This window comes from Bos indicus x Bos taurus, chromosome 11 (genome assembly GCF_003369695.1).
Source record: "Bos indicus x Bos taurus breed Angus x Brahman F1 hybrid chromosome 11, Bos_hybrid_MaternalHap_v2.0, whole genome shotgun sequence".
Taxonomy (NCBI): domain Eukaryota; kingdom Metazoa; phylum Chordata; class Mammalia; order Artiodactyla; family Bovidae; genus Bos; species Bos indicus x Bos taurus.
The window spans coordinates 11,080,279-11,220,442 of record NC_040086.1 but is presented as its reverse complement, the minus strand read 5'-3'; the positions used below and the strand labels follow the sequence as shown (position 1 = coordinate 11,220,442).

Here is a 140,164-nt window from a genome sequence, read left to right as displayed (position 1 = left end):
ACTTTTAAAAAAACCCATGTATTTGGAAATTGAATGTCCACTTTTAAATGATGGGTATATCTAAGAAGCCACAACAAGGAAAATTAGAAAACATTTGTAACAGAATAAGAATGAAAAGAGAATTTATCAGTATTTGTTGCATGCAGCTGAAGCTGCTCAAGGCAACTGAATACAATGTGGACTCTTGAATAAGGTATGAAGACGAATAACAAACACTAGCATTAAATTTTGTGAAATGTGAACACAGTATGTACTTTAGTTAAGAATTCAAAGCAGGTGGATTCTTAATCTCTGGACCACCAGGAAAGTCCACCTATTTATTTTATACATAGTAGTTTGTACATCTTAATCCCATAGCCCTATCTTGCCCCTCCCTTCTCCCCTCTCTCCACTGGTAACAGCTAATTTGTTCTCTTTATCTATGAGTCTGTTTCTATTTTGTTAATATTTACTCATTTGTTATATTCTGTTTCCACACTTTAATTCCACAAATTGTGCTGTAGGCTCCCCACTTCCTTCCAGGAGTGTGGCTTACTATATACTTTGAAAGGCCCTCCTGCTACAAAATTATTAGAGGTAAATAATAGTAATAATAATTACTACATAAAACATAGCATTTTTCTGAGTTCACTAGAAACAAGAAAAATTTCAAAAGAGAAAAGAAAAACAAAACAAAATACAAAGAAGCAAAAACCTTAAGCTAAGGAGAAGGAAACGGCAACCCCCTCCAGTGTTCTTGCCTGGAAAAGTCCATGGACAGAGGAGCTTGGTGGGCTGCAGTCCATAAGGTTACATGACTGAGCATGCATGCATGAGGGTGCAGGGAGATGGGTTGGTAGCAATAAACTGGTAGAAGTGGGAAAAAAAAAAAAAAAAGCCTTAAGCTGAAACCAGAATGGTAAATGATAGGAACTCAAGTCAATTGTCAACAGCGCCCTCCATCAATCTGCAGGACTGAAGCAGGGTGGGGACCCGAGTCTGGGGCTCAGCACCACAGTCAGGACTCTGTGAGGAAACCAAGGTTGTTCTCGCCCCTTGTGCCCAGTTTCTCCTGGAAACAAAACAAGACGCTTTCTGGAGAAAGTATCCCTAATCACCGTAAATAGAGTACCATCCAAACCATGAACAGTGAGAGTCAGCAGATGTAGATTCTCAGTGAGAATGAAATTATCAGCTACATAATGGAAATGCCTATGTATGAAATGTTTAAGGAAATAAGAGATGGAATCACAGATGAGCAGGAGAAAAGAGACTATTTAAAAGGACAAAAGAGAATAGAAAAAATGAGTGCTTCTAGAAAAGAAAAATGGAATTCTTAAAGTGGGAAAACTTAGTGGATATGGAGCAAGGGCAATATCTGCATGTTGATGTGATGCAATGTACAGGACACAACCCTGTGTACAAAGTGGTCTCAACAAAATAAGAACCTAGACCTCAACAAGCCTCCGGAACTGACTGCCAGTTTACATCAACACAAGGCAAAGGAAAACTGGCCACCACACCATTAGGAAGGTCAGAGGTAAGAACAAAAACTGGGACATTCCACAAGACAACTGACCCAGTTTCTTCACCATGTCACTATCGCAAGGAAAGGAAACAAACAACAAGAAAAAAAGATAGCTCTAGACTAAAAGAAATTTAAAATACACAATTACTAAACGCAGTATGTTAATCCTAATGCAAAGAAATGAACTATGAAAAGACATTTCCAAGAAAATTAGGGAAATTTGAATATGACCTGATATTAGAGAAATTATTGTTAATTTTGTTAAGTGTGATAATGGCATTATGTCTGTGTAAGAAAAAGTGTGTATATTTTAGGGGGCTTCCCTGGTGGCTCAGATGGTAAACAGTCCACGTGCAAGGTAGGCACCTGGGTTCTATCCCTGGGTCAAGAAGATCTCCCGTAGAAGGAAACGGCAACACACTCCAGTATTCTTGCCTGGAGAATCCCATAGACAGAGGAGCCTGGTGGGCTACAATCCACGGGGTCACAAAGAGTTGGACACAACTGAGCAAAGTTGCATTAGTCTAGATTTTGTTTCCAAATACTTCATCAACAGCAAACACACACCCTCACAAGGAAAAGATGAAGCAAGTTTGACAAAATCTTGTTAATTGTTGAATCTGGGTAATAGATATATGGGAATTCATTAAAATGTTCTCCCCCAGTTTTCAGGTATGTTTGAAAAGTCAAAGTCGCTCAGTCATGTCCAACTCTTTGCGACGCCATGGACTATACAGTTCGTGGAATTTGGGCCAGAATACTGGAGTGGGTAGGCTTTCCCTTCTCCAGGAGATCTTCCCAACCCAGGGATCGAGCCTAGGTCTCCCACATTGCAGGTGGATTCTTTACCAGCTGAGCCACAAGGGAAGCCCCAGGTGTGTTTGAAATTTTCCATAATAAATGACTTCCAAGTCTCTAGAGAAGGATATTATACTTATCTTGTCAACATTTATAAAATCTCCAAAATCTTACTGTTGAAGAATGCTTTATAAATTCTATCTGAACAGTTTTATGCTTAGTCTTTCTTATTCCTTTCTCACCGTAATTAATACTTATAGAAGGACTTCTCCGGTGGTCCAGGGGCTAAGACTTCATGCTCCCAATGTGGGGGGAGGGTGGCGGGTTCGATCCCTATTTGGGGAACTAGATTCCACAGGCCACAACTAAAAGTTTGCAAGCTGCAGCTAAAGATCCCACAAGTAGCAAATGAGATTGAAGATCCCATGTGCCACAACTAAGACCCACTGCTAAATAAATAATAAATGTTAAAAATAATACTTGTAGAACACTGTGTAACATTCTCAAAGTGTCATCACTTTGAGATCATTGCAGTAACCTTGTGAGGTACATATTATTGTCATCATGCAAAAAAAAAAAAATGCTGTTTTTTTCTTATGCAGAAGGACCAGTAAGATATCTCACCTAAATTTTCTTTTTTTTTTTTTTTTTAACATTCCAATATGAGGTTCATTTCTAAAAACATTCATCTTTTTCCTGCCAACTTTTCATCTTAGCTGGGAGATATTTTTCCGTCTGTAAAAGTAATACATTCTTGCTGTACAAAATCTTAATGACGTACAAATATAGAAGAGGGGGGGGAAATCACACATCATCAAAATGCCCAGATGCAGCAATGACTATCACTGTAATATATTTCCTTTTACTCTTTTAAACATATGGTCTTATTAAATGCTGAATAATTATAAAAGAACATTTATTACATATGTTTAAGACATAAGGAATAGAAACACAATTTAAACATCAGTGGATCCACCACCCAGTTAGTAAGCCAGAACTTCTGAAATCTCTGCTGCCCTTCCCAGATCCCAGCCCTTTCATCCCGAATAGCATCAAGGTGTTTTCAATTTTGTTGTTTTCACTTAACTTTTCTTTATAGTTTTACCACATATGTATTAAGCAATTTCACATAGTCCAAACTGTACCCATTTCTAAGCAATATGTTGCTTCATTTAGTTTTGATTTGCTATAAATCCTATTGCGTGTATTTTTCTGTAGTTTGCTTTTTCATAGTCATGAGATTCGTTCATGTTCATTTGCGTAGCTGAATTGCATTTTTCACTGCTCTATTGTGTTGCAAGTACCACAGTCTTATCTATTTTTCTTATTCTATTTTCAATGGATCACACTTTAGTTATTTCTGTACATAATTTTTATGTAACTGAGATAAATGTGCATATGATTGATTTTTTTGCTTGAAATTGTTTAACATAATTTTGTACACTAATTTTAAAGTTTTATATATATCATGTAAATGATTTAAAAATATTCATTCTATATACATATAATAATTTACAGTGATGGAATTTAATCTTCTTTCAGTTTTACTGTCAACAATACTACTACACAGGGAACTGTATTCACTATCCTGCAATAAGCCATAATGAAAAAGAATATATATGTTTAAAAATACAAATAATACCTCAATAAAAAAGCATTTCACTGGATATGCTGAGCAATAGATTATATACAACTGAAAAGGGATACAGTGAAGAAAGAGCTGAAGAAATTACTTAAAATGCAGCAGAAATAAACAGGAAATGGAAAATGTGAAAGACGGTTTAAGAGTCGTGGAGTATAGAATGAAAAAGCCTGTAATTTGTTTAACTGAAGTCCCAGTAGGGCATTACATAATAGCAAGACTGTAGGAGAAGCAATATATGAAGAGACAGAGGAAGAGTATTCCAGAACTGATGAAGTATATGAATCCACAGAAACAGGATGGATGTACAACATAATATCAAGTGGGATAAGTAAAAAGAAATCCACCCCTAGATGCTTGTAAGGAAACTGGAGAATACTAAAGACAAAGAAGGAATTGTAAAAAGCCACCAGAGATTTAAAATTTTTTGTTCAGTTTAAAAATCTCATAATCTTGAAATTGAATTGGAAGTATCACTATGAACTCATGACTTACTTTAAAAAAAAAAAAAGAAAAACTGGTATTTTCCAGCTCTGTCCTCTGAAGAAATGACAATCCAATAGCAATAAGCACCTTTAGTGACCAAGTTTTGCTCTCTGAATACCATCTCTCATAAAAACGAACCAGAGCTCCCTGGAGAAATGTCTGATTCCAGTTACAGGCCAAGAAATGTACAAGTCAAACCTAGGAGATCAATTGAGCCATAAAGAAGGAAGTTGCAAACAACTACGTGTTGTTGTTCAGTCGTTAAATCATATCTGACTCTTTGCATCCCCATGGACCAGCACACCAGGCTTCCCTGTCCTTCTCCATCTCCCAGAGTTTGCTCAAATTCATGTCCATTGAGTCGGTGATGCCATCTAACCATCTCATCCTCTGTTGCCCCCTTCTCCTCCTCCCCTCAATCTTTCCCAGAATCAAGGTTTTTTCCCAATGAGTCAGCTCTTATCAGACAGCCTAAGTGTTGGAGCTTCTGCATCAGCCTTTCCAATGAATATGCAGTGTTGATTTCCTTTAGGATTGACTCTTTTGATCTCCTTGCTGTCCAAGGGACTCTCAAGAGCCTTTCCCAGCACCACAATTCAAAAGCATCAATTCTTCAGCCCTCAGCCTTCTTTACGATCCAACTCTCATCTCCGTATATAACTGCTGGAAAAACCATAGCTTTGACTGTACAGACCTTTGTTGGAAAAGCAATGTCTCTGCTTTTTAATATGCCATCTAGGTTTGTCATAGCTTTTCTTCCATTAAGCAAGCATCTTTTAATTTCATGGCTGCAGTCACCATCTGCAGTGATTTTGGAGCCCAAGAAAAGAAAATCTGTCACTATTTTCATTTTTTCCCCATCTATTTGCCATGAAGTCATGGGACCAGAGGCCATGATCTTAGTTTTTTGAATGTTGAGTTATAAGCCAGCTTTTTCATGCTCCTCTTTCACCTTCATCCACAGGCTCTTTTGTTCCTCTTTACTCTCTGCCATTAGGGTGGTAGTATATGCATATCTGAGGTCGTTGATATTTCTCCCAGCAATCTTGATTCCACCTTGTGCTTCATCCAGCCCAGCATTTCAAATGATGTACTCTCCACATAAGTTAAATAAGGAGGGAGAAACAACCATCTCAGGAATTTTTAAAAGATCATAGGAGACAACTTGAAGGGACTTTGGCTAAAGATGGGATCACTTCAGCATAAAAAACAGTATGATAATGACTGCATATTAAAGCACATGGAATACAGAAACTTACATAATTTTATAATCTCACACATACACACCCCTCACCTCTGGGCACATCAACTGCATTTTAATCAAGTAGTTAATGAAGAAAAGTTTCTGATGAATAAATTCCAGCTAATAAATGGAGAAGGAATCACAGATTTGAAGGAAATCACCATTTTACACCCCCTAATTCAGTAACAGATGAATTTAAAATCAAAGTGGAACAACCAAACACAGTGTACCTCCTGGCCTGATGCACAGGGAGCTTTTCCCAAAATAATTTAACCTAAATCTAATTAAGACCTAGATATAACTGCCAATTTATGGGAAATACAGGGTCCAGAGGAACAAGTGGGAGAAGGCAATGGCACCCCACTCCAGTACTCTTGCCTGGAAAATCCCATGGACGGAGGAGCCTGGTGGGCTGCGGTCCATGGGGTCGAGAGAAGAGTCAGACAAGACTGAGCGACTTCACTTTCACTTTTCACTTTCATGCATTGGAGAAGGAAATGGCAACCCGCTCCAGTGTTCTTGCCTGGAGAATCCCAGGGACGGGGGAGCCTGGTGGGCTGCCGTCTATGGGGTCACACAGAGTCGGACATGACTGAAGCAACTTAGCAGCAGCAGCAGAGGAACAAGTGAGATGACGCCTGAAGAAGCAATCAGACGAATTCTGTGGGAAAATCTACAGGCAAATGTTCTGTTTTTATCAACAAATAAACGGAGGTGGAGCGGGGCTAAGACCTTTATGGAACAGAGGAATTTGAACATGCCTAGCAATTAGATGACATTAAGAAATTAACATAAAAATAAAGCAAAATGTCTTCGTCTATCAAAGACACAATCTGATCCATATACATAATGTGGAATTTGCTTTAAATGCTTCAGCAAAAGCAAAAAAAATACTTCCAAGGAGGGGAGGCAGAATAGAGCAAACTTTACTGGCAAAATGTTAACTTCTGAACCTGGGTGTGGGGAATGAGGAAGTTCACTAAACTCTTCTCTCTGGGATACATTTGAAATTTTCCATAATAAAAAGTTTTCCTGGACATTCTCTGGTGGTCCAGTGCTGCTGAGTCCTGGGTTCAATCCCTAGTCAGGGAACTAAGATCCCACAAGCCTTGCAGTGCAGCCAGGAAAAAGAATTTTTTTTTTTCTTAAGGCAATCTGAAAGAAAAGTCTTATCACTCACAAAGAAACAACAATTAAGCGACAAAGACTGCTTAACAACAAGAGTGGGAAACAGAAGGTAGCAGAACAATATACTCAAAGGAACAAAAGAAAATAGCTGCCATACTAGGATTACATACTCAGCAAAACTATCTTCGAAGAATGAGGTGGGAACTTCCCTGAAACTCCTGTAGTTAAGATTTCACCTTCCAGTGCAGGGGGTATGGCTTCCATCCCTGGTCAGGGAGCTAAGATTCCACATGCCTGTGACCAAAAAGACGAAACAAAAGTAATATTGTGACAAATTCAATAAAGACTTTAAAAATGATCCACAGCAAAAAAAAAAAAAAAAAACTTAAAAAAAAAGAAGAATGAGATGAATTAGGGACATATATATATAATGATAAGGGCTTCCCTGATGGCTCAGATGGTAAAGAGTATGCCCGCAATGCAGGAGACCCAGGTTCAATCCATGGGTTGGGAAGATCCTCTGGAGAAGGGACTGACAACCCACTCCAGTATTCTTGCTTGGAGAATCCCACGGACAAAGGAGTCTGGTGGGCTACATACCATGGGGTCGCAAAGAGTCAGACACAACTGATGGACTCACACTTGCTTTCATACATGACAAAGACTAAGCTTAGCTTGAATAAACTTATACGAAGAATGTTCTTTCAGAAAGAAGGAAAATGATCCAAGAAGGAAGGTCAGAGATTTAAGAAGGAATGGTGAGCAAAGAAACTGGTAAACATGTAGGTAAACAGATATTGCCTATAAAGTGATTCTAATAGTGTCTAATTTGTGGGGTTCAAAAACATAGCTAAAATACTAGAAAACAATAGTATCTCAGAATGTGGTGTATCTCTTCACTTGTTAGCTTTTCTTCTTTTCTCTTACGTAATGCTTTAGAGTTTTCTTCATATAAAAGTTTCTCATTAATTTAAATCCTCGATATAGTGTTTTTAATTTTTGTATTGTGTAAAGTATAAATAGCATAAAATTTACCATTTTAACTATTTTAAAGTGTATACGTGCAGTGTTTTATAGTTTTTAGTCCCTATTGGAAATGGTATCTTTTGACTTTCATGTTTTTTAATCACTTATCATTGTGTAACTGTTGATTTCTGTATGTTGATCTTGTATTGGCCACTTAATTCTCTTGTTCGTTAAAAGAGTTTTTCAGTTAATTCTCTTTTCTAGGTATATAATAGCAACATTTGTACACAATAATATTTTGATTCTTCCTTTCCAAAAAGTAGACTTTCTTTGCGTCTTCTTGTCAAGGTGGGACCTTTAGTACATGTTGAATAACAGCAATGATAATGGACATTTTTGCCTTAGTCTTAGTATTATGGGAATGCTCTTAACAATTCACCATTAAGTATGGTATTGATTTCTGGTAGTTTCCCTTCAACATGTTAAGAATATTTTTTTCCATTTTTAGCTTGCTAAAGTCTAATGAATCCTAATACAGCTGAGATCCTCAAAGATCTCAAAGATCTTCAAAGATGTGTTCCATTCAAAGATGTGTTATCTGGCCTCCAAATAGAAATCAAGAAGAAATTACTATTTACATCCTACTAAAAGAACATACATTCCAAGAGCCCCCTTTTCTTTCCTTCCTCTAATTTTCTTTTACTCTGGAGCTACTCTGGAGACCTTCACATTTCCAAACCCAAAACTTTTTAAGCCCCAATACAGTAATGCCCCCCCCTCCCGACCTCACATGGATTTTCTTTCTCTAACTTTTAAAATGTACTCTTTTTATCAGGTAGTTAGTCTCTCAAGCTAGGGGCCCCACCTTCCCTCCAGCCTCTTGGTTTTGTCTCTCTCTTTCTGAATATTTATTTATTTGGGTGTCTCGTGTCTTGGTTGCGTCGTGCGGGATCTCTTGGTTGTAGTGCACAGACTCTCTAGTTGTGGCACACAGACTCCAGAGCAGACAACGACGGGCTCTGGTAGTTTTGGCGTGCAGGCTCAGTTGCTTCATGACATGTGGGAACTTAGTTCCCTGACCAGGGATCGAACTCATGCCCCCTGCATTGCAAGGCTTCACCATGCTTTACCACTGACCCACTAGGGGATTCCCTGTTTCTCTCTTCTCACTCTCTGGGCCCTGCATCGTAAAAGGTCCTGGGACCAGGCTGGCAATCGGGAAACTCATCTAAAGCGTCTCATCCCTTGCATCTATTGCATTATCCCTTGGTTATTCTACAACCTCTCTGATGTGTCCACGTCCTCTCTTCCCAGCCCTTAAATACTAAGGCTCCCCAGGCCTCTGCGTTTGGCCTGTCTCTTTCTCATGCTCCCTAGACAGTCTCGGTCACTTCAGGTCTTGCACCATTGCATACAGAACAATGACCTCAGATCTTTATGTTTGAGGTCATCTCTCCCAGCTCCAGAATTGTATATCAATCACCCAATATACATCTCCCGCGGGATGTATCTCAGGACCTCACTCCCCACAGGTTCAAATCTCACTCACTTTCCCTGACTACCACCACACCGCTGTCTCCTGTATTCTTGGCTTTTGAATGTTACACATGCGAGAAATGTGGAAGTCAGCCCACCTGTCTCTCACACTTGCTTCCCACGTTCAACAGCTTATCGGAACCTTCCTATCGCATCTCACCTGGCACACCCCTCCCGGCAAGGAGCAGAGGTGAACTGAGGGCGCCCTCTGCTGATGGTTTGAAGAAACTACAACTCCTTTGAGCACCTGCACTCCTAGAGTCGCTCTCAGGACTTGGACCGGGTCGCTCCACTGAATTTGGTTGCTTTGCCCCAACCAGGAAGGCCACCCCCAGGGAGGTCTGCGAACAGTGGGGAAGTCACTCATCCTCCCCTCTTCCAGCCGCTGACCATCCAACCTGAACCCACTGCTCCACAAGGCACACCGCCCCTCTGCCCCTTCCCCTTCCCTCCTCCCACCTCTCCTGGCTCACAGCCAAGTGGAACCTCCTGGAAGCAGGAGTCCCTCGCTTTCCTTGAGCTTAGTTGGACATGCAGCCTGCTGGACCAGACTCTGGGTGTGGATGGATCTCACCTTTGAGTGTGTAGAAAGGGATTGCAGCCCTGAAGACAGATTTAAAGGCTCCACTTCCCCTTGGATGGAGGGTGGCAGCCAGGGAGGGGTGAGAGGAAGCAGTATGCCAGGTCCCACAGTTTTGTGCCTGTGGGTTGGACTTCATTCTCCTGTAGCATCTGATTAAAGTGTCCTGGGTTCACAGCTCTGCCACCTCTGAGGTGGGTCCCAAAGTCTAAAGAAGGAACAAACAACAGGCAATGGAAGGTGGTGGAGGGAGACCAACAGGCCTAGTGTCATTCAGAAGGTGGGACTGACTGGGCGTGGTGGTTGATTAAAATCATTAAATGAATATTAATTGAATGTTCCTGAGTGCCGGACACTGTGTAGAACCTGAAGAAAGGGGGCAGAGAGCGGGAGGAACTCCCAGGTTCCTAGTGTGAGAATCTGGAACCAGGAAGTGGAAAGGACAGACTTGAAGGCTAAGGGAGGGAGATGATGGGTCCCGCGTGGACAGACTGAGTGGGTGGTGCGGATAAGACCTCCACATGAGAGGCCCAGCGGACGGCTGACGGGCAGGCTGGAGCTCAGGTGTGACAGCAGGGAGCTGATGGGAGCCCTGCAGCCATGGGGAGTGGCTCCTGGAGACGGGGGTGCCGAGTGAGGAGACAGCCTGAGAAAGAGGCCACAGAGGACCAGGCAGACAGGTAGGGAGAAGGTGTGTGGACATGGAAACCCAGAGTGCTTCAGAAAGAGGAAGGGGCAACAGCCAGAAGTCCTAGGGTAATAAAGGTCCTGAGAGGTGGCCATTGGACTCAGCCACAAGGAGACTGAGGGGACAGCTTTGCTAGATGGGTACAGGCAGAAGGTACACTAAAGTGGACAGAGAATCTGGGAGTGACAAAGGGAGAGCTGCGCATATAGGAATTCTTGGCAAAGAAGGGTTTGTCTTAACGAGAGAAACCTGAGTGGGGTCTAGAAAGGAATCAGGGAGAATAAGTTGAAGAAAAAGGACAAGGAGTGGTCGAATGGGTAACATAACACGGGGCCCCAAACAATTTGGCCAAAAGTAATCTGGTTTGAGATGGGATGAGATTACTTAAATATCCAAAAAGAGATTGTTTAGGTTAAATAAATGTCTAACAATATGGAATTTATAGCAAAATATTCATCTAAAAATTGGTAACTCATTGGAACAAACAACATTGAACAATATAATTTTAAATGTCTCTTTTATTATGTTTTCTTATCACAAAGAAATACACACTTATTTCAGGAAAAATCAGAAAATGCCATGAAACAAAGACACTTAAAGCACCCATAATGACACACCCAACGTTACTTATTCTGGAATTTTTTGTTTCAGTCCTTTTCTGTGCATAGATCATTACTCTGCAAAACTGGAATCGTGGTACACATACTTAGGGTATGCATACTATTGATCTGCTGCAGAGTAAGAAACCCCAATTCTTAGTGAACTAAAACAGCAAATATTTACAGTTAATCCTCCTCGTTTGTGTATTCTGTATTTGTGAACTCACCTACTCATGAAAATTAATTTATAATCCCACAATCAATTCTCAAAGTGTTTTCATGACCATTTCTGTATATATATATATGTGTGTGTGTGTGTGTGTGTGCTTAGGCACTCAGTTGTGTCCGGCTTTTTGCTATCTCATGGACTGTAGCCCACCAGACTCCTCTGTTCATTGGATTCTCCAGGCAAAAATACTGGAGTGGGTTGCCATTCCCTTCTCCAAGGGATCTTCCCAACCCAAGGATCGAATCCACGTCTCCTACACTGCAGGCAGATTCTTAACCATTTCAGCCCCCAGGGAAGCCCATGTATACATATACATATACATATACATACATATAAATATATATATATATATATATATATATATATATATATATATATAACAGAGCAGCAAAATTTGAGGTCCCCTGTGGGTGCATTCCCAGCTGAGGTTGAATAAGGTTCCCTGATTCAGTTTACACACTGTAAAGAAGTATCCTTTTCTTATTCTATTTAGTGCCATACTTTTTGTATTTTTGCACTTTTCACTGGTAATTTCACTGTTTAAAATGGCCTCCTTAGCCATAAAAAGGATGTGATGTGCTTTACAGAGAAAGCATGTGTGTTAAAGAAGCTCTGTTCAGATATGAGTTACAGTGCTGTTGGCTAATGAATCAACAATATATATTGTTATCCTTAAATAGAAACACACATAAAACAGGCTTATTGATCTTGATCAGTTGATAAAAATGTGACCAGAAGCTTGCAGAATCTAACTATATTTCCCATAGGAGCAATGGTTTAAATATTTCAGTGTGACTATAATTCCTGGTGACTATATAGAACATGAATAACAAGAATCAACTGAATTATCTCATAATTTCTGTAGGCCAGAAATTTGGGTACTTAGCTGGGTGGCTTTGGCTCAGAGTATCTCATGAGGTTGCAGTCAAGTCGTGGGCCAGGGCTGCAGTCATCTGAAGGCGTGTCTGAGGCTGGAAGTTCTGCTTCCAGCATAGCTCCCTCACGGCTGTTGGCAGGAGGCCTCAGTTCCTCATCGTGCGGGACACTCCGGAGGGCTTGCTTGAGTGTCCTTGTGACACAGAAGCTAGATCCACTAGCGCAAAGCAAGGAGAAGGTCACATGCCCTTACACCCTGGTCTTGGAAGCTTTTCCCACTACCATCAGTTAGTCAATTAGTCCAACCCACATTCAGAGGAAGAATATCAGAGAATTTATAGGCAGCTTTAAACTACCACAGCCAAATACCTCTGGGGGAAAAAAAGAACAAGATACCAATAAAATTTTTTTCCTGTGAGCATAAGAACTGGGTGGCTGGGAGAGGCGAGGAAGAATTTTACTTTGTACCCTTTGCAGATATAAAGGGTACAATGTAAAGCTATTGATCATCCAAAAAAATAAATTCATTTTAAATGTCTCTGGAATATTCTTTTTTTCATCCAACTGATTTCAGTCCACCATAGTTGTTAAAATGAGACCTCTGAGAGGGTCGGGCTGGTTGAACTGGAAGAACAGAGGATGGTAAAGAGAAGTTTGAGTCGAAAGGATTCTCTTTTTATGGCCACTATTTTGTTAAGTGGGAGGCTTTGTGGAGGAGGTAAAATTTAGCTGAGCCATAAAAGATGGGATGGATTTGACCCGGCTGAAATGAGAGGGGATGGCACTCCCAGCAAAGGAATGTGTGAGCGGAGATAGAAATGAGGGACTTAGGAGAACAGCTGGAGGTTTAGGGAGGCAGGATGGGGAGGCTGGGCCCAGCACCTGGAGGACCTTGTATGGCAAGCCTGGCATCAAGGTTCTGTTTGGAGGCAGTGAAGGCTTTTGATCCAAATTATGACCCAGCTAGAGCAAGGCTTTAGGGCTATCAATCTGTGAGCCAAGTGTCAGTTGGATATGGTAAGGTCTGGAGGCCAGACACTCTGGCCCAAAACAATCTCAGTGAGTAAGGCTGTGTCGTGATGCAGTCTCACCACAGACTCGACTATTCAAGACCAGATCCTGGACTCACCATTTCCTAAATGTGCTGATGAATCTGAGCTTCAAAGGCAAATAGAATCTTTCTTGAAGTGTGAGGTTTCACATTCGCTTAGTAATTCTTGCATTGTGCTTGGTACACAGCAAGTACTCAGTAAGAATCAGGCTTTATTGTCAAGGGAAGCTTAGCCCCAGACTGACTGGTCTGGAATTAGAAGGGGAAGAATCACGGGAAGGGCGGCTCTGGGTGACTAATTAGTAGGAGGAGAGAGTGGGGGACACAATGTCCCCAGTTTCCTGGAAGCATGCCAGCTGCATAAATAAAGCCAGGGCTGGTAGGTGAGGACCAGCTTTGGAGGGCAGCGAGATGCTGAGTCGGATTTGGGATGCCCGGCTCACAATGTGGGGCCACACTCCAGTGAAGTTGATTAGAGCTGAGAACAGAGCTCAGAACTGTGGACTTAAAGCAGGAGCTGCCTAATAGCAAGTGTGGCTGAAGATGCAGGTGGGACAAGAGAGAGCCAAGGACATCTTACTGAATGTGTGCAAGGGCCACGGGGAGGAAGCAGAAACGTGGAAGAGATCATCAGACAAGTAAGGGACCCAAGAAAGATCGGAAACCCCGAAAGGAATGTTTCAAACAGAAGGGTGGTGTCAGCAACATCACTGGCCTCTGAGAAATCGAGGAGGGTTAGAGTGAAGGGTCGGTGGTGGCCTTGGAGACCGCCCTTTCACTGGTGTGCTGGGGGCATAGGCCAAACTGCTGCAGGCCAGGCAGGAGCGGAAAAGGGCAGCAGCTGGCAGTGGGCTGTACGCTGCTCTTTTAAGAGGTCCACCTCTCAGTTATCCTGTAGTTCTGCTCAAACCAGGGCCCAGGAAGCACATAGATGTGCTCTACTTTTTGAAAGCACACCCCACGCCAAAAGACTGGCATCAGTAACTGCTTCCACTAACCCAAAGAAATTAGAAGAGGAGTTTCCCTTTGAAGTGAAAGTAGCCTTCAGCATTTGTTTTGCAGTGAGCTGTTACGGAGGCAGCTCGCATCTGCAGCAGCAAGAGGGGCACACCGGGCCGTTCCGTGGATCTACTCTCAGCATCAGCCACCACAGCTCTGAACCGTGTCTGTGAGCATCTGTGTTTTATCTCCACTTAATCTGTGCATCCGGGGAAGGCAATGGCATCCCGCCCCAGTACTCTTGCCTGGAAAATCCCATGGATGGAGGGCCCTGGTGGGCCGAAGTCCATGGGGTCGCTAAGAGTCGGACACGACTGAGCGACTTCACTTTCACTTTTCACTTTTTGCATTGGAGAAGGAAAGGTTGCTCCTGTCTGGCAACCCACTCTAGTGTTCTTGCCTGGAGAGTCCCAGGGACAGGGGAGCCTGGTGGGCTGCCATCTATGGGGTCGCACAGAGTCGGACAGGACTGAAGCGACTTAGCAGCAGCAGCAGCAGCAATCTGTGCATCTGTTAGCAAGATGTATCCTAAGGTATATGCTTCTTTGCTTTACTCCACTTCAGCTTATGAAAGGTTTCACAAGAACATTTTATTTTCAGAAAGCGGGGAAAACCTGTGCAGGATATGTATTACAATATTGTAATTCAAAAAAATCAGAAATCACCAATACAGAGTTGTTAAGGGAAGTATGGTATATCCAATACTCACAGGAAAAAATGAGACAGAGCTATATGAATTAAGAGGGTATAATCTTCAAGATCCACTGGGTAAAAAAGGCAACAAAAGCAAAATATGTGTATTATCAGATCACTATTTTTAAAAATTATGTTTTCTCTTTTATACACACACACATGTGCACGTGCACACACATGTTTTTGGAAAAATACAGAGAAAAAGGTAATGGAGGCTGCCTGGGGTGCTAGAGGCCTGGGAGGAGATTTGCTCCCTTTAATTTTAAATAACTTACTTGTGACCCAGCAACCCCACTCTGAGGTATTTACTCAAGAGAAATGAAAACTTATGTTCTTATAGAAACCAGTCTACCAAAATACATATAGCAGCTTTATTCATTATAGCCCCAAACTAGAAACTACTCACATGTCTCTCACCTGTCATGAGTAAGCAAACTGGCACATCTATACAATGGAATGCTGCTGCTGTTGCTAAGTCACTTCAGTCATGTCCGACTCTGTGAGACTCCATAGATGGCAGCCCACCAGGCTCCCCTGTCCCTGGGATTCTCCAGGCAAGAACACTGGAGTGGGCTGCCATTTCCTTCTCCAATGCATGAAAGTGAAAAGTGAAAGTGAAGTCACTCACTTGTGTCCGACTCTTAGCGACCCCATGGACTGCAGCCTACCAGGCTCCTCCATCCATGGGATTTTCCAGGCAAGAGTACTAGAGTGGGGTGCCATTGCCTTCCCCGACAATGGAATACTGCTCAGCCATAAGAAGGAACAAGCTATAATACACACAGTGACCTGACTGATTCTTAAAAGTGCTGTGCTGAGTGATGAAGTCAGATATAAAAGGCTACACAGTCTAGCGTTCCTTTTATGTGACATTTTTGGAAAAGGCAAGCCACCAGGAAGAACAAATGAGAGGCTGCAGGGCGCTGGGTGGAGGAGAGGCTGAGGAAAGAGGCGGCAGGAGAGAATTGGGGATAGACTGCTGTGTATCCTGATTTTGGTGGCGGTTACAGGATTCTCTATAGCGGTCAAAACCCATAAAACTACACGCCAAAAAAAGAGAAGTTTAAATGTATTCCAATTTAAATGCTGGGGCTAGTTCTCTGGTCCTTCTTTGTTCCACCCTGTGTTGTTTGTCTCAGTTGAGACAGTTAAAACGAACCATCATGGCCCTTTTGAAGGTAACTTCCAATACTTTTGGATGATTTCTCCGGGTTTCTAAAGATGAAGAAGTTGAAGCCGCTGGCCTCCGGGCCAGTGACGGCTGAGACGGGCCTGACTTAACCCAAGTTAAGATGGACCTGGTGTGCTGCAAGTCCACGGGGTCGCAGAGTCTGACGCGACTGAGCGACTGAACTGAACTAACCCAGGTCAGGAAAAGGGCTTTAGGGAGCCCAGGGTATTAAGGATGCTTTTTAGCAGGATCAGAGAATTGAGGAGGGAGGTTGACCTGAGGACCAGAACCCTTGGAGGAGGGGAGCTTGCGCAGGAGTGCTGCACCTGGCGGAGGGGAGGCGCAGAGCGGGGGGCGGGCGGGGGGGAGGAGCAGAGCGTGGGGTGGGGAGCGGGGGGGGGAAGGGTCGGGCGGGGGGGGGGGAGGGTCGGGCGGGGGGGGGGGGAGGGTCGGGCGGGGGGGAGGAGCAGAGCGGGGGGTGGGGCGAGCGGGGGGGCGGGGCGGGGTGAGCGGGGGGGAGGAGCAGAGCGGGGGGCGGGGCGGCGGGGATGGAGGGGGCACCTTTCCAGGCGACCTTAGGTTGGCTTCCAGGTCTGTGGGGCGTGTCTGCCTCCCGCCCCACTGGCTAGGGAAAGGGGGCGGCAGTGATGGCCAAGATAGGCCTGGCTGGGGGAGCGGAGGAGTCAGGGGTCGGCGGCCAGGCCCCCAGGCTGGGTCACGAGGGAGCTGGACTCGTGACTTATCAGCCTCATCGGCGCCTGCCACACTCCACCTCCCCTCACCCCGACCAACCGCTCCGGCCCATTGCCCCGCCCAAGGGAAAGGGTGGAAATGGACTCTGCTGGATTTCATTCATGTCTGCATTTAATTGCCCACGAAAGTACTGCTCGCCCGCGGGCGCATCTCCAGAGCGAGCAATCAGGAGGGAAAGACGGGTGGTAATAACCCACGCTTGCTGACTGCAGGCACTGTTCTTAGGGCTTACGCCGTGTGCCTGCGTGCTCAGTCGCTCAGTGGTCCGACTCTGCGACTCCATGGACTGCAGCCTACCAGGCTTCTCTGTGCATGGAATTTTCCAGGCAAGAATACTGGGGTGCGTTGCCATTTTCTTCTCCAGGGAGCCTTCGGGGACCCAGGGATTGAACCCGCCTCTCCTGCATTGACAGGAGGATTCTTTTATCACTGAGCCACCTGCGAAGCCCTCTTAAAGCTCAGTGTGTATTAACTCATTTGATCTTTAAAACACCTTAACCTAACCTATGCCCACTTTACAGATAAGGAAACTGAGACACAAATCAGTTAAGTAATTTGTCCAAGGCCACTTTGGAACTTGGATGGGATTTGGTTCCATTCTTAAAACACTCCACAGTGTTTTGAGTTTTTTCGTTTGTTTTCTATGTAGAGGCCTGTCTCTAACGTCTTTCAATATAGGGATCTCTTGGAGGTGGGGGTGAGCGTTGGCGATGGCTCAGTTTAAAGACAAACCTCTGGGCTGGCGCTCAGGTTGGTAGTGAATGCAGCCAGCGCTGCCACCTTGTGGTCATGCCAGCAAAGAACATCTTCTCCCTGTTCCCTCCGGGACTTGAAACCAAAGTCTCCTGGCTTCCTCTCCTGACTAGCAGGACCCCTGACCACCAAGGCTTTCTTAGGAGAGCCCAGCACCCCCGACAGTTGAGACAGTGTTTTCCAAAACTGCATTTTGGAACCCATTAATCCTTGAAATCTATTTAGAGGATCACAATCAGTATTTTTAAAGGGAAAAAACATTTTTAATAGAAAAACAGTACATGACATGTACTAAGGGCAAACATCTTTTTGTGGAATTTCTGTTGCAGATATATATACATGTGTGTACTTGGATCTCCTGGGAACCTATTTCTCACTATGACATCAGGCCAAAATGATTGAAAAATACTGATTTGAGAATCTAGATGCCCTGGGGTTAAGTATCTATTTTCTGGTAAGGGGGACCCTCCAGGACTGGAAGATGCTATGCTGGGGATGCTTAGCAACACTCTGAGTTAATTATTTAATTGGGCGAAACATCCATTAAGGAGGATTCTCACTTTCCAGACAGCCTGTGAGTAAACATGTCGAGAAGAGAAGAGTGAGGTGTTGGCGAAAGCTGCCATTCACCCTGGCTCCTCCCCTGGCCCACACTCCCAGCTTGGGGAAGGGACCCTGTAGCGCTCTGCCCAGATGTGTCTGCAGCCTGGACTAGGACAGGCTGATTGGGCAGGTCTCAAAGGCAGACCGTGTCCCTGAGGAGGGAAGATGTGGCTTGGAGCCCTCAGCCCCTCTACCGACATGTATGGGGAATAATGTTAGAGTCAGGAAAAGTCATTCACACCAAGTAGCTCACCACAGAGGAGATTTAATTTGAGAATCCAGTTACAGGAGCACTGGAAGAGATAAAAACGGGGGAAGGTGAGGCAACTCAAAGATTAACTGTTGCAGGAAGCTGCTAGAACCCCAGAGCTGGACTGTCAGGGGAGGAGGTGCTGTTGACTGGAACCTGAGCTGGAGCTGCCAGGGCAGAACTATAACTCCAAGGGGCCAACACGTGGGAGCTGGAGCCATCGGGCAGGGTGCTGGCAGAGGCTGACTGCACAGAATAGAAGCCAGTGGAAGCAGAGAGAGGATAAGAAGTACTCTGAGCTTTTCCCTCCTCCCACCCTCCAGTCACCCACCAGTGCTTCACGTTCGTTTAACCCAGCAGTAAACCAGTGGACAGAGCAGCTTGCTGCTGCTGCTAAGTCGCTTCAGTTGTGTCCGACTCTGTGGGACCCCATAGACAGCAGCCCACCAGGCTCCCCCTGGGAAACACAATTTGCAGGGGTCAACTCCATGCATACAGAGGAGAGCAGAGAAAGGGCAGGAGGTGAATGGAAGTGCAAACAATGACCAACACATGAAGCCCATGTGATGCTGGGTCTGCAGGTGTGAAGGGTGAGGTTTTCTTTAAGAGGCAGAGGCCTGAGTAGTGTGCACTCTGGGTGTGCAGAACAAAGAGAAGGTCTGGTTTGCACCTGTGCCTGTCAAGCTTCTATATAGAAACAGAATCTCAAGGAGAGATTTAGTGCAGAGAATTAGATGTGTTCCAAATTGTTGGAAGAGCCAGAATAGTGAATTCAAGACTGAACACCCAGGAATGATTTCCAGAAGAATTCTAAACTGACCCCAGTAACACTACAGCCTCTGAGACCATCTCTTGGGCTCATCTTTTGAATGCATTCAAAACCACTGTAGCTGCAACACAGAGATCAAGAAACCAGAATGAAGCCACCACTGACATTATCATCGCTGTCTTTGCCTCTTGAAATCCAGAAGCTAGGAAACAGACCATGAGAAGCTGCCGTAGAAAACAAGCAAAAAACCCAGAAACAACCAGAGACGGGAAACAGCCTTCCCCTCACATCCACCTTCCAGACGTCATGGATGTAACTGATTACTGGAATCCTATTCATTTCTAGAGAACTTGAGCTGCAAGGGAGTCTGGGAAATGCAGGTTTTCATTTTCCAGCCTCTTCATCGGAAAGCAAGGTGACATGGGACACTGAGGAAGCCCGTTCTCCTTGTCCACCATCCCACTTGGGGTGGGAAACTCAGATGGAGGAAGCAGTGCAGGACCTCAGGCTGCACGGTATGATGCTATGCTATGCTAAGTCACTTCAGTCGTGTCCGACTCTGTGTGACCCCATAGACGGCAGCCCACCAGGCTCCCCTGTCCCTGGGATTCTCCAGGCAAGAACACTGGAGTGGGTTGCCATTTCCTTCTCCAATGCATGAAAGTGAAAAGTGAAAGTGAAGTCGCTCAGTCGTGTCTGACTCTTAGGGACCCCATGGACTGCAGCCTACCAGGCTCCTCCGTCCACGGGATTTTCCAGGCAAGAGTACTGGAGTGGGGTGCCATTGAAGGGGACTCCAAATAGTACAGACGTTCTGAGAGGGCAGCTCGCCTTACGGCCTCCCAGGGTGGTATATGTATATTCACATATACACGGGGGCCAGCTCCTGCACAGCTCATTCTAGCCTCCCACCTACCTCATAAGACAGAGCTTAATGCATCCCCATTTACTTATGGAAACGGAAGCTCAGAGAGGTTAAACAGCCTGCCCAAGAGCACACACAGGAAAAGGGCAGAACAGGGCATAGAACCAGGGCTGGTTGACACCAAAGCTCTGGTTAGGTGTGAAGAGGGAGACGGAAATAAAGTAGACAGGAGATGGGAGGGGCTGAAGGAAGATCCCCTAGGTGAGGAAGCCACATGAGCAGAGGCACTGCGGGGTCTGAGAGTGCTGGATGTGGGCAGCAGTGAGCAGGAGATCTTGTGGGGAGTGGGCATGCTGAGGGGAAGGGCGGAGGAGGGGTGGGTCCAGGCTCAGGAGGAGACTGCTGCACACACCATGAGGGGGACTGGCTGGACAGAGAGGGAAGGGGAGCTGCAGGCTCAGCACTGCCTGGGAAAGGGGCAGGAACTGGGAGGCAGGCACTGGTGAGGAAAGAGTAGGACCAGGTTCACAGGAGGAAGCTGAGGCTCGGTGATCACCAGAGCATCAAGGCGGCCTTGCCCAGGTGTGAGCTGTTCTGTCCACCACCAAGTAAGCATTATTTCTGGGCTGGAGAACAGGCACTGCCAAGGGGAAACAGAGCCACGCTGACAGCTATTCAGTAGCCGGGGGTTCCTGCCTTGTCCCCTCCGCAGCCCACCCAGGGGTAGCCCTGGCCAATTGGGACCTCCCCAGGGTCTTCGGAGCAGCACTCATCTCTTGATGGCCTCATTCATTCCTCCTCCAGAAAGCCTTCTTGCATTACCTCCACCAGGAGCTCCTGGAGCCAGGGCCAGCTCCATGGGCATATGGCCTATGCAGCTGCCCAAGCCCCATGCTCAGAAGAAGAAGGCTCCATGCTTGGTTTAGTGCTTTACCATCACCATCTTGAAATTCTCACTAATATTTTAACATGGGACTCTGCATTTTTTTTGCTTTATTGACTACCCCAAAGCCTTTGACTATGTGGATCACAACAAACTGTGGAAAATTCTGAAAGAGATGGGAATACCAGACCACCTGACCTGCCTTCTGAGAAATCTGTATGCAGGACAAGAAGCAACAGTTAGAACTGGATGTGGAACAACAGACTAGTTCCAAGTCAGGAACGGAGTACGTCAAGGCTGCATATTGTCACCCTGCTTATTTACCTTATATGCACAGTACATCATGAGACACACTGGGCTGGAGGAAGCACAAGCTGGAATCAAGATTGCCAGGAGAAATATCAATAACCTCAGATATGTAGATGACACCACCCTCATGGCAGAAAGTGAAGAACTAAAGAGCCTCTTGATGAAAGTGAAAGAAGAGAGTGAAAAAAATCGGCTTAAAGCTCAACATTCAGAAAACTAAGATCCTGGCATCCGGTCCCATCACTTCATGGCAAATAGATGGGAAAACAATGGAAACAGTGAGAGACTTAATTTTGGGGGGCTCCAAAATCACTGCAGATGGTGATCGCAGCCATGAAATTAAAAGACACTTGCTCCTTGGAAGAAAAGCTATGATCAACCTAGACAGCATATTAAAAAGCAGAGATGTTACTTTGCCAACAAAGGTTCTCTAGTCAAAGCTATGGTTTTTCCAGTAATCATGTATGGATGTGAGAGTTGGACTATAAAGAAAGCTCAGTGCCAAAGAATTGATGCTTTTGAACTGTGGTGTTGGAGAAGACTCTTGAGAGTCCCTTGGACTGCAAGGAGATCCAACCAGTCCATTCTAAAGGAGATCAGTCCTGAATATTCATTGGAAGGACTGATGCTGAAGCTGAAACTCCAATACTTTGGATCTGATGGGAAGAACTGACTCACTAGAAAAGACCCTGATGCTGGGAAAAATTGAAGGCAAGGGAAGAAGGGGACTACAGAGGATGAGATGGCTGGATGGCATCACTGACTCAATGGACATGAGTTTGAGTAAGCTCCGGGAGTTGGTGATGGACAGGGAAGCATGGCATGCTACAGTCCATGGGGTCGCAAAGAGTTGGACATGACTGAGCAACTGAACTGAACTGCATCTTTCAGTTTGCACTGGGCCCACAAATCATGAAGCTAGTGCTGCCTGGAATGATGAATAATCGAAGAAAGTTTTTCAGTGATTCCTGGGCATTGGGGTGGGGGCTCCCCATGAATCTTTCAGGGAGGGTGACTGAAGGCCTGGGAAGACATTCCTCCTGTTGTTTTGGATTCCTCCCCCTCACATGCACCCAGTATATTCCTTGTAAGTGTGCGTGACTTTCCCATATCCTGTATCCAGCCCAGCTCCAGGCTCTGAGAAGCAGGGCCTGTATCAACTGCTCAGTGCACCTGGGCCCTCCCTCTCAGGAGTCTTCTCCAACACCACAGCTCCACAAAGAGCCATGCACACAGTGGGTGCTCCATGGGGCTTGCTGAGCCAGCGTGAAGGCAGGCCAGGAGACTGGGTGGACAGACTGACCATCTCCAAGGGGCCTCTTCTGCCGCCTGGGCAGCAGTGGAGGCGGGAGAGAAGGGAGGGAGACCAAGGGTGTGTGTGTGTGTGTGTGTGTGTGTGTGTGTGTGTGTGTGAGACAGAGACAGAGGGAGGGAGCGGGCACATAAAGCAGAAACAAATAAAGAGTTCAAATGTGAAACGATTAAAAAAATAAATCGAAGAGAGTGAGATAAGGCAGTGGAGCCTCTGCTCCCTAGTTAACATTCATTGGATTGAATAATCAGGCTTCATTATCTCAAATTGTCTGCATATTTGCCCTCAAAATGCTAATTTACAGTTGGCTGGGAGCAGTCTCGACCTATTTTGACTAAAATATTATTTCACTTTATTGAGCATTGTTCTTAGCTGTCGGGCATCTTGGTTTGCAGGGAAAGGAGGGGAAGAAATAGAAGGAGAGAGGAAAACATTTTCTATCAAAGCTCTGCCCTGCTCAAGTCTGATTATGGGTTCCCTGTTTTGCGTAGAAATGGCATTTCTAAGCCTTCAAGTAAAATTAGAGTCTTTATCATTTTCTTTTAGGGGATAGACAGTTTATCATTAATCTCAGCGAAGGAAATAGGAGAAATAATTTTTTGTTGTTTTATTGAAGGGGTGAAAAGTCTTGCTCACCACTGCCCCCCTCCCTCCTCAGTGCTGAGGCAGCCGGCTCCCGCCTCCTCCGTATTCTCCTGACATCCAAAGGTCTGGAATTCTCTGCCTCTTGCCCTTCTCTGTCCTAAAGGCCCCAGTGACCAAAGCAACGGTCGCAGGTCACTCACAAAAGCTCTGGAGTTTGGCTGGGCTTCCCCAGAATCTCAGCCTTGGAAGTCTTTCTTGAAGACCTGAGCTCCAAATTTGACTCTATGATTAGAATTGGAAAAACAAAGCTCTCCCTGGAGCTAAAGTTTGTACCCATCCTTTCAAGCCTTGGTTCACTTGTGAGGACAGTGTTCCAGACAGCGGGCCGTGGGCCCTGGGCTGGGTTTCCACTCCTCCGAGCCGCACACACACTCTCCCAGCCTCCCTGCGACCGAGGGCAGGAGCTAGTGTGAACTGTCCCTGGGTCAGGCTATGGCCAGGCCAGTTCTGTCTGTGGTCAAAGTTACAGGGAAATGAACCTTAAAGTTGTCTTAGTTCAGTTCCCAGAATCAGATGACAGAACTGAGGACAGAAATCGGTAGATGGAGGTGGTGAATCCAGTCAGTGGGTCATCTTGGTGCTATTATTGTTTGGGACGCTTCTCTCCTCTCCTCCAGCAAGCTCCTTTCTGAATGCCCTTTTTGGTCAGCCCTCTGACCTTTTTGTCATCTCTTTCCTGTCATAGCTCTTCCCTAGGAAATGAGTGGCCATTCTGGCCCTCTGGATTGCTGGTGCCTTCTGCCTTGCCTTCCTGTGAAGGTCAGCCCAGGACCTAGGAGACCATACACCCAGGCAACAGGCCTCCAGCTGTCCTGCCGCAAAGCCATCCTCCACCGGCCAGCCAGGCCTTCCCACTCCTCCAGAGCCTATGGAAGCTGTCTTCTTCTCTACCCCAGAGCAAGCGGAAGCCGCAGGTTCCCAATGTCCAGAGTCATGGCGGCCCTTGGGCAGGTTGCACACTGCACAGAGGCACTGGCCAGGTGGGCAAGGGCTGAAATACAGCCCCTGCTGCCTTCATTGAGTCCTGTGCTGCCCTGGCATGGAGCTGTCTCTGCCCAGAAGGATCCCAAGTGGATGAGGGCTCAGAGCTGACTCACTTCTCTGCCCCACCTGCCCTAACCCTCTGAGCTCAGCCTTCCCCCAGGGCTCCTCTCCTTCTGAATTGTCCTAAGCATGAATGTGTTGGTCTGGATCGAGACCCAGACTTGACGTGTCCACACCTCTCCCCCATCCTGGGTCTGTGTGGAGCTTGGGGCCTTGCCATCTGTACTCATCAGGAGCCAAGGCCCTCAGGCACTGGCCTCTGTCCACTTACTGCAGCCAGCTGCTGTCCCTGCCTGGGTCTCCATGCCTCTGGTCACAGTAGACCAGCTTCCTGTCCCTCAGCTTCCTGACCTCCTGAGACACTGAACTTCCCAGACCCTCCTTGCATGGCTCCCTAGCCAGCCTAGGCCTAGGGACAGCATTCTCTGGCTACGCACAGGGTCACTGATTGGGGACATCGGAAGGCAATATCACCCAACAACCTATAGACACTCCAGCCATGATGCACACAGAGCAGAGATCACACACACACTTCCCAGTCAACACTGCAGACACTCCACCGACACATCCCTCCCCACAGACACCACTTACCCTCACCCTCAGCAAACACTACACACATACAGACACAAGCCAAGAGGTACCAAAAACACACCCACACTCAGCAGACACACACACCCAGCTAACACTGCCCCCCACCAACCTATGCTCATAACCGACAAAAGCCATGTATACCCTCTGCTGACAGAATACACATACACCCTCACACTTTCCCAGGCACCCACACATTCATACACAGCAGACACCACACCCACACACCCCCAACACACACTACATGCACACCCACCTGCTCACACGTGCCCTCACATTCAGTGGAGTTGGTGGCCATACACCTGGTACATGAGAAAGCTGAGGAGCCCCCACCAGGCCGCACCGAAAAGCATGAGGTGGAGACAGCTGCGCCTTCGTAATCTGCCTGATGAGATGCAGGAGGAGGAGATCCCACCGCTTCCGGGGTGCAGGGCTCAGGCTTTAGCTCAGTCCTGTCCCTGCAGACATGTGACCTGAGTCACCCTGTCCACAACCAGAAATAAAGCAATAGGAGGAACTGTCCAAAGTCTTCAGACAGGCATTAGGTCCCTGGGTATATACTGAGGGCCACCCCGGCCTGGGTGCTGCAGGGCAGATAAGGAATTCCAGGCCAGGCTTGGTCCCTGCTCTCAAGGAGTCAGCATCAAGCTGGAGAGAGAAGCAGGGCTTCGTATCAGAGGATGTAAGAACAAACACACACCAATTGTGCAAATTCACTCTCAGGTGGAAACCCTGAGGATCAAATGGGGTTAGAGGTAAATCAAGCAACCCCGGGGTGGCCACAGCAACTGGCCACGTCTACAGCGAAGAATTCATTCTTGGGAGTGAGGAAGGAGGGAGAAACAGTCATTTATTCATTCATCAGCTATTTATTTACTCAGCATCTACAGCCTACCTAGTGCTCTGAGGAAGAAGACCCCTGCCTTCTGCCACTTCTATCCCAGCTGGGAGAAAGTCAGCACCAACCTAGTCCATAGGGAGGGTGATGTCAAGGGGGTGTCAGGCTATGAGGTAATGGGCAGTGCCTGGGGCTACCCTAGGACAGGGGAGGGCTCCTAGGGCGAGAGGGCAGGCCTGGGACTAGGGCAAAGCAAGGAGACCCTCCCTCCCAGGAGCCGCCCCTGCGCCGTGCAACCTCCAGGGGAGTGCCCTTAAATCTGTGCCCTCAGTGGCACCTCCCTTGCCTCACACTCATCCCAGTTGTGTTCAAGAACACTAAAGGGAGGAGCCTAGGCAGGAGGCTCCAGTGTGCTATCAAGTCCTCCTAGTCTGATTTCTCCTCTATGTCTGTCTCCGTTTTTATCCTCCATTTCCGTAGACCCCCAGTTACTCTGGCCCCAGCCTTAGCTTTCCTTCCCTAGGCCTCAGGATGTCAGAGGAGGTACCCCGCTCCCTACCCACCCCCAACCCCCCTCATCCCCCCCACCCCCCCCAACCCCCCACCCCCCGCCACACCATCAAGCCCTGCTCCTGCACAGAGAAGCCAAGCTTTGAACTGTGGACCTAGGCCCAGAGAGGTCTTAGAAGGTCAAGGTTCAATTCCCCCGCTACCCCCCCCCCAACCCCGCCTGCAATGGCTGTTCTGGGAGGGGGAGAGGTGCACTGTGGGGACCTGAATGGGAGACTGGGAAGAAAGAAAGCTCACCCTAGCTAGGAACAGAGTCTGGTCCCGGTGAAGCCATCATTCAGGCCACAGTGGGTTTGTCCCCAAAGGCTCCTGTGTCACCCTCTGTCTCTCTTTTCCTGCTCTGATCTCTCTCATTAAGGACCTGTATAATACAAGTAAAGTGAAGTCGCTCAGTCGTGTCCGACTCTTTGTGACCCCATGGTCGGTAGCCTACCAGGCTCCTCGGTCCATAGGATTTTCCAGGCAAGAGTACTGGAGTGGGTTGCCATTTCCTTCTCCAGGGCATCTTCCCGACCTAGGGATGGAACCTGGGTCTTCCACGTTGCAGGCGGACACTTTACCATCTGAGTTACCAGGGAATCCCGTATAATACAAGAGACCATGTCTGTTTCCCAGCTTGGAGCACTTGGCACTCTGCACTGCATATTCAGTGGAGAAAGACTGAACGCGGATACAGTGACGCCCAGGCCTCTCTGGCAGACTTCAGGAAGTGGGACCCTCAAAAAACTGCAGAAGCTCTGGGGCCTGGGGGGTGGTTTGGGGCACACAGGGGCCTCTCAACGCCCCCCAGCTCCATAGCTGACTCTCACAGTGTCAAGCTCAGCCAGACCCCATCCCTCACCTAACGAAGGCCAGCGCGATCTGGGGTCTCAGCCTGGCGGGCCCTGCCAAGGGTGTAGGTGTTCTCTTCCTCCCCCCACGCTCATTTCCCCCGGCAACCTCGATGCCCTTTCCAAGGACGTTCTCCGCCTTCAAGGCCGGATTGACCTCAGCAAGAGGGGCTCTAAGAACAAGGGGTGGGGGACGGGTAGGTGGGTCCCGACTGCCTCCTAGGCCCCGGGGAGAAGGTGGGGCGCCCCTCCCGGAGCCCTCCACTGCAGCGCTGATCAATGGGCCGCAGCCGGCGGACTGGGCCGGACCGAAGGATTAGGGCGGAGAAGGGCAATTACAGCCGAGCGGCCTGCACCGGCTTTCCTCCACTGCGGGGCTCAAATGCCGCATTTCGGATGCAGCGCCGCGCCGCCCTGTTTGCTCGGGGAGTGGGGGCTCCGGGGCAGGAAGCCAACTCGCAAGAGTATCGGAGATTAGGGCCCGCGGCGGCGGGGGCGGGCGCTGGACAAACACGCGGCGGCCGCCTCAATCCGCCGTCCTCTATTCCGCCCGCGGCAACGCAGGGCCGGGACGCGGGGAGGCGCCCACGCGGGCAGGGGAGGCCGCGGCCCCTACCCTGCCCGGGCCTCCGCGCTCTCCCGGGGACGCTCCGCCTGCAGGCGCGAGCTGCGGGGGCGGGGCGCAGAGCCGAGCTGCGCCTGGCGGGGAAGCGATGGATTTTTTTTTTCTTCCTTCAAATATTTATCAGTTTTGCTCCTTAATAAGCTTACACGTGGAAGACCAACTCCCTTAAAAATTGGGTTGGTACCATGGATCATGGTAGGAGAATAAGAAAAAGAAGGAGGGCATGGATAACAGGGCAGGACCTGGGTGGAATCGGGAGGACAAGGAAGGGGAAGACGGAGGGCGAATGGAGGAAAGCCAGGCGCCGGTCCCTCCGACCCTCCTCTCTCCCCGCAGCCCTGCCTCCCCATCTGCCTGGTGGGGTGAGGGCAAAGAGCTCCGGCTGGGGATGGGAAAGGAAAAAGAGGCAAAGGTGGAGGTGTGAAGACCTGGGAGCGGCGGGGCCCTGGCCGTGCGAGCGCAGGGAGCGAACAGCCCTGCGCAGACGCCCGCAGCCCCGGGCCGTGCGGCGGAGGACGGCGCCTCCTGTGTCCAGGGGCCCGCGCTGCCCGGCGCCGACCGCTGCCCTAGGTCTGAGTTCTCCGCTGCTCTGGGAAGCGAGCCTTTGATAAGCCTCCAGGAGCGCAGGAAGACATGTCCAGACTCTTAACCCAGAGCTTCCGGGACCCAAAGGCCAGAAGGACAGTCTGGGACCCCAGAACAAATTCTGGGAGCTGTAGGATTCACCCCCTGGCTTCTGCCACAGCCCCAGCTACAGTTCCTCCTGCCCTTCCACAGCCCTCAGTCCCTGCTTCTTCCTGTTGCCGGAGCAGACTGGCCATTCCTACAAACATGCCTTTGCTCAGGTTTCTGGGAGGGTCCAAATCCTGACCACCCACCAAGGCACAACAAGCATCCAGTCTCTTCCTCCTGGAAGCCTTTTAGGGCTTCTCCAACTCAGAGCCTCTTCCAATTTAGCATCTGATTCCATCTCAAGACTCCTCTGTGGTAGGCCCTGGCCTTCTCTTTTCTCTTTCAAAGTCGGGCTGTATGTTCTCTTAGAACTGAGCAGTTTGGCCGTGAATAGGATCTGCCCACACCCACCCCCACCTCCAGACAGCGGGAGCTTAAAAAGTTAGTGGGCTGGCCCTGGAGGTACTTGTGCCCATGAGGGCCTTCCTCCCTTAGGAGTGACACAGGTTGTCTCCCAGGGAACCCCACCCAGTTCCTCACTCCTCTAACTGACTCCTCTGCTCCTTCCCCCACCCCACTGATATCCCTTGGGAGGTAAGGCCACTTTGTAATCTCCCCTGTTCTTGGAATGCTTATGAAGTCCCTTATCTGGCTGTTGACACCTCTGAACTAAACAAGCTTCATTTTCACCCTCTTCTGAGGTCCTTAGTGAGCTGCTGGAACCTCTAGAAATGATCAGTTCAGGCAACCACCAGTTCCAAGATTTGGGAGGTTAAGCCCTCACCTCTAGAGAGGTTGTGGCTAAAACCACCAGGAAGCTGCCCTCACCATGGGTGGACATACTGACCCGACCGACTGTGCAGCCTGTGGAGGGCAATGCAGCCACTTCAGCCATTTCAAATGAGCCTCTCTTTCATCCCAGGAGTTACACAAGAATCTCTCCTGAAAAGTGCTTGCAAGGAGCACAGCACCTAGGAGGATGCTTGTCATGAGGGGAAAGAGAAAAACATCTTAAAGCCCATCAGTGGTGGGCTGCCTCAACCGTTTGCATGCTGTGCAACCGTTTGTGAAAAATTTGATGGAGGCATATATACCGACACAGCGACGTGTCCAATATATATTGAACGAAGAACAAAGCAAGTTTAAAATAGTTAAAAATACTTTGATTCAATGATTTTTTTGTAAAAATTGTTATAATAAATGTTAGTATACTTATGGGACAGAAGTAAACCTGAAAAAATGGTGGTTATTTTGTTAGGAGATTATAGAGAAGCTTTCATTTTCTTAATAATTTGGTATTGTTTAATTTTTATGCAAAATGTATATATTAGCTTCGGAATTCAAAAAGAAAAATACGTCTATGGATCATCTTGTCGGGACAGAGGGTCTTGACTGGAAGCACATTTGAGGCTGGCAAGGGTTATGCTCTAGCAGGAAGACGAGTCCCACCAACACACTGACATCTCCTAGGTGTGACTGCGTAGGAGGAGGGGGGCTTTCCTCGAAACCTCCCCGCCTGCTCCGGCTCCTCCCCTTCCCTCCCTTCCGCCCCCAGGTTGGGAAGGTAGCCAGACGAAAATTGTAGTTTTTGTTTTGACATTTGGGAATATGCTGCAATTGGCTGTTTTCTTCCAGCCAATTGTACCAGCGGGTCATGCTTGTCTCTACCCCGCAGTTAGGAAGCGTTGACTTCGCCAGCCGGAAAGCAGTGATCTTAGACGCAGGACACAACGTCCGTCCTTGCCCCTCTAGTGCCCTCGGGCACAGCGCTGCGTACCACCTCCCGACTCGGGCTTCATTTCCCGGAGTTTCTAAGGGGTCTGTAGACCAAGTTGATCCTAACCCCTAACTAAGCTCCCGGGTAAAAGGCCTTTTCTACCTTGTTCAGTCTGCTGGCGCTCTCTCGCCAGAGCCGCCGAGACCCGGCGGATGCGATTGCAGCCTGCAGCCCGAGGAGGCGGTGCCCACATCACACGGTCTGCGCGCGCCCCCTGCTGCCCTCTGTGAGAAATGACACTCTCCATCGGCCGGGCCCTTTGGCCCTTCAGTCGGAGAGCTAAGCACCAGGACCCCTTCTACAGCGCCCAGGCATTTAAAAAGCAAAATGGTGCCTCCGTGAATGGGCACAGCACCCCCGAGTCTATGATCCCACCTCGGAAGAGGCCTAAGTGACTTTTCTGCATCACGTTTCGCAGGTAAGACGTAGGAGCAAACCACAGCCTGTTCCCTGACAGCGAGTCCAGACCTCTACGAAGCACTGAGGGAACAGAGGGCTTAAATTCTCCAAGCACTGTATGAGGAGCTGTGCGGAGACTGAGAAGATAGGGTCCTGCCTCCCGAAAGCCTAGAGCCCCAGAGCAGGAGCAGGCCTGATTCTGTGTCCTGTCAGCTGCCCTCGCGGGCCAGGGGCCAGCCCTGTGAGTGTGGCTGTTCTGTCCTGGGCTGGACCTGCCCAGGTGGTGAGCATTGACAGGGGCCTCCCCAACCAACTCCAGGTGCGCTCCCAGCACACAGAAAAGCCCCTGCTCAGGAAAGCTCCAGAAGCACCCCTCCCCAAGGGGCTGAAGCTGTGAGTTCCCTGGGGAAGAAGAGACAATGCAAGGTCAGGGCCAGAGGATCCTGAAGGGAAGAAACGGTGCCCTTCTGCTATGTACCAGCTGTGCCACCTGGATAAATGGCTTGCCCTGTCTGAGCCTTATGTTCCTTATCTGTAAAACAGCATTCATAATTTATCATAGGTTGAGAAGTGGATTCACTGCTACAACTTTGCCATATCTAGCACACAGCACATGACCTGTAAATGTTCATTAACAGCGTAATGGAAAAATAAATTGTAGTCTATTCATTTTTTGAATACTCTGAAGAAAGTGAAAGTTGCTCAGTCTTGTCCAGGTCTTTGCAACCCCATAGACTGTAGCCTGCCAGGCTCCTTGGAATTCTCCATGCCAGAATACTGGAGTGGGTAGCTGTTTCCTTCTACAAGGGATCTTCCCAACCCAGGGATCGAGCCCAGGTCTCCTGCGTTGCAGGCGGATTCTTTACTGTCTGAGCCTCCAGGGAAGTCCGAATACTCTAAACCCGTGAAAATTAATAAACTATAGCTACATATATGAAACTCACATAGTGCTGAGTGAAAGAGGCAAGCTGAAAGATGGTAAGTACAATGTGATACCACCTATATAAGGTTTAGAAGCATGCAAAACATTTCACGCTGTATGCTGCTTATGGATAAGTAACTGCGGCAGAATTGTAAGAACATGAATGGAAATGATAGCACCAGGCTAGAAGAGTAATTCACTCCAGTGAATGGAACTGGTGAGAAGTATAAGGGGCTATATATGTGTCCATGGTACACTTTTTAAAAAAACATTTATTTGTTTATTTATTTTATTTTTGACCATGGTGGGTCTCTGTTGCTGCATGCGGGCTTGCTCTGGTTGCAGCCAGCAGGGGCTGCTCTCCAAGCTGGTGCTCGGGCTTCTCACGGCAGTGGCTGCTCTTGTCGGAACACAGGCTGTAGGCTTGTGGGCTTCAGAAGCTGCTGCCTCTGGCCTGCAGGCTCTAGGCTGGGGACTCAGTAGTCGGTTGCTCCACGGCATGTGGGATCTTCCCAAACCAGGAGTCAAACTGGTGTCCCTTGCATTACAAGGCGGATTCTTAGCCAGTGGACCACCAGGGAAGTCCCACAATGACTTTTACTTTAAAAAAGAAAACAAACAAACAAAAACTGAAGTAAACATAGCCAAAGTTGACAACGTTGGATGGTGACTTCTTGGGTATTTATCATGTTTTTATCTATAACTTTCTTAGTGTTTGAAATACCTTATTATAATAAAAAAGCAGAAGATAACAGTTGCTCACCTAATAATACACCCTTTGATAACCCCCTGCGTTCAGCAGCCCTGCGCCCCCACTTGACCACTTCTCCTCCATCTTTAATCTTATCCAGCCATGTTTTTCTTGTCAAACTAGAACCTAAATGCAGATGACTCCCAAATCTAGCCCAGACACCTTCTCTTACCCAACTTCTTGTCAGATGTCTCCACAGCGATGTTTCTCAGACCCTAACCCTCAATATGGCCAGAAGTACCCCCAAAAGGACATGCTGAAAGAAGATAGATACTCAGATATCTTGTGGAAACTTTTGAATGCTGATGATAAATAAAAAGGTCTTCCAAGCTTTTTAACAGCAGAAGGGTTTTCTACAAATACAAGTCAGCCTGACAGCAGACTTTTCATCTGCAACGTGAGATGCTAGAAAACAGCTGTCAGAGCAAGGAAACTGCTGTCCACAGGGCACTAAAGAGAGAACTTTAAAATAGTTTTGAGTAAAAAGGAACAAGGGGAAAAAAATTACCATTTATGTAAATTAAGAACACATATACAAAACAGCCCTGCATATTTTACATGGATCCATAAACAGTCGATAACAGATAACAAATATATGAGAGAAAAGTTTATTAGGGGAGCAGGAGAACTGGCAAGAGGACAGGGACAAAGAGCAAAAGACAGGCGAAAAAGAAGAGTAGTCTGGTGTGGACCTCTCACGGCGATGGCCCTGAAGAGGCAGGAAACGGTACTCAATCCTCTGCTCCTGAGGTCCAAAATGCAAAAAAAATCATTAAAAAAGAAAAGTGTTCCCAAATTCAGGCAATGGATTAAACAACGAGGGGTGTATGCGTGTGTGTGTGTGTGTGTTTGCGCGCACACGCTCAGTTGTATATGGCTCTTTGTGACCTCCTGGACTGTATCCCGCCAGGCTCCTCTGTCCATGAGATTTTCCAGGCAAGAGTACTGGAGTGGGGTGCCATGCCTTCCTCCAACTCCCCTACATTCACAATGTGTGTGCGTGAGCCTCTGCTTCACCCCAGGAACTGTATCTGTATTACTTGTTTTAGATTTTACTAAATCCAAACAAACTGGATGGACTGTATTTGGTGAAGCTAAACCATCAGTTACACTCATTCATTCATGGATTTATTCATGTAGCAAATATTTGTGGGCTGACCATTCTGTACCAGGCTCAGTTTTAGGCACCAAGGGAAAAATCAGTAAGCAAAGCAAATTTGAAAAATCTCTGCTCTTTAGGGAGCTTACATTATTGTTGAGAGACATAACAAAAATAAATAAATATATATTTATTGGAGGTATGTATTTATTGGAGAGTAATAAGCACTAATGGTTTCCCAGGTGGGGCAGTGGTAAAGTGGCAGTGCAGGAGATGCAAGAGAAGGTTTGATCTCTGGATCGGGAAGATCCCCTGGAGTAGGAAATGGCAACCCACTCCACTATTCTTGCCTGGAAAATTCCATGAACAGAGGAGTCTGGTGGGCTACAGTCCATGGGGTTGTAAAGAGTCAGACACAATTGAGTGACTGAGCACACACACACACATAAGCACTATGGAGAAAAAGTAAGCAGTACAGGGAAATAAGGACCCCAGGACAAGGCCAAGAAAGTCAGGTCAGGGGAGGCCTCGCTAGGAAGGTAACACTGCAGCAAGGACCAAAAGAAGGTGAGGGACTGAGCCATGCACACAGCTGCAGGACAAACAGGAGGAGGGAATATCGAGGGCAAAGGCCCTGAGATAGGGGTGTATTTGGTCAAGGGAAGGCCAGAAGGCCAGTGCGTCTGGAGCAGAGTGAGATGGGGACAGTAGCGCATGAGGCTAGAGAAATAACAGGAGTGGAGGACCTTGTCAGCCCCCACCTGGGGTGACTCGGGGAGTCCATGGAGTCGATAGATTCTCTACCGCTAAGCTACCTGGGCTCTGCAAATTATGTAGCTTGTCTGGCTTGCGATCAGATAGTGGCTGGGACTGGACCATTCAGATTAGCTTTATTCACACATCTAGCATCTTGACTGGGAGGCTGGGACTCTCGCATTCTGTCTGCATGATTAGCTTGGGCTTCCTCACATAGCAGCTGGATCCCAAGAGCGGGCACCCAAATGGCAAAGGGAAAACTTCAGAGTCCTGCCTCAGAAGTTACACAGTGTCACTTTCTTCATATTCTACTGACGAAAGCAAGTTGTAGGGCTAACCCAGATCCAGGAAGAGGGGATGAAGAAACGGCAAGGCCTCTTTGCAACAGAGCATGTGAGGAAGAAGCCGTGTTTGAACACATACCCTACCATTCATTCCATGTGTGTGGCCTCTGGGCCCGCAGGATCTGCCTGCTGCTTTTGCTGCTGCCCTCCCTACCTCTGCCAAACCCCCCAGCTGAAGCCAGCTGAATTGGTTTGTCTCAAGTAGGGTAGGGGGTCTATTTTGTCCCCTTAAACTTTGAGAATGAATAGAGGACTGGCCTTGACCAGAGAGGCTGTGAAATTGATTGCTTAACCAAGTAAGGTGGTGAGGAAAGGGCAGGCCGAGCAAACAGGTGCAGTAAGCTGGGGACATGGCTCTACCCCCTTCCCCTGACAACTGGAATGAGGAGTTCAAAGCATGTATAGAGCCTTGCCATTCAAGGAATGGTCCCCAGACTAGCCCCACCATGTAGGAGTGCATTAGAAATGCAGAATCTAAGAACCCAGCCCAGACCCACTTTGAGTTGGATCTGCAGTTTAACTAGATTCCTGGGTGATGTGTATGCACACTAAAGTTCGAGAAGCTGGTAGACTCTAGAACAGAGTTTCTCACCTTGGCCCCACAGTGGAATCACTCCAGAAGTGCCCTGGGCACACCCCAGGCCAACCAGATCAGCATGTCAGGGTGGGAGCCTGGCCTTAGAATACTTCGTTCCTCACTACGCCTTCCCCTGCTGAGTGAGGAAGCCAGGCTCCACACCCTTCCTGGCTTAGGACTCCTCACTAGGCAAGCCCCGCATGGCTCCCCTCGGGAAAGCCGGGAGCCAGAGCATAGTTTCCAGGAGGGGTCCAACCCTCCCTCTCCTCATCGGGAGCTTGTAGACACTGGTTTTCCCAGAGCACTCGCTGGACCCTGGGGGAAGTACTCCCACATCCCACGCCTACCCCTATGTTTGAAGTCAGGACCCCAAGGGGCAGCTCTCCATGCAAGTGTGAACAGCAAACAAGTCAGTCTGAACACAAATAAGGTTACTTCCTAACAGGAACCTCAATTCAGTGCTGAACAAACAGGCAGCCAGAGCCCCCCCCACCCCGACCCCTAGACCACCAGCTGGTGGCAAGACCCAGCCTCTGCTCCTGGCCTGGACGTGAGGTTTCCCAGGACTCCAGTGCTCCTTTCCACCCAGTTGTCTCCCCAATCCTGGACTTGGCCTCCCCGGCCTTAGTAGGTGATGGCAAAGGCTTGGTGACAACCCCTGAAGCCCACTTGTGGAAGAGCCTTAAAACGGTTACAAGGGCACAAGGGAAGGTCTGGGCGGGTATGAGGGCCTGAGACAGGTCTGCCCTCTTTTCACTGCCCAACACACCTTCACGTCTGCCCGTGACTCACACGCACACCACCACCACCAAAATGATGACCTCTATTTCCCTTCCTTCTGAACACAGAAACTGCTTTCTAGGTCGGTCTTTCATCTTCTCCCCCTCCAACTCCATCTGCTTACAAGACACTTGGAGAGGTCACACACATGATAACCCAACTCTTCCTGGGTTTTTCCATTTCAACAACACCCCTGAGTTTCTGGACCCTCAGACCAGGTTTGAATATGATGATGCAGAGACGGGCTCAGCCTGACTGGCGGTGACTTTCTTAAAAGAACCAATCCCCTTGTTCGACTTTTCTAGTGGTGTTGGAAGTTCAGTCACTTATGAGCAGTTGAAACAAGCTGTTCTTTTAGAGGCATTACTCTGTCTCACACACACACTCTTCTACTATAACTTCATCCCCCATTCACCCCCAAAGGGAAAAAAAAATAATCCTTCCCCTTTGAAGGACTGTGAAGCAGAGAGGAGAAATTAATTCAATTAAGTTCAATTTCAGGACTTCCCTGGTGGTCCAGACGTTAAGAATCTGCCTGCCAGTGCAGGGGACACAGGTTAGACCCCTGGTCTGGGAAGATTCCACGTACTGTGGAGCATCTAAGCCCATGTGCCACAATGACTGAGCCCGCGCTCTGCAGCTACTGAAGCTCACAAGCCTAGAGCCTGCGCTCCGCGACAGGAGAAACCACCGCAATGAAGACTGGCCCCTGCTCATCGCAACTAGAGAGTCTGCACACAGCAACAAAGATCTAGCACAGCCATAAATAAAGTTTAACAAAATTAATTTCAGCCACTTAAGTTGACACTTCATTGCGGAATTTAGAGTCAGATGGACCTGGGTTTGAGTTCTTATAGTTCACTAACTGAAACAAATCTTAGCTCTTCAAGACCCAGTTTCCCCATCAGTAAAATGGAAATGACAGAAACCATGGAGATGAATAAGATACACGCCTTACACAGGGCCTGTGGTATACATAGGGGGTTGGGTAGAGACCATGCCTCTTGCTTATTCCTTTCTTTAGAAGCTGGAGGGATAAAGGACAAACAGAATTCAATTCAGCAAATATGTGTGTAACCCCTGTGGTAGGCTTGGCTGGTGGGTAAAATGACAAAGAAGCTGCTGACTGGGTCTGGGTTGTCATGAGGGCATGGTGTACAGTGAGCTGGAAACAATCCTGGACCGAGTTTTGCCTTTTGCGCAAATCTCTCCCCAGTTAGCGGGCTGGACTCAATGTCCTTCTTTTCAGTACAACAGAGGGCTTTGACTGGCTGGTTGTGAAGATCTCAACAGCTCAGTTGAGGTACTTTAGACCTCAGTTCTAGAGTACTCTCAGTGGGTAGAAAATACACCAGTTCCCTGAATTAGGGCTGTTTGCCCTGGTACTTGCACTTCCTCTCTGCTCACTGCTTCTTCCTCTGCCTTTGCCCATTCCTAAACCTGGGGAGCCCCCATGGGTCCATACTAGCTAGCCCTTCTCTCTTCTCTCAAAGCACTTTCTTTCTGCATAATCTCCCCCTCTTCTTGCCTTGGCTGGCTTTCCTCTCTTTGGAAGTATCCGCAGAAGAAAGCCTCCTCCGAGAAGACGTCCCAGTTCTTTGAAGCTATAACTAATCTCTGTCCTTCATACTCACATGGAATCTGCTCTTGTAGTTTGACGGTTGCATCACTTAGCTGTGACTCTCCCCTACCGTGAGACTGGGAGTTCCCAGTGGGAACAAATGGTAGTCCTCATTTCTTTGTAGCCCTCGTAAACCCAGCACATAAAATAGGTCTCAAGCAAATAGATGTTTGTTGACTCCAGTCTAATTAAAGAGCATAGAATTTCAGAGAAAGTCTTAAAAGCAGCATGCATAAGAAAAAGCTGGGAAACAGTAGGTAAGTGCAAAGTGCAACGCGTGTTAGCAATGTGTGCCCCTCTGTGTCGCTGCGCGTTCCTGGGAGAGGAACAAACAACTTGTTTGCTCTTGGCCTGTCAGGGGCAAGGGGGTTCGGGAGGGGCAGAGGAGCGGGGAAGCAGGTGTGGGAGGGAGCTGAGGCAGCTGGACAGGAGGTGTGGGGCTTCCCTCGAGGTAGCCCTCAGGCTCTCTCTTCCTGTAGGCTGGGCTGGACTTGAGCCCTGATATGTGAGGGCCCTGCATTTCAGCTGCAATGACCTTCATATTCCCCAGTTAGCTCCTTTCTTCTGAGTGAAAAAGTCTCCCTTTGAAAAGATGAAAGAGAAAAAGAGATGGAGAAAGAATCTACAATAGAGAAGGTGGAAAAAGAGAAAAGGGGCAAAGATTTTCAAGGGTGCTGGAGGAAAGGGCAGCTAAGGGGCCTCCCAACATACCTGTTCCAACTTCCTCAGTCCCCAGTGGCCCTGTCCTGACTAAGGCTCAGAATGTTGGTGTGTACTGCGAGGTTTCTTCCCTCAATCCTGAGAAAGAAACTAGTTCTCTACTGCGGTGGTGTGTTCTGCTGCTGTTGCTATTAGTCACTTCAGTCGTGTTCAACTCTGTGGGCTGTAGCCCGCCAGGCTCCTCTGTCCATTGGATTCTCCAGGCAAGAATACTGGACTGGGTTACCATGCCCTCCTCCAGGGAGATCTTCCCAATCCAGGTATTGAACCTGCATCTCTTACATCTCCTACATCAGCAGACAGGTTCTTTGCCAAATAATGGACACTAGCATAACATTTTGTTAAATTTGAACAAACTCTGTACTTTAGTTAATAATATTGTATCACATGTTCATCTGCTGTTTCTTTTACAGCACAGTATTTCTTTATATTCTCAGAATTGGATTAGAAGTTTCAAGCTTCATTCCAAAACAATTTTTAAATCATTAAGATAAAATTTCTAGATTTTAGCAATAATAGTAGATGCCAAAATGCATGCAATTATATTAAAGTTTTGAGTGAATATAAATTAGAAATCTAGCATTTTATTCATACTAATCAAACAACTGGAATCAAAATGTTATACATTTTTTAGCTGGGAAAAAATTAATGTTTTCTAAAATATATATTATGTTATAATATAAAATTATATATTATACATGTTTTCTAAAATATATATATTATATTATACAGGAGGCAGTGATCAAGACCATCCCCAAGAAAAAGAAATGTAAAAAGGCAAAATGGTTATCTAAGGAGGATTTATAAATAGCTGAGAACATAAGAGAAGCTAAAGGCAAAGGAGAAAAGGAAAGATATACTCATTTGAATGCAGAGTTCCAAAAAATAGCAAGGAGACATAAGAAAGCCTTCCTCAGTGATCAGTGCAAAAAAATAGAGGAAAACAATAGAATGGGAAAGACTAGAGATCTCTTCAAGAAAATTAGAGATACCAAGGGAACATTTCATGCAAAGATGGACACAATAAAAGACAGAAATGGTATGGACCTAACAGAAGCAGAAGATATTAAGAAAAGGTGGCAAGAATACACAGAACTGTACAAAAAAAGATCTTCATGACCCAGATAACCACAATGGTGTGATCGCTCACCTAGAGCCAGACATCCTGGAGTGCAAAGTCAAGTGGGCCTTAGAACAGCATCACTATGAACAAAGTTAGTGGAGGTGATAGAATTCCAGCTGATCTATTTCAAGTCCTAAAAGATGATGTTGCTAAAGTGCTGCACTCAGTATGCCAGCAAATTTGGAAAACTCAGCAATGGCCACAGGACCGGAAACAGTCAGTTTTCATTCCAATCCCAAAGAAAGGCAATGCCAAAGAATGCACACACTACCGCACAATTGCACTCATCTCACACGCTAGCAAAGTAATGCCCCAAATTCTCCAGGCGAGTTTTCAACAATACATGAACCAAGGACTTCCAGATGTTCAAGCTGGATTTAGAAAAGGCAGAGGAACCAGAGATCAAATTGCCAACATCTGTCAGATCATCAAAAAAGCAAGACAGTTCCAGAAAAACATCTACTTCTTCTTTATTGACTACACCAAAGCCTTTGACTGTGTGGATCATAACAAATTGTGGAAAATTCTTCAAAAGATGGGAATACCAGACCACCTTACCTGCCTCCTGAGAAATCTGTATGCAGTCCAAGAAGCAACAGTTAGAACCAGACATGGAACAACAGACTGGCTCCAAATTAGGAAAGGAGTACATCAAGGTTGTATATTGTCACCCTGTTTATTTAACTTAAATGCAGAGTACATCATGAAAAATGCTGGGCTGGATGAAGCACAAGCTGGAATCAAGATTGCCAGGAGAAATATCAATAATCTCAGATATGCAGATGACACCACCCTTATGGCAGAAAGTAAAGAAGAACTAAAGAACCTCTTGATGAAAGTGAAAGAGGAGAGTGAAAAAATTGGCTTAAAGCTCAACATTCAGAAAACTAAGATCATGGCATCTGGTCCCATCACTTCATGGCAAATAGATGGGGAAACAGTGGCTCACTTTATTTTGGGGGGCTCCAAAATCACTGCAGATGGTGCCTGCAGCCGTGAAATTAAAAGATGCTTGCTCCTTGGAAGAAAAGCTATGACAAACCTAGACAGCTTATTAAAAAGCAGAGACGTTACTTTGCCGACAAAGGTCTGTCTAGTCAAAACCATGGTTTTTCCAATAGTCATGTATGGATACGAGAATTGGGTCTTAAAGAAAGCTGAGCACCAAAGAATTGATACTTTGAACTGTGGTGTTGGAGAAGACTCTTGAGAGTCCCTTGGACTGCAAGGAGATCCAACCAGTCAATCCTAAAGGAAATCAGTCCTGAATATTCATTGGAAGGACTGATGCTGAAGCTGAAACTCCAATACTTTGGACACCTGATGCAAAAAACTGACTCCTTGGTAAAGACCTTGATGCTGGGAAAGATTGAAAGCAAGAGGAGAAGGGGATGACAGAGGACGAGATGGTTGGATGGCATCATGGACTCGATGGACATGAGTTTGAATAAGCTCCAGGAGTTGGTGATGGACAGGGAAGCCTGGCGTGCTGCAGTCCATGGAGTTGCAAAGAGTTGGACGTGACTGAGTGACTGAACTGAACTGATATTATACACACTATTTATATATATATATGTATACAAAAGTTTTTCTACTATGCTTGATAAAGGCTTGAGAAAGAACAACAACAAAAAGGAGATGGAGAAATTGGAAAACAAAAAACTAAGTGAAATAGGAGCATTGGAAATGAAACAGGAAAAGTGAAACAAACCAGATAAAAGTAGAAGATCGTCTTATAGTCCAGTTAAACATGGCTGCTCATTAAAAACACATCTGCAGCTTTGGAGAAAGAAAGCAATATCTGAACATTTGTATGTTTCAAAAAATTCTGAGATAATTCTGATATGTATCTGAATTTTAAGAAGTGATTATTGGTTCTTCTATTAAATGGTAGTTTTAGTGATATAGAATTCTATTATTTTCTATTGACCAATCAAGATAGAATGGTATTAAGTGAATAATAGTTACATAATCACAATAGTAGAAGACATTTATCAGTTTTCACAGTCAATAGCCAGACAAAAGATAAAAGATAATTACAATTGCAAGCTATAATGGAAACATGATTAGCCTAACAATATCAAATAATAACATACAATCTGGGGGGTTAAGTAGAGTGATGCAGTGAGTGGAAGTGTGTACATGTATAGGTTTTCATCCATCTAGCCAGTTTATGTCTTTTGGTTGGTGCATTTAATCCATTTACATTTAAGGTAATTATCAATATGTATGATCCTATTATCATTTTAATTGTTTTTGGGTTTATTTTGTGTAGGTCTGTTCCTTCTCTTGTGTTTCTTGCCTAGAGAAGTTCCTTTAGCATTTGTTGTAAAGCTGGTTTGGTGGTGGTGAATTCTCTTAACTTTTGCTTGTCTGGAAAGCTTTTGATTTCTCTGTCAAATCTGAATGAGAGTCTTGCTGGGTAGAGTATTCTCAATTAAGTTCTTCCCTTTCATCACTTTAAACATATCATGCCATTCCCTTCTGGCTTGTAGAGTTTCTGTTGAGAAATGAACTGATAACCTTATAGGAGTTCCCTTGTATACTGTCATTTTTCCCTTGTTGTTTTTAATATTTTATCCTTGTCTTTAATTTTCATCAATTTGATTACTATGTGTCTTGGTGTGTTCCTCCTTGGGTTTATCCTGCCTGGGACTCTGCACTTCCTGGACATGGTTGACCATATCTTTCCCATGTTAGGTAAGTTTTCAGCTATTACCTCTTCAAATATTTTCTCAGGTCCTTTCTCTCTCTCTTCTCCTGCTGGGACCCCTACAATGTAAATGTTGGTGCGTTTAATGTTGTCCTAGAGGTTTCTTAGGCTGTCTTCTTTTCTTTTCATTCTTTTTTTTCTATTCTGCTCTGCCACAGTGATTTCCACCATTCTGTCCTCCAGGTCACTTATCTGTTCTTCTGCCTTAGTTATTCTGCTATTGATTCCTTCTAGTGTATTATTCATCTCTGCTTGTTTGTTCTTTAGCTCTTGTAGGTCTTTGGTAAGCATTTCTTGCATCTTCTCAATCTTTGCCTCCATTCTTTTTCTGAGACGCTGAATTATCTTCACTATCATTATTCTGAATCATTTTTCTGGAAGGTTGTCTATCTCTACCTCATTTAGTTGTTTTTCTGGGGTTTTATCTTGTCCCTTCATCTGGGACATAACTTTGTGCTTTTTCATGCTGATTAACTTTCTGTAACGTGGTTTTTGTTTTAGTCACTACAGGACTTTGGTTTTTTTTGCTTCTCTGTCTACCCTCTGATGGAGGAGGCTAAGAGGCTCGTATAAGCCTCATAAGCCTCTTCTGTTAAATTTAGGAAGTTGATTGTGAAGGAGTAGGACCATGAAAGTTAGGATGGAGACATGTATGGACAGATTCCAGTGAACCTGGGGACCTTGAGTGCCTAAGTTCTGTTGAACCTCTTTTTTCAGTGGCAATGACCCTTCCACCCCAGTAAGGAATCTTCCTTGCTTGTGGGGCCTGTAATGGCCTTCCCTGAAGTAGTGGTCTTGATTTTTCTCAGGATCTACCTCCACTGCTTATAGGCTTAAGTCCAGACAGACTTTAAAGGGTGAAATACAAAGCATGATTCATGAGAAGATATGATAAACACCAAAATAATTGCATGACTTTGCCAATTTACATCAACAGAAACCTAGGGAAATGTATAGATATGGATCCCTAAGGTACAGAATCAGGATAGAAGGACTATAAAGTCAGATTAGGCTATATTTATTTACTAATGTAGAGATTTCTGATTCAACTGAGAGCTTGAGTGTTTCCAACCATTTGCTCAGTTGGTTGATTGAAATCTGGAAGTTAGAAGGTCAAAACTTCTTTGGTATACAGTAGAAGAAAATATTCAAAGGTTAAGAAAGATTGGAATGCTACAGTAGATTTATCATATAAGACCTGAAACTTTGGGCTCGGCTATTTAGAGTATTAGTTCCCCAAAGAGAAATATTTTCTCAGGAGACACAGAAGTGGTTCCGTTGAACTATAAATTGAGACTGGCCCTGGCTACTTCGGGCTTCTCTTGCCAGTCAATCAGCAAGCAAAGAAGGTTACTGTATTGCCTGGGGTGGTTGGTCCTGATCAAGGGTGGGGGATGGGGAGCATCTTAAAATCCATAGCAAAACTTAAAACCCATAGCAAAACTACTGCAGACTAATACAAGAAGGAGTGCTATTGGCACATACCAGAAACAAAGGTCACCCTATCAGGCAGGGAATATGAAATGGGGAGTGGAGGAGTGTTTATAAATACCAGCTAAAACAACACAAACTGTTGCAGGAATAAGGACAAAATTTTTCTTTTTATTTCAACGTAAATATTTTCATGTTTTAACCAAAATTTTCCTTCCCTTCCAATTCATCTACTGTATAAATAAAATTTTAACACTAATTGTTACAGGATGTAACGGATAGTGTGACTTAGCTAGAAGAGAAGTGAACATCACCAAACTATGAAAACTATGAACCTGTAGACTTTATATCCTCTTTTGGCAGGGCAGAGTTAGAAATGAACCTTTTCCACATGGATACCCAATTGATATGACATATTTTCATTGTACAGAAATAGGTATATCATGTTAAGCAGAAACACAGTTTTGCTGTCATTTGCTTTCAATCTTTATTTGAAAGTTGCTGCTGCTGCTAAGTCGCTTCAGTCGTGTCCGACTCTGTGCGACCCCATAGACGGCAGCCCGCCAGGCTCCCCCGTCCCCGGATTCTCCGGGCAAGAACACTGGAGTGGGTTGCCATTTCCTTCTCCAATGCGTGAAAGTGAAAAGTGAAAGTGAAGTCTCTCAGTCGTGTCCGACTCCTAGCGTCCCCATGGACTACAGCCCACCAGGCTCCTCCGTCCGTGGGATTTTCCAGGCAAAAGTACTGGAGTGGGGTGCCATTGCCTTCTCCATTTGAAAGTTAAGTCTGGTGAAAACAAGTATTTAAGGATGCCAAGTTGACATAGGGTGGACAATGATGGCTTTGTACTTTGTCACCTTAGCTAAGCTGGAATCATACTTCCTAGAATTTCCTTTCCTCTGTGGTTCTGAGGTAGGATTGGCCACAGGAGAAATTTCCATGAAAGGTAGAAGTGAAGTATCTGAGTTTATACTTGGAAGGTCGCTGTTCGGTCAGGTGTTATTGCAGCTCAAGCACAGAGCTGTGGGCCTGTTGGTTCACTTTACTGGTGTAAGGCAGGAGCTGAGTCTGCAGCTTTTAGGTCTCACTGGATCTCCTTCTTCAGCTTCTTCAACTCCTGGGCTAGGTACAATTTTAGCTCTGAGATGAATTCAGCTATTGCTCTCTTACATCACGGAAGTTGGAGGCTTCGAGGTAGTGAAAAAAGTGAGTTTCAGTTTCTTCTTATGAGTTTCAGCTCTTCCTCGAAGGTTCCAGTGATTCCATTCCTCTCCACTTCATGTCCACTTTCATTCCTCACTGCCTACCCTACCTACTTGAAGTCTCAGTACTAGATGGAGAAGCAATATCCATAAACTGTTTAACTAGTTCCTATAGTTATATAAGATCAGATTTTCATAATAAATGCTTTATTCCACATCACCCCTAGTGGATTAGATTTTCTAATCAAATCCTGTTAGCTCTGTGGGTTGTAAATATCTTCTCTCATTTTGTGATTTGTCTTTTTATCTTTGTTTATGGTGTCTTTTATTGTATAGAGTTCTACATTTGAATGTTTTAAAAATTTATTGTGTTTCTTGTATTTAAGGAATTACTTCTTATCCTGAGGTCATAAAACTATGCCTTTTTGAAAAAAGAAATCTCCTTTTATCTTTTTCCATATTTATTACAAAGGTCCATATCATCAAAGCTATAGTTTTTCCAGTAGTCATGTATGGATACGAGAGTTGGACTATAAAGAAGGCTGAGTGCCGAAGAACAGATGCTTTTAAACTGTGGTGTTGGAGAAGATTCTTGAGAGTCCCTTGGACTGCAAGGAGATCAAACCAGTCAATCCTAAAAAATCAATCCTGAATATTCATTGGAAGGACTGATGTTGAAGCTGAAGCTCCAATACTTTGGCCACCTGATGCGAAAAACTGACTCATTAGAAAAGACCTTGATGCTGGGAAAGATTGAAGGCATGAGGAGAAGGGAACAACAGAGGATGAGATGGTTGGATGGCATCACCTACTCAACAGACATGAGTTTGAGCAAGCTCTGGGAGATGCTGAAGGACAGGGAAACCTAGCATGCTGCAGTCCATGGGGTTGCAAGGAGTAAGACATGACTGAGCGACTGAACAGCAACAAAAATGATAAATAGACACTACAACATTGGATATGCATGTCTTATTCTTGACTTTAATTAGGACTGCTTCTGAAGTCTCATTTTTAAATATAATTCTTGCTGTAGGTTTTTAATGACCATCCTTTACCTTTAGTTCAGTAAAGTGTATAATTTTTAAATGAATGAGTGTTGAATTTTATAAAAATTTTTTCTGTGTCTATTAAGATCATTATATTTTTATTCAATCTAGTTTTGTAGAATACTACTTTGATATCTACCTTTTCACCCTGAAGTTTACTAAAAATGTCATTTTTTAAATGATTATAGAATGTTATTAAATATTCTTCTGCATCTATTTAAAGTATCACTTTTTTTTTCTTTATTTTGTAAATATGGTGTACACCTCAATAGATTTTATGATGTTTTCTTACACTCCCAGGACAAACCCTACTTGATCATGATTATTATTATATAAACTGCCAAATTTGATTTGCTAACATTTTATTTAACAATTCACCACCTTAGGATCATAAGAATAATTGATTTAAAATTTTTTGTCTCACAGTATATTATTTTCTGGTTTGGACATCAAGGTTATGCTAGCCTCAAAAATGATTTGGGTAGCTTGCCCTTTTTTCAACTGTGAAACAGTATAAAACCAGGATTTCTTAAACTGTTGGGACTGGATTTGGGAGGTTGAAAGGAAAAATGATTTGTAAAATTTTGATTACCAATTGAACAGTTAGTGGCATATTGTTTTCTGTTTTTTCTAAAGTCAATTTTAACAATTTATATATTTCTGGAAAATGGTCTGTTTTATATAAGGTTTCAAATGTATTGACAATTCATGATAATCCCTAACAATGAGATGATCTCTATTTCTAGCTTTGTTCTGCCATCATTTCCACTAATTCTTATTTTGTCTTTTCTCCTTTTACTCTTGATCAATTTTGATAGTGTTTTGTTTATTCTATTCTCTTTTTCAAAGAACCATTTTGGATTTTATTGGTTTTTTCAACTGTATCATTGTTGCATATGCTGCTGCTGCTAAGTCCAACTCTGTGCGACCCCACAGACGGCAGCCCACCAGGCTCCTCCGTCCCTGGAATTCTCCAGGCAAGAATTCTCCAGGCAAGAACCCACTGGAGTGGGTTGCCATTTCCTTCTCCAATGCATGAAAGTGAAAAGTGAAAGTGAAGTCACTCAGTCATGTCCAACTCTTAGAGACCCCATGGACTGCAGCCTACCAGGCTCCTCTGTCCATGGGATTTTCCAGGCAAGAGTACTGGAGTGGGGTGCCATTGCCTTCTCTATCTGGCCACTATATGTTCTGTGAATTGGGATTTAGATCTAAAAACTTGATCAGATTCATGTTTGACGTTTTTTTTGACAAGAAAACTTCATACATAAAGTTGCATACCTTCACCAGTAGGCACATAATTTCTAGTTGTCTTTCTGATTGTGATGTTAGAGGCCACTGATGATTCTTGCCATTATGATTAATGCTAATTTCTGTCTCACCACTCTAGTTGTCTAAAAAAATTTTTTTTCTAGTAAATTCTTCAGACAGATTCTGGGAACAATATTCCCTCTTTCTCTTTTTAGCTCTTCACAAAAACATCTTAGGAAGTTAGGAAAGCTATCCTGGCCTTTTCTCCTGATCTGGAATAAACACTCATCTCACTTAAACATAGGCTAAGAGTTCTGTCTTTTATGTCGCAATGTGACTGCTTCTCTATTTGGACTTTTTTCTGCTATCTTTTTTTGTATTTTCTGTTTAGCATTTTTCTTTTAATTTCTGTTTGACACCTTTCCCACCTTCTAGAGAACTGATAAAATTTTCCATATACATCCTGCCCACTTTTAAAAAGCCTTTACTGGTTTGGAAGATATGCATTGCATTTCTATTCTTTTAGTCTTTGCCCTTAAGTAGTTAATATACATTCTTAACTATTATTTTTGTCCACTAATATGTAAAATTAGCCAATATCTTACATTTTTCTCCTGAACATGACAATGACATTAAGAGGCCCACTGCATAATGCATTCAATCTTATTTTGCTGTGTGAAGCGTTAGCTTTTTTAATTAAAAAAGATTCTTTTTAACAATAAACAGTTGATAATTAATCAACTTCTATATTTTTCTTATACCTGTACCTCTTGGGTTTTTTCCCTTGCTAAACTACTCTTTAAATAGGTTTCGTAAGGAATGGCCTTTGGGTTGCAAACTTTCTTGGCCTCTGTGTGTCTGAAAATGTTTTCATTTTTACCTCTCTCTTGAATGATAGTTTCCATGGATATACATTTTATGTAGACAATTAACATCTCTCAGTACTTTAAAGAGACTACCTCATTGGTTTTTTTTTCCCCCTTTCTTAAAAAATTGTGGTAAAATGTGCAAAGAATTACCATCTTAACCAATTGTAAGTGTGCATTTGTAGTATTAAGCACATTTACATTGTTCTATAACCATCACAACCACCCATCCCCATAATTCTTTCCATCTTGTATACTGAAACTCTATACCCTCTAAATAAAAATTTCCTGTAGTCCCCTCCACCTAGTCCCTAGCGACCACCATTATATTTTCTGTCTTTATGATTTTGACTACTCTACCTTATGTAAGTGGAATCACACAGTATCTGTTTTATTGTGAAAGGCTTACTTCACTTAGCACGATGTCCTCAAGTTTCATCCATATTGCTGAATTTCCTTTCACTGAAGAGATATGGCCAAAATGGTGGAATAGGAAGATCCTGAGCTCACGTCCTGTCACCAGCACACGAAATTTACAACTACTTACAGAGCAACTAGCTATGAGGACAACCTGAAGACCAGCAGAAAAGATTTTTCTACAACTACAGATATGAAACCTGGAGAAGGAAATGGCAGCCCACTCCAGTGTTCTTGCCTGGAGAATCCCATGGACAGAGGAGCCTGGCAGGCTACAGTCCATGGGGTCACAAGAGTTGGACACAACTTAGCAACTAAACCACCACCACCAAAGATATAAAGAAGGACCCACAAGATAGGTAGGAGGGGCAGAGACCTGGTATGGTCAAGACCCCCATCCCTGGATAGGAAATGCCAAAACAGGAGGCTAATCACAACTGTAGAGCTTCTTCCCAAGAAGTGAGGGGTCTGAGCCCAACATTGAGGCCCCCAGGCTGGGGGTTCTGTATCAGAAGATGAGCCCCAGAACATCTGGCTTTGGAGGCTTGCATATGGGAGAGCCAGCAACAGTAGAAAACAGAGACTCTGTTCTTAGAGGGCACACCAAAATATTATATAGTCTGAGATCCAACACAATGGCAATAATTTGTATGAGCTTGGGTCAGACCTACTTTCTGATCCTGGGAAAACCTCCCAGAGAAGTAGGAAGCGACTGGTAGTCCCTTAGGGGCAGCCATTTGGGGGAGCTCATTCTACCAGGACACTGGTGCTGCAAAGCACAATTTCGGAATAACCCTCTAGTTTATAATGCTAGGAGCTTACTCATCCACCAGCAGGTCAGAACCAGTCCCAAGACCCCCAGGGCTGAGCAGCCAGACATGCAAGGACCCAGCCCTGCCTGAAAAATGGCTCAGCACCAGCCTTCCCAGTCCCCATAGCCAGGCACCCCAGGACCTGGTTCCACCTACAAGTGGCCAGCAACCACTGCCCAAGGTAGGACCTGGCAGCCAGCTGGTCTAGGGGCCAACCCCGCTTACAAGCATGCCCATGGTAGTCAGCCTCACCACACCAGAAAGGCCCATGAAGCCTGCTTAGGAGGCACCCTGACAGAGGGGAGTGTATTTCTGGGCCCCACAGGATGTCACCTGCATAAGATCACTTCTCCAAGATCAGGAAATGTAACCAACCTACCTAACACATAGAAATAAACATGGAGAAGTAGTAAAATGAGGAGTTAGAAGAATATGTTGCAAACAAAGAAGCCACACAAAACTCCAAAGGAGAACTAAATGACGTCTACTTATCTCCAGATAAGCAATCTACCCAATAAAGAGTTCAAGGTACTGATCATAAAAGATGCTCAACAAATTGAGGAAAAGAGTAGATGAACCATGGGAAGTTTAATAAGGCATCAGAAATTTATAAAGAAGGATGAATGAGATTTGAAGATAATTACTGAAGTGAAATTGTTATAGGTCATCAAGCTAAGAATTTTGAGTTGGGGGGAATAATTCTGGATTATCTGGATGGACCCAGTGTAATCACAGGGGTCCTTATAAGAAGAAAGCAAGGGCTTCCCTAGTAAAGAATCCACTTGCCAATGCAGGAGCCACAGGTTCCATCCCTGGTCCAGGAAGATCCTACATGCTGCGGGGCAACGAAGTCCACATGCCACAACTAATGAGCCTGTGCTCTAGAGCCCGCAGGCCACAACCCCTGACGGCCGCGTGCCCTAGAGCCCGTAATCTGCAGTGAGAGACGCCACTGCAACTAGAGGGTAGCCCCCACTCTCCACAACTAGAGAAAAGCCCGCACAGCAACGAAGATCCAGCACAGCCACAAAAAAAGCAAGCAAGAATGTCAGAAAAAGGGAGGAAGATTTAAAGATGTTATGCTCCTGCACTTGAAGGAGAAAGAGGCTAGCTAAGAACAAAGACCTACTAGCAGCCTCTAGAAGCTCGAGAAAAGCAACAGAACAGATTAAATAAGAAATGACCAGCAAGGAGACAGATTCTTCCCTTGGAGATTCCAGAGGGGAGACAACCCTATCAACATCTTGAATTAGTCCTAAGAGACCCAGTTTTTACTTCTGACCACTAGAACTATAATATAATAAATCTGTGCTGCTTTATACCAAAAAAAGAAAGAAGAAGAAGGAATTGAAAGTAGATTAGATGATACAGAGAAACACTGAATTAGAAGACAGAGGAATGGAAATCACCCAAGTTGAACAGAAAAAAAATTTTAATGAGGACAGTTTAAGAGACTTCTGGAACAATATCAAACATGCTAATATTTACATTCCAGAGGCCCAGAAGGAAAAGAGAGAGAAAGGGAGGGGCAAAGAACTTACTCAAAGAATTAATAAGTGAAAACTTCCCTAACCTGGGAAAAGAAGCACATGCGGGTTCAAAAATCACAGAGTCCCAAATAAGATGAACCCAAAGAAGTCCACACCAAGACCTGCTGCAATTAAAATGGCAAAACTGAAGGATATTTAGTTATATTTAGACATAAATATAATTAGCTATAAATATAAAGATATTTAAAAGCAGCAAGAGAAAAGCATTAGTTACATACAAGGGAACTTGCTTATAACTCACACAAAAGGAAAGAAATCCAAATATAACACTAAAGATAGTCATCAAATCAAAAGTTATGAGAGTAAAAGAAAAAGGAACAAAAAAGAACCAGGAAACAATTAAAATAGCAATAAGGGCATATCTATCAGTAATCACAAAAGAATACCTTCATGGCTTCAGCTAGGCAAAAAGGTTTCTCTGGAAGGACATAAAAGCAGATTGTTAAGCTTTATTACAATTAGTTATCTTGTTCATTAAAAGAAAATATTAAAAGAACGAGAAGGCAGGCCACAGAGTGGAAGAAGATATTAATATTTGCATCTATATATACTGTAATAAAAAGCTTAATCCCAAAATATCTATCTCTATCCATAACTACTCTTACAAATTAATAAGAAAAAGATAGTAGCCCAATGGAAAAATATGGAAACCGCTGGAACAGGGGCTTCACACAAAAGGGGATATCCGAATGGCTGATATCCAAAAGCTCAACCTAAAGAGTTTTCAGGGAAATAAATGTAAATTAAAATACATTTTTCTAAAGGTCACATAGCTAGGGGGATTTGAACCTAGGCAGTCTGTTAACCTCTCTTGCTCTATTTACTCGTATGTAAACTAGGGATATTAATATCTATATACTCATGAACTTACAGTTTGAAGAGAAATAATTCAAATAATAGAAAACAGATAACAATGTACTGAAATTCAGTGTATGTATGGAAAACCCAGACCTAGAGACACAGTGACCATACTTTTTACCTAAAAATCAGCACAGACTTAACAAAGTTTTCATACATCTTCTATTTTACAAGTTTTTTCTTGTTATTTGTCAACTCCCCCTGATTCCAGGGTGCATGCTGTTATTGTAAATAGCTTCTCTCCTCGCCACAATAGCTATCATGAGAAGGCAATGGCACCCCACTCCGGTACTCTTGCCTGGAAAATCCCATGGACGGAGGAGCCTGGTGGGCTGCAGTCCATGGGGTCACTAAGAGTTGGACACGACTGAGTGACTTCACTTTCACTTTTCACTTTCATGCATTGGAGAAGGAAATGGCAACCCACTCCAGTGTTCTTGCCTGGAGAATCCCAGGGACAGGGGAGCCTGGTGGGCTGCCGTCTCTGGGGTTGCACAGAGTCGGACATGACTGAAGCGACTTAGCAGCAGCAGCAGCTAAAAACTCAATCTCATTCAACTCTTGTAAGAATCTCATTAGGTAAATATTATTTTCTCACTTAAGAGATCATTCCCATTTTATAAGAAATTGAGGCTTAGAGTGAATAGACCACTTATCTAAAGTTACAGTTCAGTGACAAAGTTGGGATTTGAGGCCAGGTTTATCCAACTCCAAAACCCACATTTGCCATCATCTTGCTCCACGGTTCCCCAACCACCTAAGTCGCTATCATTGTAGGCCCCAAAAAAGCAGTGTTTGTATCCCTCCTCATAAGGCCCACTTTTGGTACTTTAGCACTGCAGTCTGGGTGGTCCTAGGGGTAGTGGTTGTCAACACAGACTCTACCTCTTGGAGGAAAAGCTCCTCAAAAAGAAACACATTGAGGGGGACTTCCCTGATGGTCCAGTGGCTAAGATTGGAGCTTGAATGCTGGAAACAGGAGTTCTATCCCTTGTCGGGGAACTAGACCCAGTGCAGCCAATTTTTTTTTTTTTTTTTTTTTTAAGAAAGAAACATGGTGAGAAATGAAATAGTATATGTAAGATTTGAAAGTTATGGGGTCCAGAACTTTCCAACTCCCAGTGGATCTGACCTCACCGGAAGAGAGAGTCCTTCCCACCCAGGCCCCTTCCCTGGAGCTCTCATTGCTGTACCCTCATTTCTGACCCTGCATTCTCTGGCCACAACACAGGAGACCTAGACCTGGGGTCAGATGGGACACCTGTTCTTTGTTTTTCCCACAATCTCACGTTGCAGACTGCCTGGGGTGGGGGTGGGCTGGGGGTGTTGTTCAGAAGGCAGGGCCAGTATTTGCTCAAGTGGGAAGTGGGGAGGGACAGGAACCCAGCAAGATTTCCTCCAGCCCTCACTTAGCAGAGCAGACAGGGCATACTGGTGTTCCAAGAGCTAACACCTATGGACAACGCCACTGAACTGCGCCTCGACCTGCTCGAGTGGCTTCAACATTAGGCATTGATTTGAGGAGGCAGAATACCATGGGAGTCTGGAAGGCAGGAATTCCTCCCAGTGCCGCAATCACTGCATAGTGCTCACTGGCCAATGCTACATGGTTTAGGTGCATTAACTCTTGTGTGACCACACAGCAACTCCATGAGGTACCTACTATTACTATCCATTTTACAGACGAAGACATTGAAACAGTAACTTGCAGTTTACCCAAGGACATCCAAAAACACCGATTATCCAACTGTAAAAGGGAGATGCATATGCTTGCCTTACACCTTACATAAGGCAGGTTTTGTAGGACACTAACTCCCATGCATTTGCAATAAATTCGTATTTCTTACCCTTCTTTTTTTTTTTTTGTATACCGGAAAGATTTTTCCATTGGGGCTTCAGTAAGGCGAGAGTGCAGAAAAGTCCCTGAAAAGACACAACAGAAATTGATAACTACAGCGGTGTCTCCAAGCAAGAAAAGGTGGGAATTTTACTTTTCAGTGTTTAAACAAGGTATTTCAATTATTCTTTTTTAAATTTTTTTTTTTATTTAAGGGCTTGCACAGTCATAGGTGAATGTGGCCAGGGCTTTAAAAGACAGTGAGCCGATGAGCCAAAACCTAAAGTCGCGGCACTACAGGGTGGCTCGCCTGGGGTCACCAGCAAGCTACAGTGAGTTTAGGGTTCTTTTCCCTACTGCACAGGATGGGGATATATTTTACGAGGAAGGAGGAAGGGCGCTAAGGCGCCCTGGGCTTTGAAACGTTGGGGGGGGGGGGTCCTGCCCGCGGGAGGTGGCGCCCACCTGGGCGATGGGAAGGAAAAGCCCGGCCCCGCCCTGTCCAATTTAAGAGCCGCGGGAGACAGCTGTGACCGTTCCTGGCCGACAAGGCTCGCTCCCTTATTTAAAGCAGGTGTCCTCCCGCGCCTCCCGCGCTGCCCACAGCCCAGAGGCCCCAGCTCCCGTTCTTGGGCCCTTCCGAGCAAGGGCCGCGCTATGCCCAGCCCCGGGCCGCGGGGCTGCCGGCCGCTCCCTCTTTCGGGCGCCGGGGTCCAGCCCCAGCGCTCCAGCCGCTCTCCCCGGCCCGCGTACCCCGCTCTGCCTCGCGGTTCTGCAAATCCAGGCCCAGCCCGCGCGCCCGGACGCCTCGCGTCCTCCTTTTCCGTTGAGGCCATCCTAGCCAGACCTGACCCCCGCGCGCCTACCACCTCCCCGCTGTCAGTCTCCGCTGGCGCCCACGGGGACCTCTGGAACGTGCCCTCCAGGCCTCCCGCCCAGGCTCTGCCCGGGGCGTGCCCGCCGACGTGGCTGCCCCCCTGCCTGAGCGCGGGGCTGCACCAGCCGCGCCCCCAGCCCCCTGCGCTGCGACCCCTCGCCTCCCACTTCTGCGGCCTCCAGGGTCTCAGCGTCACAGGTACGAGGGAGCGGACGGCCGCCACGGCGGGCACAGGATAGAGGAGAAGTCCCCGAGTTTGAGAGCCACGCGTGGTTGGAGTAGATGTCAAGTTTATGACCCTTGACCCTGCGGGTGATACCGGGCGGAGAGAGGGACCCAGACCAGGTGGGAGACTATCCGGCCCGCCGCTGAGGTGGGAAAAGGTGTGTGTCGGGGGGTGGGTGAGTACGTGTGCAGAGAGGAAGGTGAGGGCAGGCCCGAGAGCGACTCGGACAACCATGATCAGCGCAGGGCTGCAGGCAGCCCGGCCTCTCCCTGGTCTAGGGAGTGGGAGAGGCCCTTGCTCCCTTCCACACCTGCTTTGCACAATGCTTTGTGGAGCAGGCTTTTCCCCAGCGCGGCCAACTCGGCCGGAGAGGCAGCTGCTACTGGTACCCTTCAGCCAGAGCGAGGAGCTGTCGGGGATTAGCCGACCGAGTTACAGCCTCCACTGCTCACCTCTGTGTGAGCTTAGCTTCCGCACTTTACTGCTCTGAGCCAGGTTCCTTCAGCTCTTAGAATGGTTCCCTGGGGCTCTGGGCCCTGGAGCAGAGTCACTTAAATCCCCATGAGACTTTAACCGTTGGGGTAATTTTCTCCTCTAGTATTAACATCCACCTATATGAGTTTTTACCATTTTTGGCTATCTGGTTCATGCATCCCCATGGCTCCCATGAGGGGAAACAAGAGCAAATTTAGTGCAAGCCTCATCAACCCAAACCAAGATCCTGGTAAGACAATCTTTCTTGGGTTACCCCCACCCTGTGTCTCCTCACCTCCCTTCAGTTGGGCATTCCTCCCACCCACGTGGGAGAGAAACCCTGGTCTCCCAAGCACTATCCAAATTCTTGCTACATAATGAGAGCCACCTCTGGTGGCTCAGAAGGCAAAGAATCTGCCTGCTATGTGGGAGATGCCGGTTCGATCCCTGAATCAGGAAAATCCCCTGGAGAAGAGCATGGCAACACACTCCAGTATTCTTGCCTGGAGAATTCCATGGACAGAGGAGCCTGGTGGGTTACAGACCATAGGGTTGCAAAGAGTTGGACATGACTGAGCGACTAACATTTTCACTTTCATGAGAGTCACAGCCCTCACTCCAAGCCACCTTTTTCTAATGTCCCCACACACCTGAGGTCTGAATTGTAACTTTCTACTCCGTATTACTAGTGTCTCATTTTCAAGTTAGTTTTTTAAATATATATTGATTGATTGATTGATTTGGCTGTGCTAGGTCTTAGTTGAGGCATGTGGGATATTTTAGTTTCAGCATGGAATCTAGTTTCCTGACCAGAGATTGAACCCAGACCCTCTGCACGGGGAGCACCAAGCCTTAGCTACTGGACCACCAGGGAAATACCTCACTGGTTTTTGCATGGGTATTACAGCCACACAAATCAAACTTCAAAATGTTAACTACAAAGTTACAGTATGGAGAAGAGTTTACCGTTCCTTTCCCCTAGCCACCTGGTTCTCCCCACCCCACAGGCAGCCAGACACCAGTTTCTTTATTCTTCTAGTGTATTTTATACTATTTAATACTTGGACACACGTGTGTGTGTGTGTGACGCTTAGTCGTGTCTGACTCTTTGTGACCCCATGGACTGTAGCCTGCCAGGCTCCTCTGTCCATGGAATTCTTCAGGCAAGAATACTGGAGTGGGTTGCCATACCCTTCTCCAACGGATCTTCCCTACCCAGGGATTGAACCTGGGTATCTGCATTGCAGGCAGATTCTTTACCGTCTGAGCTCACACACATGTGTATTTGTGAAAATACATGCATATATATATACACACACATGCATTCTTCTAACCCTCCCCCGACACTAGACACACTGCTCTGCACCTTACTCTTTTTACTTGACCATGTATCGAGATTTTTCCTTAGAAGTCCACACAGAGCTTCTGTATGCCACAGAATGGTCCATTGCAAGAATATACCATATTTTAAATCTAGCTCCATTGATGATTTCTTATATTTTGCTATTAATGCTTATGTAAGCCAGCTGGGCCCAGTGGCTGGGGTCTTAGGCAGCCAGACCTCACTCCTTTCAGTGGGGCAGTTTTGTCTGCTAGCCCTGGAGCCCCTCCCCAAGGTTAGTGGGAGCGGAGGAGTCTTAGCCCTGCATTGCCAGAACTCTGTCTGGAACACTTCCTTCCAAGCTAGCCCAATGGCTTCCTTCCTCACTCCTCTGGAGTTACGAGTCAGGTACTGACCCTGGTAGACCAGTCTGCATCTCCGCTGGCCCACAGCTCTATGAGCTGAATAGCACCCTTATGTGCGTTAGAAAAGGGCACCTCCTAACTCCATGCAAACACGACACCTTGTCAGGAAGGAAGAACAGGCTTGCAAAAAGCAGGCGGAATTTCAGACTCCACTTACCGTCTCAGCTGGGCACCTGTGTGCAGGATACAAGCTGTACACAGTGGCCCTATTCAAGAGTCACCTGAGTGAGGTGGCTACCCTTTCCAAAGATGTTAATACAAACTCTTCCACCTGCCCACACACAGGCACACTTACCCTGTCCTTCCCTGCTTTATTCTTATTAGTGCTAATCACTTTCTGACATACTCAATATGTTACTTATTTGCCTTTTTTGTTGTTATTGTTTTTGCTGTTAGGAATTCTCTGTTTTGTCCTGGAACCATGCCTGAATCAAAGTACCCATTCAAAACTTTGAAAGAACAAAAAAGATGAACCTTCACTCTTTGTTCAAAAGGGGGTCCCTTCTCTGCTCATCTCATAGGGTTTTCCTGAAGTAGCCAAGGAAAGGAGAGATGGAGGTTTGGCAGCTCCTCTTAGGGCCAGAGATTATGCCACTAACCTGACTAATAGAGGCCAAAGCGGTCTCACAACACTGTCCCTTCTTTTAAAAAAAAATTTTTTTTTAAAATTTTGTATTGGGGTATAGCCATTTAACAATGTTGTGATGGTTTCAGGTGAACAGCAAAAGGATTCAGCCACACATAAACATATATATCCCTTCTCCCCCAAACTGCCCTCCCATCCAGCCTGCCCCATAACATTCAGTAGAGTTCATGTCCTTTTTCATTTGTTTTGTTTCTGCGCAGTCTCTTCCCACCTTGCCTGCTGTGTTGTTACCTGGCCAAGGGTAAGACAGGGCAGTGGAGCTGTGAGTTTGTTCTCTCTCCTCCAAGATGACAGGGTAGGGGGTTACGGCTAACCTTTCCTCCTGCTAATTGCTCTTCAGGCTTGGAGCTGGTTCACTGCCTAGGCCTCTGGGATCCCCGAGACTGGGCCCAAGCTCAGGACCTTCAGGACACTGAGAGATCCCCAAAGAGGATTCGAACCATGTTTAACTTGGAGCAGCTGGAAGAATTGGAGAAAGTGTTTGCAAAACAGCACAATATAGTGGGGAAGAAGAGAGCCCAGCTGGCAGCCCAGCTCAACCTTACAGAGAACCAGGTGAGAGCAGGGACTCCTGTGGGCTCGGCTGCACCTAGGGACAGTTACTACTCTCTCAAAAAACCCTGAGTTGGGGCTGGGAGGAATTTATGGGCCTCTTTCTCTGTGCCAGGCTGATAGGGGATACGGGCCCTAACCACTGGCACACTCCCTTCTCTATATGATGAGAAAAATAGTCCTATTTGAAATCACATTATGGAAACAACATGTGTTAATCTAGAACTTTCTAATATAATGTTTCCATGCTAAATAAGGAGCTGACAGTGAAATTAAGTTGGTATTCAAGAGACTAAATATTAAAAATAATAAACATTCTCTTGACCCTATATTCTCCTCGCGACTGAATTATAGCTGCTCTTTTCACAGGCAAATTTCTCAAGAACTGGCTATGTTCTCTCCATGTCCTCACCTCCCGTCTACTCCTTAATTCACTGCAGTGTGAATTCTTTCATTCTGCCATTTCACTGAACCTTCTCATCAAGGTCTCTAATGACCTCCATGTTGCAAAGCCACCATATGCTTTCTTCCCTCATCTTACCCCACCACTCAGTACAATCAACCACTCCTTCTGTTTTGAAACCCACAGTTCTCTTGGCTTCCAGACACCACACTCTCGGTTTTTCTCCCAGCTCTCTAGTCCCTTCTCGGTTCCCTTTGTAGGCAACTCTTCTCTTTGGGGCCTCAAATTTTCCTCCCTAGATGATTTAATCTATCCCCATGGGTTTTAACGGAGAAGGCAATGGCACCCCACTCCAGTACTTTTTCCTAGAAAATCCCATGGATGGAGGAGCCTGGTAGGCTGCAGTCCATGGGGTCGCTAGAGTCGGACATGACTGAGCGACTTCAGTTTCACTTTCCACTTTCACGCATTGGAGAAGGAAATGGCAACCCACTCCAGTGTTCTTGCCTGGAGAATACCAGGGATGGGGAAGCCTGGTGGGCTGCCGTCTATGGGGTCGCACAGAGTCGGACACGACTGAAGTGACTTAGCAGCAGCAGCATGGGTTTTAAATACCATTTGTAAGCCAGTGACTCCCTACTTTGTATCTTCCACCCACTCCTCTTTTCTGACTTGTGCATCTAACTACCTTCCTGGGGCCTCCAGTTGGGTGTCTTGTGGGAAGCCATTTCAAACTTAACAAGTCAAAACCTCAATTCTTGATTCCCACCCCCCCACCCAAATCTCTCCCTTTCCCCACACATGGCATCATTGTCCACCCAGCTGCTCAAGTATCTAGTTCAGATACTTAGATCTGAGTATCTAAGATACTCAGTCATCTTAGATTCCTTTTTCTTTCCCAATTCCAATTCATCAGCCAGCCTTTTCACCTCTACCTCCGAAATACAGCTGGAATCACTTCATTTTTCTCCATTGCCACCAGTTTCAAATGGGACCGTTCTTCTCATGATACAGGGAAGGGAGTGTGCAGCCCCAACTATTGCTGGATCACTGCAACAGTCTCCCCAGCTGTCTCCTCAAATCTGCTTATATCCATTCTTCACTCACTGCCAGAATTGCAGTTCACTTGATATAAATAGGACTATGTCACATCCCACTAAAAAACTCAAAAGTGACACTTCTAATCCATGGCCTTCACAGTTTTGGGTGATCTGGTCTCCACTGACCTCTTCCACTTTCTCTTCCTTTGCTTTCCCCTTTCTCAGATGTGTCTGCCATGCTTTCCTCCTTTCTGATCCTCAGACATTCCAAGCTTGACTCCCCTGCCCTGGCTTGCTTTTCTCTGTCCCCATTAGGCAGGCCTCTCATCCTCTGAGCCTCAGCTTAAGTGCTGGTTCTTCAGGGAGGCTCAAACTCCTATTTGTACCCTCATTTGTATTTATATATTTGTTTTTGGTCTCCCTCCACTAGACTGTGAGCTCTGTGAGGGTGGAGCTCGTACTTCACTATTATCACCATCACCTGGGAAGGGCCAGCACTGCCTCAGATGTGGATGTCTAAAGTGAAGCCAATACACAAGTGCTCAGTTGTGTCCGACTCTTTGCAATCCCATGGACTGTAGCCCACCAGGCTCCTCTGTCCATGGGATTTTTCCAGGCAAGAATACTGGAGTGGGTTGCCATTTCCTTCTCCAGAGTTCAGATCAGGAGCTCAGTAAATACTTGGGTGAATGAGTGGTACTGGAATTAGAGGGAAGGGTGTGCTTCCCTTAGAATGAAGAGTAAATTTTCAGAGAGGAGTGGGCACTGTGGGAATGGGGGATGCAGTGGGAACTGTTAGTCACATTCTTATCTCTTCTCACTGCCTCAATTATAGGTGAGGGTCTGGTTCCAAAACCGAAGGGTCAAATATCAAAAGCAGCAAAGGCTGAAACTGCCAGCTGCATCTGCCATGGCTGCCTCTCCAGACGAGCCCTCCAGCAGCTCTGACACCAGCATCCAGAGAGAAGATGCGGAGTCAGGAATGGACAGCTGAGGACTGCAACAAAGGCTCAGTCCAGGCTGGGCTAGTTCTTCCTGGAAGCACCCATCAGATCTCCTTGTTCCAATTCTTAATGAAGAGCTTGTCAGGTCAAAGGGCATCAGGAGAATCTGAACTGTAAAGCAGGAGCCCTCTTTTTCTGTATTGACCCCTGGGAGTTGTAATAATGCAAATAGTCACAGGTACAGACTTTGGCCTTCAGCTATGTCCTTGGCCAAGTTACTGAATTTCTGAGGGTTTTTTCCCCCACCTGTAGAATGGGTATGTTGATAACTTTGACCTCCCAGGCCTGAGATGATGTCTGTAAAACACTTAAGAGTGTGCCAGGCTCAACACTAAGTGTGCAGTAACTACTAAGGCTTATAGGTCTCCTTCACCTGTGGGAGTAATACCTCAGCCCCAGCCTCTCCAGAGAGTAATCTTTGCCTGACCTGGCTGTAGAGGAGATACGGCCTCCTTGAATCAGCATCTGGGCATTGCAGACTCTTCCCCACTGGAAATGGTGGAATTGAGAGCAAAGAAGGACGGATAGACCATTTAGCCCACTGCCTCTCACAGAATTTCCTGAAGTTTTTTAGTTTTGTCTGAACTGTTACCAGTCATAGAAGGAACTCAGGCCCAGCTGCCCCCTTGGAGCAGACATGCTATCCTGAACACCATCTTTTTCCCTCTAGCTACTCAACTTGACCCCCTAGCCATCTTTATTTCGAGTAAAGAGATTTAACTGTGCCTTTGCCAAAACTGGCATTTTGCCTTGAACTCTGCTGTATTATTACCCCAACCCCTTCACAACCAGTTCTCATGGCTTCCATTCCTTCCCGGGAACCACTCCGTTTCTCTCCAATAAGTGTATGTTATAGCCTCCGCTTGTGGAGTCTGCCACCAACATTTCCAGAGCTAATTTCTCTAGCACTTCACATTTCCTGGTGGGCCTCTGTTGAGGGTACTCCCTTAGAATACAGGATGACTTCTGGGTGTTGAGATGAGCTGGTGGAAGGAGGTGTGCCCTGCCACCTGGTGGCGAGGGAGGGCACGGTCCACGCTGCTCTTCAGAGCTCTTGAGGGAGGGAGAAAAGGCGGGAGCAGCGGTCCTTGGAAAACCATCTGTCCCTGAGGCAGTGGACCACCGTCTCGAGAATACCAGGCTGCAGCTGGAGGGAGGGGGGAGGCCACGGTCCAGCTTCAAGAACCTTCTGTTCCCGTCTTCCAGGAAATCCTTCCTAAAGCTGGATCCAGTCAACTCTATTAAAGGAACACAGCGGCAGGTGCCTCTTCCTGGAATCGTTGGCTCCCGTTTTTTAAAAAATCACCAGTCAGTTACCTATTCAGCAGTTAACCGGCTCTATCCAATCCCTAAATGTCACCATGAGACTACAGCAGATGTGGACACAGGTCTTATGTCAAGTAGCACAGGATCAATGGGAGGAGGGAACAAAATGAGAGACGGGGGTCAGGCCTGGCTGTGGGGACAGATGCTACAGGTCAGTCCTGAGCAAGAGACCAGATCCCTCTCCCATAGTCAGGACAGTATGCATATGCAGACTCACTTCCGCATACAACTTCATGGTCCTTAGACCCTCCAGCATCCCCCAGGCTACAAGGTCCCTATGCCCCTGCAGCGTCTGAGTAAGACACACTTCCAGCTTGATCTTTCACAGGACTGTCTGCCCCCTGCCAGAGTGCCTGTGGAAATAGGAAATCTTACGCTGGACTTCGTAGGCTGGCTAAGAGTGGTAAGCTAGCTCTTCCCCTTAGGCTGAGTCCAAACAGCGACTGACAAGACAGGCCACTGAGAGGCAGAGACAACAGACACAAACAGGAATTCAGACACAGATACACACATCAAAACGACACACACAAACTCTGGTATGGCCACGAAAATACAGGCAAAACTGCACAGATGTAAAAGCACAAAGACCACTCGACCTACACGCACATCGCTCAAACACTCGTGCGAAAACCCGCGCGGCCTCAGGGACACGCACGCTGAGGGCGGGGCCTTCGGGGGCGGGGCCTCCCGGGTCGAGGCTGGGTCAAGGGTCAGAAGGCGGAGGTACGCCCAAGATGGCGGCCTCCATGTGCGACGTGTTCTCCTTCTGCGTGGGCGTGGCGGGCCCGGCCCGGATCGCCGTGGAAGTCCGCTTTGTGAGCAGCGCCAAGGTGAGGCCGCGGCGAATCGTGCCGGGGTTCCCCACCCAGCCCGTCCTTGGAGACAGCCCCGCGGGACCCTATGCCTGCAGCTTAGAGGGTCCTCTGCCGCTTGGACTCTGCTATCCGGCCCCGGGGGCTCCTTGTCGGTACCCGCGTGCAGGCTTCCAGGGCGATCACGCGGTGGCCTGGGGCCCGCGGAGTCCTCCTGCGCTCCCCCTCCTCCCCTGGAACCGGGCCTTTCTGCTAGCTGGGCTGGGGAGCGCCAGGCCGGGGGATATTGCTGCTGGATCCTGAGAGCTGTTGGGCGGGACGTGCCGGGCAGAGGGAGCTGCGGTACTAAAAAGCGTGGGCCATCAAGAACTTTCTGAGTGAGATTTGGGTGGGGGGATTGAGGAGAGAGGCCAGGACACTTCACAAAGGGTCTTGGAGTGCCAAGGAATTTGGACCGAAGCCCGTGGTAACATTGAAAGGTTTAAATCAAGAGGATGACATTTTGTTTTACTATCGTGTTTTAAAGTTCAGTGTAGAAAAAATTCGAAAGTGCATGTAAGAAAAGGAAAGGTAAAACACTCATAATCTTGTATTTGTACAAATATGTGCATATTAAAGTTATATTTTTAGGCTGCTTTCTGATGCAGCAGTATGTATTTCAATATCAATAATCCTTTTAGGTATTAATTTTTAAGAGTTGAGTAATAGTCTTTCATGGGAGGACCGCTGTTCACTCAACAACTGTTCATTTATGGATCTTTATACTGTATCTTGTTTTCCATCCCTGAGGTCAAAGATGGTGAAGCTCAGTGTCTGTGCACGCATCCTTTTCTTCTCACCAGCACTAAGTATTTTCTTTCTTGGTTATCTTTATTAGTTGATATGTGCAAAATGATACTGCTTTGTTCTCATTTGTATTTCTTTACTAATGAGGTTGAATAATTTATCATTTGTAATGGCAGTGTGTATCCTTGCTCCTGCCCTGGATGTCAGCCTTCTAGTCATGTGGCTCCTGCTCTCAGCATCATGGTATTCACACAGATCCCCAACCTAACCTTCCATTGTCCTCTTTCCACTCCAGAGGCGTCTGGAGCATTCCTCTCTTAATGTGGTAAATCAACTCCCCTGTGTCCTTGGGCTCCTCACTGCCCACAACTCCATCTCCACCCCAAGGCCTGCAGTGCTCTCATTGGCTCACAGTTTGATGGTGTTTCAGTTCCATCACTCCTAGCAAGCAGAGATATTCACCTTTACTTTCACTTTGCTCATATCTCTGAACCTCCTCCTTTTTTTTTTTTTAACTTCTCTCTTACATCACTTCAGCCACTCTCCTTGCCCAGTTGTCCTGTTCTAGCCTTCCATCAAAACCCCAGGTCTGGAAGAAGGGGCTGGCTTCCCTCTCTATGCCCGCAGCTTATGTGCTGCTGCAGAAGAATCATGTACCCAGACTTGGTGACAAGATGGCTTATCCTTTTTGCATCTGTATTCATCAAGTGGGATTGGTTTGTGATTTTTCTTTTTCCTTTATGGTATCTTCCTCAGGTTACCACATCAGAGTTATACTTGGTTTTTTGTTTGTTTTGTGAAATAGAGAAACTTTCCATTTTTTTCCTTCTGTTATTGAATAGTTTAAATAGCATAAGAATTACTTCTTTGGTTCAAGAGAGCTGATTTATGAAACCATATAGACTGGGGGCCTCATGTGGGGGTGGTTTTTTACCACTTTCTGTTTTGCCTCTATGGATATTGGCAAGAATGATTTTCAAAATTTTGCCAGTTGCTATGCCAGGGATATGACTGGTCACAACAGAAACCTAATCAAATATGATAAATGTCAACCAAGATGCTGTAGTAGTACACATCAGGCAGGTGCTAGTGTTGCTTGTTAGTCTATCTTGGCTTCCTTCCTGTTCAATTCACTTTTGGCAATTGATATTTTTCTAGAAAATAATTTAATAAAGAATTTATTTACTGGAGTCTTAAATTTTTATTGTACAATCTTTTAAAAAAAACATAAGCTTACTTTTCAAATTGCAAATAACTTTGCATAGTTTGTACCCTTTACATTCAGGTTCAGATTCATTTCTCTCCAGGCTTCTTGGTAATATGAATTAGAGCTGTTTTTTTCTTGAAACACTTCATATGTTTTGGGGATGTGTAGTTTCATAGAGGAACAGCTCTGATTCTTCCCTTTGCATTGATTACTAAATATTTCCTCCATTTGGTCCTCCAGAAAGAGGGAGAAAGAGATTAGTGCTTATCCAATATCAAAATTGATGACTGTCAGAAGTAGCGTGGGTCCCTGTTCATAATATCTTTGCGTCCCACGGAGGAAGGCCAGGTTTTCATTTTGCTAGGTTGGGATCCCAGAGGTTACTCAGTGTGGAGGTGGGCTTCTAGAAAGACAACCAAGCTGCATCCACGGCTTTGTCAACGGTTTTGTTCCAGCTGCCCTAGCATGCTATTGGAGCTCCCAGAGTTATTCACAGGGTTGAGATTTGTGGCTCATGGGCCTGTCCAGGTCTACACATCCTGCTGCTCTGATCTGGGGAGGTGCCCTTGCCTAGCCAAAGCACTAGAGTTCAGAGGAAACGGGGAGCTACCCAGGAGGCCACATGACAGGACATTTCACTGGTGGCTCAGTTATTTTCTTTCTCTCCCTTTTTGTGACAGTTCACTGGCACTACTGGGGCAATTGGCAGGGGCACCAGTCCTCTAAGTGTAGAGTGCACAAAAGTGCCCAGCGGGGCCAGTCACTGCCTGGCTTTTAAAACTGTCTCCTGAGTCCCTTTGTACATTTGAAGTGAATTGAAGTCATTCAGTCGTGTCCAACTCTTTGTGACCCCAAGGACTGTGGCCTACCAGGCTCCTCTGTCCATGGGATTTTCCAGGCAAGAGTACTGGAGTGGGGTACCATTTCCTTCTCCAGAGGATCTTCCTGACCCAGGGATCGAACCCAGGTCTCCCACATTGTAAACAGACACTTTACCGTCTGAGCCACCAGGGAAGCACATTTGAGAGATGGCAATTCAACAGTTGTTTTCTCATCTTTCATCCCATACACGGTGTCTGCAGTGCTTTAGACCAGGACTTCTCACTAACATGCATGTGAATCACCTGGGCATCTTGTTAAAATGCAGGTTCTGATGTGGCAGGTCTGGCGTGGGGCCTGAGCTTGTGCGTTCTAACATCTCCCAGGCGATCCCCATGCTGCCAGTCCATCACCTCATTTTGAGTAGTGTGGCGCATGGGGTTCCCTCACCTGTGCTGTACCATAACATCCTGGAAACTACCTGGTAGGTATTATTATAGTACTCGCTTTTCACATGGTAGACAGATGGAAAAAGGCAGTTGGCTCAACGCTTCACAGCAAGCTAGGCTTAGGACTGGTGCTAGGGTTAGTCATTCCTTCCAGTGTAGCACCTGAGAACTTGTTGGGCACCAGGTACTGTGCTAGGTACTGTGAGTTCCGAGCTGACTAGGGAAGTAGGACACATTCTCCTGAAAACTAGGCCTCCCCGTCCTGCAGTGTAGGATTCTCTGCAACCCTGAGGAGCAGCATCATGACCAGGATCCTGGAGGGGCACGTGGGTGACTCAGAAGGCGGCCCTATACCACTCGCTAGTACTGGAGGCTCCAGCCTGCTGTGAACCTCTGGCCATGCTAAAAACGCTCCTCTGGGTAGTCCAACATGGTTGCCATGGTGGCTCTCTTCCCATCCCAGCCCTCTGCCCTGGACAGTTTGGAAGATGTGCTACTGAATGTAGGGTAGAACTGCATTTCTGGAGGAGGTGATTATGAAGGGGGCTGACGACGCTCCAGGAGTGACCCTCCTGAGACAGAGGCCTCTGCCAAGAGGGAAGCACGTGGAGGTGAGGAGCCCTTGAAGCTCTGTCCTCTGCCTCTTCTTATGGCCATCCTATTCCTTCTCTGCCCTTTTAGGGAAAGGGGCTGTTTGCCACACAGCTGATCCGGAAGGGGGAGACCATATTCGTAGAACGGCCCCTGGTGGCTGCGCAGTTTCTCTGGAATGCACTTTATCGCTACCGAGGTGAGCTCATCTCGCCCACTCTGAGGGCCGCTGTGCCCAGCAGCCTTGGCGCCTGGAGGAGAGCATAGATATCCCTGATAGTCTCTGGGACTCCCGGTGTCAGGAGGGAAAGCACATCTTCTCTTGGAGAACTGTGCCTGAGAACCATGCCCCTGTCTAATCTCAGGCCATCTGGGGCTGTGAGCCTGTAGCAAAGAAGCTGTTCCAAAGGGTACCCTGGAGGAGGCCTGTCACTCAGGTGGACGCAGCGCCATCCTGAAGGGCTCTGTGCCAAAGTGGAGCCACTACCAAGAAGAGACCACATGCCCCCTGTTCAAAAAAGGCTGCATTAGGGATCACAAACAGCATGCTCTTAGCTTTCCAGCCACTCGCTTTTTTCACCCTTCCGTTGGGCTAGAGAAAAATCTCTGAAAGGACGGTCAGTCAGCTCCAGAATGTGGGGAAAGCCCAGTTTTGGGGAGGGGTGGAGAGCCCCATAGACTAAGTCCCATGGAGAAGCAGGGAGAGTCTGCCAGGCGGGGTGGGGACTGCAGAGAGGGAAGAAGGTATCATCTATCTTTGAATGCATGTGAAATTGATTAATTCGCTCCATTCTTTAACATAGTCATTCATTTACTCACCCCTTAAAACATCTGCTGTGAGCCAGGTGCTGTCGTAGCCCCGCGGATATTGCTGTGAAAGGACAGATGCAGCCCCTGCTCTGAGACACACTGTCATGTCTGGCTCTCTCCCCCAGCCTGTGACCACTGTCTTCGGGCACTGGAGAAGGCAGAGGAAAACGCCCAGAGACTGACTGGGAAACCAGGCCAGGTTCTGCCTCACCCTGAGCTGTGCACTGTGCGCCAAGACCTGCACCAGAGCTGTCCCCACTGCCGGGTGAGCAGCCCTGGGGCCGAGCTGAAGTCCTGGCTGGGGAGACGGGAGTGAGCACAGACCTGGTCATGGCCCTCAGAGCCCCCAGTGGAGGGAAGACATTGAAAAGCCTTGAGTACTACTCCAGTTTCATCCACGCGGTTCCAGTCCCACTGCCCAGAAAATAGGCTTGTTGGGAGCTTGCCCTCTGCCTCGGAGCCTGGCAGGGCCCTTCCCTGTCCCCGAGAAGCAGTCTCTCCTTCCCACGGTTTTAAAGCCTGGGGCAGGTGCTCCTCTCACATGCCCCCAGAGCACTGAGTGCTTCCTCGTCTCATAATACTATAATGCCACTGACTGCTGCTCAGGGGCTGTTTGTGGGAGGAGTGAAGTTAGAGGAGGTGAGGCCACACAGGTGTCTGTGCCTCACCCCAGGCCAGATCCTTGGGTGCTGACCTCCACCTCCCCCAACAGGTGACGTACTGCAGTGCAGAATGTCGACTGGCCGCAGCTGAGCAATACCATCAGATCCTGTGCCCAGGCCCCTCCCAGGATGACCCCGCGCATCCTCTCAATAAGCTGCAGGAGGCCTGGAGGTAGGTAGCATTTCCTCTCTTCTCTCCTTTATCCTTTCCTCCTTGCGTGTCTTCGCGGTGCTCAGCAGATGCAGCCATCTTTCTTAAGTTACCACTGCCTGGATTTTTCCTCCATTCTTAGGGCCAAACAGAGGTCATTTCACCTATTTCCCCTGCCTTAAATCTGAGCTGCCAGCCCCACCATCCTCAGCATTTTACACACTCCCAGAAGAGCCTCATTAAGCCCATAGAGATATAAAATCCTGCCCATGTCCTTGCCAGTAGCTTTCCCTCTTTGGTTATGAATGGGATTGGTAGGAAGGATTCTCTATAGCAGTCAGACCAGGCTTTCCTGAATTCGGCTACTGGGAAGGGAATTTCTAGGCCAAACCTTTATCTTTCTCCCCAGGAGTGTTCACTACCCGCCTGAGACTGCAAGCATAATGTTGATGGCCCGGATGGTGGCCACAGTGAAACAGGTGAGCCCACCTGATCTTCCGGAGAAAGCTGACTCTGGCCTCATTCAACCCTTGACCTCAGTTTCCTTCTTACTTTAAGACTCTGGCTTGGATACAGAGTTCTTTCTGGGCCTCTCAAAGAAGAGCTGCTTGCATGTACACCTTAGGAGTAGCTAACCATAAATCTGGCAGGGGGAGGGGAGCTTATCTTGCCTGTGATCTTTGATCTATGAGATGACTGCCTGTGCAGCAGCAGTTCATGCGTGCCATTTATAAGCATCACCTTTTCAGGATTGTATCTCTTTAGGTACAGCAAGAGAAGCTGCTCTGACCCCTTCTTTAATACTGTTGCTCCTCAGCCTCATTCTATTTTCCCAAGTGTCGTGAATTGGCTAGCTTGGCAGCAGCTGGGGAGATGGTTGGGTATGGGCAGGGCTGGGAGGAAGAGTCTACCTAGAAGCTAATGTGTGATGGTGTTTCTCTGAGGGCTGGGGCTTTGGAATGACAGCCGACTCTTCCCACAAGGGCAGGAATGACAGTAAAGAAGAGGGTGTCTGTGAGTCCATCTGTGCACATGCATGCATGGGCATGTATCAACCTGACCTTGAAGTATATTTGTTCACTACAGGCTAAGGATAAGGATCGTTGGATCAGGCTCTTCTCCCAGTTCTGTAATAAAACTGCTAATGAGGAGGAGGAAATTGTCCATAAACTCCTAGGGGACAAATTCAAGGTTGGTCTCCCCCCATGACCCTCCCACCCCTGCTAGTAGCCTGGGCTGTCTATGGCTACCTGGAGGAAGCTTCACAACTTGCTCCCTTCCCAGTCACAGGAAGAAGTTCGCGCCTGGGTCCAAAAATCTGTTCAGAGACTTGTATTTCTGTTGCTGTTTAACTTCATAACCTAATGTGGACTTAAAATTGCAAAGTGGGGTGATGACCAAGGATAGAGGGGCTGGGTGCCCTGATATGGGAGGCAGGACCCCATAATCGGATAGCAGTGGGCAAATCAAGTGTAATGAAAAATGGAGGGTTGAGGGGGTCTGCAGGTTAGGAAGTGGGGTGAAATAGACTTCTAGTTGCCCATGTACTGAGCACTCGCTTCAGATCAAAGAGTTATGCATTCTCCCCGAGGAGAGCAGAGTTCTGTGCAGGAGTTGCCTGAAGGGGGAGGCAGGTGTAAAAGGGCTTTTGGGGCAGGCCTTCCTGCACTGAATCTGGGGAAAGGAGGGGAGCGTCAAGCTGCTCTGGAGGGTGGTGCTGGTATAAGTGCTAGAAAATAGGAATTTGGGGTTTGCTACCCTGGTTGGAAGAGACCAGCAGACTGCCAAGGCTCTTTGGAGATCAGAACTCCATGGCTTTCCTTTGCCCCCTGGGAAAGCTGTCTTTAGAGCTCACCCTTTTCCTTCCCTTACATGGTTTTCTGGGCCCTGCCTGGGTGCTAAGGGGAAACCCCAGAGCTGCAGGTCTCTCCCTGCTTTCCCTAACCCAGGGTCAGCTGGAGCTACTGCGGAGACTCTTCACAGAGGCGCTTTATGAAGAAGCACTCAGCCAGGTGAGTGGGAAGGTGGGACCAGTGGCCTCCCAGTCACTCCAGCCCTCTGGGAGCAACCAGGGCAGCGTGTCCGCCTGGGACAGGTAAGCAAGAGCAGACCTGGTCTTACGGAGTTGGGGTGGGACTGACTCACAACAAGCTTCCTCAACAGAGTTGTATCAGGAAGAAGAGCAAGTGGCTGCCCACTGAGTGCCCTTCTCCTTTCTCCCCACAGTGGTTCACTCCGGATGGATTCCGGTCTCTCTTTGCTCTTGTTGGGACCAATGGCCAAGGAATTGGGACCAGGTTAGGAGAGAATGTTCCAGAGCTCTTGGACTTGTCCCTCAGGGCTGGGGTGGAAGATTGAGAAAAGTAGCCAAGCTCCTTTCAAGACTAGGGTGGGGCAGGGTGTAACTCTGGCCAGAATGCTGGACTAAACTCAGGGGCGAGGGTCAGACAGACCGAGTCTTTCTTGGGAACACTTAGTTGGGAAAGGACACACCTACCCACCCCCACCCCCTCTCGGGAGAAAGAAATGGACTTAACTTGCTTGGAGGTGGAGAGCCCTGTGAGCTGGGTCTTTCTCCTCTCCAACCATGGCTGCCTGGAACCCCCAGCTCCCTGAGCCAGTGGGTCCATGCCTGTGATGCTCTGGAGCTGAAGCCTGAGGACCGTGAGCAGCTGGACGCCTTCATTGACCAGCTGTACAAGGACATCGAGGCAGGTTGGTGAGATGGAGCCTTGGCTTCACCTGACTTTGGAAGCCCCCATCAGTCAGTTGGTGGACACAGTCTTCCCCCAGGGAGCTCTGAGTTCATGGTTGGGGAAGGTAATCCCTGTGTGAAGCTTCATGCCTGTCTGCAGGGCATACATGAGAAATGGCCCTGCAGTCCATGCAGAGGCCTCATGCGGGGGGTGGGGGAGTGCCAGATCGTGCGTTGGTATCATAAAGAGGAAAGCAAGCTTGTGCCTCAGAGAAGCATTGTCAGGTAAATGGGAGTGACTGGGTGGCAGACAGTGGAGCCAGGCCTGTCCTTATAAGCCTATTTGCTTTTCCTACCTATGACATGGACGTAATACCATCTGCATACGACTGTCTTACAGCAACCGGCGAGTTTCTTAACTGTGAAGGATCTGGCCTCTTTGTGCTGCAGAGCTGCTGTGAGTCCCGGCATTGAGAAGGCGCAGCCTCACGCTGCAGTTCTCCTCTGTTGGTCCCTCCTGGGCTGGTCGAGTTGAGTCTGGGAGTGGGATTAGGGCTGAGCTGGAGGATTTCCGCTTGGTCTCCCATATCACTTTCCATTCATTTATTGGACTGCTCATGCTTTCCAGTGGGCTGGCCCGGTGCTAAGGCAGGGCACAGAGCTCTGATTCTTGCAGAGGGAACCCTGGGTCTTGCCCCACCACTGCCCTGTGAGTCCTGAGTGTCCTAAGAACCCAGGAGGAGCTCAGGCTGGAAGGCAGTCTCATCAGCACCTGATGGAGGGACAGAGCCAGTTCAGACTGTTTTTCCAGATCCCAGCCTCCCACCCTCTGCTCTCCTCACCGCAGACCTTTCCTCCCAGGCTCTGGGGACACTACTTTTCCTAAACTAGGCTCCCAGCTGTTACCAGTGACAGACAGGCCTGAGTTAAGTTTCCGGCACGGGCATCCCTTTCACAGCCCTGTCCCTCCCTTTGTGAGACACTGGGAACAGCTGAGGATCAAGGGGACCAGTGAGGAGAAGAGCAGGGCCAGGCATGGCAGGTGGGGCAGGGCAGTGATGTGGGAGCACATCTGGGCCTGTGCTCTTCAGGAAAGAGCGCTGGACAGGGAGACAGGACACCGGGGCCCGGGGACCTGCACAGCCCAACAGGGATCAGAGAACAAGAAAAGACGGGGCCCAGGGCTCTGCACAGTTAAGGCTGTTATTTTTCTTAGTCAACAATCCTCATTATCTGCCTCTCATGACCCAGGCAACCACAGCTGTGTCCCCAATGCAGAGACCTCCTTCCCAGAAAACAACTTCCTTTTGCATGTCACCGCCCTGGAGGATATTAAGCCAGGAGAGGTGAGGGGGCAAGTAGCTGTGGGGGTGGGTGGGCAGGAGGCCTGGCAAGTTCTCTCCAGGAATCAGGAGCAGCAGTGGCTCCAGCCCCAGGTTCAGGCTGTTGGGTTGAATCCCTTCATGCTGCAGGACCTTAGTCTTGCCTGTGAGTGTGCTCTGACCCCACCTCACTTCAAAAAATAACTCCAGAAAGCCTCAGCAGTGTTTGAGAGAGCACTGTGTGCCTGAGTTCTTGTGTCCAGCTGCTTTTTGATCAAGGAATCTGCAGCTTCTAAGGAAACAGGAAATGGCCCTTTGTGGCTTGGACTATGGGTTGCTAATGTGGTTTGGGGTCCTGGCTGTTAGAGCAGTACACAGAGCCTGCTTGATACTTCTTTCAGGGCAAGTAGCTTCACAGCAAGATAACCTCTGCCCCAGCCACAGACAGACCTCGGCCATGGCCTAAAGGCCCAACCATAGCCCCCAGTTCAGACTGTCAAAGCCTCACAGTCCCATCCCTGCTCTGAGCACAAGGGGATGGATTGGGGTGGCCTGCCCTTTCGCTGAAGGGCAGCTCAGGCTCCTGGGGACGAGGCAATGGTTGGACACGGGGCAGAGGTTGGGGAGGCCCTAATCCCACCTGTTAGAAAGACCATCGGCCCAACCTCTCTTGTGCCCCTTAGGAAATCTGCATCAGCTACTTAGACTGCTGTCAGCGGGAGCGAAGCCGCCACAGCCGCCACAAGATCCTCAGGTGCCAGCGGGGGCTGCGGTGGGCAGCGGGGCTCTGGGGTCCTCCATTCCAGTGGCTGCCTGACTGCCCTCACCATCGTGCCCCCTCGCCCTCTGCAGGGAGAACTATCTGTTCGTCTGTTCCTGCCCTAAATGTCTGGCAGAGGCCGATGAGCCCAACATGACCTCTGAGGAGGAGGAGGAGGAAGAGGAGGAGGAGGAGGGAGAGCCGGAAGATGCCGAGCTGGGGGATGAGATGACTGATGTGTGATGTCACCCTGCTCAGAAGCACTCCTACCCCAAACCCTGCAGAAGAGGGGGCCTTTCCCCAGAGCAGAGGCTTGGAAGGAACACCCCACTCCTGTCGCCCACTTCCCCCCCATTTCAGCACTCTTTCTGCCGGAGGGTAAGACAGGCTGGACCCTAGGCCCTCTCCCCCCGCTGGACCTCACGCCCGGACACTGCTGCTGCGTGGCTCAGGCTCTGCGCTGTCACTGAGCCGCTCAGAACTGGCTTCCCCCTGAGGTTCGGATGTAAGTGGCTGGAACCAAGGTCAGGGCCTAACAGTGTTCTTCCCCATGGCCCCACTTACTCATCCGCTTGAGGCTTCAGCCCTCTCAACTCAGTATGGGGGGAGGGGGGCAGTAACAGAGTGGCAACCCGAGAACACCCTGACTCCACTGAAGAAGAGAGGGGCCAAGATGCCCTTACCGACTTCCCTACCTCCCACTGTTGTAGCCTGACCACTGGCACAGCCTAGAGAGGCAGGAGTGGGGAACTGGGCCCCACTGCACCTTCTCTTAAGCGCTCTGTGGGGAGCACTGAACCACGGGGATTACCCCCCTCTCCCCACCTCACCCATCGTTTAGACATCGGGGAGTAGCGATTAGCCCCTCCCCCAGAATCTCTGTACTTGTGCCTTTCCTCTAGGCCCTGGTACAGTGGCTAGCCTCACAGGGTCTGGAAGAGGTGTCTGCCTCCCTTGGGAGGGGTATGGGGGGATCAGCACCCCTCCTCTTACCCTCATCCATTTAGGACTCTAGCAGCATAGCTGAGACTTGGGGGGTGAAAGACCTCTGCTCCCTAACTGAGGATGTTCTAGAGTCTTCTAGAACTTTGATCAGTGAGGGGCTCTCCTGGTCTCAATCTCCATCTTTAGGATCTCCACAGAGGAACACAAGTCTTCCAGAAACCTAGAAGAGCTGGGCTGGATACTCAAGATTAGCCCTGACTGTCTTCCTCCTCCCCAGATTAGCACCACCCCTTGCTCTTGGGTTGGAAGCTGTGGAAATTGTAACCTGTCACCCGCAATTCTTTTCTGCCCCCCTTCCCTGAGGGGCCTGCCGCATGCCCCTGCTGAGGGATCCTAGGGAGGCCAGGTGCCGCCGCATGGGCCCTTTCTTGGATCGTGAGCAGGTGGAATCTGCCTGAATAGCCTATTGGGTTCTTAATTCTTCAGAGCAGCCAGCACCCCCTCCTCCCCCCCTGCCCACTGTTCTCAATAAAACATGAATGGTGACAGGCCTTTACAGGAATGCTTTGTGGAGGATGGCTTGACAAGCAGGCAACAGTCACGTGGATGGTCCCAGAATGCATAGGACAGAGCGGTGACGGCAGGAGATGGGAGCTCCAGCTCCCCAGTTTGGATTCATCCCTCGTCTCGTCTATATCTGCTGTGCAAACGTTTCTCAGGTCTAAGAGCAGGGCTCCTCTGAGGTCCAGTGTGGATCCCCAGGACCAGACTACAAAACAAGGAGGCTTTTCCTCGGGGGCTGAACCACCGCTTCCTGAGTTCTTGAGCAGGAGGCTGTCGGGATCCAGGATTAGCAGTCTGAGCACTGGTCCTGAAGGACCCTGGGCAAGCCTTGTACCCTCTCTGGGCCTCAGTTTCCTCCCTTCAAAACAAGAGCGTGGGACCAAGTGAGTGTTTGAAGCCCCCCACCCCACCCCTGTGTGCTTTACTCTAGGACACAGTTGCAACCCTGATGAGAGGCTTTATTGCTAAAAAGTCACTGAGGGTTTATTAAGTCCTCAAACACCAGCTCCTTACACCATTCCAGCAATTGCTGTGAAAGACTCTGGGTGGGGAGGCTGGAGCCAGGTGGGGTGTGACAGCTTTCAGATGGCTCTCAAACCATCTGCTGTTGGCCCCTTTAGTTTCAGACCCGAGCCCACCAGCCCCCGGGCCTGGCTCTTGCCTCTTCCCATAGCATGAGACACCTTAGGAGCCCAGGGGAGGAAAGGCCAGTGGTGTGGCTTCCTTTAGCTGAGCCAAGGCCCAAGCCCTTTTCCTCTGCCTGGCTCCACCAGTTCCCAAATGCTATCCCCAAATCCTGAACAGCAGAATTCCTGGATTTTCCCTTCTCAGCCTAGAGTTGCTTATGGCTGGAATGTGGGACCAACTCTTCTACCAGAAGGTCCAGGGCGGTTGCAGCAGCTCAAAGGTGGGGATGCTGGTGACATTGACTGGGATGGAAATGATGGCCCAAGGCAGCCCATGCTGTTCCAGGGAGCGGCGGATCATGTAGCTGGGAGGGCATGGAGAGAGGTGGTGATGGTCACTTTCTCGGCACCCCATCATGCCCCACTGTCCCCATTACTTTGGGAGTTCCAGAGCCTGAGGACTTTTTTGGCCCTCCAACCAGGGCACCCCAAGGTGAGGCTTGTGGGTAGGGACTAGTAATTGCCCTTGACCTCCCCGAGTTGTGGCACCTAGTTTGGTGCTAATACAGCCAGAGACAAGGACCCCTCACCCATCTCGGCCGAGCAGGAAGAGGGCGGGGATGTCAGCTGTGCGCTGGGTACTGTCTTGGATCATCTCCACGTAGAAGCTGTCATTGTCAACCGCGTTGTCAGAGATGATCACTGCCCGCCCGCCGTGCTCCTGCACCACCCGGGTCTTGGACAGGAAGGAGCAGCCCCTGGAAGAGGTGATGATGAGACCAAAGAAAAGGCAGGGGAGCTATCCCCTCCCCAGACCACCACCCTGGGAGGGTGCAAGAAGGACCAATCATGGAGGATTATTTTTTTATAGAGGCTCACAAGTAAATGGCCAAAGGCCTGGATAATTTTAAGACATTTCTTAAAAGATTCTTAAAAAGATGAATTATTTAAAAACAGTTATTTCAAAGTATCACCACCAACACTGATCTCAGACTCTCCCCTGGTGCCTCTGCCTGTCCGCGCCTTACCCCCTCTCCACCAGCGCGATCTGGTCCTGGATGAAGAAACCGTTGCTGAGTTCCCCACAGGCCTCTGAAGGTTCCGCAGGGACAAGGTGAATCTGCTCATACCTTGTGTGCTGAAAGATATTTAAACAGGTGAAAGTGTGGGGAGAGGTTAGGACTGAGCTGATCATTCCATCATATCAGCTCCTCACAAAATGAGAAGGAAATGCGTGATTTCTGTGTGCTGGACACTTGAGCACTTTTACTCAATTCTCACAATTGTCTGGTTGTCCTATCCCACCCTCCCCTTTTTTTTTTGGTCAAATCTTTATTTATTTTTTCTCCACCCTCCCTTTCACAGACACAGGGAAGTTGCTGTGGACCCAGAGTCATGTATTAATAGTTCAGCAGTGGAGCTAGCAGAGCCTTTGGCTTTTTTTTAACTACTTCATGTCCCTAAGAAGAAGAGTTTCCCTCTGTGATGCCCAGGTCTGTATTATACCCAGAGGAACAGCCGGAAGCCCTGCCTTCCTGGCTCTATAGCCCCTGGAAGACAGAGCAGAATTCTGCCCCCTTCTCTGTCCCAGCACTCAGGTATTGATTGAATTGATGAAGGTCACCTCAACTTAGTAGGGGGAAATGTGGAGACAGCATCAGATGTGAGGGGGCCTCCCTGAACTTACAAAGATACCACCAAAGTCCTTGGCAGGCGTGGCTGTGAAGATGTAGCGAATGTCCCCAGGACTCAGCACTTGAAAGTACAAATAATCATGGATGCGTAAGCCTGAAAGGTAAAATGTACAGGTGAGAAGCCTCCGGGGGAAAAGCTGGTTTCAGGTTCAGATCATGGACCCCATGCCTTCAACAGGCTAGCTATGGTCTGGGCCCAGAGACCCAGCTTCAGCCAACTGTGTCCTCACAGTACGTAGTATAGATGGTCTCTGCCCTGGGGAGGATAGAGCTGATGCAGACAGTTAGTGACCCCAGAGGTTTACAGCTGCTGCTGCTTACACAGGTGAGCCAGGGAGACTGAGAGTTCCAGTGTTACCTCTCTGAGGGTTAATTCATCTTTGCTCTGAAGCAGACTTTAGAGTTTCAAGGTGGTAGATGTGGTAGCTGTTGTAAAAAAAAAAAAAAGTCTGGTTCCACTGCCATTCCCCCCTCGTCCAGTCACTACCATTTCTTGTCCTAGCTGATGCAGCTTTTTAACTGGTCTATCTTAGCCTGTATTCTTGCTCCCTAAGGTCCATTCCCCTAACAACTGCCAGGAATTTCCTTAAAACACCTTAAAGCAGATGTGATCATATCACCACTGCCAGAGTGTCAATACTCTTCAAGGACTGCCTTTTGCACTTAAAGCCTAAACTCTAGTCTGCAAGGCCCTGCTTGATCTGGCCGTTGGCAGCTACCCCAACCTCATCTCTTCCCTTCCTGTGTTCTAACTACACTGGCCTCCAGTTTCTTCACATCTCCAAGTCTTCTTGTAAGTTCCCTCACCATACCACACCTCTACCTCTTTATAGGGCTCACTCCTATTCATCCATCAGATCACTTTCTCAGAGAAACCTGCCCTGTGACTGCCCTCCTTTATGCCCATTCAAAAATGTACTTTGTCTCCAATGACACTTTTAACATAATTTGGAATTATTTTTGTTTGTTGTCTCTCTCCTGCACTAGAACAAGGACTTAAGTTTGTGATTTCATTCCATACTGTGTCCACCTTAACCAACATAGTGGCTAGACTATAACTCGTGCTCTAAAAGGTTGTTGAGTGAATGAACAACTATTTCCAGCAGGGAAGTGCCAGAACAACTAGATTTTTCTGGGATGTGGATCTCTTTAGTACCTAAGTGTAATGTTTTACCTGAACTTAAGCGGCTGGATTCCTTAGCCCAGAGAGATTGAGTAGCGTGAAAGGGTGGAAACTTCTGCCACAAGTCAGGGCTTGTGTCAGGGCTGGGATCAACTGTGGCTTTAGCTGTCCTTTTCTACATCCTAATCAGCCACCAGGTAGAGGTCCACTGGTTGGTACTGGGCTACACATACAGCCTTTTGTCCTGGGAGTGAAGGCTTCCAGTCAAATAGAGATACACTCCCAGGAGGCCTTCCTGGATTAGCACTAAAATTCCCCTCCTCCCTACACATCTTTGCCTAGCCTTTGTATCCGCTGATCCGTGTAAATTAAGTATAGATACACACATGTGCTCACGTATGTATATGGGTGTATGTTTATGTTCTCGTGTAGATGCAAACAGGTTTAGTGTGTGCGTATGTGCTAAGTGCGTGTAAGCCCACGTATAGCAACGTGTGGTCCCATTTATGTATGTGAGTGCTCACATATTTCCAGCTTGTAGTATTCCTGTGAGTGTGAAAGTCGCTCAGTCGTGTCCGACTCTGCGACTCCATGGATTATACAGTCCATGGAATTCTCCAGGCCAGAATACTGGAGTGGGTAGCCTTTCCATTCTCCAGGGTCCCATTTATGTATGTGAGTGCTCACATATTTCCAGCCTGTAGTACCCCTAGGCGTTCCTTGTTCTTCGCCCCCGTCAGCCACCTAAGTCGGCGCTAGTGGGGGTAGGGGGAGCCTTCCTTCGACGTGGGTAGCTGGGGACTCACAGCCCAGTCTCAGGCCGCGCCCAGTTAATGTCCCTGGGGACCACTACCCACCCACTCCAGGTGCCGGTGTCTGGACCTGCCTTGCTCCGAATTCGCGGGGTCCCCAAGGTGACCCGTGGCCCCCGGCCCAGGACGCGCTCAAGCTGGTCCGCCAGCCCCGCCCTGAAGCGTAGCCCCGCCCGTTGCTGCTCACCGTGGGCCGCGACGCACGCGGGGAGCCAGAGCACGAGACAACACCAGCCCGCGGCGCCGGGGACCATCTCCAGGGCCCGGCCGGGCGCCGCGCTTCTTCCAGCCACCCCGCCGCGCGTAGCTAGCCGGACTTCGGCCTGACAGCTGCTCTGGCCTCCCGCCCCCGGACCCGCTCACGCCGTCGGTTGGCGGACCGGAATGAGGCCTAGGACTGATTGGCTCTGAGGCCTGCTTATGTAGCCACATTTTCCGCCCCTACGCCCTAGCCCACTTCCTATTGGTCGAGAGAAGTGAGGCCGAGGGCTGATTGGTCTAAATTGTTAACTGCAACTGCCGGCCCCCGCCCCAGCATTTCTCTTTTTGGGTTAGACTCTGCAGGACCTCTCAGGCAGAGGGCGGGCCTGGGAGGCCGCGGGAACGGAGAATGGAGACCCGCAGGACTCGCCTCAGCCCCGAAAGACTTGGCTAGTCGGCTCGTGCGTCCTCGGCCGAATCCTCACGGCGGCAGCTTCGCAAGACAACGATTTATCTTCTAGCTGTGCTTTCCTTTTTCCCATCCTCTTCTTGGGAAGGCATTCGTCTAGCGCCCAGGTGGTCTCGGGCGACCCCTGCTCTGCTCATCCTCTGCCTAGTTCCACTGGCGTTTGTGCGGTCGTAGTCAGTAGGCTCTGGGGGTGTACCAGTAGGCCTGATGTACCCGACACTCGAGGAAGCTCTGACAATGCCAAACCAGAAAACGAGCATTCGGGCCAGGTGCCCACGTGTGATGTTGGACACCTAACCCCTCAGCCTCAGTTCCCTCGTCTGTAAAGTGGGCGTGATCGTGGTACTACCAAAACGATAGTGTGTAACAACGAGCTCACTCACGTCAAATGCTTAGTAAAGGCCTGTCTCTCAGTCACCAGTCAATAAATATATGCGTTTATTGCATCCCTTGGTCTTGGGAGATAGGGGGAATAGAATTAGAGTTAGTGGCTAACGCGGCCAAGCAAGGGTTCTACATGCTCAAAAATAATGGCACCATGGAAAACCGGCTAACCTTCCCTTACCAACGATTCTCGTAGCTCTCACCGAGGCCCAGCCTCTGACCCTTCTAGCCACGCCGACTCTATGGTAGCGAACCATAGAGTGGCGGAAGTGGCCCACCCCTTCCTCTCCCGGTCCAACGGCTTTGTGAAGCTTCTGGGGATTTCTCTGCCGCGGAGCATTGTGGGGTTGCTGGGCGTCCCGGGCGCGGAGAAGAGGAGTAGCCGGCCACTGGATAAGCTTACAAGATGATGGTGAGTCGCATCTCAGTCATCCGGCTCCATCCGCTGCCATCTGGTCGGTAGCTGGCGCCGCCTGGCCTAGATTAGTCTCGTAGAACCTTCTCCTGCTTATTGACTCGGTTCTCGCTCCGACCCTCTGTCTGTGAAGGACCCCGGCCCGCTACCGCCGGGTGGGCCCGGGCCCGGAGCAGCTGCCCTCAGCAAGGGTTTTGTGGGGGTCAAGAGGAGGCTCCGGTCGGGCCGGCTGGGGACTACAAGTCCCAGGGTGCTTCGGGGCCTTGAACCTGCGTCGATCACCCGGTTTTCCGAGCCCCCCATAATCTTGACCTGGGTCAAATGACTGCGGGTTGAGCGTGCATACGCGGTCCAGGGCCAGACTTGGAAGCTCTGGCTGTCTTGAAAAATGCGGATGTGAAGGAGGGTGCTTCCTATAAACGGCAGAGGCAGCATGGGGACGGAGCCCAAGGAGAGCTGTGGTCTCTCATTGCCCCGCTCCCTGCCACCTTGCTGCTGCATCATTGAAAACAGATTACTCCGCTGATCATCCCTTCATTCATTAAGTAAACGCATTTTGTTGTTCAGTCGCTCAGTCCTGTCTGACTCTCTGCGACCCCATGGACTGCAGCACGCCAGGCTTCCCTGTCCATCACCAACTCCCGGACTTGCTCAAACTCATGTCCACAGAGTCGGTGATGCCATCCAACCATCTCATCCTTTGTCGTCCCCTTCTCCTGCCCTCAATCTTTCCCAGCATCACGGTTTTATCCACTGAGTCAGTTCATCGTATCAGATGGCCAAAATATTGGAGCTTCAGCTCCAGCATCAGTCCTTCCAGTGAATATTTAGGACTGATTTCCTTTAGGATTGACTAGTTTGATCTTGCAGTCCAAGGGACTCTCAAGAGTCTTCTCCAGCACTCAGCCGCCTTTGTGGTCCAGCTCTCAAATCTGTACATGATTACTGGAAAAACCTTAGCTTTGACTATACAGACCATTGTCGACAAAGTGATGTCTCTGCTTTTTAATATGCTGTCTAGGTTTGTCATAGCTTTTCTTCCAAGGAACAAGGGTCTTTTAATTTCATGGCTGCAGCTACTATCCGCAGTGATTTTGGAGCCCAAGTGAATAAAATCTGTCACTGTTTCCATTTTTTCCCCATCTGTTTGCCATAAAGTGATGGGACTGGATGCCATGATCTTTGTATTTTGAATGTTAAGTTTTAAGCCAGCTTTTTCACTCTCCTCTTTCACCTTCATCAAGAGGCTTTTTAGTTGCTTTCTGCCATTAGGGTGGTGTCATCGCATGGCTGAGGTTGTTGCTATTTCTCCCAGCAATCTTGATTCCAGCTTGAGCTTCAGCCAGGCATTTTGCACGATGTACTCTGCGTATAAGTTAAATAAGCACGGTGACAGTATACAGCCGTGACATACTCCTTTCCCAGTTTGAATTAGTCCATTGTTCCGTGTCTGATTCTAACTGTTGCTTCTTGACCTCATACAGGTTTCTCAGGAGGCAGTTAAGGTGGTCTAGTGTACTTATCTCTTTAACGTTTTTCCACAGTTTGTTGTGATCCACACAGTCAAAGTCTTTAGCGTAGTCAATGAATCAGAAATAGATGTTTTTCTGGAATTCCCTTGCTTGTTCTGTGATCGAGCAGATGTTGGCAATTTGATCTCTAGTTCCTCTGCCTTTTCAAAATCCAACTTGTACATTTGGAAGTTCTTGGTTCACATACTGTTGAAGCCTAGCTTGAAGGATTTTGAGCATTATTACCTTGCTAGGATGTGAAATAAGCACTGCTGTGTGGTAGTTTGAACTTTTAGTACCTACTGAATGTACTAGGCCCCTAGTACAGCTTCTGAGGTGCAACTTCTCAACTAGGAGAATGGGCAGGGCAGTGGGGATGATGCATTAGAGGTGAGAAGACCCAGCCTCTGACCCTGTCTGCCCTTCCAGATGTGACATTAGATGGCTTTTCTAGTTGGCCACCTAATTCTGGGTCTCATTTTCTTTAGGGAAGCAGGTGAATCCTGGAGGCTGTCTGTAGCCCTCCCCTCCCCCCTTCTGTGGCATCCCTTTCTCCAACTCTACAGGTACCTTCCATGGGTCCCAAACAACCTCAGTGATGTCCCCCGAGTTGCTGTTGAACAGGGCCAGCTCTTAAGTGTTTGAGGTAAAACCCTGACCTGTGGTTCCTGTGCACTTGGCAGGTCGCTTGTCCATTTTTATCAGTCCAGCTCAGTTCTCTGTTCTTCTCCTGCTTCCTCAACTTCTGCCTGACCTAGTCATATGTCAGACTGACAGCTGTCAGGTGTGCAGTCTACCAAATGCCCTGAGAATGCTGCTTGTGCCCGAGACAGTAGGAACCTGGCGTTACTCTGTGTACCCTCTCCCTTTCATACACCCAGTACTGCCTTTTTCAGTCGGTCTTCAATGGTACCTATTCCCTGAAGTCATCTTCATCTCATGCAGTGGCAGCATAGTAGAACACTTGAGAGTAGGGGCTCTGGAGCCACACCGAATGCCTATGTTTGTAATTAACTGTGCCACTTAATGGACGTATGACTTCGAGTGTGGTATTATATTTCCGGCCCCCAAAGTTCTTCTGACTTGCGATAAAACCCTTCACCAAGAGGCCCCAGCCCACCACCTCAGCTTTTTCCTGAACTGACCCCTGGTCTGTTTCCTTGCTGTTTGACTTTTTATAGCTCTCCTTTTTGAGTATGAAACTTAAGTCACCAAGAACTCTTGCTGTTATTGTTTGGTACCTGGTGTTGAGTTGGTACCTGACACTCTGGAAGCCAATTGTGATTGAAAAAGAGGTAGGAGGGTTCCTCAAAAAGCTCAGTCCTGTGACTTCGGTACAGCCACACAGAAGGTATTGGTATATCCTTGCCTTTGTGTTCAGCACTGCATGCCTTAGCGTATGAACACCTGTGGTTTTATAGAGCATCAAGCTAAATAATGCTTATTAAAAGTTATTAAGGAAAAGGAAGATCATTAAGCTGAAATTAGCAAGCCTTTCATGGTAGATACCCTTGGCAGATTATTGGATCCTGCTGTTGTTTCTTCACTTGAGTAAAAACGAGGTTGGAAAGTAACAAGGACACGAGCTGGGCTTGCCCTTGGAGGACTGACAGAGAGGCACCGTCCTGGTAGACCTAGCTTGGCTCAGTCCAGTCCTGCCGCCTTTTCCTCCCCACAGGATCTCTGTACCCAGCCTGCCATTTCTGTAGGGCCTATACAGCATAGAACTTGGGACAACGTGGGCAGCTGCTTCCAAGCCCTTCCTGCTTGTACTTAGGAAGTCTCAGTGAATTTAGTGTCACCGTACTGCTGATGCTTTTCCAAAAATAAGGACTGGTTGCCACCGTACTTCATGATGTGTATAAAGCACTTTCAAGTGTATTTGGCCCTTGAATAACTCCCGAAGTTAGGGGCCCAGATTCTGCTAAGTCAAAAGTTTGCATATGATTTAGTCAGCCCCCATATCTTGATTTCTTTGTATCTGAGGATTCAACCAACCTCAGGTGGTGGTGTACTGTAGTATTTACTGCTGAAAAAAAACTCAGGCATAAGTGGACCTACACAGTTCAAACCATGCTGTTCAAGGTTCAACTGATAATGTAATTGGAATTTTCAGCACCAAAAGCTTCTGTATATTGCTTTGTATGTGGCCAAATCTAGGCACTCTACACATTGAAATTAGTGTAGTCCTTACCTTTATGAAGCTTGTATTTTAAGATGGATGGCAATATAAACATTATGCTTGAGAAGGAGCAGAGTTCTGGGATCCCCTGATCCCAGTGCCCGTGTTAACTACTGTTGAGAGGAATGGCAGCTCTGAGGAATTGCTGGCCTAGTGGGAAGAAAGCGGTTTCGGTAGAATATGGCAGTGTGGCTCTTGCAGGTGGTGTATAATTTGGAGTTAGAGATGAGAAAAAGTTTATAAAAGCATTGGATAAGTTAGACTTGGTGGGGTGAATGACTCTGTTGAAGGGACTAGCAAGGGATTAAGACTCAAGTTGGTTTTTGATTGATAATGTAAATCTCTGTTGGGGCAGGGTTGGACCAGAGATGACTTGAAGCTGCCCTGAGGAATGATTTAGCAGGACTGGGAGAAGGGGCCTTTGGGGAACCCATTTTTCCTTGCAAGGGACCCGAAGGAATTCTGAGAGTACAGAGAAGCCATTAAATAATGTATGATATGTTTGTTAGGAAAAGTTGAAACAAAATAAAATACCCAAGTTTCAAATTTTTCTTTACCACTCTTACTTATTTGAGTTTGTTGTGCATCTTTCTAGCCTGTTTTTATGCAGTTGCTCATTATATCTTGCCTCTTACAGTTATTTGTTGTTGTTGTTGTTTTACCCCAGTGTAAATTAGACTATGCCATTACTCTGCTAAAAGCTTTTCCAGGGCATCCCTTCTTTGTAGGAATAAAATCTATAAACTCCTTACCGTAGTCTGCAAATGAGTAGTGATTTGATTCCTGTCTGCTTCTTCAACCTCATTCCAGTCTTTTGCTTTCTCACTACCTTCCAGCTACACGGGCCAAAGAAGTCAAATTTTTAAAGAAATTGTTCAGTTAATGTGGAGTCAGCCTCATGGGTTGTTTGAGTTTCTAGTTTGTGAATTCTTGGCTCTTTTTGTTGGACTGAGACAGCCTGATGCTTTTCTATGTCTTCTCCACTCAAACACTTGAAATATCCCCAGGGGTGGACATGGGCAGTGACTGTCAAACTTTACGTTTGCAATTCACAGTAAGAAATAAATTTCAAAGCATAGGGTTGCAGAGGGTCAGATACAACTTTGGGACTAAATAACAACATAGCCTAATTGCACACACATAACTAACATAAGACAAGTTTTGAAACAGTGTTTACACTTATCTGTTTAATATACATAAAATCAGTCATAAGAGAATAGTGACTGTTCTGAGACCAATGCAAAATAGAGAAAAACTTGTTTAGGGTATCTGATTGGAGATTAGTCACAAGAAAGCTTTATGGAACCAGCATGAGAGATGGAAACACTGCTGTACAAATTAGAGTTGTCATTTTGTGAGGCAGGACAAACGTGCCATTTGTTTATCTGCCTAGCCATTTCCCTACACTCCAGCTACCATCATTGGTAAAACCACCTGCCTGGGCATCTCTGGGACAACATCTGAAGCTCTTGGCATCTCATTCTGCATCAGTGCCCATCTCCTCTGCGGTTAAGCTCTCAGGCGGTTGAACGGGTGTTTGCTGGAGTGAGCAATAAGTATGGCCCGCTTCCTCCTGTGTGGTGGCCTAACTCCTCAACCCGGGAAACAGGGTCAGAAGCTGAAAGGGGTATGCTTTTTCAACTGGACACTGAAGAATACATTATTTGATTTGTTCTTTTTGACTAAATCAGTGCTTCTCAAACCATTTTCTGGTATACCTACAGAGCATGGTGTCTCTGGGGGTAGAGGCTATTTAAGGAATAGATGTAGTGGATGGACATTGGGGGAATGTGCTTTAAAGGGGCCTCCAGATTTTTTTTTTTTTTTTAAGTGAATTGCTCTTTCTTCTCTAGCCCACACCAGTTATCCTGTTGAAAGAGGGGACTGATAGCTCCCAAGGCATCCCCCAGCTTGTAAGTAACATCAGTGCCTGCCAGGTGATTGCTGAGGCTGTCAGAACTACCCTGGGCCCCCGTGGTATGGACAAGCTCATTGTGGATGGCCGAGGTAAGTGCAGAGTTTCTCAGACCAGTGTGCAGAAGAGGAGGTTCCTCTAAAGTGTTTGGGGCCAGCAGAGCTTGGCAACGGAAATCCCTCTGCTTTTAAGATCGCTGAAGGATTGCTCTCTCTGAAGCTACTTCTTTTCATACACTGTCGTGAATGCTGAGCCTCTTGGGAATATATGGAGAAGCCAGGTTCAGGAATCTTGCCTTGTAGAGAGATTTGGCCTAAAAACATGAAGTAGAACCTTCCGAAGTTGCCTGTAGTCACTCCTGTTGTATCATGTTGCTGAGACAAATTCCACATTATGCTTTATGTATTAATTTACAAGTGAAATACGAGGGTATCAACTGTTAAGAATATCTAAATGATTATCCATTCTTATTTTTTAAAATGTTTTCTGCATCCAGTAGAGGTTTGCTATTAGGGAAAATGAAGAGCTCATGGTTTTTGGAAATGTGTGGTTTTAGGTGGCCCTTTGTGCCCAGAGCTAAATCCATAAAAAGATCAGTTCATTTCCACCACAAGACCCTCTGTCCTGTCCCAGTAAAGTGTATATGGGCTCCAAGTCCACTAGAAGTCAGAATTTAAGGAAAGATCTTTACATTTTTACTTTGTGTTTGTTCCTTTAAAGGCAAAGCAACAATTTCTAATGACGGGGCCACAATTCTGAAACTCCTTGATGTTGTCCATCCTGCAGCGAAGACTTTAGTGGACATTGCAAAATCCCAAGATGCTGAGGTAGGAATATCAAGTCTATGTGTTTCAGTGGAGATTGAAACACATGCCTGTTTGTTCCTTTGCTCTTCTTTCTTTAAGCATTTTGATTTTATATCTAAAACCATAATTTCACAAATACAGGTTTGTAAAACTATGTAGATGGAATTAATAGCCCTTTAAAATTCCTTCTGTTTCACTGTGTTGTGGCTCAGGTCTCAGAACCAGGCCTGTGGGCTGTTACTCATATGAGTTGCTCAGTAAATAATTTACGCTCTCATCTGTTGGTTGCCTTATAAGATGGAGTTGGAGATTGTTTCCAGTTCACTTTTTTCTTTCTTAAAAAAAAAAAAAATTTATAATGGTAAAACACACATAACATAAAATTTGCCATTTTATGTTCCTGTCAGTGACATTAACTTGTCTTTGCCTTTTTAAAAATCATTTCTAACACTGGAGTCTTATTGAGAGAGACAAGTTTGCATTTCAGAGTGTTATAGATAACCTCCCAAAGTTACAGTAAAAGGTCTATTAAGACCCTGTAGCCTGGAAAACAGTATGGCAGTTTTCAACAAAGGAATACCTTTCTGTCTAGGAATTTGGCAGCTTAAACCCTTTGCCACAGTAACTTTTTTTCTCCCTAACATCTCTTACAGTCCACAGAAACATAAGTGAGTTAAAAGTAAATTTCTTCTATATCAGAGGTTAACCAGTTTTCTAAAAAAACTCTTTTTTCTCAAAGAAAAGGGGAAGCAGAGGGAAAAAAAGCTCTTATTCTTTTTCTCCTTTATTAAAAATAAAGTTTAGATCCCATTGTAGAAAATTGCCATTAAGAAAAACAAGCTCATAATCTGCTTATTCCAAATAGTGTTTAAAATACAGATGACTTTGATCCTTAGAGGTTTGTTTTGTGAACTCCTGTAGAATTTGTTCCCATTTATCTCATACCTTTTGCTACCATTATTTGTTATTTGTGACATATTCAGTTCAGTTCAGTCGCTCAGTCGTGTCTGACTCTCTGCGACTCCATGAATCGCAGCACGCCAGGCCTCCCTGTCCATCACCAACTCCCGGAGTTCACCCAAACTCATGTCCATCGAGTTGGTGATGCCATCCAGCCATCTCATCCTCTGTCATCCCCTTCTCCTCCTGCCCCCAATCCCTCCCAGCATCAGACATATTAGCATTATATTATAAGCATGTATATTGTGTTACTGATCATAGTACCTTGTCCATAGTAAATAAGTTCTTGGTTAATTTGTGTATATGATTTCATATTCTGGGAAAATTTGTCCAGACCAACCCTCTTTGGAGAATGGGCCTGGCTGTGGAATTAATTTTGTGGCCCAGGACCATTTGATGGGATGAATATCTACCCAGCAACACCCCAGTTTAAATGGATAGATTGCCTAGAAAACAGAGTTTGGGGGTTTTATTCCTGAACATGAGAGGATGTGAGTTTCCTGTCATCCTGTTCCAGGTCGGTGACGGCACCACCTCAGTGACCCTGCTGGCTGCAGAATTTCTGAAACAGGTGAAACCCTACGTGGAGGAAGGTTTGCACCCGCAGATCATCATCCGCGCCTTCCGCACTGCCACACAGTTGGTATGGGAGTGCTAGTGAAGCTGGGCCGCTTGGGCACCTTTTTGTTTCTCTTGGGATATGGTCTGTATTGGGTTGTGGAGGGTCTGGGGACAACATTCCTTGAATATTTTCTGAATTCTACTCCATAGAAATCTCAGTTCTACCATTCAATAGCTATTGACTAGGTATATTACTTAGTCTGTTTAAGCTTCCAGTTTCCTCACAGACTATGATGTAGACATACCACAGGCTGTCAGTAAGTGAGAGCTGTTTTGTTTTTATCAAGTACTTCATAGCACATCTTGAGACCTTGCTTTTATTGACCTTTGACTTTCATTCTTTAACTTGGGGTAAGTCAGTTCCTCCTCACCTTACTTTCTTTACTGTCTCTGTTTTGGGGTGGTGACATTAAAATGAAATCATATGTGAGAAGTATGTATGAAAGGATATCTTTTGAAAAAGATGGCTTTGAAAGGATACAATGTTTAACATACAAATATGTGTATCATGTGTTACATGACATAGTTAGTGTATAAAGTACTACAGGTTGTCACCAGTGCTGTTCTGTGCCTGCTCTACGTTTCTAACTTAGAGCATTTTTCTAAACTAGAGATGTATATTTTTCTGGGCAGCTTTAAGACTTAGAAATGTTATTTCAGCTGTCGAAGTACTTAAGATTTGGGCGTAAACAGATGAGGAACTAGCAGGAGAGATTGGGACCCACTTCTCCAGTTTGTTTTTAACGTGAGAGACTCACCCCGTTTCTGTTCTTGGCAGGCAGTTAACAAGATCAAAGAGATCGCAGTGACTGTGAAGAAGGAAGATAAAGTGTAAGTTTGCAGTGAACTTTGTCAGAACCTTGACTTCCCATGGCCAGATAGGATGCAGAAGCGTGCTGGAATACCCTGCATGGACTGGGGCTGTTTGGCCCTTGCTAAACCCCTTGCTGTGCCCCAGTCAGTCCATGTAGTACAAGAGAGGCTGTAGACTGTAGTTGAAGAGCTGTCAGTCATGAGGTCTTTGAGTGCAATCACCATTTGTCACTGGTAATCTTCCCTAAAGATTCAGAAGACAAAGTGTTGAGGGCTGAATTTAAAGGCTAGGATAGAAACCATCTCCACGTTGCAATAGAGTACCATAAGAGGGGCTTTCGAGGCCTGATGCAGGTCCCACCCTTGTGTCCCAGGGAGCAGAGGAAGCTGCTTGAGAAATGTGCCATGACTGCTCTGAGCTCCAAGCTGATCTCCCAGCAGAAAGCCTTCTTCGCTAAGATGGTGGTGGACGCGGTGATGATGCTTGATGATTTGCTGCAGCTTAAAATGATTGGAATCAAGAAGGTGCAAGGTGGAGCCCTAGAGGTGAGCCTGCCGAGGCCTCCCTGGGAGGCTCTTGCTTTCACATCGACCCTGTAGGCAGCTTGGTGTAGGCGGACAGCACACATTAGAGGAATAGAGAGAGAGAGCACTTGGGCGGGAAGCCAGCTGTGTTCCTCATACTGTGGCTATAAGTGTCTCCTGTAGGTGCATTTTATAACCTCCACAGACTTGTATTACTTGTCAGCAGAATCGAAGGATGAACTGGCTGATTTTCAGAATCTCAGTGTTAATGTCGGAGGGGACAGGGCTAGCTCTGATAAATTATCTAAAACCCTCTCAATAAATATAAGTACTTTGCAGTCCATTCTTCTCCAAGCGGTTCAGGCAGGCTGTCCCTTCTTTTATTCATTTATCTTGAACAGATAATACGGAAGTCAAACTGTAAAGAAAGTCCTAAAGGAAAACAGAAATGTCTCCTATACCACTCCTGCCCCAGAAACCACTATTAACTGTGTGTGTTCTTCCAGACTGTGCGTCGATAAGTATAAATGTAAATATTGTTTTCTGAAACGAATGCTCACTTGTAGTACATAGTGTCCTGCAACTTTTGTTTATTTAACAACATATTTTTTCACTTATTTAAATTAAAATAGTGACTAGTGTCTACTGTATTTGCACAACACAATTGCGTTTTCATTCTGTTCATCTCCTCCTCTTCCTGTCATGGCACATGAGAGGGGGATGAGATTCCCTGTATATAACAAAGCTGTGAAGAACCTGAAAGTCATCTGAGCCGTTCCCATGCCTTTGGCCCCCAGATGGTTGTGTTTCAGCCCATTCTCTACGTCATGACTTGCTGACATTGTCTTTACACGCTGCTTTGATCTCAGTGTTCCATCTTCTGTTCCAGAAACCCTTGAGATTAAATTGGCATTCACTAAACTAGGGATCAGAACTGTAATTTTAACTGGTGAGAAAGCCAGGGGCTGCAAGCCACACGTACGTTCAGTCTGTCTCTCTTACCAGACCTCTGTCCTGGTAACGCACCCTTCCTCCAATCTTGCATCCCCTAAGTTCGTTCTATTTTTTGCTGCAGGGTGAGGTTCCTCAATTTACACTCTGTGTGTGAAGCCACTTGGGGTTCTGCAGGCCCACAGGATAAGAGTCAGGCCTTAGCAGAGCCTTTAAGATTCTCCTAAACGTGTCCCTGCCCTCTTTTTTCCCCCCTACCCTCTTTATTTTGTATTCCAGCAACTGCTAATGGCTTTTCATCCCCTGACTGCACCACACTGCCTCTGCCTGTTGGGGACATCTCTTTCGTTTTCTGTTTGACTAATTTCAGTGCATCCATCTAGATTCAGCTCAGGCATCACCCCCTTTAGGAGGCTATGGATTTGAATGATGTAGGAATCTGTTCCCTGATAGGCTACGGTATTATGTATTGTAGACTAAAACTGTAGATTAGTACTACGAGAAAACACATAGGTCATTGAACGGAATACAGTTTTTAAAATTGTTATTTTGTTGACATATAGTTGATTTACAATGTTCTGTTAATTTCTCCTGTTCAGTAGAGTGATTGTTAACACATACCTAATTCTTTTTCATTAGATCAGATCAGATCAGTTGCTCAGTCGTGTCCGACTCTTTGCGACCCTGTGAATCGCAGCATACCAGGCCTCCCTGTCCATCACCAACTCCCGGAGTTCACTCAGACTCACGTCCATCGAGTCAGTGATGCCATCCAGCCATCTCATCCTCTTTCGTCCCCTTCTCCTCCTGCCCCAATCCCTCCCAGCATCAGAGTCTTTTCCAATGAGTCAACTCTTCTCACGCGGTGGCCAAAGTACTGGAGTTTCAGCTTTAGCATCATTCCTTCCAAAGAAATCCCAGGGCTGATCTCCTTCAGAGTGGACTGGTTGGATCTCCTTGCAGTCCAAGGGACTCCCAAGAGTCTTCTCCAACACCACAGTTCAAAAGCATCAATTCTTCGGCGCTCAGCCTTCCTCACAGTCCAACTCTCACATCCATACATGACCACTGGAAAAACCATAGCCTTGACTAGACGGACCTTTTTGGCAAAATAATGTCTCTGCTTTTGAATATGCTATCTAGGTTGGTCATAATTTTCCTTCCAAGGAGTAAGCGTCTTTTAATTTCATGACGGCAGTCACCATCTGTAGTGATTTTGGAGCCCAGAAAAATAAAGTCTGCCACTGTTTCCACTGTTTCCCCATCTATTTCCCATGAAGTGATGGGACCAGATGCCATGATCTTCGTTTTCTGAATGTTGAGCTTTAAGCCAACTTTTTCACTCTCCTCTTTCACTTTCATCAAGAGGCTTTTGAGTTCCTCTTCACTTTCTGCCATAAGGGTGGTGTCATCTGCATATCTGAGGTTATTGATATTTCTCCCGGCAATCTTGATTCCAGCTTGTGCTTCTTTTTCATACTCCTTTCAATTATGATTTATCACTGAATATTGAATAGTAGGACTTTGTTTACCCATTCTGTGTAATAGTTTGCATGGCAACCCCAAACTCCTAACGCACTTCTCCTCCAACCCCCAACCCCCATGGCAACCACAAGTCTGTTCACTTTGTGAGTGTTTCTATTTCATAGATAGGTTCATTTGTGTTGTATTTTAGATTCTACATGTAAATTATATCATATGCTATTTGTCTTTTTCTTTCTCACTTCACTTCCTGAATATACCCTTCTTTATGGAGTGGGAAATGACCAGGTCATTTAATAAGAGGTCTCAGGTTGAGCCTGCCTTCTCATAGTGTTAAAGTCACTCCCAAGTGCCGTGTGCTTTCATCATGCCCTTCTGTAAAATCTTCCATGCAGCAGGCTCTGTTTTGGAATGAGTGGTGTAGTAGTTCATATTTTGAGGGATTGAGATGAGAGAAGCCACGATGATAACTTGAGAACTGCGGGAAATTTCTGACTGTTATGACCTTTTGTTTTCATCTCCTGAAGAGAGGAAGCATCTAGGCTACAGCACACAGGTGTTTGTGCGCTCACGTGCAGTACGGGTAGGAAGGGGTGTGTGTACATATGTGCAGTGAAGACTGGGAGGTGTCGAGTTGGAACGACAGTGCATCCCTTGGCACGTGTGCTTTGGAGGGTCAGTCTTAAAGGACAGCCCAGACAGGCTTTTCCCATGCTTAGTCTCTGCAAGCTAAGTGGTTTTCCTTATCCTGAAGGGACAAACAAAATATGTTTTTATATTTTTCCTAGCATTTAGGATGATGGAAAAACTTTGTTACAGTAGTGGAATAAAAACATAATTAACCCTTACAGGTTCACAGAAATGGACATGCATTAGTCCAGCACACCACTAACTTGATTTTATTTCATGCCAGTACTGAACTGTTGAACCGTCTGATTTTTTTAAACAGGAGTCCCAGCTTGTCGCTGGCGTCGCATTCAAGAAGACTTTCTCTTATGCTGGGTTTGAAATGCAGCCCAAAAAGTACCATAATCCAATGATTGCCCTTTTAAATGTTGAGCTCGAGCTGAAAGCTGAGAAAGATAATGCGGAAATCAGAGTCCATACAGTTGAGGTAGGTCCTCCCAGCTGGCAGCGGCATGAAACTGGGCAGCATTCTGGGCCAAAGCCTTGGGCCTTCGTGGTCATCTTGGGCTTAGCTTTGTTTCTCAGGTACCTTATGGGCTCCTTTCCCCTCCTATGCCCCTAAGTATTGATGTCTAAATGCTAGGCCCACTCTTCTCACTCTACTCTGACCTGGACCTGAGGAGGTTTGGATAGGGCAAACCTGCTGAAACATTATCCTTTGGCCCTGGAGAAGGGGCTTGCGGGAGCCTTTCAGCTATAAAATGAGCCCTGTATTTTGATTCCTCTTATTTGGGCAGATGTGAGCTCTGCCCTTCTAGACTGTCCCATGCTGCTGGGACCGGTGTGCTCCCAACATTGGTATCAGCAAGGCTGTCACCCAGCTGTAAGCATCTGTTCTTGGAAAATGCATCCCGAACACAGAATGGCCTTTGAAGGAAAGGGCTTGTCATTGGGAACTCCGTGGCTGCAGTGCCTCAGAGGAGCTAGAACTTAGCTGCCCAAACTGCCTCACACCTTAGCAAATACCAGCTCTGGAGTAGCTCCCAGTGCTCAGATTACTTTCTGCTTTTGTGTTTGAAAATTTTAGGTGGTTCCTAAGTTACCTTATAGGGTCCTTGTTTATTTGAACTGAGGGGAGTCTCTTCTGTTTACCCTCTGTTAATTCCCTAATAAATTAGTATTTTCTGGGTCTCTTCAGGATTATCAGGCAATTGTTGATGCTGAGTGGAACATTCTTTATGACAAGTTAGAGAAGATCCATCATTCTGGAGCCAAAGTCGTCTTATCTAAACTCCCCATCGGGGATGTGGCCACCCAGTACTTTGCTGACAGGGACATGTTCTGCGCTGGCCGAGTGCCGGAGGAGGATCTGAAGAGGACAATGATGGTAACCAGGTTCTCACGGGCTGCTTTTAGGTCTTTCTGGCCCCAGAGGGGTTTTCACGTACCCTAGTGTACTGGAGTGGTGTGTGAATCTGGGCTTGTCTTCTCAACTCTTTTTGCCATGAAACACTTCAGTTCCAGAGTGTGCATACTACTATGTAAGAGTTAATCTAACCAAACAAGTCAGGAAAGCTGATTTGTGAGGGAACCTAGCAGTAGTGCTATGATCAGCTGGCTAAGCTCCAGTCTTGATGCTGCAGGCCAGGTTTCCTCTCTCTCTCTTTTTTTTTTTTGCCGCATCTTGCACCTGTGGAATCTTAGTTCCCCGACCAGGGATGGAACCTGCACCCTTGCACTGGAAGCATGGCGTCTTAACCACTGGACTGCTAGGGAAGTCCCTCCTCCCTTCTTAAGCATCTTGCCAAGGTGCTTTAAGTTTTAAAGCACTGATCATGACTTCAGTCACTGGGTTCAGAGCACCCTAGTTTAGGGAAGAAGGTACTGGGTAAAGCTTTTTAACTGGGCTTGTTTGCCTTCATGTGTCTTCATTCTGTTTTGTTTTCTCCTCTTCCAGAGGGAGCCTTGAGGTCAAGGGTGAGAGTGGGTCATTAGTGTATCTGGGGCACCATGGCAGTCTAACATGCGAATTGGCTATAAAACTAGGTGGCAGGATGCTTGCTTCCCACCTCATGTGATCTGTCACTGCTAGATGATTTTGTCTTGTGTTCCTCAGGCTTGTGGAGGCTCCATCCAGACCAGTGTGAATGCGCTGTCGTCAGATGTTCTGGGCCGCTGCCAGGTCTTTGAAGAGACTCAGATTGGAGGCGAGAGGTGAGTGGCAGGCCTGGGCTCTGTTTGCTTAGCTCATGAGACTTGCCTGGTGGCCTTCTGCCATCTTTGGTTCGTGGTGTATATATAACAGGCCTCCCAGGTGGCGCTGGAGGTAAAGAGCCTACCTGCGAATGCAGGAAATGAAGAAAAGCGAGTTCGGTCCTTGGGTGGGGAGGATGCCCTGGAGGAAGAAATGGCAACCCACTCCAGTATTATTGCGTGGAGAATCCCATGGACAGAGGAGCCTGGCGGGCTACAGTAACATGTGCTACTGTCTTCTGAGGTCTTAATCTCTTGGGGTGAATAGTGTTAAGTTATATAAAGTGTTTCAGGAAGAAAGAAGGTCAAATTGGGTCTACAATCTGACTCCACAGTCTTTTATACCCCTGTGGTACAGCCCTAGACCTTCCCAAGAACGTGCTCTTAAGGGTGGGCTTGGAGAACTTTAGTGAGGGACAGAAGAGCAGCTGTTGAGTGTTGGGAGGACTTGGTGACTTCAGAACACTGTGGGTTGGCAGCAGAAATGAGTTCACAGATACAATTTGATCCTGGGTGTAGGTACAATTTCTTCACTGGCTGCCCTAAGGCCAAGACATGCACTATCATCCTCCGTGGTGGTGCAGAGCAATTTATGGAGGAGACAGAGCGGTCCCTGCACGACGCCATCATGATTGTCAGGAGGGCCATCAAGGTACTGGACTGGGGGCTTCCAGCCTGCACAGCCTACTCTGCCTCTTGAGCTGATGCGACCCTGGGTTTGTGTGGTGATCCCTTTCCTGTATAACCTGTCCTTCCAAGTGGGCATGTGGGCCCTGGTTGTCTCAGATCAAACACCCTCAGTCTCTCAGAATAAGTCACGCTGCCTTAAAAGCCAAGACCTGTCCTGTGAGCACCTGTGGAGCTGATGGAGTCAGTCGTCCCCGGCACTGTGCCAGTGCCCTCGGGGTGTAGGTGACCGTGAAGAGGGTCAGAAACCGGATGGTTCACCAGATTGCACTTGGGATGTGCTAGGCGTGGTCCGTGTCCAGGCTTCCTGTGGCTTGGGCTGGGGGAGGGAGTGAGGAGCCAGCCCTCCTTCTAGTCTAGGGGGCCTGTTGACTGAGTGGCCCAATTTGGCCATGGCTGGAGTTTAGACAGGGGGCTCCTTGAATTTAGAGGTGTGTCTGGTCTTTGCAGAATGATTCAGTGGTGGCTGGTGGTGGCGCCATCGAGATGGAGCTCTCTAAGTACCTTCGAGATTACTCAAGAACCATTCCAGGAAAACAGCAGCTACTGATTGGGGCCTATGCCAAGGCCTTGGAAATTATCCCACGCCAGCTCTGTGACAATGCTGGTTTTGATGCCACAAACATCCTCAACAAGCTACGGGCTCGGCACGCCCAGGTGGGTTATTCCTTTCCTTTGAGTCCAGGGACTGGGTGGATGGGGCTAGATTCTTTGAGTGTGCTGTGCTTACTCGGGCTCTGTGTGCTCAGCCCAGGTGATGGTGCTGGACCCAAACCCGGTACCAACTGACTGCCTCCTCTGAGGTCAAAAGGAAAGCCATGGTGTCAGGACTAGTTGTTCCAGGGTTTCTTCAGTGCTGCTTTCAAGAGTCTGGTCACTCCTTTTGGTGCACTGAGGGAATGAAGAAGCACGGTAGCCTCCTCCCTGAAGCGTGTACGACCACTGTGTGTATGGGGTTCCTCGTGGGTTCCTCCAGCACTTCTGGGCCCTGCTGACAGCAGTCCAGCCATGGCTGTACTACCTCCATGTAGAGCACGCATCTCTTGAGAATTTAATTTGTTCATCTGCTGTTGAGCCAATACTCATTTAGAGATGTTTGCTAAATGCCATTTGTTAAATGCTCAATATGATGACGACAGTACTCAGTGAGTGGCCTTGCTTCCGACTTGTGTCAGAACTTGAAGCAAGCTACTTTCTCTTGTGTGTCCGTTTCCTTATCTGTAAAATGGGGGCTACTGGAAGCAGTGTGATGATAAAATGAGATCAAGGGTTGGAAAGTCATCCTCTTGAGAAGCGTGGTTTGACATACAGTCCTCAGATGACCTGAGGGTTAGAATGGGGCCTTCCTAAAACCCAGCAGCTTGCCTGGGAGAGGCCCTGGGTAGCACTTCTCAGGTTTGGAGGGGTGGTGGAGGGCAGGGACGGGAAGAGGCTTCCAGGCTCCCGTTGGAATGCCATCTTCCTTAGGGAGATGCCAGCGGGTTCAGAGAGCCTGAGGATGCCTCAATCTCAGTCATTCAGAGGATGTGCAGGAAGAAATTTGAGAGCAGTTCCGTATCATTTTCCCTCTGTTCTGCTTTTTCAGGGGGGCATGTGGTACGGGGTGGACATCAACACTGAGGACATTGCTGACAACTTTGAGGCCTTTGTGTGGGAGCCAGCGATGGTGCGGATCAACGCCCTGACTGCCGCCTCCGAGGCCGCGTGCCTCATCGTGTCTGTCGATGAGACCATCAAGAACCCTCGCTCAACAGTGGATGCTTCCCCAGCCGCTGGCCGGGGCCGAGGTCGTGGCCGCCTTCACTGAGGTTCCCAGCCCTCACACGAGTGCCCGGCAGGCTGTGCTTACTCTGTCTTGGTCAGATATTACAAGGAAGGGGTAGTATTTGGCCCACTGTGTTCTCACTGGAGGTTATTTAAATAAAACTTAAAAAACCTAGAATCCATTTTGCACATTATTTGGGTGCAGGAATTTTACTCATAAATGACTGTGGCTCAGAATTGTAGCTTTATGTGTACTCACCCAGCAGGTAGAAAAGAGAACTCGGCCAGGGGAGGCGCTCCACTTAAGTGGCTCCTGTCTGGAAGTTTTGCTTTAGCTGCTTTCTCAGTCTTAGAAGCAGCTGGAAGATATGGAGTTGCTTCCTTTTTTTTTTTTTCCTTTTTTTCTGATGTCATCTTATTTGGCCCTGACCTTGCCCAGCACTGCTCCTAGGGTTTCTCTGGGTTTCTGTTAAATGCATTACATTATATCTTGTTTACCCCTTTTACTTCCATATTCTTTTGACTCGGTCCCTTAATCTCTCTTATTTAAGATCTTGAGGTTGAGGAGTCTTGAAGCAATGTTTCTAAAGTCTTGTGACTTCTTAGAAGGGCGTCCATTGAGGAGGTGGCTGAAGGAGCCACCTGGTCTTAATTCAGCCACTAATGGTCCTGAGGGGTCCCTTCTGCTTTCTTCTAACCAGTGAAAGTTGAAAATGGCCGGCACAGATAAAATAAGCATTCTAACTGCCTCCTCCTCTATGCTAGTCCTCAGAGTTGGCCTGCAGTTAACTAATTAATAGAAAGCTTCTGCTCCCTGAATCTGGGAAGTGGGTTTTTTGTTTGTTTTTTTTTTAATCTGAATTTCAACCACTCCGAGTTTGATGAACTCAAAAGTAGATTAAGGTGGTGGTAGGTCCACACATTGGAGTCTGGCATCCCTCCTAACTTGATGGTCTTTAAGTAAATTTTTTCCAGTTGTTCTACCTGTATGATGATAATAGCTGGCTCAGAGTTGTGGGGATGTGTTCAGCTACTTGTTTGATGTTAGAGCCACACAGTTTTAAGCCTAAATACCTATTTTCTGATTTTCATTTTAAGACCTGAGGAATCAAATCAGTAGGGGCAACCCCATTTTGTCAAATGGAATGTTGAGCCAGACCATGATGGGAAACTTGGTCTCTGTCAGGCGAAAGTCGGATTGGCTGGCCGGAGCCCTCTCTGGTGCCCAAGCCAGTGAGGGGATGGGCAGGTGTGTGCTGTTCCTGCTGGGCTTGCCCTTAAAGATGGCTTCTCCTGGCTGAGAGTCAGAAATGACCCCTCAAGGCTCTACCTGCAGACCCTGAAAGCTCTGGCGGGGGCAGTAACCCGCATGGTCTTCCTCCAGCGACGCCTACCTTCCTGAGACAGGTCTTCATAATACTTCAGTTCGCCTCATTGACGCCATTCAGATCATCCACCTCCTTGCTAATCAGTGCATTTCAGCTACAGGAAGGTTTGGTGACAGACTGGCAAATGTAGCCACCTACCATTTACTTTCCTGAGGCAGATATTATTCCAGTTTCACCATCTTTTATTGGATACAAAGCCACAAATTCAGATGCCCATTGGAGTCCTTTTAAATACATACGCTCGGGTACATTCAGCAAAGGGCATCTATGGGCGATGTGGAGCAAAGTGCTGGGATGGTGGTGCCTGGGTGGGGCAGAAAAGTGGGGCCAGGGGAGGCCCCCTGGGGGCTGGAGGTACAGGCACCACTTCAGAAACAAAACCAAAAGTTGCTGTCCACCCCTCTGCCTGATGTGTTTGGGGTGAGGAAAGCTCCCCTCTCAGCTCAGGCCCACTGCACCTGGCTGTTTAGGGAAGGCATGGCATGGGGGCCAGCTGTGGAGGTCCCCGCCAGCAGGGTTATGCGAGCCAGGCCTACTGGGGCCAGCCACAAGGCGAGCCTGACCCTGAGCGCTAGGCCTTTGCCAGGGCAGAGCTGAGGCCGGGGCCCCTGCCAGCAGTGGCAGGCGAGGCTTGGACTTGCAGCGGGGAAGCCTGCCTGATTGTCGGGGCAGTCTTGGGACTGGCCAGGGTCCCAAGGGGTTGGGGTCAGACTAGGAGCTGGTTGCCTTAGTTGGCCCTGGTATTCTGATCTTTATCCAATCCTAACTAAACCTTATCCTCAGGCAAGGCTGCAGATGAACACACTTGTCCAGGAATATATATACACACACACACGTTACACAGCAGTATATACAGAAACGGGGCCTGGGAAAAGGCTGGGTGAGAGAGCACAGCCACCAGTAGGGAGAAGTGCCCTGGGGAAGGGAAGCTCCACTCCTCAGGGACTGATGGGTTGGGACAGATCCTAAAGCATGAGTTAACTCCTCCAGGGGCTGGGCCTGTACCCAGTCCCCAGCTTGTTTTCACCCCAAGCCCACCAGGAATTGGGTCTTTGGCACCAGTAGTCACTCTGGAAAGATCTTCGGCTTAGCACCCGAGAGGGACTAGGCATGGGCGGCTCCCCACCCACAGCCCAGAGGACCGGAGGGCCAGGGGCCATGCAGAACCCAGAGACAAAGCATGGAGTCATGCCTTGCAGCAGCAGGACTTGGGAAGCAGGCCGCCTTCCCTCCCCAAGCCCCACCCCAGCAATTCTTGAAGGACTGGCTCAAACTCCACTCTGCCTTGTAAAAGCAGCCAGGTGGTCTCCTGGCCAGTAAAAGCCATGGTTCTGGGCGGCCCACTTTGTCTCCCTCAGGGACCCAGATACATCATCTCCTTTGTTCTCTGCCAGTGCTGTGGGCAGGCAGCCTGAATAAAGCATGATGTCCTTAGGACAAACACCCCAAGTCTCCCAGGCGCTGGGCTGGCAGGAGGTGGTAAGGACACCGAGTGGCCATCACCCATGGGGCCTCTACGCCGGCTGGGTCCCCTGGAGCAGGGCCTGCCTTGGTTTGCTCTCCCAGATATTCCTCTGTTTTGCATCTCATCAGATGTGATATATGGAAGAGGACTCCCCTTTGGGTGAGTGAAAGATGAGGTCCCCCCCAACTCAGGGCTCATCCCCCTGAGGAGAGGCAAAACTACCATCAAGCTGGTAAGGACCTGTGGAAGCCTGCACACCCAGCAGGTCCTCAGGGCAGACATCCAGGCTGGGGCACACAAGCCTATCAGTCCCAGGTGTGCAGTGGGACACACTGCGACCCATCTGGGCAGGGGCTTGGACCTACGCACTATGCATCCCTCACACTCAGCTGGAAAACAAAGGATGGGGGACTTGGTGGGTTTCTGGAAACAGCCCAACTCACGGAGAGGAAAACTTCCCACCAACAGGTGAGGGGCATCCTGTTCACCCGGCTGCCCCCCGTGCTGGTGATACTCAGCGCTGCTGATCAGAAGGGACTTAACCATCAGGCCTTTCAGCACCACCTTCCTCTCACTCGAGCTCGCTGCCCGTGCGCCCTCACCTTTCCCAGAACTGATGGCAGGCATTCCACCAGACATCTTCCCAGGGAGACTGCCCAAAGCCTTGTATTCAGGGATGGAGGCTTCCTTGGACAGAAAAAGCCCCTCAGTAGACAGGCTCAGGCCAAGCAAGGCATCCCTTTGTGCTTTGTCCGGGAGACACATGGAGGGCACCTCCAGTCCTGGGGTCACAGGAAGCAGGGGCTGTGGCAGGTGCAGCTGGTAAAGCAGAACACACACCCAGGGCAGCCAGGCCAAGTGGACCTCCACCTCCCTTCCGGTCCCAGAACAGAGGAAAGTTGTGCTTCTCCTTCATGATTCCTGGGGACAGAACTGGGAGGTTAGAGCCAACAGAACCAGGTGCTCTGGGGTGGGGATGCCACACAGCCAAGGCTTCGTGCAGGACTAGATGGAGATACCGACATGCTACCCTTGGCATTTGGAGTCTTCAAAGGATAGGGCCAGAACAAGTCACAGGAAGAAAACAACAAAAAGAGCAAGACACGGCTGTGTGGGGAGCCAGGAGAGCTGGATACACTTCTGAGCCTGTGAGGGTCCCAGCTCTGGAGGCCTTGTTGCAGGGAAACCCAGGGTGGGTCTTGATGTCCTGATGCCAGGTTGCAGCAGAAAAGTTGGATTCCCGGAAAGGACTGGGAAACTAGAGAAGCCCGGCCCCAGCCAAAACCTAATGTTTAGGGTCGAGAGCCCATCTTATAGCAAGACAGAAGGAAACCCTAAGATGAAACCAGATTAACGTTTGAAAGAACTTTCCAAATGGAGGTTGGCAGGACCCACGGCCTTTGTGCCACTGTGGGAGGGCTAAGAGGAGGAACTCGGAAGACCTGAGTCTTTACAGCCATAGTGCCAGGACCTGACCCTTTGGGAACCATGCAAGGGTCAGTGAGAGCCTCCATTTGCACTCTAAGCCAGTGATCCTGGTTCAGACCCCAGCACTGCCCCAGGCAGAAGACCCCCCAACACAGCCCTCAGCCCATGGACCACTGGAGACTGAAGAGGGGGGACAAGTCTGATGTTGGGGCTCCTTTTTGGGCCCCAAAGGTGTGGCTCCCCACCAAGGCCACATCTTCCAGCAAGGTAGCCGGACAAGGAAGCAAACTAAACCACCCCTCTTCCAGCCTCCTCCAGGCCCCAGCAGAGGGCAGCCAAATGATTCCCTCTCACATGACCTTGGGGACCCAAAGGCCATCAGATTCCTGTCCAAGCACCCAGATTAGAAGTATACTCCTTGAGGACAGGAACCGCTTCTCACTGCTGACAGCATTTCCCAGAGCTGGGACCTGGCCCCTCCAGAGGCTCGGGATTGGTAGAAGGTATAGAAACATGTGCCTTGTAGCTCTGAATTTAGTTCTGGTGTGTCATGGGATATGTGGTGGCTGGGAGGAGTCTTGTCTTCTCTACAGCAGTAAAAACTCAAAGTTTTCTCACCCTGGCAATATCCACCCTTGGGAGGCGTGGCCTGGATGTCTCGGGGAGAAGTTCTGAATAGATGTCTTGCCCTTCCAAGCCGACCCCACTACCTCACTGAACTCCCTACTTCCCACTTTCAGCTGACCACATCCCCAAGACCCCTAGGGTTATCCCTGGAGATTATGGACCCAGAGCCCTGGCAGGCTGCCTGAAGGGGATGCCCCGCAGAGGGGTGGGACTGAGCAGGGGGAAGAGAAGAGCCTCTGGGCCAAGTCTGAGCTGCCTGTTGGAGCAACCCCCCTGGTCTGGGGCCTGACAGAGGCTCCCGACCAGGAGGCTGGGCCTCACAAAGGGGAGGCCTGCCCCAACAGCTTGAGCAGCCAAGGAGCCACTGGTGGTTACTGCAGATCCTCAGGGCGATGACACCGAGTGCTGGTGGAGACTCAACTCTTCGCTGGCTGTGCCTAGAGGGCTGCTCCGGATGGGGGTGGGGTGGAGGTGGGGGACAGCTGTCCAAGCCCCTGCCCTGGAGAGGGCCTGAGTCCCGCTGTCCCAGCAGGAGGACAAGAGACTGACAACCTCTCTCCCAGACACCAGGGATAACACCAAGCCTCCAAAAGTCTAGTCCAGATCAGGGTCCCTCTGGAGGTCCAAAGAGCGCGGCTGGCGTGGGGCTGGCAGGGGCCCTGCCGCCCCCAACCCGGGTTAGCAGCCTTCCACCTTGATGTGCAGGATCTTAGAGAAGCCGGGCCTCCGCCGTAGGGCCTGCGGACCAAACCTGAGTTAGTTCCCCTCAGGGCAGACAGGCAGAGCCCTCCCTTCAAACACCCAGGTCACAGTCCCAGCCGCAGAGTGCCCTGGGGGTCTCCATCAGAGCCAGCTGCTCACCTGGAGCTTTGTTACCATGTCCTCAAACAGCTTCTGGGCCTCAGGACTGCTGGGCTCTTTGAAATAATCGGCAATCCCAATCTGAACCACAATGGACTTGAGGTTCCGGCAGATACCTAGGAAAAGGTAAGTGAGGTGGGGCCCATGTCTGACCTGGGCAAGAGGCCTGTCTTCTCTCCTCTTACCAATCAATGAAATCAGAACACTGAGGGACAACCGCGTGCTAAGCACTGGGAGCAGATCCACGCTGCTCCGGGCACCCCTGGACAAGGAGAGAAAGAGCGTGAGGTTTCAGAGCACAGGTTGTGGTGGACTCTGGGAGGACGAGTGGATGACAGCCAGTTGTGCAGGGGTTCCAGCAACTTTGCTGGCAGAGGGGACCGTTGTGCTATGGTCTGGGCATGTGGAGATGAATTACAGGAACAGAGTAGCTGAGGTGCAGCTGCTGGGTCTCGGCCCAGCCAGAGCACTGGAGGAGTGGAGGCAGGGAGCAGATTAGTTGGGAGCAGAGGGCTTAAGGGACTGGATGTTGCCATGAAGTCAGGGGAGGAGGAGCAAGAAGGTCAAGAGGCTGAGAGGATTCTAGAAGTTAAGATTTTGGAGGCCAAGCAGTTAGTTCTGATGGTCAGCCCAGGGCAGGGCCATGAGATTGAAGGGGAGGGAAGAAGAAGATCCTGGAGATGATAAGAAAGTCGAGGAACCTGCAGTGCTCAGGATATGGGGTCCTGCCAGGGGCCAACTGGTCCCCGATGAGGGACTCACTTGGGTATGTGCAGCTCAAGCTGGGTACCTGCATCCTTAATGAAGGTGAAGGAATCACAGGGAGGGAGTGGGGGCTGGAGGGAGGTAGGGGCCAGCAGAGGCATGCTAAAGGCTTCACCCTGAGAATTGTCCTGGGGGGCTAACACACATTATCTCATTAATCTTCCCACCCATTCAGCTTAGAATTCCACTTAAAAGATGGGGATACAGACTCAAGAGAAGTACAGTAACTTGCCCAAAGTCACACAGCCAATAAGCAGTAAAGACAGAATGGACATGTAGGTCAGTAAGTTCTGGAACCCGTCTGTTCAGCCCTTGCCCTTTGCTGGAGGCTCATGTCGGGGTAGATGGTGGATGATACTGAAGAGCCCATGTTTCCAGCATGGAAAGAGCACAGGGCAACACATGTCCATTTGGCTGAACTAAACCATTCGGGTCAGACACTGGCAGGCCTTCAATGCCACCCTGGCCTCAGAAGGCACCGGTGGCAAAGCCAGGGCTAGAACCCTGCTCACCCTGACCCCAGTGTTGGTGTTTGCTGACCAGGATCAAGAGGGAGTTGGCTGCGCGACCTGCTGACAAGACATGGTAAGAGTTGACAGTGGTGCCCCACCCCTGCTCCCCATCACTCACTGTTGAAATGCAGCAGGGCCTTGGGGGTTACGGGGGTGGCTGTGAGCACCAGCATCTCCAGGCCCTTCAGGCCTTCCCGGCAGACCTCAGCCGCCACCTCCTGGGTGATCTCCGACACGTGGTCCAACTCCAGCACCTGCAGCCGCATGCAGTTCCTTGCTAGGAAGAGGGAAGGAGAGTGGAGGGCCTGCTGACAAACACCCAGGTCACTTGCTGCCGCCACCCACACCATCGCCCGAACCCCGCTAGGATTTCAGTGCTGCACCCACGCCTGCTTCCCATCACCCCCTATGCCAGTCCCACGGAGAGACTCACCGAGTGATGCCAGGCCCTGCACCCCACAGCCGGCACCCCCGACCCCCAGAGCCCGGAGGTGGGGCCAACAGCGACCGATCATCTGTAGGCAGCGGTTACTGAATCGCATGGGCTGCTGGCTGGAGAATGGGGTGGAGGGAGGGTCGTCAGGGAGCCCCTGGCTGCATGCTATCCTAAGCCCGCTCCTCGGTCAAGACCCACCCCACAAGGTGAGGGCCCCACCAACCACCCAACTGTTCAAGTCAGAAACCTGGGATCTTCCCTGACTCCTCCTCCTTCACTTCCTGCCAAGACCTGCAGATTCTGATTCCTCAACAACTCGTGAACCCACAGCTCAGACCACAATCAACATTCATCTGATTATGCAGCTAGTCTCCCTGCCAGTTCATCCAGTGACTGCCGAGAGCCACTCACTCCCACATTCTCTCAGTCAGTCAACAAAATGCTTCTCAAGTCCTGCCATGACTGAGAACAACAGAGCTGGGCCAGAATTCACCTGCAATGTGGGAGACCTGGGTTCGATCCGTGGGTTGGGAAGATCCCCTGGAGAAGGGAACAGCTACCCACTCCAGTATTCTGGCCTGGAGAATTCCATGGACTGTATAGTCAGTCCATGGGGTCGCAAAGAGTCGGACATGACTGAGCGACTTTCACTCACTAACTGGGGATACAGTGGTGACATATACACATGGACCTTGCCTCCAAGAGGTACGCAGTGTAGGGGAAGACAGAGAACATCACCAGTCTGGTGTAATCCCATTTGTTAAGAATCAATGCAAATAAATAGAGGAAAACAACAGAATGGGAAAGACTAGAGATCTCTTCAAGAAAATCAGAGATACCAAAGGAACATTTCATGCAAAGATGGGCTCAATAAAGGACAGAAATGGTATGGACCTAACAGAAGCAGAAGATATTAAGAAGAGATGGCAAGAATACACAGAAGAACTGTACAAAAAAGATTTTCATGACCCAGATAATCATGATGGTGTGATCACTGACCTAGAGCCAGACATCCTGGAATGTGAAGTCAAGTGGGCCTTAGAAAGCATCACTACGAACAAAGCTAGTGGAGGTGGTGGAATTCCAGTTGAGCTGTTCCAGGTCCTGAAAGATGATGCTGTGAAAGTGCTGCACTCAATATGCCAGCGAATGTGGAAAACTCAGCAGTGGGCACAGGACTGGAAAAGGTCAGTTTTCATTCCAATCCCAAAGAAAGACAATGCCAAAGAATGCTCAAACTACCGCACAATTGCACTCATCTCACACACTAGTAAGGTAATGCTTAAAATTCTCCAAGCCAGGCTTCAGCAATATGTGAACTGTAAACTTCCTGATGTTCAAGCTGGTTTTAGAAAAGGCAGAGGAACCAGAGATCAAATTGCCAACATCTGCTGCATTATGGAAAAAGCAAGAGAGTTCCAGAAAAACATCTACTTCTGCTTTATTGACTATGCCAAAGCCTTTGACTGTGTGGATCACAGTAAACTGTGGAAAATTCTGAAAGAGATGGGAATACCAGACCACCTGATCTGTCTCTTGAGAAATTTGTATGCAGGTCAGGAAGCAACAGTTAGAACTGGACATGGAACAATAGACTGGTTCCAAATAGGAGAGGGAGTACGTCAAGGCTGTATATTGTCACCCTGTTTATTTAACTTATATGCAGAGTACATCATGAGAAACGCTGGGCTGGAAGAAACACAAGCTGAAATCAAGACTGCTGGGAGAAATATCAATAACCTCAGATATGCAGATGACACCGCCCTTATGGCAGAAAGTGAAGAGGAACTCAAAAGCCTCTTGATGAAAGTGCAAGTGGAGAGTGAAAAAGTTGGCTTAAAGCTCAACATTCAGAAAATGAAGATCATGGCATCTGGTCCCATCACTTCATGGGAAATAGATGGGGAAACAGTGGAAACAGTGGCAGACTTTATTTTTCTGGGCTCCAAAATCACTGCAGATGGTGACTGCAGCCATGAAATTAAAAGACACTTACTCCTTGGAAGGAAAGTTATGACCAACCTAGATAGCATATTCAAAAGCAGAGACATTACTTTGCCAAAAAGGTTCGTCTAGTCAGGGCTATGGTTTTTCCAGTGGTCATGTATGGATGTGAGAGTTGGACTGTGAAGAAGGCTGAGTGCCAAAGAATTGATGCTTTTGAACTGTGGTGTTGGAGAAGACTCTTAAGACTCCCTTGGACTGCAAGGAGATCCAACCAGTCCATTCTAAAGGAGATCAGCTCTGGGGTTTCTTTGGAAGGAATGATGCTAAGGCTGAAACTCCAGTACTTTGGGCACCTCATGCAAAGAGCTGACTCATTGGAAAAGACTCTGATGCTGGGAGGGATTGGGGGCAGGAGGAGAAGGGGACGACAGAGGATGAGATGGCTGGATGGCATCACTGACTTGATGGACATGAGTCTGAGTGAACTCCGGGAGTTGGTGTTGGAATTGCAGGCCTGGCGTGCTGCAATTCATGGGGTTGCAAAGAGTTGGACACGACTGAGTGACTGATCAGATCTGATCTGATGGTCCCCCAATGGCTTCCCAGTGCTTTCCAGATAAAATGCAAAAATCTAAATCTCTTAGGCAAGACCTGACCTTGGCCCAGCCTTCCTTTCCACACTCACTGCTCGTTGGGCCCTGCCCACCACTCACAGCAAACCTGCTACTTCCCTGAACACTTCATCACTAAAAATCCCCAGCAACTGCCACGCACTCTGTACCAGGGACACAGAAATGGACATTCACAGCCTCTGCCCCAAGAAACATGAGTCTGGTGTAGACTGAAACATAGAGAAATTATTGTAAAATTGACTAGTTAGGGGCTAGGACAAGGTGCAAGAGGAATGGAGACAGGGGAGCAGTAACAAACTCTGAGTATTAGTGATGGGATATTGGGGACCCGTGAGGTGGTGTCATGAAGAAAGAGTCTTGCAGGGCACGAGCAGGGAATGAAAAAGCCTGGTAGTTTGAGAATTCCAAGTAGAGCGATGAATGATCTCATACCATGGATTCTCTGAAAACCAGCTCTTTTGTGTATTATACACTGACCTCCCTAACTGCCTTTCACGTGTCAAACAAAGCTGGCCATCTCAGGCCAGCGTTTCTGAACACTCTGTGGGCTCTGCAGCCTTTAGGCACACATCTCGTCTGAGCCAGCTGCAGGCTTAATAAGATCCACAGATCCTTGATACCACTTTTACTCTGCAGTTGAGAAACTCAGGCATGACCGGGTAGCCCAAAGTCACACTGCCCGCAAGCCAGGCCATGATCCCACGTCTGATTCTGAAGCCTAAAGATAGACTGATGAATGTGAATCTGTCACCCCAAACAGCACATGGAATGGGCCCAGATCTGCTGGGTCCTCAGCCCCACTCGGGGCCCAGCCCTGCCCATCCCCACCGCGGCCTCGGCTCACCAGGGGTGAAGTGGTGCCACCTGGAGGGAGACGATCTCTCTGCAGCCTGCGCCCAGGGCCCAGATGACCTCATGGCCCACTGGGTCTGTGGCACTTCTGTTGAAAAGACAAAAGCTGGGGCCACCCATTCTGGAGGCCTCTGCTCCTTTCCTTTGGGCCTCAGAGCTCTTGGGTCCTTCTGCCCCAGAGCCCTGCGGGGAGGGGGGAGGTATGTGTATGCAGAGCCTGGGGATTCCTCTGGCCAAGGCCTCGCCTCCAGCAGTGGGGACCCACCTGTAGGTGACGGCCTGCAGGGCGCGGCAGTAGCAGCTAGCCAGCCACAGCGAACGGTCAGTGAGGATGTTGGGGCAGTGGGAGATGCGCAGGATCAACAGATTTCCTCCCGCTGCCTTCAGCAGAGACTCCAGGCCTGCCTCCAAGCAGCCCCTGGGGACGGCCAAGAAGTCAGGGCACTGTCTGCAGCCAGATCCTCTTCCAGAAGCACCCTGACTTCACTCTAGGTCCGCAGCCCAGGAGCAGTGCCCCCACCCCCACCCCATGGCCTCACCGGGTACTCCGGGCATACTCCTCTTTGCTCTCCTTCTTGCCTCGCTGCCGGGGCTTCAGGTTCTGCAGTGTCAGCGAGTGGGCCTGGGTGCACCACTGAGCCAGCATTGCCAGAAACTGCAGGGAGAGAGGAGTTATCTGGGCATAATGGGATGTGAGTCTGGTTGGCAGGAGATGAACCAGCTCCAGGATAGGAGGCCTCAGGAGAACATTTCAGGGAGCCAGGTTGAAACTGGGGTGTGGTAAGCGTTGCAAGGACAAGACCTTGCAGGGCTAGACTCTGCCAGGGAAAAGATGGGGTCACAGCAAGGGTGACTGGGAGAGCAGGACAGCAGAGAGGTACAGGCACCTTGGAACAGACGCGGGCGTTCTCGAGCAGCACCCGGGTCCAGACGGCGGGGTGGCGGGCCACGAAGCGCCAGTCCCGGCAGACCTCGGCAGCGTGTAGCAGAGTGCGCGTGTCCAGGTAGGTAAAGATGCAGAACAGGGCAGCTCGCATCTTGAGGATCTCCGGGCTGATGACCTCATTGGAGCGGGAGGGGCTGCCCCTCTCAGCTCGCCGACCCCGCCCACTGCCTCCCTCGGGGCGGGCTGCACAATACCACAGGGTCAGAGGTCAGTGTGGGGGGTACACAGATGGGGAGCTGGGGTAGGGCCGGAACTGCAGGAGGAATGGGCATGACAGAACCATGCTGGGGGACCAGAAACTGGGGAGGAGGGACAAAGGGCCTCTGCTTCCCCCTCCACTGCATTAGCCCCCTCCCTAATTTTGCAAATTAGAAAAAGGTGGCCCTTCCTCAAGTGAACTTTCTTTTTAAGGTCGTATATCATGACACTGTGCAAAGTCATCCCCTAGAGGAGGCAACTGAGCGATTGGAGGAGGGAAAAGGTTTGGATAGAAACCGTGCATCTGTGAACAGAAGGCAGGTGAGGTTGCCCAGAGCAGTCACCAGGCACAGCCGTGCAACCTGACGTGAGCTTTCTGCCCCCGGACCCACCCACGTACACATGTGGCCCTGTATGGATATGGGAGAGGACTTGCCCCACTGGCCCCTGGCTTCACTTTGAACTCCCAACTCCTCTCCTATGAATGTCACATGAATGGATACCTGTGTCCCAGCAGCTCCTGCCCTAAGCCTGCAGGGCCCTGTACATGTGGGAAGTCTGGGGCAAGGGGAGAGGCGGTGCAGGAGCCCAGGAGATTTACTGCCTCAGCCCTGCGTGCCCTGAGAGCAGTCAGCACCACGGAAAACCCAGTCTCTTAGTACCCACCCCCTCAGGACTCACCAGAGAGCCGGCAGCTGCTCACCGGCCCAGCCATAGCAGGCCCGGGGCGGGGGACCTCCGAGGGGCCCTCAGCCTCGGACTCGGTGGTTCGGGAGCCCACGTCGGAGACGTCACCTTCCTCCCCTTCTGTGCTGTGTCGACGGGGTCTGCGCTGCCAGTTCTGGATGGCCTGGCGCCGCAGTCCAGAGCTGCGAGGGGGCTGGGCCCGCTCCGAGCCACCATTGGCAGCCTGGACCCGCGTGCCTAAGCCCCCGGGGCCGCTGTCCTCGGGGGCCCCCTCTTCTGGCCGGGGCAACTCCAGACTGTCACTGTCATAACAACCTGAGCTCTGAGATGCAGCTGGGATGCGACTGGAGGCCCTGGGGTGGGGGGTGGACCAGACAGTGAGGAGCAAAGGGTCCTAGGCCTGCCCAGACTCTCCATACCACCTACCACTGGCCAAGGGCAATCCACCCACCCTACTGTCCAAAAGTCCCCTCTGAGTGTGGAAAGGCAGACAGAGGTGACCCAAGGACGATGAGGGAGGAGGAGAAGCCAAGCCCCAGAAGGGCCAGCAGAGCAGTGGATCTTTCTAGGGGAGGGTGGGCTGTGCGGGACGGGCCAGGCCCGTGGCTTACCCTGTGCTGGGAGAGGAGCCATGCCGGGACACTGCATACGTGCTAGGCATGGCCGGGCCCGCGTGGTGTTCTCGCTGTGGGCCCCCAGAGAGGGAAGGAAAGGCAGGAGGCAGAGGAGGCCAGAGGATGAGAAGGAGCGGGAGAAACAGGGTACAAGATGGAGATAAGAGATGGGGGAGAAGAGAGAGAAAAAGAAAAACAGTTGGGAGAGGTGGACAAGTAGACAGACAGACAGCCTGGAGAAGCAGGCTCACCAGCCCCCTCCCTGTACCCACCACGCACCCCAGACCCCGGCTTGTGGCTCCTGGGTCTCATTTGCAGAGATGGGCAGAGGTGAGCCCCTGCCTGAGGCCTGGGGTTGCTGGATGGTATCTCACTACAGCCTCAGGGAGGGGCTCCCCTATTCCTGGACCCCTACTTCAGGCCTGCAGTCTGCTCATGGGGAAGAGCCAAAGAAGGGAGCACAGAGTATCAGAGGGAGATTCAGGCATGTGTGAGGCAAGGTGGTAGGGGTCAGCTGGGCAGGCAAAGGAGGGAAGGCAGGTGGGCACTCACCATCCTGCCTGGGGCCCGGGTACTGGGCCCAGCACCAGCTCCCCCACCTCCTCGGCCCAGGCTGGCACTGGGCGTGCTGCCACAGCTGCTGCTGATGACCTGCAGCTGCCGCTCAGCCCGGTCAGCCCGCTCGAGGAGCTCCTCGATGAACTGCTGCAGCCGCAGCTTGGCACTGGCCTCCCGCGCCGCCGTCTCCTTCAGGAACTGGTCGATCTGCACCACCTCCCTGGGCCCAGAGCAGTCTCTTACCCGAGTGCCCTGGCCTGGCTGCCCACCCACCCACTGGAGGAGACCCAGAACAGTAGGGAAAGACAAGGGCATGCTGGCCACAGTGTCTGCTCGTGGTCACATGGGTACACGCAGAGCACACCCAGGAACACTACCCACACAACAGCACGTACAGAAATGCAAGTATACACCCCTAGTCATACGTTCACACCCCACCAACCCAGACCCAAGCACACAAGCAGACACTCCTGCTCCCCACAGAAGTATTCACAGGCACGTTCAGTCACACACAGCCACCTCCTCCCTCCAGAAGCCCACACACAGCCCAGAAGCCAGCCCCGCACACTCATGTACACATATTCATGTAACGTTCATCCACAGGCATGCACAGGCTGAGGCACAGTCCTACCAACACATTCAAACACACACACACATTTTCAGAAATGTTCTCAGATGCAGAAAAGCACACTTATAGTTGCACCAACCTCCAGGAGTTGCACAGATACACAGCATACTTAAAAGAGTCATTTGAGTATTTACTCTCACATGCATTCATAGTCATTCATGCATCTATTCAACATGTATGGGCACCTTCTAGGTGTTGGGGCTACAGCAGTGAACAAAGCAGGAAAAAAATCTCTGCCCCCATGGGGCTTATCACGATGGGGACAAATAACATCTATGTACTTCATGAGTCTACATTTGAAGACCAGAGGAATGAGGAGAAACCCAGCAAAGGCTGAGAGGAAGCCAATAGAAAGAGATGGAAATTCCAGGAGAGTGTCTTAGAAGCCAAGTTAAAAGATATGTTTCAAGGATCAGCTGTATCAAATGGCTGCCAAGGGGCCAAATAAGATGACTTGGCCTTTGTAACATGAAGGTCATTGATGACACGGAGAATAACGATGGAGGTGGACACCTGATCAGAGTGGGTTCAAGACAGAAAGTGGGGACAGAAATCGAAGACAAGGAGAAAAAATATTTTCAAGTTTTTCTCTGAGGAGGAGAGAAAAGAATGATACAATAGATAGGAAAAAACCTGAGGAGGGAAAGGGAAAGGAGAGAATTGAGCCTTGTCTTTGGGTCGGCAGAAGAGAAGAGTCTGGTGTCACAATCAGGAAACAGCCTTGTCAAGGAGCAAAGAGATGGACGAGAAAGAGATTCACACACACGAACGCGGTCACACTGTCATGGTCTCAGGGTCCTAAACACACACCTTCATGCCACTCTTGGCCCCACGCGCACCACCAATACATGCCCGTGGCCACAGAGCCGCGTAATTCGGCCGCACCCACAGCCACACTCACGATGGTGGCGGGAACACAGTGATGCCATCACCGACTCTGGTACGTTCGCGGACACACCCACCCACGGGGCCCCGTGGGCCACTCACTGCTGCTTGCGGCTCAGCTCCTGTTCTTTGTGCACCAGGTCCTGCTTGAGCGAGGCCAGCAGCTCCACACTCACGTCCACCTGGCGCGAGAGCTCGGAGGCGCGCTCCTCCAGCTCCTCCTTCTCACGCCCCAGCCGCGCGCTCTCCTGCCGTGCAGTCTCCAGCTCCGCCGCCTTTCGCTCCAGCTCGGCCTGCAGCCGGCCCACCTGGCCCGCGATCTTCTGCTCCACCTCCTCGCTCAGCCGCTCCAGCCGTCGGTCCACCTCCAGCTTCTCCAGCGCCCGGATCTTGAGGCGGGCCAGGCCCTCTTCGTAGGCCACGTCGGCGGGCGAGGGAGACGCGGGCGAGGCGGACGCGGGCCCGGGGCAGGGGCCAGGGCCAGGCCCGGGCGGCGGCGTCGAGCACGCCGAGGAGGCCACGGACTTGCGGGCGAACAGCTCCCCCAGCGGGATCTCGATCTCGCGGAGTGCGTAGCGCGCGGCGGGCACGAGGCCCGGCTCCGCCAGCTCCTCGCAAGGTAGGCCGGCCGGCACCAGGTCGCCAGGAAAGTGGGCGAGGGGCGCGTGGTGGTGATGGTGGTGCAGCAGGTGTGGCGCCGCGGACGACTGCCCGACTGCCTGCTCCTTGCCCTGAAAGGACGTGCTCTCGAAGACCTCGCGCCGGGCGCCCGGCACGGCCAGCAGGGCGGCGGGCTCGGGCGCCAGCGGGAAGGCCGCCGCGGCGCCGTCGCAGATGCTGTTGGTCTTGGAGAGAATGTAGAGCGTCTCGTACGTGTGGCTGTACTCCAGGTGCGCGCGCAGCGACGACAGGCTCCGGAAGCGCTTGTGCTCCCCGCAGCGCGGGCAGCGGTAGGGCAGGTCCAGCGAGGCCATGGCCCCGCTGCCCCCGTGGCGCCCGGGCTCCACCGCGGCCGCCCTGGAGGTCAGCCGGGCGCGCTCATGGGGGACGCGGGCGAGGCCCCCTGAGGGGTTGGGCAGGCTCAGGGCGCTGGCAGCCAGGGGCAAGGAGGCTAGAAGAGAGGGGAGCAAGCCTTAGGAGGGTGGTATTCCTCCCCACCTCCAACCCGTATTCCCCACCCTTGACGAAACTGACTTCCCCAGAAAACATGTGCCCACAAGAGAGGGGCAAGGGGAGACCAATGGCCAGACCTCCCAGAGGAGACTGGCCTGCTCCAGTACCTGCGTGAGGGCTGTGCATGTATGAGAGTGAGAAAGAATGAGAATTCTCTAAGGAGGGAGGGGGGACAGCATTAGTTTTATTTATAATAGTAACAACCTGGACATAACCGAAGTGCCCATCACTAGTAGAATGGATAAATCGTGTTATATTCATAATGGGATGTTACCCAGCAATAAGAAGGAACTGTTGGTACATGGAACATGGATGAAGCCATTTAATATCATGCTGCATGACAGAAGCCAGACTGGAGTGCATACTGTTGGTTCCATACACATGGAGAACAGACTAAACTGATGAGGACAGAAGTCAGAACAGAGGTCACCTCTGGGACCCATGTGGACTAGAAAGGGGCAGGAGGCAACTTTATGTGATGCTGAAAATGTTCTTTATCTTGATATGAGTGGTGGCTATACAGGTATATACATAAAGTTACACAGTGTATGCACACGTACATTTAAGTTTAGTGTACTGTATGTACCAGCTGTACGTTACATCTCAAAAAAATGCTTATTTCCATGTCTTGCAACCACACTCATCAAACCAGCTGGACTACTGGTACCATGCTGCAGTGACCAAGAAGTCACCTCACTTAATGATACCGATGTGTGTATGTCACTCTTTCTGTTCCTGCTTCTGTCCCACTGTCTCTCATCCCTGCTCTGCCCTTTGCTCCAAGGGCCATGATATTTGTCTTCTCCAGGTTCCTTCTGGCACAAGTCACCGCCCTTCCTGGCACCCCACTCCTGGCCACCCTCAGCTCCTGCTGTCTGTCCTGCCTCGGCTCTCGCTTCTGGTCGCCCTTCCCCTGCCTCGTGGGCTCTCTACCCTGTAACTGGCCTTCAATAACCTCGGCTGTCACTGTGCCCTTCCAAGTCACAGGCCATCTGCTAATCAGACAACGTAGTTGTCATCAAGGGTCTTCACCTACTTGGTCCCTTGGATGATGTCACTGACCACTCCATGTTGGCAAGCTGCCATGCAGCTGCCCTGTTTGGGCTCTCCAACCTCTTCTTCTAGCTGTCTTCCTAACCGTCCTGTCTTCTGATGGGAGGTGTGCCTTCACGCCCCATTTGCCTCTATCTGGTTCACTCCCACAGTCTGGCTCACTCATATCTTTAAGCCTTTACTTTCAGCTCCACCTCTCCATCCTGACCTACTCTTAAGTTCCATTTGCCTTCTGGCTTTACACCTGGGTGTATGGATGGATGCCTGTTCTCTATGCCAGCCCAGCACCCAGTCCTCATCCTGGCAACAGCACCCTGCCTTGACATTGGGTAACCATCCTTTCTTCCCCACTTTCTCAGTCCATGTGGTCTGAGTGGGAGCCAATGGTTCCCCCAGGGGTCAGAATGTGATAGAGGCCTGGCCAATCAGAGTCCTGAGATGGGCACAGATCACCTAACTTGAGTCAATGAGTCATTTCTCGAGGACTTCTCTGGCATTACTGGGGAAAGCATCCTCTTTGGGCTCAGGTTTCTAAGCGCAGGGGCGGGCCAAGCTGTGAGGGCCATCTTTGTCTCCTTTGGGAGGAACCACCTGGGAATGAAGCCAACACAGAGGTAGAACTGAGACGGAGAGAGAGCGATTCCTCACAGTTTGAGGTCCTGGTCTGTTCAATTAGGTGAGCCAGTCGATTCCCTTTTCTGCTTTAGCCAGTCTGTACCAGGAAAAAGTCCAAACTCAGAAATTAGATTCAGAAGTCAAAGTTTTTTGAAAGAAGGAATTGGCTGAACTAAACAGGATGGTACCATGTCCCCTGTCTGCTACACAGCAGCAAAGCAGTGGCTAAACTCTCCCGCTGCCTCTAGAGGTGAGCTAGAACTTTAGGGGACCTGGAGGAAAATGTCCAACAAGAAAGAGATACTTTGGCCGAAAGGGGCTCATCTGAAAGCAGGAAAGGAAGAGAATGCTGCTTTGCCCAGAGAGGCCCTTTCTGCCTGAGGCCAGTAATTCAATAGGGCTGAGAGATAATTAAGAGCCAGTTCTCTGCTGCTAGCTAAAGTCACCTCAAGCAAAGACAGACAGGCTGGAAACACAGAGGGAGACAAACCTGGAGCCTGACAGGCTCTTGACTCCTCAGGCCCTCTTGAACTCCTCCCAGCTCAACAGAGGCCACCGTGGCTTCCATTACAAGCAGGCTTCCAGTGGGTTGCAGCTTGAGGGAGAAGGGGCAGAGAGCTCTGCCTCTCACCACAGACTAGGAGAGTCTGCACTGCCCTGCGGCAGAGCCCTACTAGAGCCACAGAACCATGGGCTCCTGGGACAAGCAGAGCACCAAGATCTGTTGCTAAGAGACAACTCCTCCTCCTCCCCCAACACCATCACCAGGGACTTGATTCAAGAATTATAACTTTCAATGAGGTCTCTGGTTTGGTTAATAGCTCTGGGGATGGCTGAATGCAGACTGACTGAGAGCTTTCTAATGATTAAAGGGATAGTATTGCCAGGAAACCCCCACAAACCTGGAAAACAAAGGCCAGGGATTACTCAACCCCAGAAGTGTTCCTGCCCCCAAATTTGTACCAATGGGAGGTGACCCCTCAAAGCCCCTTGTGCACGTGGCCACAAAGCATGAAGGTTAACGGAGGCTCTCAAGACAGCAGAAGCAGAGCAGCTGCTAGTGGGCCAGTCACCTTGTCCACACTGACTGGTCAAGCTTGTGGTCCAGGCTATGGACCTGTGATCCCGGAGTGCTCTCCCTCCCCTCCACTGTTCAACTGGAAAGGCTTTGCTCTTTCAGCTGTCGGACTTTTCCTCCATTGTTGTAGTTTGTCCATAAATTGAAAGACCAGGAGCAGCTAGCCCAATACCATAAGAGATAAGACTTGCATTGGGGCTGGACGTAGTAAGTGGGAGAGAACTTGGAGCCTCTCCTTCCGGAGATGGGACAAGTGTGTTTTAAGTTTTGTGAGTGCTAATTGCATGATGATAAAACAGAAAAGTTTTAAATTATATGAGAAGGGGGATCTGTTTAGATCTTGGACAGAGGTGGAAGGGAATGGAGATTTGTTGGTTTTGCTGCTCAACTCCAGTCCCCCTTGATAGGTGCACACCCCAGTTTTCCCTTGGAGAACCAGTCCCTCCTCTCTCAGTCAATGTTGTTCAGCTGACCTCACCCCCCGGCTCCATGAGCTTTTCCAGGGGAGCTCATATGACCTTGGCCTTTTCATCAGTCACAGCTGTCACTTGGTCTTGGGCAAGTTTCCTAGGCCAGGCCAATACAGCTCCTCCAGGATCTGTGCAAAACCGGCAGGATGTGAGGCTGGAGCTGCCGGTGGCCCTTTCTGCCCTCTCTTTGGGCAAGGTGAAGAAAAAGACTCCTTATGACCCCCCTGAGCCACTGAGCCAGATGTGCTGAAACCTTTAACCCAGGACTTGTCAATTGCGTGAGGCAGCAAAAATTTTTTTGTGGATTAAACAATTTGAATTGGTTGCCAGGAATGAGGCTCTAGAATAACACAATGACCCACAGTGTCAAAAGACTAACCTTGGACTTCCCCTGACACACTCCCCAGCATCCTTGTTTCCCTCAACAGTGCCAGCCACAGCCCTGGCCATCTCAATTCTGCTCCCTGCTAACTATCAAGACTGGCTGACTTTTCCTTTGAATGCTCTCAACACAAATGTTCTCTTGTGCTTCATGCTCCCCCCACACCTGGAAGTCCCCGAGGTCCAGTCTTGGGTCTCACAGCTCTCTAGCATCCTCTGTAAGGTACCACCAAATGCCTCTGATATGAGATAACTCCTGTTCACCATCCTTCAGTGGTGCCCATCATCTGTCAACTGCAGCCAAATTCCACAGCTTCATGCTTTGGCTTCGATGTAGTCTTGCCAGTTTGAAAAATGGCCTGGCTATTTCACTTGCATTTTTGGGGACTACTAATGGCTGGACTTTTTTTTTCACAATTTATCAGTCATTTATATCTCTTTGGTAACTTGACTATGTACTAGTTTGCTCATTTTTGTACTGAAGTTTCATCTTTGCTTATTGATTTGCAAAGGCTTTTTATAATATTGATCTTTTGTCATTTATGTACTGCAAATATTTTTCTCATGTGTTGATTGGCTTTTACTTTTGTTTATAATCTTTATTGACATGCTAAAGCTTTAAAGTTGCATCAGTAAAATCTTTAGGATTTCTTATTTTGTTGTCATTCTTAGGAAGTCCATCCCTACCCAAGGATTATATTATGTTTTCTTTTGGTAATTTGTGGTCTCCCTTTTTTTTCAGTTGCTCAGTCATGTCCGACTCTTTGCAACCCCATGGACTATAGCCTGCCACGCTCCTCTGTCCATGGAATTCTCCAGGCAAGAATCTTTTGTGGATAGCCATTCCCTTCTCCAGGGGATCTTCCTGACCCAGGAATCAAAGCTGGGTCTCCTGCATTGCAGGCAGATTCTTTACCATCTGAGGCACCAGGGAAGCCCCTGGTCTTTTTAAGTCCAGAACGTTTTTAAAATTAAGGGCTTTAAACAAACCACCATAATACTATAAACACAATGACTGGTAGCATTCAAATACTTCAGGATCTGTGGTTTCCTTTCATACAAAGGAGTTTTCATCCATCTAGAAATTCTTGATATGCATAGTGAGACAGGGATTAAAAAACTTTTTGTTATGGACATTTTCACACATATCCCAAAATAAAGAGACTATGATGATAACTCTGATGTACTCATCATGTAGCTTCAGAAATTATCAGCTCATGGCCAGTTTTGTTCATCTGTACACTGTTCTCTGACTTCACACCTCCTCCATCTCCACCACTGGATAATTTTGAGCAAATACAAGTTATTGTATTAGTTCATCTAAAAATACCTTAGTATGTATAAAACAACTTAAAACTTCTTTTAAAAACTAAATGTTAGTCACTTATTATCACAATATTATTGTCTTTTTAGGTCTATTAAAACTCAAAAAAGTAGCCTTGAGAGGTAATCCAAAAGATGGTTCTCTGAAAAAACCAACAAAGTAAATATTCCTCTGGCAAATCTATTCCCAGAGAAAAGGAAGGGAAACAAGTGCTATAGCAAAAAAAAGGATATAAACGCTGACACAGAGGAGATTTTTTTTAATTACTGAAATGCTACCAGGTACAACTCCTGGCCCAAATTTATGAAAATCTGGATTAACTGAATACTTTTCTAGGAAAATATAAATGATCAAAATTGACTCAGGAAGAAATTTTAAAAACCTGACTAGACTAATGGTTATAGATAAAACTGCAGAAGTTGGCAAAGTGATCAGGGATATATTATAAGGAGAATGTGGTTCACACACACACATAACTGTTCAGGAACAGGGTTATTCTTCACACCCGTTCAGTCCAGTGTCTGAGCACCTGTGTTTGCCTGTCTGTCCCAGCTAAGTGCTGGCCCTTCCTGTGGGGGAATCTGGCCTACACAGCACCTTGCTAGCCAGGCTTCTTGAAGATCAGGGTAATCCTGGGGGCACAGGCCTGAGTGTGGAGGTGCAAGCTAGAGGAAGAACAGGAATCTGGAATCCATGGTCCTCACCTGAGGCCCGCCCACCCCACAGTTTCCCTCCATCTCCTGGAGCTGAGAAATGACTAAAAATCATTCTTAGAAATATTTCTGCCTAGATTTTACCCACCTCCTCAGCATAAACATGAAGCTTTGCCTAAACACAAGCAAGATGATGGAGGGAGGAGGGGAGAGAAGAGCAAAACAGAAATGTGGTCCATTCAAATTCTACCACAATCCTATACTGTGATCCCCTGGACATATTCCTTTGTGTTCTAGTCTCCCCAAACCAGCAACCTCTGCAGACCTAAGACCCGCCTCCTTTTTCAGCCTGGTCCCGTCTCTTCACCATCCTCAGGACCTGTTATCTCCTTCCCCCATCTCAAATGTCTATCTCAAGTCTACTTTTAAGTCCAGTGCAAGGTTCTCTTTGAGTAGAAGACTCAATCAGTGGTATTAGCATTTTTTTTAATGGCCTTCCAGTGTGTGTTTCATCTCCTCAAAGAAGACCAACCATCTCAAAATGTGTCTTCTTTGGCTCTTGCCCACTGTCACATTTTCACACGTTGACTCTGCCAGAAACACTGATAATCTTGCATTTTCATGGCTTCCACTACCACGTGGTCACTGACAGTTCCTGCAGTGAGCATTATTATTTTTATCTGCTTGGCAAGTCTTCTTCATCTTCTGTTAATAGCAACATCTCATCTTCCTTTGGGTGAGGTTCCCCTTCCTACCCCATGCTGGAGTTCTGACAGGGCTGCCAGTCCTAGTAGGGTGGTCCCGGACCTGACCTGTCATAGTACCTGATCTTGGTCATGATGATTCCTCAGGCTGAGCCCCTGAACCCTTCTCTGGGAATTTATATGAAAGACTAAAGAGATCTCCTTTAGTCTTATATGAAAGACTAAATTCTCTCTGGGATCACATCCTAAGGATGATGAAGCTATCTATGGCCCTGTGCAACTTCCACCTATAACAAGAAGAAAACTCATGTATGGTGGGGAAAAAATGTGGCAACACTCAGAGGGAAGTCGAGTCCAGAGTTAGAGTCCTCACCCATTTTTGAGAACCTGTGTACAGTTATGCCCAAGACCCACTCATCCCTCTTTTTTTCCAGTTATATGCATTAGTACATATCCTTTTTTGCTTAAAATAATTTGGGTTGGGTTAGATTTCTGTCACTTGCAATCAAAAGTCTTAACTAATACTCGTATAAATCTTTATCTCTAACCTAGAATTCTCTCCTAAACACCATTCCAACATGAATTAATTCAACATTCATTTACTGAGTACCTACCATGAACCACACCAGGTGCTATGCTGGGCATGTTGAGGACCCACAAACCTACAAGATCCAAAAAAAAAAGAAAAAGAAACCTACAAGATCCAATCCTTGCCTTCAAGTAGCCTGTAATCTGGGACAGACTACGGCATTGGACGGTGCAGTCATGAGATAAAGGCTATGTAGGAGACCGGCACAGAAGAAGTAGAAGTTCCTCTACACTAAGCTTCAGGAGTTTGGGGGTTGGGGAACCCCTGGGAGGAAAATGTAAGCTCCACAAGAGTAGAGACATTATCTTTCTCGATCCCTGCTATTTTCCCAGCACTGAACAACAGTGCCCACTAAGTGCTCAGGAAGTGTTTATGGAATAAAGGAAAGGCGTGTGAGCATGCTCAGTTGTGCCCAACTCTGCAATCCCATGGACTGTAGCCTCCTAGTCTCTCTTCTGTCTGTGGGATTTTCCAGGCAAGAATACTGGAGTGGGTTGCCATTTCCTCCTCCAGGGGATCCTCCCGACCCAGGGATTGAACCTGTGTCTCCAGCATCTCCTCCACTGGCAGGCAGATTCTTTACCACTGAGCCAGCTGGGAAGCCCAAAGGGAAGGCAAAGGCTTAACTAGATGTAGTTGAGAGAACGGCCTACAGAGGGCCAGGGTCAGGAAGAAGAAGGCTCTAGGAACACAACACAGAAACTGTTAGCCAAGGCAGGAGAAGTGTAGATTGTGAGAAGGCTGGATCTGGGAGCAATTTAGAAGGCTTGGTGACAGAATGACTGTGGTGGGTATGAAAGGCAGGAGTCAAGGGTCAGGCTCAGGTTTGGGGTTTGAGGATCTACGTAGATGGGGATGAGGCTCAGTAAAGAGGGAAAATGAGTCCGGGCCAGTTCATGGGGGAGACAGTGAGTTCAGTTATAGATTCCATGAGTTTGAGGTTCCAGTGGACCTTAGAAATATTTGATACATAGTTTTCAATATGGAGCTGAAAATATAGTTTTGACAATTTAAGCTTAAAAACAAAAGTGGATGAACAGGACCAGGGAGAGGGTTAGAGAGAGGACAGCAGAGAGGAAAAGGTGGATCCTCAGAGAGGCAGAGGAGGCAGAAGAGCCGAGAAGTTCCTAAGAACCAACAGCAGAAATGGGAATTCTGGCAGGAAACCTTAGCAGGGAGAGGATGTCATGGATGGAAGGAGTACTGCTGCTGCTAAGTCACTTCAGTCGTGTCCAACTCTGTGGGACCCCATAGATGGCAGCCCACCAGGCTCTCCCATCCCTGGGATTCTCCAGGCAAGAACACTGGAATGGGTTGCCACTTCCTTCTCCAATGCATGAAAGTGAAAAGCAAAAGTGAAGTCACTCAGTCATGTCCGACCCTCAGCGACCCCATGGACTGCAGCCCACCAGGCTCCTCCGCCCATGGGATTTTCCAGGCAATAGTGCTGGAGTGGGGTGTCGTTGCCTTCTCCTAACATCTACTGCTGCTGCTGCTGCTGCTGCTGCTAAGTCGCTTCAGTCGAGTCCGACTCTGTGCGACCCCACAGACGGCAGCCCACCAGGCTCCCCCGTCCCTGGGATTCTCCAGGCAAGAACACTGGAGTGGGGTGCCATTTCCATCTCCAATGCATGAAAGTGAAAAGTGAAAGTGAAGTCGCTCAGTTGTGTCCGACTCCTAGTGACCCCATGGACTGCAGCCCACCAGGCCCCTCCGTCCATGGGATTTTCCTGGCAAGAGCACTGGAGTGGGGTGCCATTGCCTTCCAGAAGACTGTAAACAACAGGAGTTGACAACTCAGGTCAGAGCAGAGGTGGGAGAGGTCCCCTGAGGACTTCAGAGAGGGCCACTCTGCTGAGCCTGGCTGCTGTGGGTTAAGGAGGGGGTGAGGTGAGGATGTGGTAGACAGTGAGTGGATGCAGAAAGCCCAGCTGTGAAGGGGAGGAGGCTGCATGGGAGAATGACAGACTGTACTGAAGACGAAAAACACCTGAACATATTTAAATGCTTCTTAGAGATAACCTAATTTTAATCTATACCATCACTTCCGCTAGCCTGGAGTTATACATGCCTCAGACCTGTAATTTATAGCAATTCTTTTTTTTTTAAACTGCTTCTAAGAAGCAGCAAAGCAGAGAGGACGAAAAGGATGATATTTTAGTGTAGGCAGCTGAGTGCTTAATATGGCTAATAGTGAACTTATAGCACAGTACTCACCCTGAAACCTGCTTCTTCCTCCTGTTTCCCATCTTGGCCAACATGCTCACTGTCTACTCAGTACCCTGTGTGCAACCCCAATGCATCCCTGAATTCTTAAGTGTCCCCCTCAGATCTCATCAGTTGCTGATTTTTGTCAATACTATCTTCTAAATATTTGCCTCTATTTGTTGCTCTTCCTTTAGCCAAGGCCCCAGATCTCCTATCCCCCGCATCTGGATGCTGATACCACTTCTAACTGGAGTCTCTAACCCCTCCAGCTTTGAATTTTCATGGTTTCTCAAGAAGAGATGCAGTCATGTGATTCTTCTTCTAGTAAAGACATGTCTGAAGGCAGGCCATCTTCTGAGAGGTAAACCCTACCCTGCCTTGCCTGCCCTCAAAGCTGGCTGGAATCTGACCACCACTCGGCTTGTCAGCCCCAGCTTATGCTTAGTGAGCCCTATGGGGCTTAGCTTCACTGAGAAGTGCCATGTGATGTTATATGCTTGCATCTTGGCTCATGCTGGTCCCTCTTTCCAGGACTCCTTCCACTAACTGGTGAATTCTGCAGGCCCCAGCTCAGATGCTCCTCTTTCCATGAAGCCTTCTACCCACTCCTCCAGCTCAAGTCACATCAAAACATGAATCACTCCTCACCATAGCTCTTCACACATGGTAACGGGTGTGAACACATGGTAACATCGAATACTGGATGGTCATGGACTTGTTCGCACAGCTGATCCTATTCTTTGCATACATTTGGAGGGCGGGGCAATACAACTGACTCATCCTCACACCTTCCACAGACAGAGCAGACATTAGTATATTCTTAGAGGAATCACAATGAATAATGGAGGATGAACAGATTGATTTACATAACCAAAGTGATTTCCACCACTCATCATCATGGAATGGGTGAATTTGGTTACAATTTAAATCAACCCAAGAATCCCCTTGAGTAACATGTTCTTCCCTGGCTCTGCAAGTCACCGCTGGGAGGTCAGACCTTGATGTGTCTTCTTGACACCATTGCTCTAGCAGAGCTCCAAGGTTTAGGACTTGTCTGCTTCATTCTACTTTATCCACCCAACAAAAAGATGTCAAATACAAGGCCCATGCCAGGCACTGAGGATATAAAGATGACTAAGACAGCAATGCTGTCAAAGTGCTTGCAGTCTAACAATCAAAACAGTGAACATTTACCTACCAATTATTCTGCTGAGATAACATGGTTTTCATTTAGTGCTCAAGATAGTGCTGCCAAGTACACAGTATCATCATTTTAGGATGAGGAAATTGAGGCTCAGAGCATCCAGATCATGTGTCCAAGACTAGTAAGTGACTGTTACAAACTGCTGCTTTGGTGGCACCCAATGAGCCATGCCTCCCAGTATCCTTGCCCTTACGTGGTCCTCTCCCACACTGACTCAGAGCTTGGCTATGTGACTTTGGCTGGTGGGACATTAATCAAGCCTGATGCAAGCAAGGTTTGATAAGCAGTTGCTCAGAGTTTATCCTCTTGGAATAACTTCCCCTGGGGACCCAGCTGTCATGTAGAAAACTTGGGCTTGACCTGGGTGATTAGATGCCGTGTGTAGAGACGCACTGTAGGAGGAAAGCCACCTTGTCAGCCAGTCTCTCAACTGTGTGCACCTGAGAAGAGCCAAGTGAACCCATAGTCACGGCCAGCCCGCAGACCATCATGAATAATAAATCAGTATTATTTTAAGCTGCTGTATGCTGGGGAGGTTTGTTATACACCAGAGAATAACTGAAACAGTGACAAGCTAGGATTTGAACCCTGCAATATCTGACTGACTTTAAAACCACACTCTTAGTTTCAACACTGTGTTCCTTCTGGTTGGGAGTGGCATGTCATACCAATACTATAATATTTATAGATTGGCCCATAGTAGCACTCAATATGTTTATGTCGAATGAATGAATGAAGGGTGTGGTGGGCTACCAGAGAGATAGGAAAGTCTACAGACTTCAAAGGCAAGATGGCAGTAACCTTTCCACAGCCATGATCCCCTTTCCCACTACAATTATTCCAAGAACAAATATCCCCTAAATCTAGAAATAAGTATGTGGATGTCACCAAATTCCATCTGTATCTTTTTCTGTTAAATTCAAATCAGGTAAAACTGGGAATTTCAAAGAGTTTGGTTCTGATGGTCATTCCCCTTTGCCCCCAACTCTCCACCTAGCCCCTGGCATCTTTTCTCTCTCCTATGTTGCCTTCTAGGCCCAAAAGCTCTTTCTCCCTCTTTCCTATAAAATCCACATGCAGAAAAGCAGAGCGGTGGAAATTACAGAAATGAGGAGGACCTGGATATTAGTAGATGGCATTATAGGCCAAAGACATGATACTCCAAGCTCAGTGCTTCCAGGAGCCATCTGCCAGCAGGTGGAGGAGGGGGAGAATGGGGAGGCAACTGGAGGTGTCCCTGTGGCTGGAGAATAAAGGACTGCCCCCTGAATCCCCCAAGAAGCCAGAGGCTCTGGCTGTCTCCACCTGGGGCTGTGGCCCAACATCTGTCCCTCCCAGAGTAGTCCCTGTCACCTGGAAAAGACCCACGGGTCCTCTGCATCCAGTCCTCTGCTTCTTGGTAGCTCTGACACTGCCTCTTCCGTTCTAAGCTCCCCCTCACTCTCAGGCTCCTGCAAGCATGTACACACCTCCCAAGGTCACACACACATGGCTCCAGCACCGGGATCCCAAACCCAGAAAACCACCTGGGCCCCTCACTGCAGACTCAACTAAGGAGAGAGCAGGCCCCTCTCCTATTCACAGGAGAGGGTGGCAAGCGCTTACAGGCACCGTGTTATACACCGACATGCAAAGCAATGCAGTGGGGCACACATATCCAGATCACTGTGGGCACAGTCACAGGCAGAAGCACTAGGATGTGAGGAAACATGCGTGCACACGCATGCACACCTCTAGACCATCACACGTGCACACAAACACTCCCACCCTCAGACACCCGCACAGGTGCCCGGCCAGGCCTCAACACCAAGCCCCTCCCCCACCCCTGTGCAGAAGCAGGTGAAAAGGGCTGGGGTTTTAGGGCGCTCTTTCTCCTCCCTCCCTCGGGTCCCTGCTCTCCAAGGTCCAGAGTCCCAGTGGGGTTTGGAGCCCGCCCCGCCCCCCAACCTGGCTTGAGGAACGAATGGTGAAAGGGGGGATGGGAAGCCTGGTCTTGAATCGTTCTGATTTTAAGTCCTTATATTAACCCCTTCTTTGCCTCTGGCCTGCTCCAGTCCCCCGCGGTCGGGGAGCCTCCCGGGCCTCCAGAGGGCTGTAAGGGAGAAGCAAGGGGAGGAGGCAGCGGCTGGGGTCCTCCCTGCCTTCTCTCCAGGAGCGGTCCCGCAGCGCGCCCGCGACTCGCCCTTACCTCCTCCACCCCGCGACGAGGCCAGGCCCCGCGGCCCTCGGCTGGGGGTGCAGAGGCAGCCCCCGCGTGCCCGGACCAGATGCAGGGCCGCCTCGGGGCCTCGGATCTCGCTCCCCTCCGCAGCCTCGGGTGGCCGCCGCGGCTGGCGCCCCCGCCTCCCTATCGGGGCGGGGGCGGCCAAGCCTCCCACTCAGTCGCAGCGGGAGGGGCACACAAACAGGGTGGGGGAAGGATGGAGGAGGGAGGAGGGGGCGCGCGGCCGGAGGAAAGGAAAGGAAGGGGTAGGGAGGCGGCGAGGAGGTGGGGCAGAGCCGGCCCCTCCTCCGGGGCGGGCTCTCCAGCGAGCTGGGGAGCGGCAGATGCCGCCAGAAGCGGCTGCGCCGGGACCCCACGTTTTCCGCTGAAGGTGGCTTCGGTGGGGGAGGGGTCCGCGGCGCCGCCCTGGGGGTTCCCGGGCCTCTCCGGCCGAGCTCCTCCTGGGTCCCTGTCTTCCTTGGTCTCGGCACCGCCCAGTGCACTCCCCCTGCCCCAGGCACCTCCGGTTGTGACTTCTGCTGCCCACCTTTAATCCGAACCTCTCCGCCCTAATCCTACCAGTCCGGTTTGGGCCTGCTCCCACCCGGGGCAAACCCTGGGGTGCGGAATTCTGTGGGTCGGGAAGAGGGCCGGCGCGCTGCCCTACTAAGATCTGCGCCACTGGCCCTACGCAGCCGCCTAGGATGCGCGCCTGGGGTGTGCACTCAGCGACGTCGGGTCACAGCCTTCGAGGAGATGCCTGGGCCCATCCCCTCTGGGCATCCCCAGCGACCCAGAGGAGCTAGGAGTGTCTCTGGCCAGACTCCACCAGGTCCCGGGACCCAATCTTGCCCTTGAGGGTGCCGTATAGGAGCACATGTCCCCGTCACAAATCCTATTCGGGACCTGGAGGGAGAAGAAAGGGACAGGAGACCCCTGGTTCCTTCCTACCCACTCCCATCTCAAACTTGGTTAGGGGAGAAGCCTGGCTCTACGGAACTTGAGCACCTAGAGGGCCCATCCTTGACTTGAGGCCCATCCAGCTGATGAAGCAGGAACAATCTGACGGTCCAAGCTTGGAGGAAGTTTATAGGACTGCAGTGGGTAAAATCGGATAGGGTGTTTGGGCTACTAAGCCCAGGGATGAGATGAACTGAGCTTTGGATGAGAAAAATAAGTCATTTCAGACTAGGGGTAGTGCTTGCACAAAGGCAAAGAAACTGTCTTGGGCAAAGTTGAGGGCCAAGACCATGAGGGGTCTTCCGGCAGCAGCAGAACAGAAATCCAGCATAGCCCCAGGATTCTCCAGTAAATGAGGCTGATGGAGACTCTCCTTGACCCCATCCTATTTCTGCTAAGGCAGGGTCATTGGGCATTTAGTATCTGGAGGGATAGTTTGTGGGCTTCCCTGATGGCTCAGTGGCAAAGAATCTGTTGGCAATGCAATAGATGCAGGTTCAATCCCTGGGTGAGGAAGGTCCCCTGGAAAAGGAAATGACAACCCATTCCAGTATTCTTATATACTGGAATACGGGAAACCCATTCTTATATAATCTGAATACTGGAAACCCATTCAAATTTCCAATATTCTGGGAAATCCTATGGACAGAGGAGCCTGGCAGGCTATAGTCCATGAGGTCACCAACAGTTGGACACCACTGAAGCAACTAAACAGCAACAGGATAATTTGTAGAGCTGTCAGGTAGTTTCTGAAGAAAGGGAAATTTAATAAGGACCCAGGCCAGTCAGTTCAAACTCCCCTCCTCCCCCACATCTTCTTTTTCTTCCCTAAGCTCCTGAATTTCTTTCCTCCTTGAGAAAATCTTCTTAGATTGAGCAAATAAGAAATTGCTTACGACTTGTTATAACAGCTATTAACCAAATGCTGCATGCTCAGTCGCTTCAGTTGTGTCTGACTCTGGCCTGCCAGGCACCTATGTCCATGGGATTCTCCAGGCAAGAATACTGGAGTGGGTTGCCTTGTCCTCCTCCAGGGGATCTTCCCAATCCAAGGACTGAATGTGAGTCTCCTGTGTTTCCTGCTTTGCAGGTGGGTTCTTTACCACTGAGCTACCAGGGAAGCCCACCCAAATGCTGGGCATTACACATCATTTTTGTATATATTACTCAAATGTCAGACCTACTGAGTAGGTATTATTATTATACCCACATACAGATTGGGAAGCTGGAGTTCAGAGCTCAAAAAAGGAACAGTTAGGATCTGAACTCAACTCACTAAATCCTAAGGTCTGTGCTTGAATATAGTGCCCCCTGACACCCCTTGGCTGTATTAAGCCCATCCAACCTTCTGCTGCCAAATTGAAGATTCTCTAAATTCACCTGCTTTTGTAGACTGCCAAAAATATTCATGTATTTTTTGTTCTAGTGATGTTTGTTCTCAGTCTGTGCTTCCTCTGAATCTGTAAAAGCAATTTAGGGCATGCATGTGTATGTACATGTGTTTTTGTGAATGTGTATATACATGCATATGCATTCAGGTGTATATCTGTGCATATGCACATATATGCACGTGTGTTAGTGAGTGCATGGATGTGTGAATGTATACATTGTACGGGGGGGTGTTTGTACATATGAATGTGTATATGAGTAAATGCACATGTGTATGTAAGCAGGCATACATGTACTTGTGTAAGTGTGTATTCAGGTGTGCATGTACACACACGTGCGTATGTATATGTGCATGTGTGCCCAGGCTACATTTTATGGACAACAGTTCCTGCTTGGTTGTTATGGGAACCACAGTTCTAAAAATGTTAAACTGAATCCCACTCCATGTGGGCCAGAAAAACTAAAAGGGAGAGAGAGAGCTGAATAACAGACACATCTGGGGACCCAAAGCTGAGGCAGAGAATCATGGGCTCGGGAAGAACTGGACAGGCACAAACCAGCCAGAAGTATGCCCTACTCATGGGGCCCCTGGGCTTGGCTCAGGGCCTCAGTCTCGCTTCTTCCCATCTCCCTCCTGACCCTTTCCCAGTTTCATGCTCTCCAACCACCTTCCTTCCTTTCTCGGCCCCTTCTCTTTTCCTCTTCTCCTTTTAGGCCTAAGGCCTTTTTGTTTTTGGCCAATCAGTCAGCACAATAATTAGGCACTTAAGGTGTACCGGGCAGAAGGCATAGTGATACGGTGGCCGCATGTGTGGATCAGACAAGGTCTCTGCCCTTGAAGAAGTGTAGTAGTTGCAGGGTTTGGTGGGAGGATTCACGTGGGTGGAGGGGAGAGGACAGAGCGAAGGGAGAGAAGACGGAAGAGGATGGACAATAAGTTTGGATCAGATATGGAGGGCTTTAACTGCAGTGTATTTTTTGTAGGAAGCTGGAAGCTGTGGTCAGTTTGGAATAAAACACTATTACATCAGTAGTGCTGTGCGATGTGAAATGGAAGGAGAGAGAATGGAGGCAGAGGGACCACAGGAAGCGGTCTGGTATAGTACAAGCTTGTTTCAAACAAGGCCAGAGGTTGGGGTGAAGAGGGAGGAAACAGCACTCTCAGTTGCTTTGTCAAACTCTCCCCCATGTCCCACATCATCAAGATTCTTATTACTCTTCCCTGTCTTTCCAAGATGAGAGCCAGGATCTGAGTGAGGCTTTGTTATTGATGTGTATGTGTGTCAAATTCTTCAGGTGCACTGGAAAGGAAAAAAATTGGTAACCACAGGCCCAACATATGGTAGGCACTCAGTAATACTTGTGAAGCAAGTGGATATATGGAAATGCACTGGTCTTGGACCTGGAAAGCCCAGATTCAAGGTCCACTTCAGTCTCTCATCATCTGTGTGCTCTTAAGAAAATCCCAACTTCTGGGACCTCAATTTCCTACTCCGTACAATGAGGGGTCAGTCAGGATGTTCTTGTAAGATCCTTCTAATTATTACGTGATTGTCATAGCCAAGGTGTTTGTGTATGTGGAGCGGGTGGCATGGACTTAGGTGTTGGCAATAGGCACAGACAGGATAAATGGGGGAAATATTTTAATAGAGGAATCTGTATCTTCTGGCTTCAGTTTTCAGCAATATTGTGGAATAAACCCAAGTCCCTCCTGCTAAAGAATGCATGGACTGAGTCACAAGATATAACAGACATCTGAAATGCCCAACTGACCTTGCAAGAAAGGGAAGAAAATCTACTTGGACCAGAACAAGGGAGCTGAGACCAATAGACGAGAGCACAAGATGTGCTGTGGAGGTATGGAGAAGGAAGACCTTCCCGTATTGCTTGTCTGTCCTGACCTGGGCCCTAGGTGGAAAAGGGGAGTTGCCTCTGAGAAGCTGTAACTATTTGAGTTAGAGTTTGAACTCACAACACCTGCATAATATAAGAACCCCAAGCCAAGAAATTAACATAAAGATTGGCCTTCATCAGCTGATATTCCTGGAATGCCTGGCAGAAGTAAGCACAAAACTGCTCAGAAGAAACATGCCCTCAACCCAGGCTACAGAATATTACTGACCAGGTAAATCCCCACTTAAGATGATCTCACAAGCTAAAAATGACACTACATAAAAGGAAGCAATGTACCATGAATTAGAGTGTGTAAGACCCTTTTGAACTTCAGTAAGATCCAGGAAGTCTGAGTTGACAGCCTGGATGTGGGGGAGAGAAAGGTAAAAAATGAATCCCACAGAATTGTAGTTATTTAGGTGATTTTGAGAACCAAACAAATGGTGGTCTCCATTAGCATAAACTGGGTATGCAAAAGAATGACTTGGTTTTAGACAGATTGTATTTGAAATGATGGTGAGCATCCCCATATAACATCCCCATATGGAGATGTTCATTATTCAGAGTCATGGGCTTCAGCTGGAGTAGAGATGAGGGCTGGCTGGCTTAGATGTCATCTGTGTAGCAGTGATAGCTGAAAGCCTAGGAACTGATGTGCTCTCCAAGGAGAGTGTTGAAATGGGGAATGAGGGTCTCAGAACTAAGTCTGGGAAAACACCCACATTTTTGAGGACTAAATTAAAAATAGGAGGGAGTAAGGAAAATGAGCTATTTGTCCCTGATTATGTTTGGGTCCTGGTTTGGGACAATTTTCTGAGTGTTTCACTTAATCCTTTCCATCTCTGGCCTAACATTCTTTTCCCTCAAAATTCCTAGGGGAAGTTCCAGTAAATGGAGCAGTTTCTCTTGGGAATAAATAGAAGGGCCTTCTTAGCTGGGAGTTCTAGAACCCAGGCTGGGCCCTGATACAAGCACCACTACTAAGTCATTTCTTTGGGGTGCAATTTTCTTATCAGTGACTTTGAGCCTAGGTGGGTGTGAGGACAAGGTGGACACACTGGAGCTGACAGTACTTGATGGACTGCTGTGAAGGGGGCAGGGGAGGGGTGGTCAGACACCACTCACCTTCTGCCCTTCTTACTTGTTCAGGTTGTGTAGTTTGAAACCAGTTGCTTGAAATCGGGGTCTTTATGCTCTTTCTTACCCTACTCTGCATGGGAAGTATAGTCAGGTGGTCTATGCCTATAAAGTGAAAGGTGTGGTCCCTTAAATAGTAAGATAATGAGAGTCATCATCATCTTATGTCTCCATGGATCTACCACTTCCCTATTACAGTGCCTGATGCTCCACCATTTGAGACTCACTACAGGGCTAAACATTGCTCTATATAGGCTACTCTATTAAAGTGCTGACTCTCCTAGAACTGTTAGTCGCTCAATCATGTCCAACTCTGTCGAACCCGCCAGGCTCCTCTGTCCATGGGATTCTCCAGGCAAGAATACTGGAGTGGGTAGCCACTCCCTCCTCCGGGGGATCTTCCTGACCCAGGGATTGAACCTGGGTCTCCTGTATTGCAGGCAGATTCTTTACTGTCTAAGCTAGGGAAACCCCTCCTAGAGGAGGGAGCAGTGAATCCTTTACCACAGACTGGTTTATTAGATACAAGGTACCCAACTACATGAAAGCACTTAGCACTTTGGGAGAAAAATGGGTAGAACTCACTGACTTGATAATTTTGTCTCTTGTGAACCAGAGTGTGGGGGTGGAGGGCGAGCACATCTGAGTTAGTGAAGGAATGAAGTGGCCAAAGGATCAAAAGCTGGGTTGATCTGGCATCTTAGGGCTGTAGGACTCTCTTAATTCAGGAATAGCTCAGCTCAGAAAAGAAAGAAGTCCTCAGACAGGCTCTATCCTTTCCATAGCAGAGAGGAGCTATCAGGGAGGAGAGATGGGGTGCACAGCAGAATTTTAATACTCCAGCACCTACCCAAGATGGCCAGGAAAAGTAAAAGCTTTTGGGTTAGGAATTTAGGGAGTAAAAGGAGGGCCAAGATTCACCCATTACCCACCTTCCCCATCAGAGGATCATATTTCCTCACCATCCTCCTAGCTCCACTCCCCACTTCTGCCTGCCCCTCTCCTCCAGCAAAGCCACAGATGTTCACCTGGAAGGAGAGTTAGGGAGAAGGGGCTGTGGTCATTGCATGACTAGGTGGTAAATGGACTGCTATGGGAAAAGCAATTAATGTTCACTGTGAGCCTCTGACAAACATCCTGTCCTTACTGGGCTTGGCTATTCTCATCAGTGGTCTACCTGAATGCTGAGTCCCTTCTGGCCCTGACAGCATGTTATTCTTATACAGATGCAAACGCACTGGTTGTTATAACCAATACTCTGGGCGTTCACAAGGAGCACTGAAATACTGCAGTCTTTTGCTGCTGTTGCTACTGCCTGGAGCTCCCTCTAGTTGCCAAATCTATTTCACCTCTTGCTAAGATGCCTTTCCAAACAGTGATTTTAAGCTGAGGTGCCGCCATACTGGAGCTGGGAAAAAAGCATTGGCTTTGGAACCAGACAGATCTGAGTTTGACCCTGTCTGGGTTACCCAGAAAGTTACATACTTTGCTTCCTTATGCTACACTCAAGATTGCAAGGACTAAGGAGGATAATATACGCACAATGTTTAATGCCTAAGCCTCTCAACGACTCTCAAGTTCCAGAAACACCTTGAACCCTTAGGTCAGCTGTGATTAAATTCATTCGTTAATGCAGTACATATTTATTGAATGCCTATCACATGCCATTGTGCCTGATAGTAGGTGTGTAATGACTCCATGAGCATGACATCTCCTTTCTTTTCTGGCACACATCTTCATGGAGGGGAGAGGGATGGTCAGGAGCTTGGATGGCAGATTCAGTAAGCTTTTAGCACAATAATTTTAATTGCAAAAATAAACAGTTCTGTCAACTGCTTGAGAGTAGCGTCTGCTTTACAAAAATTAACAACAAAAAGGAAATAACCCCAAAGCAAAACGTTACAACCAATGGCCGCTGAAAACGACATTGCTGTACAAAATCCCGCGCGAGACCAGCTCGGCGCTACCCCAGCCTGTCTCTGGGGGTCTTCGAGGAGGCGTGGGGCGTGCGCCAGTTACAAAGAGTGTTTTAAGTTCCAAGTAAGTGCCTGCTCAGTGGGGTGGCCCCGAGAACTTCCCTCCAAAGCGCAGCTGACTCAGAAACCGCGCCTAGACCATGGGAGCTGTCCGTGGAGCTGGTGCTGAACAGGGTGTGTGCGGCGGGCGCTTCAAGGGAACTAGAAGCTGGACCAGAGGCTCGCCCTAGGGCGTGCCGGAAAAAAGTGGGCAGAGGAGTGGGGAGGAGGGCGGAAGGTGGGGGCAGGTTTTCTCTTGCGCGCCAGATTGCGGCGCCCCAATCTACAACCCATTTCACCCTTACAGGGCTGCGAAGGAGAGGCCCAACGAATAAAAGCCAAGGCCCTTGAGCCGCTCCTCGGCGCGCGCCTTCTGCTTGAGGTGCACCTTGCTGTGCCGTTTCTTCTCGTCGCTGCGCGCGAAGCGGCGGCCGCACACGTCGCAGGCAAAGGGCTTCTCGCCCGTGTGCGTGCGCACGTGTGTGGTAAGGTGGTCGCTGCGGCTGAAGTTGCGGAGGCAGATGCGGCACTGGAAGGGCTTGTGGCCCGTGTGGATGCGCAGGTGGCGGTTGAGCTCGTCGGAGCGCGCGAAACTGCGCACACAGCTCTCCACCGGGCAAGCAAACGCCTTTGCATGCGGCCGAGGGCAGAAGCAGCGTGCGCTGCACTTGCCGCCCCGGCGCCCCTTGCGTCGCGCCTTGGCTGGGGGGAACGGGGCCGGCGGCGGGACAGGAGGTTCGGGCACAGCGCTGCTCCCGGGGATGTCCGCCACCAGAGGTTTCGGGAAGTCCGCCGTGGCGCTGCGAAGGCCCAGCGGGGAAAGCTCAGGCTGCGTACCATCTAGAAACTCTCCGCCTTCGCCGCTACTCCCTCCCTCCCCACTAGGAGGGGTCAGGAGCCCCGGGAGGCTCTCGGCTCCTTCTCCTAAGTCACCCGGGGCCAGCGGGAAAGCATCGTAGGTCCCCATGGTGTAGAGTCTGCTGGCAGGGCCACCCGGCAGCTCTGCGGGGCAGCTGATGGACAGCAGGTCTTCAATCTTGGCCCCCGTCGTGGGGAAACGGGCCTCCGGGGCGGCCTGGTAGCCTCCTTGTGACCCACAGCTCCCTGGAGCCCCGGCTGAGAGCAGCTCCCATGGAGAATACGGACCTTTGAAGGCCGAGGCAGTGTCCAGAGCAGGGGAAGCCGGAGGAGCCCGGAGGCCTGGCTTGACGTCGGGTGCGGAGAGATGAGGCTCATACAGGCACTGTGAGGGGGCGCCTGCCGAGGGCGAGGCCTCCCAGAACGCCTCCGGGAAAGCAGCAGCGCCCGGATCCGGGGAGAAAAGGTCTGGCGGACCTGGCAGCAAGGCGTCGGAGCCTGCGGGAAAAGAGGCGTCCAGAGGAGACCGGGATGCTGCCGCCTCAGCGCCGGGGAAAGGTGTCAGGCCTAGGATGCCCGACATGAGGTTGAAGAGTGCTTCTGGATCGTGCGGGTGTTCGGGTACTGCCTGGATGAAGAAGCTACCACTGTAGCCGAGGCCAGGGGGAGGCGTGGGCGCAGGCCCCTCCAGGAGGCAGGAGTCGGTTAAGTACTCCCCGGCGCCACAGCTGCTCAAGGCCCAGCTCAAGAAATCACCTGCTGAGGAGGGAGCAGGAATCAGCTCCGCGCACATCAAAGCCGGAGCCTCGGAGCCCGAAGCCCCTACCCAAGAAGCCCTCGGTGCTCGCTGACACACGCAAAGTGCCTTTTGCACATTCCGATCCAGCAGGAGCCGGCATACGCCCCAAGACATACATACAAACATGCACACACAAAACACACGTGCAAAAGCAAAAGGACGCCTCGATACACGCACAGGTTCCTGCGGAGGCGCTGGAGGCCCGGTGTGGGTGGGACTGGGGATGCGCACCACAAGACCCCGAATCTCCTTCCGCCCCTATCCCTACCGCTCGAGCGTCCCCATCCCTCCCTGTTCTCAGCCACCTTGCGTCCCCGCGGTGCGCCGCCGTCTGAGCACCCCTGGCCTCGCTCCTTACCTGCCGGATAGCCGGTGGCTGCGGGTGGGTCCCTGGCGGGCAGCCGGGTTAGGTCGGTACTGGGTTCAGAGCAACAGCCCTCGGTAGACTTTACTAGGAGCGCGTCGGGGCCGGAAAACTCGCTAAGGTGGAGCATGGCTCGGCGGCGGCGGCGGGGCTCCCGTTGCCTCGCCCGCTGGGCTTGGGGGCGCGCAAATGGCGGGGAGCCGACAGTCGGGGCGCCCGCACCTCACAGACCTAGATGCTCGGACTCCTGGCTCTCACCTCTGGGAAAGGGTTGGGAAGGGGTGGCTGAAGCGCCCTAGCGCTGGGAGGTGGCAGTTCCTCGTCTCTCCAAAGCGCAACCGGGCTCCCCCAACCCGCGGCCCCCCCACTTATATAGCAGCGGCGGCGCTGGCTCAGGGCTTCCGACTCCCCGGGCCACTGCCATTTCGGGAGGCCCCGGCTCTGCCGCCGTGACGTAAATGCCCAAACATGGACACAGGATGTGTGCCGGGGACTCCCGAAAAGGAAAACTCGGGCTGTGACGTCGTTGCCTCAGCCGTCGCCGGGCCCGCGCCGCTGCGTGCGCGCGCACTCCCCAAGCGTGGAGCCCCGTGCGCGCCGGGAGCGCGGGTGCATCTGGCTGGGGCGCTGCGCCGCGTGGGTCCGGACGTCTAGAAAGTGCTCTTCTCCCTTGTAGGCAGACGCCGAAGGACGGCTAAAAAAGACCGCGTGATCTTAGGGATTCCATAATTTGGGTTCGAATCCTCTCTGTCAACTGCTAGCTGTGTCGTTTTATCTCCCCAAACGTCAGTTTCCTCACCTGTGAAATGGAGATACACATATCTACTTCATAAATTTGCTATAAAGAGTCAATGGATTAGACCATATGAAATTCTAGGCACAGGGGCACTCAATAAACTGTAGAGATTATTGCCGTAATTCAGTATTTGCTCACGTCTGTGTGTTTTTCATTTTCTTAATAGTTTTGTTGGTTTTGGTTAGTTTGTGCTAGGAAAAATAACATTTAAATTAAAAAGAGTCATGTCTTGAGAGAAAATGTCAATTAGCACAAAATTGTATATTCAAGATTGAAAAGTAAAGGTCTCTCTGTACCCACCGTTTTTTTTTTCAGAAAAAAATATGCATATGCAAGCATACACACTGTCTTGCAGTAGAATTTTCCCCAACTTGTAACAGCTGAGAGGTTGACTCATGTCCTAACATAAAGAGCTTGATCCTTCTTTTGTAAGGCTGTATAGTACTCCACTGCAAGGGACAACAATTTGTCCCTTCAGTTCAGTTCAGTTCAGTCGCTCAGTCGTGTCCGACTATTTGCGACCCCATGAATCGCAGCAGCCAGGCCTCCCTGTCCATCACCAACTCCCGGAGTTCACCCAGACTCAGGTCCATCGAGTCAGTGATGCCATCCAGCCAGCTCATCCTCTGTCGTCCCCTTCTCCTCCTGCCCCCAATCCCTCCCAGCATCAGAGTCTTTTCCAATGAGTCAACTCTTCGCATCAGGTGGCCAAAGTACTGGAGTTTCAGCTTTAGCATCATTCCTTCCAGAGAAATCCCAGGGCTGATCTCCTTCAGAATGGACTGGTTGGATCTCTTTGCATCCATTAGCATATAGAAAGTTTCCAGTCCTTTGCTTGCCATTGTTGTTGTAGTCCTTGAGTGCATAAATGTGAATATATCTGTGGGATAAATTGCAATGAGTATAATTCTAGATCTAAGAGTATGTAAAATTTTGATACAACTGGCAGTTGTCCTCCAGAGAAGTAGGGCCAATCCCTGCTCCCCGTTCCCTCACCCACAAGGTTTGAGATGCCTTTATAGTAGTCTTTTTTTTTTTTTTTTTGCCCAGGAGCACACAGAGAATTTATAGGCTATACATGCCTGGAATCAGTTCCTGGAATAATTAGGCTTCTTCTGCAAAACTTAAACAAATATATTTCCTAGTGTTAAGGAGGCTGTGGCTCTTGGCTACAGAAGGCTAGTCAACTCTAGCAAAGAAGCCTACCTGCCCTCCTGATCCCCTTTCTCTTCTTCTATAGTTTTTACTTTGTTTTATTTTTTCATCTTAAAAATTTTTTCATTTTATTTTGTATTATAGTTCAGTTAACTCCTTTCTGGACCAAATTAGGAAATTAAGGAAATTAAGTAAATTAAGTATGTTTTTCTTTACAAAGAGCATCAATTCTTGAGACTCTGGGTGCCAGCTGGTATGGAGGGCAGGTTGGGATCCCTTCTTCCTTAGGAATGGAAACAAAGTCATTTAGGGGTGATGGGCTCTAGCATGACTGGCAGTATATCTCCAAGCCCACCTTGCCCAGCCTCCTTTTTCAAGGGAGAGTGCCAGGAATGCCCAATACCCACCAAATGCTCATGTGTTTACCCTATGTTCATTATGCAAATATTCATTCATTTAACTTCTCGATGTTTGTTCATTCAGTATTTATTCCTTAAGTGCCTAGTATGGATTAGAAGGTAGATTTTGGTTTTTGTTCTACAAAGACTGTGAGATATATCTTCATCCCCATTCCACAACAGTGCTAAAGTGTGTTCACAGAATATGGCATCATATAATCACCCAAAAAACACATGCCGACACACTTGCATTCATTTTCTCATGCCTGGAACTCACGTGCGTCCAGAATGACCTAACAAATGCCATAGACATAGTTCCATGTTAGCAGCACATGTGTTTCCATGTAGGAAATGCAGAAGCTCAGCACTTGTCTGTAAGGATTAGGCACACAGGCCACCATTTCTTTTATACTCTATTTCAGACCGTGATTTGAATCCTAATCCAAATGCATTGCCAAAGCCAGGTGAGCCCGTACCAGACACACGGGGCACACATGTCTCTAGTCCTTGCTGGCATCTTGCTGCCTGGGAGGGAGGAGGAGGGGGGAAGTTTGACTAGGCCGGTGTCCAAGGCTCCCCAGGTTGCCCCGTCGGGCCAGATTGGCCAGCCCCAGGTTCTCCATCCCTCTGCTGTTCTTCCCTCTGCCACAGCATTCCTTCTCCTTCTTAGTCATGGATAATTCCCCTACTCCTTTGGCAAGTTCCCAGGCCATTGCTGCTCTTTGCCAAGGGCTGTTGGGCTAAGTCTGTGTTAAGACAAAGGTCCAACTTCCTTTTGTTTGAGGCCGGGCCTGGAGGCAGAGCTGGGAAGGGGAGAGAGTAGGAGAGGAGACGGGGACACAGCCTGTGTTCTGGGTGTGGGCTGGCCCACATTCCCGCCCCCGCGTCCTCACCTTCAGTGCGTGCGCACACCCATACTCTCACACATGGGATCTCTGGAGGGCAGCTGCACCTACATTTGGCTCTTTGAGGAGGAGGAGGGAAGATAAAGGGGGAATGAGCATTTTGTAGCCCTTCGCAGCTCAGCCCATCTTACTCCCAAATTTTAACAGCTTAAAAATAGATCATAGGGAATTCCCTGGTGGTCTGGTGGTTAGGGTTTGGCACTAAACAAAAGCACCATGGAATAATAAATTGAAGACCCACTTCAGATGAGGAAACACACCGAAAAATGTTCAACAACTCACTCAAGGCCACACTTCTATTTCGTGGTGGGACTGACAGTCAAGCCCAGGCTAGCCTACTCTGTCAGATAATTTAGGAAAAGATCATTCATTTTACAAAAAGATTAAAATGGCTATATGTGGAGAACCTTCCTCTAGCTTTTTAAACATACAAACTCCATCTGGCTGGGATCCATCCGTGCAAGAATTCTCTGGAGTGACTGCCATTAGGAACATGGTGGGTCATTTCAGACACATGCTGAGGAGGACGGCGTGCAAGGCTCTTGGGAGCCAGTGTGAAAGGTGGTGGTGATGATCTAGCTGTGATTGTGGGGAAAGCGAGAGGAAATTTCTGGCTTCCGTGGGAAAAGGTGATGGAAGGAGAGTTTGCTTTCTAGACAAGCATTGAATAGACAATTACTGAATGAATTAATGAATGAACAAATTCATTCATCAAATGTTCATTGAATACAGCCCTGTGCCAGGCGCTGCACAGGCCCTTCAGATGCGGATGCTGATGTCTCAGGCAGTGAGATTGGAAGCTCTGGATCCAGGGAGGGTGGAGGGAGAGGGATCAGAGAAGTAAGCCTCCCTTTTCTCTCTTCTGGGAAGGGCCCAGACCCTGCCATCATTCTGGTAATGCTACTGTCTCCTACCCCACTCCCCACCTTGATTTTTCTGCTCTAAATATCATTGTATTCAAATAATAGTGTATATTTTAAAAGACTCCAAGAAGACAGCTGCCTCAGAGTATTAATCATGAAGAGGCCAGCGCTCAGTCTCCATGGCGACTCCTGGCACAGAATGCCGAGGAGCAGCTCCACGTCCCACTTCCTGGGGCCGTGGAGATGCAGGCACACAGCGTTTCTCTCTCCTCTCTTCCTCTCTTCTCTACCCACTCTCCCTTTCCTTTCTTCTCTCCCATCTCCCCTTCCGCTGCCTCTCATTATTCTCCCGAGAGGGTTTATTTAAAAGCAGGGGCAGAGGCAAGATCCAGACGCCCGACTAACACAGAGTAAGGCCACTGAGGCTGCAGGAGAGATGAAGTTTGTGTCCAATTGCAATTTCTGCAGTACGTAGCGCCCCTCCCCAGGACCCTGCAGTGCCCCTAT

At 48.6% G+C, this 140,164-nt stretch overlaps 6 protein-coding genes across 10 annotated transcripts; 3 read left to right on the top strand and 3 right to left on the bottom strand.

The window, feature by feature from the left end:
- The first annotated feature begins 54,010 nt into the window (after positions 1 to 54,010).
- On the top strand, positions 54,011 to 61,812 carry NOTO (notochord homeobox). The gene is made up of 4 exons (XM_027554378.1): positions 54,011 to 54,428; positions 54,795 to 54,914; positions 57,663 to 57,877; positions 60,153 to 61,812. The coding sequence occupies exons 1-4, from the start codon at positions 54,011 to 54,013 to the stop codon at positions 60,309 to 60,311; spliced, it is 912 nt and encodes a 303-aa protein (XP_027410179.1). The 3' UTR covers positions 60,312 to 61,812.
- Positions 61,813 to 62,353: 541 nt separating this feature from the next.
- SMYD5 (SMYD family member 5) lies at positions 62,354 to 74,207 on the top strand. 2 transcript variants are annotated; one of them, XR_003513294.1, is made up of 14 exons: positions 62,354 to 62,477; positions 66,402 to 66,510; positions 67,247 to 67,386; positions 67,834 to 67,955; positions 68,344 to 68,413; positions 69,021 to 69,125; positions 69,884 to 69,946; positions 70,161 to 70,231; positions 70,543 to 70,649; positions 71,030 to 71,086; positions 71,881 to 71,975; positions 72,635 to 72,705; positions 72,804 to 73,216; positions 73,843 to 74,207. XR_003513294.1 is itself a non-coding variant. In XM_027554887.1 (13 exons), the coding sequence occupies exons 1-13, from the start codon at positions 62,382 to 62,384 to the stop codon at positions 72,952 to 72,954; spliced, it is 1,257 nt and encodes a 418-aa protein (XP_027410688.1). In that variant the 5' UTR covers positions 62,354 to 62,381; the 3' UTR covers positions 72,955 to 74,207. The 2 variants fall into 2 exon arrangements, 1 of the variants encoding a protein (XP_027410688.1); XM_027554887.1 differs by having other exon boundaries at positions 72,804 to 74,207.
- PRADC1 (protease associated domain containing 1) lies at positions 74,200 to 78,863 on the bottom strand. Of its 2 annotated transcripts, none has more exons than XM_027554888.1 (5): positions 78,663 to 78,838; positions 76,534 to 76,634; positions 75,875 to 75,984; positions 75,437 to 75,604; positions 74,200 to 74,578 (listed from the first exon to the last, which is right to left on the bottom strand). In XM_027554888.1, exons 1-5 carry the CDS (start codon positions 78,727 to 78,729, stop codon positions 74,332 to 74,334), a joined length of 693 nt encoding a protein of 230 aa, XP_027410689.1. In that variant the 5' UTR covers positions 78,730 to 78,838; the 3' UTR covers positions 74,200 to 74,331. The 2 variants fall into 2 exon arrangements, with proteins under 2 accessions (XP_027410689.1, XP_027410690.1); XM_027554889.1 differs by lacking the exon at positions 74,200 to 74,578 and adding an exon at positions 74,658 to 75,211 and having other exon boundaries at positions 78,663 to 78,863.
- A 947-nt stretch (positions 78,864 to 79,810) lies between these two features.
- CCT7 (chaperonin containing TCP1 subunit 7) lies at positions 79,811 to 97,219 on the top strand. Its single transcript, XM_027554886.1, has 12 exons — positions 79,811 to 79,941; positions 85,491 to 85,644; positions 86,273 to 86,379; positions 87,836 to 87,961; positions 88,718 to 88,770; positions 89,127 to 89,298; positions 92,660 to 92,824; positions 93,536 to 93,724; positions 94,454 to 94,551; positions 95,110 to 95,242; positions 95,728 to 95,934; positions 96,863 to 97,219. Exons 1-12 carry the CDS (start codon positions 79,936 to 79,938, stop codon positions 97,082 to 97,084), a joined length of 1,632 nt encoding a protein of 543 aa, XP_027410687.1. The 5' UTR covers positions 79,811 to 79,935; the 3' UTR covers positions 97,085 to 97,219.
- A 1,374-nt stretch (positions 97,220 to 98,593) lies between these two features.
- Positions 98,594 to 126,511, bottom strand: FBXO41 (F-box protein 41). 2 transcript variants are annotated; one of them, XM_027554885.1, is made up of 13 exons: positions 126,111 to 126,511; positions 112,573 to 113,581; positions 110,952 to 111,177; positions 110,397 to 110,470; positions 109,780 to 110,138; positions 108,842 to 109,083; positions 108,494 to 108,609; positions 108,220 to 108,372; positions 107,947 to 108,042; positions 104,521 to 104,639; positions 104,206 to 104,364; positions 102,811 to 102,926; positions 98,594 to 102,687 (listed from the first exon to the last, which is right to left on the bottom strand). In XM_027554885.1, exons 2-13 carry the CDS (start codon positions 113,442 to 113,444, stop codon positions 102,628 to 102,630), a joined length of 2,592 nt encoding a protein of 863 aa, XP_027410686.1. In that variant the 5' UTR covers positions 113,445 to 113,581; positions 126,111 to 126,511; the 3' UTR covers positions 98,594 to 102,627. The 2 variants fall into 2 exon arrangements, with proteins under 2 accessions (XP_027410686.1, XP_027410685.1); XM_027554884.1 differs by lacking the exon at positions 126,111 to 126,511 and adding an exon at positions 125,276 to 125,388.
- Positions 126,512 to 133,123: 6,612 nt separating this feature from the next.
- EGR4 (early growth response 4) lies at positions 133,124 to 135,957 on the bottom strand. Of its 2 annotated transcripts, none has more exons than XM_027554882.1 (2): positions 135,535 to 135,957; positions 133,124 to 135,136 (listed from the first exon to the last, which is right to left on the bottom strand). In XM_027554882.1, the coding sequence occupies exons 1-2, from the start codon at positions 135,668 to 135,670 to the stop codon at positions 133,821 to 133,823; spliced, it is 1,452 nt and encodes a 483-aa protein (XP_027410683.1). In that variant the 5' UTR covers positions 135,671 to 135,957; the 3' UTR covers positions 133,124 to 133,820. The 2 variants fall into 2 exon arrangements, with proteins under 2 accessions (XP_027410683.1, XP_027410684.1); XM_027554883.1 differs by having other exon boundaries at positions 133,124 to 135,133.
- Between the last annotated feature and the right edge of the window lie 4,207 nt (positions 135,958 to 140,164).

Coding starts and splice junctions, on each gene's coding strand:
- NOTO (XM_027554378.1), top strand. CDS start 54,011: ATGCCCAGCCCCGGGCCGCGGGGCTGCCGGCCGCTCCCTCTTTCGGGC. Junction 54,429..54,794: donor CCAGGGTCTCAGCGTCACAG/GTACGAGGGAGC, acceptor TTTGTGGAGCAG/GCTTTTCCCCAGCGCGGCCA. Junction 57,878..60,152: donor TCAACCTTACAGAGAACCAG/GTGAGAGCAGGG, acceptor CCTCAATTATAG/GTGAGGGTCTGGTTCCAAAA.
- FBXO41 (XM_027554884.1), bottom strand. CDS start 125,303: ATGCAGAGGACCCGTGGGTCTTTTCCAG. Junction 108,373..108,493: donor GAGTATGCCCGGAGTACCCG/GTGAGGCCATGG, acceptor GGCCGTCCCCAG/GGGCTGCTTGGAGGCAGGCC. Junction 108,043..108,219: donor CTGCAGGCCGTCACCTACAG/GTGGGTCCCCAC, acceptor TCTTTTCAACAG/AAGTGCCACAGACCCAGTGG.
- PRADC1 (XM_027554888.1), bottom strand. CDS start 78,729: ATGGTCCCCGGCGCCGCGGGCTGGTGTTGTCTCGTGCTCTGGCTCCCC. Junction 75,605..75,874: donor ATCGCGCTGGTGGAGAGGGG/GTAAGGCGCGGA, acceptor CACCTCTTCCAG/GGGCTGCTCCTTCCTGTCCA. Junction 74,579..75,436: donor TTCCTGCTCGGCCGAGATGG/GTGAGGGGTCCT, acceptor CTTGTTTTGAAG/GGAGGAAACTGAGGCCCAGA.
- EGR4 (XM_027554882.1), bottom strand. CDS start 135,670: ATGCTCCACCTTAGCGAGTTTTCCGGCCCCGACGCGCTCCTAGTAAAG. Junction 135,137..135,534: donor AGCCACCGGCTATCCGGCAG/GTAAGGAGCGAG, acceptor CTCCCTCCTCAG/CAGGTGATTTCTTGAGCTGG.
- SMYD5 (XM_027554887.1), top strand. CDS start 62,382: ATGGCGGCCTCCATGTGCGACGTGTTCTCCTTCTGCGTGGGCGTGGCG. Junction 68,414..69,020: donor TGGTGGCCACAGTGAAACAG/GTGAGCCCACCT, acceptor TGTTCACTACAG/GCTAAGGATAAGGATCGTTG. Junction 72,706..72,803: donor AGCCGCCACAAGATCCTCAG/GTGCCAGCGGGG, acceptor CGCCCTCTGCAG/GGAGAACTATCTGTTCGTCT.
- CCT7 (XM_027554886.1), top strand. Junction 89,299..92,659: donor TGCAAGGTGGAGCCCTAGAG/GTGAGCCTGCCG, acceptor TTTTTTAAACAG/GAGTCCCAGCTTGTCGCTGG. Junction 93,725..94,453: donor ATCTGAAGAGGACAATGATG/GTAACCAGGTTC, acceptor TGTGTTCCTCAG/GCTTGTGGAGGCTCCATCCA.